This window comes from Larimichthys crocea, chromosome VIII, assembly GCF_000972845.2.
Source record: "Larimichthys crocea isolate SSNF chromosome VIII, L_crocea_2.0, whole genome shotgun sequence".
In the NCBI taxonomy this organism is placed as follows: domain Eukaryota; kingdom Metazoa; phylum Chordata; class Actinopteri; family Sciaenidae; genus Larimichthys; species Larimichthys crocea.
Window position 1 is genome coordinate 10,841,968 of NC_040018.1, and position 124,174 is coordinate 10,966,141.

Below are 124,174 nucleotides of genomic sequence, written 5' to 3' on the forward strand. Positions count from 1 at the left end.
TGTGTGTGTTAGAGGGAGGGCATAGGGAGGGGCTGGCTTGTATGTGTTTGCAGGGAGACGGGGGTATTTTTCCTCTCACCAATTAAAACAGCAATGAGGACAAAGCCAAGAATAAGGAGCTAATTATCCTTTTTTTTTTTTCATTAAATTGTGTTAATAAATAAATATTGTTCAAAATCAAGTGTATTAACCCCTGAGTGTTGTCAAGGTTTCGGTTCCAATAACAAGTATTTTCTGTGAGGCTTCCCAGCACGGAGAATCATGTAGGTTTTTTACGGGATTGAGGCCAGTCACGAGCTCTATGTGTAGGATGCATTTAGGCTGATATTATTATCAGCATCACGCTCAAATGGTTCCACTTCCACATGAAGGAAATGAAGGCAGAGGGCTGATTACTGTTAGGCGTCAAACTTCATGCTGGAAATGGTGCAGACGAAGAGTGCTGCATCTTCCGTAACAGACCACAGGGGTAATATTGCAGTAGCAGGGGGTGGAGAGAGTGCCAGCGTCATTTCGCAGCATAACAACCACAGATGACGTCTCTTCCAGGTCTCCATAGGGGAGAGAATGGAGGGGAGGAGGTTGCTGGGGGTAATGCCACTCAACAGTGTGCAATTGCATGCCATTCCCCCGGGTATCCTCACACCGGGAACAACAAATGATTTTATTTCTATCTCTGTGATTTCCTGTTTCCATCAGGACAATCAATATGGCTTATGCTCTCAATCAACATCCTGTTAAAATGCGATAAAGCCAATGAATCATTTAATTGCTGTGGGACTGGCGGAGAATCTCTGGCTTATATCTACTAGAGGCTAAATGTGACAACTGATTGGTTTGCTCTTATTTCATACATCCAGTGAAGGAACATTTTATGTGCACTGCTCGGTTTCGCAGTTAAAAGCGGCGTGCGAGTTAACGACAACGAGCATGAATAATAAAGCAAGGGAGGAACTACATATAAAGGAATGTTTAGGAATAAATTGGAGCCACTTTGCGACACTTTTTTGGTTTGGTTATGAAAATATCTAACAGCAGAGAAGTTGAGCATGCCTTCTATCTGGATTACTTAAAATACAATAAAATCCAGGTAGATCTCCCCCCACAATCCCAGCTGTGTCATCGCCGTCCGAGTGTGACAGTTCTTTTGAGCGAAAAAAAAATCACTTGACATGGAGCGGAGGATAATAAAGCCTGCAATAACCACTGCTCAAACACGCCTTTATTCATGACAATGCACCTAGAGCGTGAAACACCCAGAACAATAGGAGCAGGTGAGTGTGTGGACTCTGTCTACTGTTCGGCTTTGACGTCTCTAGATGACCACCTGTTCATCTGCTTTGAGAGCATGGCTGTATGGTAGGGATATGTAACTTACCCTCGCATTTATTCTTTGTGCCAGGTGGGGATTAAAGTGATAAATGCCTCCTCTGACAGATGCTGAAAAGTTTCTCTAAAGCATGAAAGGACTAGCACGGCTAGTATTATTACACATTCAGTAATGTTCCCCAGCCTCCATGCACATGTCAGCACACTTTATGGCTTCATCTTCACCAACAGAGTGCATGACATCTTAGGAACCGTTAGAAGGGGGAAAATAAACATCAAACAGGGGAGATGAAAGAGGGAAATGTGTGCACTACATTTGAATAGAAATGTATGTCCTATGGCTACATTTGTTCTCTAGCTACCACTGCTCCCTCATGGGCATCCGTCTTTGTTCAATTCGTCAAGAACTGTGGCAGTTGCCGCTATTTACCTAGCAACATGTTTTGTCACGTTCAACATGCGTTGCACACACTGTGCCAAAAGAGTGAAAAACATGCAGCACATGATATCAGAATTTCTACCCCGAAAGACCCCCTCGTGTGCCACAATGCAGCACTTAAAAAAAGGCAATTAGAGTTGTCTGCAGTAATGGCTGACACATGTGGAAGCTTGCTTCCTTGAGATCTGTTTTCAATCTGACACAGTTTCAGAGCACGTTTAGTAATAGATGAGCATCACTAAGGGATTATACCTGGCCTCCGGGCCAACCCCGTCCACTGCCACAGAAAGCCTTCAAAGCATTCAAATAGCTGCTGAGTGATCTGTGCTATCCAAATGAGTCCCTGCTTCCCTCCCACACTGTGTGCAACAGTGGACAAATGAAAGGAAATCATAACAGACTCTCACCTGAAGCCACATACCCATCCTTAAAAGTCTATTCTACAGGCGTTAGGGCACTGTAAACATTTAGTTTAGCGATCTCAATCTTAACATTAAGAGTCCACAGTTCGTTTTGACCCTCGAATCAGCAACTCTGACAGCAAACAACTAGAAAAAGAACACCAACAGACATGCAGCTATACAAACATGGCTGCAGTTCTTAACTTTGGACATTAGATGGCGCATGAGACCGTGAAATAATGAGAGCTCTGTCTCCTTCCTCCCTCCACCTTCCTCTCTCATCTCTCTTTCCCTCCCTCCTGTGAAACACGATAGATAGATAGATAGATAGATAGATAGATAGATAGATAGATAGATAGATAGATAGATAGATAGACATTTTTTTCCCAGGATGCACACGCAGTTTGGGTTGTGCGTAATTGTAAATAGGCTATAAAGTTCACTCATGGTATTTAGTCACAACTCCTGACGAGAAATGTTGCCCTAATTTACATTTTTTGGAAAGTGCCTCATGATTTCATCACGAAACCATCATCTAACAAGCCTTTATGTGCTGCTCTGATCCTCGGATAAGCTCTTGGACAAGATATTTTCACACAAACGCTGTCACAAATAAGCTGACCCCCACCCCCACCACGCCATAAACGAGGGCTTTATTTTAATCCGCGTTTATTCTGGCCAGTAATTTGAAAGTTATTCATTTACAAAGCGCGCGCACACACACACACACAAGTACAGCCAACAGTGTATGTTGGCCGACGTAGCTGGGCGTTTAGCTCTCGGGTTTCCTATAAAGTCTTAATGAGTTCATCAAAGTTTTTTTTTCCCCCGTCATCCAAAACAATACAAAACTGTCTGGAGTTTTTTTTTCTCTCTTTAGGTGTGTGTGTGTGTTCACAGTGCAAAAGGTTAGATGAGCAAATATAGATTAGACACCCCAACGAACAAAGAGTTTATTGAGCTCTTCATGAAAGTTAAATGTTCAAACGTGTCTGAATCCATCACAGACAGGCGCGCTGGATTGTTTCCACTTCCGAGAAGACACAGAGAGAGAGAGAGAAATAAGAATTGAACATTGCTCAGTCTGCTCTGATAATGAAACAACACTCTTTTCCTTCTCTCTCTCTCTCTCTCTCTCTCTCTCTCTCTCTCTCTCTTCCACGAGATTACATCTGCTGAGCTCGTGCTCTCCACTGGAAACCCAATCAACATAATAACTCCGTTTTTTATTAATGAACGGCAGGATAAGGTTACACATATCCCCTCTCGGGCTGCGGCGCTGTCTGTTCGCAGGATAACCGGACTTGATCGAGCTACTTTTAGACCCCCCCCCTCCCTCCCTCCTTCTCTCTCTCCTCCACCACCTCCACCTCCCTCTCACCCCCCCCACACACAAACACACACACACGCACATAAACCTTTCTTTTTCCTCAAGCAGCATCAAACAAAGTCAAAGTGTTAAAAAAAAAAAAGTTATTAAAAAACAAATAAAGACACATACCTTTTACTGCCCAGTCGTAAAACAGACCATTCAACAGGACAGTAGTGTCATCTGGGATGTTTTGGACAACTCCCTGAGTAAATTTACTTAAGCGATATTTTTTCCCCGTCTCTCTCTCTCTCTGTTTCTCTTTCTCTCTCTCTCTCTCTCTCTCTCCCTCTCTCTGTGTACTCTCCCGACAAGCTTCAGGATATCTCTTCAGCTTTGGAGCAAATAGATTAAATTATTGATGGTGGAAATTGCATGGATGAGGTAATGCACTCCCATGGCTGCACGGCTTCTTTGGAGATCGTCTGAAACTGTGAAGTTGTCGCATGCCGAAACGCCGCAGCAGCAGCACCGGGCGCAGCAGCAGCAGCAGCAGCAGCACGGGATGAGAGACCTCTGGAGCTGAAATGAGGAGCCTCCTTGCAACTACAGTAACTTTACTACACAATGACGCTGCAACATGTGACCTGCCGCTGGCTGGCTGGTCGCCACCAAACTCCTGTTTAAGCAGCCCCGAGGCGGAACTATTAATGCGCTTTCAGCGTGCGTTATCTGCTTTTGTTTGTGCGCATACCGTGCAGCCTCCATCCACACCATAATGTCTGGCGATATATTTATACATAAAGCACAAGCGAAGCCTCTCCTCCTCTTCCGTGTTTTCTTTTTTCTCTCTCTCTCTCTCAGTGAGGCCAAAGAGGTGGCGTATTTCTTGTTCTTCTTCTTTTTACGTCTGTGTGAAGGTTTTGCGTAACAGCGCGTCTCCACCAAGTCGTGATACATTGCGTGCCATTTACAGAGATGGCCTATTTGTGCAAAATTAGACATTCAGAGAATAAAAATAAGCATTTCCTGTACCGGTGTGCTCATAGCGAGGGGGCTAGGTGATTATTTAGGAGTTTGAGCCTAAAAGTGTAGTATATATATATATTTACACCATGTAATCCATTTTAAGCAGCATGACTCTTCCTAAATCTATTTTCAGCATCCTTTGATGATGATCAAGAAGATTCTCACCATCCTCTCATGTGGTGTACTCTATATAATGTGTGAGTCATTTCTAATACATATTTTTAAAACAACAACAACAAAAAAAAACTCAAGCTTAGAGGAGGATGATCATGGCAACAGGCACCGGGGGGCTAACAAAGATGTGAACTTACTGAAAACAGTTCTGCTTCTCGTTGCTTTTAAAGTGAGCCATCTCCACAACAGATGGATGACTCCCCTGCAAGTGCTCTGCAGTGTAGTAACCAGCTTTCACAGGTTATTATTACCAAATGTCAGCTAAACAAACGCGTTTGAATAATAATACACACAGTGGCTTTGCTTCTTCTTGATACCCTGTTTCCCGCCCTTCGTTTGGGGGAACAAACTGGGAACAATTCATTGGCTTTATAATGCAGAATTCAAATAAAAATGTCAGTGGAGCCACAACCTTTCAATGGGTGATGAACGTTTGGAAACTCCACCTCTGATGAATACAAGCGTGAGCATAATGGGGAAATAGCAGCTCATTATCCTTGTGACTTGGCCCCGGTCCAGTGCAAAGATTTATTGTGATGTGTTTGCTATATTGCCATCATGATTCTTCCCTGCACGAGCTTATGAGCTGGAGAGCTCTTGTTTGGCATGTAGCAGTATGGGAGTGGATGCTCACACCTGCTTAATGAGTCACTCCCACCTCCAACACACCCGGGGACATGCCAAGATAGATATAGCCCTCCCCGAAGGCTCACAGGAGGTGAGGGACTCTGGATGACAAAGAGTTGCATCAGCAATCACTGAGCGACATGACTCCAAAGAGGATAAAAAAAATGCACACTGCACAAGGGGGCTGTTCCAAACAAGTAATTCATAAATAAATCACTTGGCATCTCATTAGAAGAGCAAAAACAACAACATGGTCTCTCTCATTTCTGCAAATACAACACAACTGAAGGTGGCGTATCAAGAGAGAGGCTTTTTGGCTTGTGTGGGTGCCTGAAGCTTCAAGGACTGAATTTCTGAATGAAAGTAGCGAAATGTCTAATAACCGGAGGCAAAAAGGAGTGGTGACGGATGTAAGGATCTGTTTGACTCATCCGGCCGAGGGTCAGACAGAAGCGCGACAGCACCGGCCTGTTATAAAGCAAACCGAGTAGTCTTTCCGAAAACTGCTAAACCACTATTTCATCGGAACTGCGGTGTAAGATTTCTTTAGGTTTAAGATTTCTCAATGCGGCGCCAGTAACAATGACTTCAAACTATCAGAGGTGTTGCGATGAGACCTTTTATCTTTGCAGGTCATGTAGCACATTTCAACAGTCTTTAATCACCCCATTCATGGTTGAACACATGGGACCAGTTGGGTCTCCTCACATCTTCCCTCCTTTTTCTTTTAACCTGTTTGTGCAGCAGAAAAGAAGAAACAACCACCGGGAGCTGACAACACGACACACTTGTATAACCTTTCAAGGCTTCTCTTGCCAAATGCAGCACGATGCTGACAGCTCCGCACTGCCGAAAGCTTCACTTAACAAGTAGAATTATGCCTCCTTGTTGCGGGAGAGGCACCGCGTAACACGGACGAAATGACATTTTGCGAAATGTCATTTTTACTGGGGATAAAGGAAGGCGATGAGGGTATTTTGATCAAAGTGAAATTGCATTCCTCCTTCAAGAAAGAAAACACGTCAACTGAGAAGAAGGAGAAGGAAAAAAAACAGTTTCTGTATGAGGTTGGATGACGTCAAAGAAGACGAGGGCACGCTGGAGAACATTTGAGAAAACTGGTAAACAGATAAAAACTCGACACAGGCCTTTTATAATCAGACAGCCGGAGTGAGAAGTTAATGTCATCCCTCCTGGAATGACAATAACCTTTATTGTAATCATCGGGCACGCACAGAAGACCAGTCTTCAAAGCTTCACATGCACTCCTCCACATCCTCATACAAGCTGATACATTATTTCTATAGTGGCATAGACTGCAAATCATTCCACAGCCTATTAAGCCTCTCTCTGTCTCTGTCTCTGTCTGTCTGTCTGTCTGTCTCTTTTCTTGGCTTATGCCTTCTCCCCTCCACCCCCCCCACCCCACCCCCTCCCTCTCACCTCCTCTTCCTCTCTCACCCCCACCCACCCCAATCCAATATCACCACAGCATCAATAACCTTTGCATGGCTCACTGCTGAAGGAAAACAGACTAATCGTGCCACAAAATGACTTGGAAATGCTGAAATATTTGGTCCAAGTCAAAGAGAAATAAGCAGACATTTCATTCATTTGCTACACAAATGAGGCTGTAAGGAAAACTAAATCAGCCGCTTGAATTTGCCTCCCGCTTGCTTCAATGTGACACATCCTGTCGCCATGTGCAACTACGGATCCATCTTTGACCAAATAAGAAGCAGAAATGAGACATTTTAGCCAAAAATATTCAAACCCGACTCACTTTTTTAGTCTGTATGACACCCAAGGAAACACAAACACATATGTTTGATTATTTGGAGAAGTTGCTTCTTGGATTCAGTGACGTGCTGCATGTTCACATGATGAGACACACTTGGAATGGTTTTGCGGGCATGATGGAACATTTCCTCACACACACACACACACACACACACACACACACACACACACACACACACACACACAGATAGAGAGAGAGAGAGAGAGAGAGAGAGAGAGAGAGAGAGAGAGAGGAGAGCATCATGAATCCTTGTATAGTCCCGCAGTGGTCCGACATATAAGATGTCTTTACAGTCATAAAAACTGTGTATTAATAACTTATCGTGGGCTTCATTACTGTAAAAAAAATAATAATAATAAAAAAAATCATCGCGCCACTGTGACGAATAACTGATAATTAAAGGTTCGCTTCCTGCCAGAACTTGTTTAAACAAGCCTGTTAATTGGATGAAGGTGTTGGTGATGAAGATGATGGTGGTGACTAAAGCAGTAGCAGCAGCAGCGACGGCGGCGGCGGTGGTTGGTGGTGGTGGTGGTGGCGGTGGCATGCGATGTAGCCGACATTTCCATAATGATTAAGATGATTAATTTTCGCTCTAAATATATCGTGACGCCCGCCCGGCAAGTGAGTCGAGATTTCTGCCCGAAATCATCAATAGCCTATTTATAATTGATATCAGAGCACGAGCTTGGAGGGATAGACAAGTTATTGCATTTCATGAATGAAAAGGTTGTGGGGAAAAAGTGCAACCAAAAAAACAAAACAAAAACAAAACAGTTGATGTATAATCAAAGAGAATTAAACATCCTTAATTAAAATCCTTTTAGCTCGTAAAGTGCATCAACTGATCACAACGGAGGTAAAAATATATATTTAAAAAAAAAAGGCGACAAACAAAGGCCAACATTTACATTATGAAAAAAAAGCAAAACACATCGTCTGTATGAAGCAATCTGCTCTATTATTAATGTTAATCCTGATGCCTGCAGAACGCGTTTATTCATGGATTTGTTCGTTAAATAAATAAATAAAAAAGGCCTACCGAAAGAATTTCTCATTTTTTCTTTTCTTTCTTTCTTTTTTTTTTTTGCAATGAAACCTACCATCAGGTTTGTTATTGACGCCCACCCCAACTCTGCAGAGCTGAGAGTGCAGAGAGAGACAGAAAGAGAGAGAGTGAGAGAGAGAGAGAGAGAGAGGGGAGATTCTCGGTAAAGATAACACACGCGGAGACGCACGCACACAGTTGCGAGCGCACGCAGGCGCACGCCCGCACACAAACACACGCAGCCCCATTTATGGACTGATCCGCTGACGTACATTGCAGAAAAGTGCTATAAAAAAACCTTCATACATACAAAGTGTGTCGTGCCACCCCACAGACCCCTCCTAACCCGCCTCCGCTCATCCCTCCTCCTCCACCCAACACGCCCACGCCCACACCATAATCCCACGTCTCAGTGAAAAATAAATAAATAAATAATAATAATGAAAATACTGCTACATGGCCAGAAAATAGACATTGTGCAAAGAAAATGTGATAACCATAAACAAAACAGCGCCGTCAAAGATGCTGCAATAAGAGCACGCTGCTCTTGTGCGAATAAAAGGCCGAATATTTCTTTCAAATTTCCCAATTTTCCCGATCTGATGTGAACATAAACGCTCACCGTTTCGTTAGGGGAATTATTGATTGATCATAATTTGTGCAATCAACGCTTTGGTGGTACTGATAAGCCCGCGACGTGGATATTACAGCTGCGACGCAGCCTTTATTAAAGCAGCATTATTTTTATGAATGTCGGGCAGCCTCATAAGTAATATGATCTATTTTGGTTTCACTGTCATATAAAATGAGGAGTAATAAGCTGGAATAGACAGAAAGCGATCTGCGCGCTGGGCAAAAACGAGCCAAAACGCCAGCGGAGGAGTCTCATCGCTCAAATATAATTATGATTTTACTGGATACGTTCATATTTTGATTATTTATACGCCTGTAAGAGGAGTCTTGATTATAACAGGACTGCCAGTGGGCGTTGGGGCTTTTCTCTTCTCATGCAGTTATTGTTTTTTTCTTTTCTTTTCTTTTTTTTTGCTTCGTCTTGGATCAGAAATCTTAAATCTTTGACCAGAAGAAAAAAAAACAGAGGAGAGAGGGAGTGAGTGAGAGAGGAGAGGAAACAGACAATATCCACCGTTTCTGCATCGGTGCGAGACGATTTTTGAAGTCCATCAGGAGAGCAGAGATATAATAATAATAAAAAAAAAGATCCCACAGCTGATTATTTTTTGTGTCTGACGATGATCGTCTAAATGTAACAAAGCTCACGTGATGGGTTTTTTTTAACGCGTGCCTTCATTTGAGTGAAAAAAATAAAAATAAAAATCGATGCATATCAAGCCATCTTATCTCTCTCCATCACATTCAGCCATAACATCTGTCAGTGGATGCACTTTGACCACGCCCATCTTTATTGTAATTTTTACACAGGAATAAAAAAAAGAAGAATTTGCAGACTGTGATGGAGGCTCGGCTTTGGGCTGAAGCCGACAAATCACACGAGCCAAAGCGATTAAAGAATTTCTATTATTATTATTTTTTTTTAATATATGTTTTTTTTTTTATTCTTTTTTTTCTGGGACATGATTCATCCGTACAGCCTGCTGGTTGACAGGTCGACACAGAGCCGTGTATGGACACAAAAGAGGGGGGTAGGGTAGCAGGTGAAGTGAAAAGCACCTTATGAATGAAACCGTGGAGCGGTCGTAGTAAAAACACAAGTGATTTGATGGCGATGACGGGAGGAGGAGGAGGAGGAGGAGGAGGAGGAAGGGGGGGCGATAGAGAGAGAGAGGCAGGCGAGAGAGAGAAGGGAGGGAGGGAGAGAGGGGAGGGGGGTGGAGGGGTAAAGAGTAGGGCTATTTTTGGTCGATAACAAAATCCAGAGGGTTTGACATCAAGACAAAACATGAATGCAGCAGACCAAACAAGAAAAATAAGCATAGATAGATAGATAGATAGATAGATAGATAGATAGATAGATAGATAGATAGATAGATAGATAGACGGATGAAAGGCTTTTCCAGACAATTTTATGATATGCACCAGCATCAGTACTCCAGTTCGTGCAGGCTGGAAGGATCACTGCAGCGTCTTTAAGTCCCATATTGGGAGCATGATTAGGCACAACGCAACGATTACGCAAATTATGTTGCAGCAGGCAGTGTTCGGAAACTCCAAGAAACGCTTCACAAAGCTGTGCGTGTGTGTGCGTGTGTTTTACAAAAAAAAAAAGCCCCCACAAGCACGAAGTCCTAAATTAAAAAAAAAATGCCTCACATGAATGAATGAGCACGCAAATATAAGTTGATTTTTTTTTCTTTGTGGGGAGGGTGAGAAAAAAAAGAGAGAGAAAAAGATCCACGAGATGTTTGGTTCACCTGGATCGGATTTCATATCGGAGTTATTTCGATCACTGATGCCCACAATTAACACACTGCCAAGGCGAGAGAGAAAAAAAAAAGCTGAAGTTCATTTGAGAAGAAGCCAGAAAGATCCGTAAAGACGACAGGAACAAAAGAGTGACATGAAAACAATGGATTGTGCTCTTACCTTTACAAGGGCTGACAACCACTATGTGCGTGGTTAGATCTCCGCGACCAAGACTTGCATGTCCCAAAGTTTAACGCAGTGTGGGGGGGCTTATAGGTACCGAGAATGTGGTGTGCAAAAGACCCAGACGAGCTAACATTTCAACTTTCACAATGCTCTAGAAAAACACATCTTAAAGCACGAGCTCTTTTAATAGCAAGCGCTTTTTTCGCTTTTCTCTTTTTTCCCCCTAATATTTTGCTCTTTTTTTTTGCCTCTTTATAATCCCGTTTATTTTCCGTTTTAAAGACCACCGGCTCCCTCTGAATAAGCTTACCAAAAGTTGAAAAAACAATCCCAGGTTTGGCAAAGGGGGGCTGGGAAAAAGAGAGAAAGAGAGTTGGCGTCCACTCGGCGTTTTAGTCCATGCACGACTCCGGTGCCTCTGTCCAACGTGCTGAAAGCATAACACAGCCAGGGTAACTATGAGGGGCCAAGAAAATATCTATATACTTTTGTTGTGTGCCCACTTTAAACTGCTTTTTTACTCTGCTGCTTCCCCGCGTCTTGTCACGTGTATTTCACCCCCCTCCATTGCCAAACCAGTCCTGTTAATATTTGATCACATGTTGGTCGGACATTTCCTTCCAGATCACAGCACCTATATCACAAACGCCGGTTCAATTCAGTGTATAGTCGCCTGGAAGAAGAAGAAAGAAAGAAAGGAAAAAAAGGCTCCACTCTTACGCCAAATTACAAACTGGCACCGCTGATACTGAGCCCCATTGTTCTTAGTGTCATGCTTATGGCAAGTGTCAAAGCCTAAGTGGCACATGTTGCTTTTTTTTCTCTTAAAAACATGGACACCGCACAAAAAGAACATACATACATCCATAAAATACAAAGCCCTCAGTGCCAACACACACACACACACACACACACAGTCCTCCAAGACAGCCTACATCACATCCACACATTGCGCGCAGACACAATGTAATATTTCCTTACCTCTCTCACTGTACCGGCATATCCTGAGCCGAGAAATGCCACACAATCTTTTTTCACACAAGCTTTGTCAACAATCAGCCTCATCAGACATGGGTCTCGATACTGAGTTTCTCAAGTAGCCACTGAGTCCAACCCTTCCAGCAATGCGTTGCCAGACTAAATAGCAAGCACGACTATTTACTGGTAATCATCCTTTATATGCTGTGTGTTTTCCATTTGCTACTTACCATTTTCCCCTACGCTGTCCTGGAGATAGAAGTGTCTTAATATCCACTCACTCCAACAGATGCTGGTAGGTAATGTGTCTTGTTTGAAGTCATCATATGAGAACTTCTGCTGTGCTCAGTAAATCGCCCACCACTTCGCTGACTTATGAATCTAATAACCCTTTGCAATATCGGCGTGCTTAAACTCTCTTAGGCAACACCTTGGTGGCTCTACAGTAAAGACAAATATCATCAAGCCTGGGTTGTCAGAAAAGCTTGTACAGATATACGTAACACCCTCGCCCGGACAACGCCATTAGGGGTCTTACGTGATTGAAATAAGCGACGGCAATCCAAGTTTATGGGGATACTAGTTCCTGACTGATCGCTCGTTCACTGCCTCAAATCTTTTAAATCCGCATCGGGCAACAATGACAGAGACATAAAACTTATCCCCCCCCCACCACCACCACCACCCACCTCCACCACCACCACCACTAAAAAAAAAACACATCCATATTCACGTTCACATATAGACTCTCTTTTTGGCGAAGGGCCATGGGTTTCTTTTTACGCATACGTACAATTGGTCGTTTATATGTTTCTTTACAAGGACTAATACGCAGAGCCAGGTCGCCAGGTATTTTATTATTAATATATATAGAGATTTTTTTTTACCAAACCAAACAAATATCACATTAATAGCGCCCCTGTGTCTGTCTGTCAACTTCTTGAGGAAACTTGTTGCTGCTCAAAAAGAAACCCCCCCTTCGCTTTTCTTTAACCCCCCCCACCCCCCGCTATTATTTTTTCTCCCCCCCCCCCCCCCCTACAAACACACACACACACACACACACACACACACACACACACACACACACACCCACACACACACTGGACCAAACCCCCTCTCAGATATACTTACATTGTAAATTCTGTTAAAGTGCTGTGTTTTTTCTGGATAGATATAACAGAAATGCAATAATAATAATAATAATAGTGAGATAAAAAAAATAAAAGTTAATCCACGTCCTTCAGAGGCGTAATTACACTGAGAGAAGCGATCAGACCGATTAAAGCCAGGTATAATACTTTTCGATCAGGAATATCTGGAAGTTCAAAGGCGAAAATCTGTTTTCAGTAAAATTCCATCAGTTGCACTGCCAACACTCGGCCATCTGATTGCTATGCAGTGACGAAGCGCTGTGCTTGCAAGTGAAGCCCCAAATGTACGAAGTAACATGAGTAATAGGTGATATTTGTCTGACTCTTTGCCAGCATCCCAAAACTTTCCAGAGTGTTTGTAAGAAAAAGTGTCATTCTTGTGGTATAAATTACTTTTTTTTTTCTTTTTTCTTTTTTTGTCATAGTTTATGGAAATCACGCCGCATAGGATGGCGCGTTATTGGAACCTGTAGGCGTGCGTCTGCAAAGAGACAATGGCACCAATCTGACAAATCCTCTCACAAAACAAAACAAGTTAAAAAAAAAAAAGAAGCTGCTCATCAAAGTGTTTTAGGTAAGTCGACGCCATTCAAGATCAGCTACTCAAGGTGGGTGGGGGCGCACAGTTTGCCGTCCGCCTCTACACATGAATCATAGGGTGGGTGGGGGGGTAACACGGTCCCTTCCTCATCATACCTGTGCCTGGAGAATCTATATGAATCTGATATATGAGTGTTTTCATGTGCAGCTTTATGATTTTACATGGAAGCTTCTGTGTTGTCTCTTCCACTTGTCAATATTGATTGTACCAACAAAACTTCTGACACATTCAAAAGTGTTTTCTTGGCAAACATTAGTTGATTCTAATTTGGTCTGACTATGCATGTACTCTGTCATCACTGCTTGTGGAGGCAGTGCCCCCACCCCCACCCCACACACACACACACACACACACACACACACCTACCCAAAAAAAGGAGAACTTAACTTTTTGCGGATTTGTGTCAATACATTTCTGTCTCAAAGACACAAGATGGCATAATCAGATAAAATTAGAATCATTTTTTCTTTTTATCACAAGTATTACCCGCCCCGAAGAAAGAGCACTTTCTTTTGTCATGTACCACACAGGCAACAAGTGTTGGACTCGAGAGTCACGCATAGCTTATCCTTGAACTCACTCCTCTCTAAATGTAGGCTTTTCACACAGTGGCTACTCATTACAGGCTACTAATAAAAGGGAGTGACGTAAAGAGAGAGGTAACACATATCAGCTTGGCGTGGACAGCATGCTGTGGATGAACAATTCCCTTCGTTCGCTTCACATGATTAAATGATTCGGATGTATGTGTCCCATCACCTCTTGGGCTCCTACCATCATCCTACTCTCAGTCCTTTTTGCTTCCTGACGTGGTAACTTGACTTGCTCCTACTTGTGATGTTGTTAACACTTCCTCTGCTCCCACAGCTTTTCGCAGACTCTGTTACTGACTCATGCTCGTCCCTTTTCCACTATCCATGCCCTCCCCCGCACTCTTCACCACAATATCTTATAGCTGAGTCCGAGGTCACAGATCAATCACTTCATCCCCTGGGCTGCATATGACTGCATGGCATTTTGCTCTATGGTCTGCCAAGATACTTCACCTCTTTTGAGCGTACTCTTGGAACTTTTAAGTGTTTGTGTAGAATATATATTTTGGCAGAGGCAGTGTTATTAAAATGTGTAGCCAACGGGCTGCGCCGTGGGATAAATATGATGATGAATGTTGCACCATTACAGATCGTCGTGGTCTGTAAAGAAAGACTGAGATTGGTATATTCATTAGGTGTAACAAACACAGCCAAGAAGGAGAAGAAGATGTATGATCTAAGAATAAAAGCAGTTACCACTTGTTGTTATTATTCCGTGTTTTGTGAAGCTGTCTTTACGTTCCAAAGGAGCGACCTGCCGTTGAGATGCCATCTTATGTGATTTAATCCAACCTTTCCCGGGCTGCTGACAACAATCTGTCTGAAAACAAATCCTCGGCTCCACCTTCTCAAATGACAACTGTACGAAATTAATCACCAGAAAAAAAAAAAGTATTGTTAAAGCCATTTTAACACGGCAGTCATCATACTTTCCTGTTTACATCTGCTAATTACATTTGGGCCCTGTCTGGTCTCTGGAATCATTACTAAAATGTAGAGTGCCAGCCTAAAATTTTGAGTCTATCAGCACTTTCCTCCCCCTCGGCGTAATGACAACTATTAAGCGCAGATGGATCCAGTCAGGGCAATGTGTATCATTACTCTGTCTTAATCTTTGTTCCATAAATATTGATAACAACATCCCCACGTCATGTGTTACTAGTACCTGCTGTTAAAAATAGAAGGCCCGGCTGATGGCAGGTTATCTCTTACTGTCCTTCTACCTCTTGTATCTACAGGAAGTTGAGCTCTGGGACAAAGAGCAGACAGAAAAACAACAAATACTCTGATTACACAGCCGTAAATCAAACTACTGTACCTCGTGCCTCTTCTGTTCACCCTTTAGCGATCGAAATAAACCGCTGTGTATATTAAGTCTTGATTAATTTGCATTAAAACATAATCTCTTCTCCTTTCTTCATAATGAAGCAGTCAAAATAGCTTAATCCAGTCACCCTGTTGACAACGTGCTTCATGCTGTACATCTGTCATTCTGTCGTCCAGCTTCATAATATTTCTGTAGAGTGTGGAATTAATTATCAGGCTCGGTCGGTGACTCAGAGCTCAGGTCTTCAGAAAGTAATGCAGCCCGTAAATAATCGTCCTACTGCCACCATACTTCACACTGATGGCGAGTGCTGCATTTGTGCTAATTTCGCCGTTCTATGTATAGTGTGACGGACAGTGTCAGGATGAATGATATTTGGGTTGCCCCAGTGGCTTAGCAGGCTGAAATTGATCTGAATGTGTTAGTGGGATATTGAGGGATCCTTTCTGGCTTTGCTGCGTACAGTATCACCCAGGTCTTTTACCAGTTAAACAGCTGGTGACTATGTAAACTCTGTCTTTAGTGCCCGAGGGGAGAAATCTGGAGCTCTGGGTGTGACATATAAGTGCATTGATCTCCTAACTCTGACTAACCTCTGTGTGCTTGACAGCCCAGAGTGGAGGTTGCTGCCTGTCTGCCATTAGCTTTATGACTGCCTGGGTGAGACGGGTAATCTGGGCCTGCCACTGGACTGAGAGGCTGCCAAACTACAGTAGTAAACTACATCTTCAGACTTTTTTTTCTCCTCTTTTCCATCCACCTTGGATGTAGATGAAGCTGTGTCAGAATCCTCTACTACAGTGGGCAGCAAGGGCGGCGAACACGCTCATTTGGATTTTAAATATCTAGAGTATTGCAGATAAGTGCCATTTGTTAAACAACAAGCGAAACAAACACAGGAATATCGATCCAAAACTGCTCTCAGATCAAATATCGCCCCCAGGACTGTGACTTATTCATGATGGAAATGATTGCAATGTATTTTAAATCTGCAGTGTGGTGCACTGAGCTGCGATTGTGTGCGAGTGTTTGTGTAAGCTTGAATGTGTATGGAGTGGTGCGAATTTGAATAGACGTATTTGCATCTTGTTGCTTAGCCAAAGGCATTATTGGTTCCCAGTGGTAGTGACCTGAAATTTTGCATGCACGGCAACTCTGCAAATGGTAGCCCCTTTATGATCAGCCAAATATTGCACAGTAGAAGTATGAGGCACTGACCTTCGATGCAGCACATACATGTAACACACGTCGATGGAGATGTTCACATTTCATGACTGTCTCTGCTTCCCAGTTTTTCAGCTGAACTCTACGAGGAAAGGAGAAACAATAAAATGGATTTGTCTGCCTGCATTTGGAGTGCGACGGCTTAGAGTGATTTGGTGACTTCGGTCATTTAATAGTCAGTCCTATTTGCATGCCACCGTGCCTTCAAGAAGGCTATAAGAAGTCAGACGTACTGTAATGTAAGAAAAGGCGACCACGCTCGTAGAATACCAAGAGTGTGGTGATCTTTATAGCTGGCAGATGTATGGAAGTCATTCCACAGCCATACCATGTGCACACTCAGGATGTACGTGGTAGATTGTGAGTTCAGATATTCATTTTGTGAGGTGGACTGAAGCAGTGCAGGCTGTTGACCTGTAATGGGTTTCTGAACTGGACCCAGAGTCCACAGATATCTTCTTTTACTTTGAATAAGAAAACACAGGCTTTCTTTGATTGTCGGAATACTAAGACAGTGTATATGTCTCCATTATGACCACAAACCATTGGAAATACCTTGCTGTATAATCCAGTGTATGCCAACTTAAAATATAGTCAGTCAAGGTCAGCAACCCTGCTAAACTCATATCAGCATTACTAAGGCTTTAAAACAAAACAGTTTTTTCAATGTTTTTATGTAAAAGCCCTTATTTCCTGACCCCCATTCTAAAATGGCTATGTGATAAATATAATCTTTATCTGCTTAAGCACTTGTGGGCGCCCAGGAATGGACGGGTCAAGAGTTTTAGCTCTTTTACTGGTCGTCCTATATAAAAGACAGTAGCAGCAGCCTGCAGAGGAGGTGAAGGCTTGTGACTTGGAAGCCGGCAGTTTAAATCCTCGGACTGACTGACTGACTGACGAAAGCTGTGTCGAGAAGCAACACTGTGCTCTGCCTCAACAGAAACTGTCAACGTGCTATTGCACAGAGTCACTGAAGTCCCAACTGTTCGGTAACAACAGTGGAAGACTGTGGCAGTATACTGGGCAGCTCCCAGGTGTGACTGCGTAAACTTTCTCTTCTCCTTGTCTGGTTAAATTACTGATTTATTGAATAAAGGGCATGTTTGTAATTGTTGCTTAAAATGACTCCTTGTAAAAAAAAAAAAAATCAGGCTCAGAGGTAAGGAAAGCGATCTTTAAACAAGGTCTATTAAGTAGCTGTCCTGGAGCTTTCGATCGTATCACATGATCTTTATCTGTGGATGGAGTTTACCCAGTGTTTTGTTGGATATTTAACACAACACAGGGTGTTTTCTTCTCCAAGACTATTTGAAGTCTGAGATTTTGTCATTTTAGATAACTTCAAATGAATTGCGCTGCATTTTATTTTGGAAGATTGAACAGAATAATAGAAATGTCCAACTGCTATTTTGATTTTAGTGTGTTCTTTAAAGAGAAGGAGGCCTGATGACAATTTGAAAGATGAAAAATTCCCAGAGGTCATGAGTCATCGTCTGGAATCATTGATCCATTGACCTTATACCGTCCAGGAATTGGCCAGAAACCATGATCATGAAGCCTGTTGCAAATATATTGGTGTACATGTCAGGCGATAAAAACAACTTTAACATCTCCTACTTTCTTTAAAAAATTAAATCCTTATCAGAAATGCTGGTTTGTTATCTAGTAAAAATATATCAGCCAATATACTGTAGACAATTAGTGAAAATAATAACACACTGTCCATACAAAAATCAAAGGGTAAAAACAGTATGTTGAGTCGATGATGGTTGCCTAGCAAGACCTCAGGAAATGACCCGACCTGGCCAGGAAATAGTCTACAGATAAACGCCCATAAAACAAACATCTACAATTTTATCACAACTAGATAAACTCCATCTAATTAAAAAGAAGACATGAACTATTGTTATCACGTGTTTTCATATTTACTTACTGTCCGAACGGCAAGAAAAATGTTACAATCTTTCTTGATAAACAATGTCGCATGGTCAGGTGATGTTTTTTCATATCTGAACTGCATGCCCCCGACTTCCCCCGTCAAACACCCTCCCCTCTGTACAATAAAGTCAAACAAGATTCCCCATTACAGTTGACAGACAGACAGTAGGCACAAAGTTTAAAATAAAGGTCTTAAAGAGAATAAAAGCTTTGCAGTGAATGGTGAGGGAATTGTTAAGGATAATACAAAGGAGTGGGATTTCTCGTGCATTTGTCTGTGAGGGATATCCCAGCCAATATCCAAGTTTCTCTATACATCAAAGGGCCGCCGCAAATAAAAGCACACTTGTCAGGGGCGAACAAACTGCCTCCTTTGTGCCTTCTACCAGCCAAATTCAGACACACAAAGCCTTTGGATGTACAACACTGCAAAGAAGACATACTATTCAGATGACATGCTTTGCTCTCTGGTGGTTTGCCGTGTGCTTTTGTCTGCCCTGACCAGGACAGATATATAATATCACTGGATCAAAATCCTTTCAGTCCCTTTTACTCCCTGTTAAAGACTCCCGTTACACTCCCTCCCCCCTACACTCCACCATTCTTTCTTTTCTTAAACAAAGTAAACTTGATGCAGCCAGATAACACTTGCAGCCCTCAGGCCTAATGCCCAAAAATGAGTCTCAGGTTCATTCAGGTTTTTTTTTAGCTTGTACAAACTGTGGTCAGACAGACTGGACACCTTTCACTGTTGCTTAAGGAACACTTTGTCCGTTTTGTCGGTTTTCCATTTCTTTAAACATCTGTCATCTGCATCTTTCATATTCTTGTGAGATAAATCATTATCACTAAGAAAGTTTTTCCATGCCAAGAAAAAAAAAATAAGAAAAAAGTAGTCTTACCGCCCGCACACACTCTGACACGACTCAAAAGTCCTTCCAAGTACAAATTAAAATACAGTGCATATATAAAAATGATTTGTATGATGCTGAGGAGGTTTCCTGTGTGAAAGCCATTCAAATAAATATTTATCTGTTTTAATTAGGCAACTAATAGTTATTTTATTATCAACTGAGCTGTTGATTATTTTCTTAGTTAATAGTTTGTGATGATCAGAATTTCCCATATTCAGATTGTTTGTTTTGTCTGATCAGCAGTCCAAAACATAAAGATGATTAGTTTATCATCATGGAAAACAATGAAAATTCAGCAAACAGTTTGAGACATTTGAGAAGCAGTAAATTTAAATGGTGAATCGATAATATGTACCAAAGTCAGTTTGACATTACCTATGCCAGTAGTTTCAAATATGAGGTCCAAGACCCTTCAAATGAGCCACAAAATAAAATTGGGTCTTGCAATGATTAACACAGCAGAAAAAAGGTGGAACATGGGGTTATAAAGCAGGGGATTCTTAAGGGTATATAAGTTGGTCAAATCCTTAACAAAGACTACCTACAATGTTTGGCACAGCCTCTGACATCTCAACCATGGAAGCTGCTACATCAGACCATCAAAATACCAAGTCTACACCTTCAGGTATGCCTGTCTTCAACTTATCAACATTGTTCCCCTTCTGTGGTATGACTAGACAATCCTGCAGTGGAAAAGGTGGATCACTATGCTAAAGGATATATGGTTGTGACATACTGTATTGATCAGATCAATCCTTCCATTTGTTAGTGTGTACATCTAGTATTGTCGCTGTGTGAATCAGCTGTGAAAAAATGTGAATATTGCAGTGAAGAGATCAGTTTCACAATGCTCCACTCGTCCCTACACAAGGTGACAAAGACATCTGTTGTCTTGGACAACAAAATCCCACATTCCTTACACAAGACGTGGACTATTGAGCACTATTGAACAGACAGACAAAGCCCATAAGACGATTGCTGACTTTACAACAAACCTGTCACCACCACATGCTACCAACATTTAAGACAACCACAAGTTTGAGTACTGCAAACATCATTTCAAACTCTAACCCTAACCATTTACTTGTTGCTAAAGTAACGCTACACACTAAATGCTACTAACTGTAGAGCCATCAGCTAGGTAACGCTGAAAAATGGGAGGGGCAAAAAGAGAGAAGAGGATGTTGATGGAGGAAACTAATAAGAAAAACCAGGAGAATTGTTGGGCTAGAGGCAGCCAAATAAGAATACATCATAATCGACTGTTTTGGTGAGGGCTTCGTATAGTTAAAGGCTGCAAGAGACGCCAAGCTGGGCTTCTTCTAGTTGGATTATTCAGTAATATTAGCTGGCTGCTATGTAAAAGTGTAGCACACTCGGAAATTGTAGCGGTGCAAAGTTGCAAAAAATACAAAGTTCTTGTTTATGGTCTAAATAAACAATTTCATGGGTGTGTTTGCCCATGCTGAAGTCAACGTCTAAGAGTGGTGATGCTGTTACTAAAAGTTTGATTAATTATTTATTTGAAGTGTGCCTATTAACAGACTTTGGCTGAAAAGTCATTTCACAACAAACAATCTTAATCTCTTCTGGAATCATAAAATGAATCATTTTTCAACATCTAATGAGACAAAAACTAGTAAAGAGCTTTAACCAGATGCTTAAAACATTTATGTGTCAGTATCTAAGAGCTGTAATGGTACATGATTATAATCACTACTCTCATAGATCTGTCAAAATAACATTAGGTGAAGGCAACCACAAAAAGTAAAGGCAAGTTTTCAACAACATGTGCCTGAACGTCTATATTTTTTAGATATAATACTGCAGACAAAGTAAGAATTTTCAGATAAGTTATGAAAAATTAATTTTTTATACATGTAACAACAAAGTATTGTTACAACAAAGTATTGTTGTTACTGTTTATAGATTAGAAGACTGCGCTGGGGTTACGGGGACCTTTTTATAAGAAAGAGTTTCAAAGAGTCATTGTTGATAACAACAAAGTGTTGAAGATAGAAAAAGATTCTTAGTAGATAAAGAATCTTCACTAGTACCATTGTACCGGTAAAATATTTGCAGACACGGTTAATTTATGGATAGCTTTTTGTGCCATCTTGACTAAATATTGACCTATTGACCTTGTGTCTTACAAGTATGGATGGTGACAGCTTTTTTGTGACACTGTCTAGCAATGTGCCTTTATCTGTTTACCCTCAAAACAAAATATGGCATTAACTGAACAAAGCTTGCAATCAACCCCAATCAACCATACAAGGTTAACCCAGACACTATGCAGTCGGCATGCTATTACTGTGTATGTAGCTGGTCTTAAAATGCAAAGGAGGGAAGATATTCACATGGGGTTTCTATGACAGCATACCAGAAATTCTGTCTGAATTTAATAATAATACTTTTATTTATATAGCACATTGCAAGCTTAAGCAATAGTGCTTTCCAGATTAAAGGATTTACAAAACCAAATAAATAAATAAATAAATCAGAAACCCATGTAAGCACTTCCTGTATGACATGCAAAAAATCGAGTGCATAATCAAGCAGCACTGAGCTCATGCATAAACAGATGGAAGTGCGAGTGCAAGATAAAAGAAATAAGTTCATATATAAATAAGTAAAGTGTGGATAAAAAATAAACTCATATAAAGTAGTTGACATGTAAGTACAAGAGAACTTCATGTAGTAAACAACCAAATAAGATGCAAATATGTGAGGTGGAGTTATATAAGGCAGCTATAAAATGGTCTCATATAAATCAGAATCAGAAATACTTTAATAATCCCAGGAAGAAATTATTTTTGTTACAATACTCCAGTTTAAGTTAAACAAGTAATCATCAATTACGAATAAAATATAAACATATAAATACATATAAATATATATATAAATTATATATATATATATACACACATAAAAAAAGGTATATACAAGATCAAATTAACATTAAATAAGTTCAACAAATGCTAAAGTAATTGTCCATGTTTGTGTCAGCTGAGGGAGGCATTATAGAGATTAATGACCGCAGGCAGGAATGATTTCCTGTGTCGAAAGTATGCAAATTACCCATTCAACCATGAAGCAATCAATGCCGGGCACTCACTGCGCTGCCAAGCCACAGCCAATTGGATAATCCCAACATAGTTTCTGTCACTTACAGTTAGCTAGTTGCCCCCTGCCTTACATCGCCCTTGGCTAGTAGAAAGCAATCGCTAGTTTACACCTTGCAAAGCCAGCTGACAATGTAACTTACAAATGGTAAGCCACTTAATTTACCAGCTAAATCAGTGCTGAGAGTCTGGATGAATTATGAATGACATTATTCACCCTATGTTTGTTACGTTAGGTAGTTAGAAATTGGTTTGCGTTTGCAACAAAGCTAACGTTATCTACATATTCAGCTAAAACTACAACATGATGATACTTCACTTCGCATGCTTTGCAGATATGTTAGATTTACCTTTTGACTTGGCGGTTGTCGCTTGTTGAGTTAAGTTTAGCCAAGCATCATCAAACATCCATTGCAAAATATATCATGAGAAAATATAGCCAAATCCACCATGTCAAGAAAGCAAGGATCAGGACTTGATGGTTGTAGAAATATACATATAAAGATGTCAAAGTAAACAAAAAGTGAAAGAAATTGTTTGAAAAAAATTCACATTCTACAGGATGAAAAAAGTTTTCAAGCATTTTTGGGACATTTCTAGAGATCCTGGCATTTTCAGCATAAAAAGACAGGCCATTGGAGTTTTACAGATCATAAGTAGTGAATAACACATTGACACTGATAACATGGGTTTATATTTAAGTGTTAAAATCACCAATTTACATAAGACCTATTTGGACTGACCGGTCAAAGGTCTGACACATAAGAGTTGGCTTTGATAATAATTTCAATTCCTACTGTTTTGAACTAGCTATATTTTTTCATTGTCTCCTCGTATAATGACATTTTGTTAACACTGTAAAACGCTATTATACCTTTGTGCGATTTCATGCCATGTTTGTGTTTGGAAGCTATACTACATCCGTTATTGCGTGGTCCAGCTAATTTTGTATTATTTAACTGCTAATGATTTCTGCTAGCATCATTCATTATTAATGTTGACTTTATGTGCCAGGGGTAGAGTGTCGTAGAAAAAAAGAAAACATAAGTTGGTAAGTAATAGAAATAGAAAATAAATAGAATAGGGAAAGGAGAAACACAAAACAAAGAGAGAGCTATTCGGGTTACCGTAGTGGGTTTCTCCCCCCCCAAAAAGAAGCCATTTTTGTAAAATGTAAAATTTACAGGGTAGCATAACAGATTTTCTCTAGAGGACATGATGTCTCTAATCCAGTGTGAGTGGGAAGGAGGGGCAGAATCCTTCCACTTAAGATAGTTTTGTCAAGCCAGTTAAGAAGTAAAAGCCTACACGTTCAGTTCTGCTCTCTGGAGTGATGCCAAAAATGGAAGTCAAAGAATTCGGCTCAATTTGGTCGTGGTGGGTTTCTGAAAATATGTCCAAAACTGTTAAGGAATGAGGCAGGTGCACTTTTACATTCGACATGTCAGGTCTACATTAGGATACATTCGAGCTAATTTCGTGTTAGATATGTGGGTATGATGGACTGTGATGTTTTTCAGCTGAAGCTTCTTTTTATCATGCTGAATGGTACTTGCGTCTATTGTTGTGGTTTCATTCATAAGATGACTGTTTACAAAGCTGTTTACCAGTTTTACCGAGGTATCTTTTGTAGCTGCTGGTTTTCTTTTTTTTTTAGAGTTACACCCTTGCATTTAATACTAGTCTTGTTCTTACGTGTGTGGTATGCATAGCATTTAGGGCCTGGAGACAGATATTAAGTAATAAAGTCCTCTTGCCACACAGTTCTTCATCTTTTATCTCCATCACCATTCATCCATCAAATCACCTATTTACAGACCAAGTGGAGGAATCTAATCACCATCACGCTGCAAAATATAAAAGTTATATAAATATAACCCTGTCTGTGTCACAGTACAACACCCTCATACAAGCTCATACAACATGGGTCTGGCATGGGTAGCTGTCCTAGCACCAATGAAAACATTAACATCTTCACATTTTCACAAGCCAAGATATTTTTGTGATCTTATTGTACCATGACAACACCATCAATTGTCACTCGACATCAATTTTATGAATTTTTCAGGGTCTGATACCAGTTCACGAGTCCTACAAAGCAGAAACATGAGTTGATCATTACATCTGCATATTCCTCATTTTGTTTGTGAATGAAATAAATAGCTCCTGGAGAATATTGTGAACTGAAATTATCAACACCAGAGTCCACTAGTAGTAGATTATCAACAAGATCCTACCAACATGGGCGAAAGCACTAGCTTCCATGCTGCGGTGCCTAAGTTCCAGATGTGCACATTCAACACTGATGGAATCCCTGTGGTATCTGAAAGCAGCAAGACCAGTGATAAATCCGCCTGCAGCCTCTGAGAAGTGGCGTGCACTATCTACTGCTGTTATATATTATTGGCTGTTCACTATGTTATCTTTAATTATATCGCTTGAAAACAACAACAGGCTGCTGAGACTTAACCATACAGACCTCTATATACAGCAGACCGATCAGTTAAACTTGACACTCTGTCCAGTTACCAGGTCTCAGGATCTTTACACCTTCTCAAACTATGTGACTATGTGACAAGGTGAGATGCATTAGAATTATTGCAAAAATAGTGTCTGTCAAATAAGATAATAAATGGTTTGTCCAAATAGGTACCTACATATTATATAGTTATAATACTGTACTATTATAACTACCTGGTGAAGAATCATACTTTGTTACCTTAGAACAAGCCATTTGTATCTACAGATACAAAAGGCAACAGCCACTGGTTCTTCCACAGCATCTACCATGTTACCCACCATGTTTCTACAGGAGCCCAGAATGGACAAACACACCGGCTCTAGATATGGTTTCATGTATATAGCAGCTACCTTAGTTTCTTTCTTCACACTTGAAAAAGGAAGGTGAGTAGAGTGGGTTGCAATCCACAACTACACTGCCAGATGCCACTAAATCCTACTCACTGATCCCCTGAACATATTGATATTAATAAATACACAACACTTTTTTCAATTTACAAATTAGTTAGATATTCTCACCAATCATTCTTTACACCAGCATCACCAGAGTTTTTGTACAGTGGTGCTTCACAAGCGGACTGCAAGCTAGCTCAAGTTACATCATTAACTTACCACAGATCTTTGGTGTAGTTTGTTTGCTTTGGATGGAGATAAAAGGTTGGCGGATCGGGCGTCAACAACGAGATATTTCTCCAATGAAGCGACAGGACACCTGAAGCATAAATCCTTGTAGACGCTCGTCTTGTTTCTTTTTTCCTGGCATCTTTGTGGTTTTTGTAGATTCGTTGCCTGTTTAATGGTCCTGGCTTCGTTTCTTGACTTTTCCAGCTCTTCAATTTCTCTGTTAATAATTTCACCGTGTCTTCTTTAATTTTTATCTTCCCCCTCCATCCTGTCCATCTCTTCCAGTGACTCAGCCAGACTTAGCCCACCCAGTAAGTCAAAATTAATTAATCAAAAGTATTTTACAACAGGTTCGAAAGCTGCTCAGCCAGTCATAATTAAGGACTGGAACTATCTGTTTTATACAAATTGAATTTGCCTAACAACACCCTTCAAACGTGCAAGACCACTTGTTAACAAACAGTTATACAACTCTCACGGTCAACCGGTCACTGGGCTAATTGTTGTTCTTTTTTCTTTTTTGTAAAGAGATCATTATCTAAAACAGTACAGCAGTTATTGTCAAACCAGTTATTCCATTAATTAACACAAACCCACCAAGTTGTCGCGGTTAGACGATTCTTCGGGTCACACAGGTCACAAGGGTAGTTACCACCCCTCCCCGTTGCCCATCATGTGCTCATGTACACTCTTCGCATGTGGGTTATTGAGATCCCTGCTGATTCCAGATGGTTCACAGTCTTTATTTAAAGCACTTGAATTGAAACACGTAATGAATAAAATACAGTTGCCATTGTCAACATAATTATCACAGCAGGTTTCAGCTGCCTTACAGAGCACATTCATTCTTCCTGCCAGCCTATAATGACACGTTTACCCATGAAACTAATTTCCGAGGAACACCTAATTATTGATAGGCTGGAAATATTATAGTATGATCACAGGAGAAGGGAGCCCTTTTTAAGTGTGAGGTATGTGTGTGTCTGATTTCAGTGAATCTTTATGACGTTATGTGCTATTTTTTGCTTGGACTTTTTTTTTTTTTTTTTTTTGCACATTCGAGAAAAACGTCAAGGCACACCTGAGCTCACTCAGAAGCACTATGGCGAGAACTACTGCTTCACTCTGCCTTATGAGATTTCAGTGTGTTGAATAAAGCAAATCTCTGAGTGAATGCAATGACTCATCACCAGAGTCATTTGCCTTTCACTGCAAATGAGTGTGGGTGTCTGACTAACTTGCAGTGATAAGCTGGATATTGTTTTTTAATCACTGAAGAGAGAGAGAGAGAGAGAGAGAAGGGGATGAGAAAGAGAGACTTAGTGTTTGTGTTCGTGTTTACCGCGCGTAAGAGTGCGAGAGTATGAGTGTGGCTGTGTACAGTATGCGTGACACGTAGACTGAGGGACATTTTGAGTCTCTGAGACGCATTGTGCGCCCGGAGCCACGCGTGTTTTTTATCAAACAGGCGCTTTGGCCTGGAAGTGCAGCTTCCTGTCATCTGACAGAGAAACCCTCTGTGTGTTCGCAGTGATGTACGTCTCTCTCTCTCCCACGCGCGTTGAGGGAGGAACACGCAACACGTGGTATGAGATATGATAAGTGTGGTTGGCTGCACATTCTGCCGCATTTCTTAAAGTTCACACTCTTTGCAAAGGATGGGAAAAAAAAATCTTGTGCGTACAAAGCAGGTGCAAGTTTTTGCAGGTTTTAAAAAATGAAAGGCCACGGTAGGCAGGAGGAAATTTAATTAAGCTCTATCTGCTGAAATCCAGCCCACGTATAGCTACTATAATATCCATGGTAACACGTTATTTAACGGGGTGTGCATAAAAACTATTAAACTTCATGACTTTTTGTGATGTCATGAAGTGCAAAGTTGCTTTAAGCTGTGTGACAGTGTACTTTATGATGGCTGTATGAAACTTATAAACTCACCATGAAAGAAAGTTATTCACAAAACTGTCATAAGGAAATTCGAAAGTTTAATAATGTTTTTAGTTATGTCCAATAAAGGTTTAGGATTGATTATAAAGGTTTACAGATTACCTTTAAGGCTCTTCATGACCTGGCTCCAGATCATATTTTACACTTTTTTTTTAATCCTTTATGAACCTCAGCGTAGTTTAAGATCCTCAAACAGGCCGTCTGACTAAAAAGGTATTTTTAAGATTTTATTCAAGCTGTTTGTTTTATTTCTTTTTTATTTCCTGTTTATAATTTTTAATTTTTCTATCTTAGCGTTTATGGCACTAACAGAATTTCTCTGAAATGCAGATGAAATGGATAAAACTAATGCTGATAATGATCGTTGTGAGACTTGTGCTTCCGTGCTGAGGACAGGATAAAAAAAATAATAAAAAAGGAAACTTAAATTTACAGTGAGGTGACCAAACTATTTGTTCACACTATTAAGTTGTTAAGTTGTAGTTCCCCAACAGGTGCAACGAAACCAACAGGAGAGTGATGAAGCTGTGAATCAAGCACAGTCTGTACACACCCACACAGTCCTGCGAGGAGGTCTACTTCAGCAAAACAAGGAAAAACATCTGTGTGGGCAGTGTAGTGGCTCTAACTTTATTTGAAACAAGACAGACTTTGGCTCGAATAAGAAGTTGTAGGATTAAAAAGATGTCAGGATGGATCAAGGGTCTAAGGTGGTGCACTGAGGTTACATTTTCCCCTGCAGGTGGACTTCCTCACTACAGACAGATTAACTTTACTACACCTCAGCGCAGCCAAGCAGTCTCCTTTATGAGATTTACAAATGAAGGGAAGGGCCAAAATGTTCGAGAACATTGCTCTACGCATATTATTTGCCTTAGAAGAGATGCATGCTGGGTATTAGGGGTAATATTCCTACCATTTGCAGCCCTGGCCTCAAAAACAGGGTCCGTCCCCAGGCCCTGCCCACTCTAAATATTTAAGATAGGGGAAAAAAAGGGTTTAATAAAGTCAAGTTCAAATCAAATGAATTTACAAACACTTCTCATAGCTCCATCATCATTGGGTGGAGAATCCTCTCCATTTGTGACAAACATTAAAGGACACGTGGCACAAGCTGCAAAGTGAACAAGGGACATGGGAGTAGGGCGTTTGAAGGGAACAGGTGTGAAAGGCTGTCGGGAAATGAAAAATGATTTGAATGTCTGCATACTCTCTAACCTTCCCAAATGAGGCGGAGTCACCCATCCACCCAAGTTGATTCCTGGAACTTGCAGTAAAGGGTAATGAGCATACACTCCTGCACTGTATAATACCAGTAGGTTTGGGACTTAACCCTGTCTCCATGGCAATTGGTGCAATGATGACAAATTTGCTGTTTCAATAAACAAAATGACTAAAAAAATTCTGGAGCCTTCACCGATGTCTCATTGTTGTGTGTTTTAGTGATGTTGCCATTACATGTGTACGCAGATTGGACACATTTACACTGTGTGCCTTACAGGCAGAATAAAACTGAACTGGTTTGTCAGTTTGTATTTGTGGTCCCTGGGTTCAGACTGTAAGTCAGCAAAGTACTTCAGTAGACTCTGCAAATCGTGAAATGTTTATTTGCAAGGCTACCTGCACCATACAGCTCATTCTCCTGAGGATGAGTCATCCACAGGCTACATACAGTACACTTGAGGTGGGCTTTGGATAAGCTCCTGAAGGAGAATGTAGAGGGGCAAAGAACACTGCTGAGCCATCACAGCTGTACTGATTTTCTGTCACATTGTTTCACAACAGGAGACATTACCTGGTAAAGGAAACTGTAAATCTCACCCATCCCCCACCATAACCACTGCACAAGGTCCTGCCAACAGTCAGCTTTGTATTGATAAAGGGAGCCAGGTATTTGCTGCCACATTGTTTTTTTCTCACAAAATTTGTTTGCCGAGTAAAACGCGGAGGGAGACTGTGACGCGGAAACATTTCTGAAAACAAACTGCTGGGCGAAAGGATGAGCACGACAAACTAAATATAAGTGTCATCAGAAGAAACAATTATTGTTTGGTAGCATTCAACTAAGGATATAAAGCTCTTTTCTCTGGCGTCTCTTCTTTTCTGCAGTGGACAGGCAGTATACATATAACGTTCTGGAGGATGCGTGTTGGTTGTTACCTCAGATCAACTAGGCGTAATATTTTATAACAAGCTTTTTTTATGCTTATGTAAAAAAAAAAAAAAAACGTGTAACGCTGCCAGAGTGTAAGGAGTTGTTTAAAAAAAGACCCACGGCTAATTAAATTTCATTGTCAGTTAATTTGTTGATACAATTTCCCCGTAATTAATGATCTGTTTAAAGCAGTTTCCATAAAATACCATGGAATGGAAACGACAACAAAAAACATCACAAACACCTTGGACTTGTACAAAACCCCAGAAGAAAAAACAGACAGAAGCACCAAATGCTCATATTAGAACAACTAAAACAATGAATGGATTATCAAACAACAATCATTTCAGCACAACTATAAATCTCTGTAAGCTACCACGGCTTACCTTATCCAGAACCACTGTTTGCCGTTAGAGTTGAATTATCTCCTCAGACGTGCTCCAATTTTGTGGACAAAACAGCTAATTCTTTATATTTTATACTTCTATGTCTATCCCTTCGCTTTCCACTGTTGAGTGTACTGGACACAGGAGTACATGGTGTAAACAAGAATCTTCTTGGCTCTGCTTTACATGCCAAATTCAGGTGGCATCCCAGGAATTTCCATAAACCCCATTTAAATATTTGCATTTAGCATCACGGGACGGGGCAATGAGCAAAAGCAACTCGTTTGTGCCTCGATATTTTAACTTAAATTTAAAATGCCATTTATTTTCTACTGCGCCACACTAACAGGTCACATATTTCCCCCTTTTAATATTTTCTTTTATTTAATTGAAGTGCATCAGTGTCCCTGCAAAGAAAAAAAAGAAGCATGAAAAAATAAATAACAAAGGAGCACTTAGCAATTATTTAAAGCACTGTTTGAATCTGGAATATTAACCTTGACAGAGACATGACACGTGGTTAAGCTGTGAGCATGCATCAAGCATGAATGCCTATTTTCAGGTGATATATATAAATATAATATCAGGCCAACGGAGGTAAAACAAAAGCCAACGCGCAACACTATTAGTGATAAAAGGACAAACAGTACTGGTGGTCAGTTCGTCACGAGTTATTCCACTGTGACATATTCCCGTAAGATATCAGGTCATCTAATTAGACAGGGGATGAAAAGTTCACAGTTGTGACGTGCTGCCTTGCGGGAGTCAGGAACATTGTAGGAGGGATCATATGCTTATATTTGTAGTATAGTCGGTGTCTCTTCCCGGCTATGCACATGCATCAAAGGCTCCATTCAAACACAAGATTTAAAAACCAATTTCATTGAAGCCACCACTCAAGGTTTCTTCAATCAGAATTACAATAATGAATGATAATTAATTGCATCTGTGCATTGTGTGTGTGTGTGTGTGTGTGTGTGTGTGTGTGTGTGTGATGGTATCTGGGGGAGTGGTGGGTTAAATGTTGCAAACGCTTCAAAAGCAAATGCTGACGTTTCATCTACGTGTAGAATCTTTGCTTTGAGCAGCCTTGTCCGTATGTTTATAAGCACCCATCTGTGACTCGTGCGTGAGGTTCAGTAATGGTTATCATCCCTGTAATCAGGAGCAAAAATTCTAACAATAAAATCTAAATTCACCTGTATGTAAAACAAGACATCTACATATAGTAACATAATGACAATCAATTAAAAGTGCTCTGACTTGAGGGCGAAATGCCATTAAAGTCACTGTGATCTTTGTTTAACGATACAAAAATAGAGTTAACAAGTTTGTGACGCATTTGCAGAGGTGTTTTTTTTACTACCAAATCACAACACATAGCATGTAATGTCTCTCAGGGAGGCAAGATAAAACAATGGGTCCGACATGATCTGAGATTCTACCTGCAGTTGCTAAGCAACACCCACCTCCAACCTCTCAATCTGTCCCATTGGTCAGCAGGAAAAACGCACAAGGCGCCCCATTGGCTAAGAGAAAGTTAATAAACTTTAGCCAAGACCTGCCTCCCTGTGTGCGCACACACACTCTCTCCCCTTGCTCTCCCTCTCTCACACACACAATGAAGAGATTCTTGTGAATGAGAGCATGAGAGGGTGTCAGTGCTTGCGCAGTACAGTGCTGATATATGCATTGAGCTCCTGAGCTAAAAATAAAGATCACACTGAATGCTGTGCCACTGAAAGTTGCAAGACTGAATTCAAAGTGACAAGTCTAGTTCTCTCCAGACAGAGCAATGAGGTCCCACCCTCATCACAGAGCCAGGAGGTATTTTTTGACATTTGTTTTCGGTATAGAATTCTAATAAAAGCTTGTTCCCAGCAATTCTTCTATTTTTTGATCAAACTAAAAATGCAACACAGGAAAGTCTGAAATATCTTAGTAATAAATATTTAGCAGTGTTTCCTGAATGTACCCCGACAGTCCTACCAGATGAGTTCAAGTAGCCCTTCATCTTCCCTACAGTCATGTTCTCTTGAGTGGATGTTAAACTGGATGTTATTTAACAAAAGTGGTCAATGTCAATGTTTATGCTGGTTTGGTCATGTTTGCGTTGACACTACTACAACTAAGCAGGACATTTCAGTTAATTTTCCATTATTTTATAGCTATTCTCAGTGTTTATCGATTACTTTTAGAGTGTGCATACCCAGCCCTGCAATGGGACCTGTGAGACTGGGCAAACATTTAGAAATGATGTTCAGGTTGGGTTCAGTTAAATCAGCCTGGCTTAATCTGCTCGACATGGTGAAAATATAGTGTAGAACATATAGTCTAGTCTATTTGTTACATTTCAGGCGTTAAATATTTAGTAGCCTAGCTAAAAGAATAGAGCCAATCAAAGAAAATTTGTCATCAGGAAAGTTTAAAACTACCAAAAACCAAGCAGGGAAGGAGGCGTTTTAATTTAGTCATCAATGCAGAATCAAACGAAACAGGTGGTTATGTAAAATGTAAAATGTGGGACTCTGATGAGATGACAGACAAAGGACTGACTCCACTACCTCATCAAAAAATATGACAGCAGACCAAATCAAATATCACAGAGAGGACTGTTGCATAATGTTGGAAAAATATGACCATTTCATTGCATTGCAGGAGAGGATTTCGTGGGATACCCCACATCCATGGCCAAATAGTGCCATGAGTTAGGCACAGAGACATTGACATTTGACAAATGACATTTTTAGTGAAGTTAATCCAATCATAATAACTTGACAAATTTATGGATACAAGATTATTATGAATTAAGATTCATGACAATCATTCAAGTGTGTTGACAACAGCAGTTGTTCCATCGGAAGTTTCGACAGAGAGTATGAGAAGAGAAACCATCAAAATGCTAACACAATATGGGTGAGACACTGGTGTACTCAATAAAATGGTGCGAGTAGACAGACCAGGACACAAACAAAATCGCTGCCCTCAAAACATACCAACAACTTGACTGCCGGGATCACCAGTAATGTGCTACGCCACACCCTTGATCACACACAGCTGGTACAGGAAGCCCCAGAGGTTGGGGCCACTCTGCAAGCTGCCAAAGCATTGGTGAAGTATGTAAAGAAGATGCCCTTGGCAGCTTTGCTGTTGAGATCAGCACTGCACACAAGGGACACATGATTAAGCATAATCTATCTTACTTTAAACTCATAGCTAGTTTCTTGTGCTAAGAGCTGCGTGAAAAACTCGAAGGCTGTGGCGGATCAATGTAGTATCCCCGGATGTGCTTGACTTTCTTGTAGCGTTTCTGTGACCATTCCATGATGCCTAGCGTAAACTTGAAGGAGACCAGTACAAAACCTTGAACAAAGTGTTCCTCTGGTTCAAGCAGTTGAAGTGCCACTATACGAAAACAACAACAGACACTTCCTACCAGGCAATCATCCGTGAGAGGCTGGAGACTGGATCACAGGAAAGGTTGAGATAAGGGACCAACATCCACAACATTGCCACTTTTTTTTGGCCAAAAACAGCCAGCTCAGAATTTAAAAGAGATGAGTTACATCAGGAGGTTTGAAGACATCTGAGCAACATCAACACAGAGGCGGCAACCAAAGATGATGGACTGGTGGTAGGTCCAGCACACAAGAAAGATGAAGTGGACGTTGAAGACCGAAAAACTCTACCCATGGATAACACCATCCCGTCAGAACACCATCTCACTTACCCGAAGCATGGTGTACTTGCTCAAAGCTTTAAAGTTATTCTGGCTCCCAAAACTTTAGTGTTGCTGGAAGAACTGTCCAACGGTGGATTAAGAGTTTATGAAGAGGAAGACCTGACAATCGTCAGCTCAAATTTTATATTTATATCTGCTGATGACATTGCATGTGACATATTTAAACAATCTGCCTATCGAACTTCTCTGGGGTGCTACTATTGAAATGATTATAACCCGTGAGATAGCTAAAGTGGCAGTAAACTGGATTGTCTAACCGTGGTGGCTGACCAACAATGGCGCTTCTTTCTGAAAAAAGTAATTTGCCTTCAGTTTAGCAAATAATGCTTTGTGATCTTTCGCTTGAACTAAATTAGCATTTTCTTAAATGTCAAGGACAAAAAAGGGATTGTTCCAAAAGTAGTTTCCACCACAAAAGCTCCAGCTCCAAAAAGCTCTGAAACTTTAGATGAGATGTAGATTATCTTCTTAAAGTCGTCCTATCATCCCTCGGTAGTGATCACATTATCCTGTTTGATAGTTAAATAATGAATTAATCCGCTTCCCACAGTACAACAGACTCAGAATGGTGGGTGTACCTGTTGTAGCGATGTGCTGTGATAGCAGCAAGAAAGTTTTCTTTGTAAGTTATGCTGCAAATCACTCACAGGGCAGTTGTTTTTTTTCTTATTTTTCACCATATGAGTCTGTTCTACATCACTGACTTTCCATTGGAACATGTATGCCACACTTTATTGAAAACCACATTCAGACTTGACAATAATACAAAAAAAAAAGCAGATATTCTTTTTGAAGGATTTATTGATCGAAAAACATTCTACAAGCAGTTTATTGTGAAATATCTATAACCCCATTGCTATTAACTGTACAAGAGAAAAAAAGGGATAAAAATAAAAACACAAACAGCTCAGTGAAGAGGAGTCAAATTTTTTTTTTCCCCACACCTCCCTATGAGATCACGTATAAACCTCTGATATTAGCTGCCCTGGGAAACGTCACTTACAACACCGAACATTGTTTAAAAGAGTAGTTAAAAGTACATAATGTACGTATAACGCAGAACATCCACAGGACATATTTTATTTTGTGCTGTTAGTGTGTACACGAATTTAAAAATGACTAACAGACAAAAGAATAACTAAACATACTATACAACGTTTATTTACAGTCAAGTAAAATTTCACTGCAACGGAAGGCTAAATTGAAGAACAGAACAATACAATGCAACTTATAATTACATTCCATCTTATTACATTAGCATTTGTGTTTGTAGAGAAAACTCAACAATCTACTTTTTTTTTTTAATTAGGTTGTAAGTAAATATTTTGAAAAGATGAATATGGACGGAGAAGGGTGGGAAGTGAAAATGTTCATAAAAGCAAGGTTGCTTTACCGCCGTTTGGTCACTCGTTTAATCTGTTGGGACGTTTTGTAGAAGATTGACTTGGATTTCTGAGGTTCGAGCAGGTCGAGATTTCCTTCAGAAATGCTCCTCACAACTCTTCGAGGCCTGTTCTCTTCAGAACCTAAAGACACAAAACAAGAAATATTATCAAGAAGGAACAGAATTACACTTGTTGTGTTCCTGGTAGCTCTAAATACATGCACGCGAATATCATTATTTCATTTTAGACACTTTGGAACTTTAACACGGTTCTTTTTACCTCCGTCGAGGAGGTTATGTTTTTGCTGTCATTTTTGTGTCTGTCAGCATGGTCATGGAAAAACACTGGCTCGATTTTCATGGTGGAAGGGTGTAGCATAGACCAAGGAAGAACCCATTAAATTTTGGAGTAGATCCGAATTACCAATTAACAATTTTTTGTATCGTGCACGCACAAACATGTCATAAGTAAACTGAACAGTATGCTCTGACTAAGAGACGAGTTATAATTTTGTCTTTAGTGTCTCAATGCCTTCTTTAACTGTGTTTTTCTGTCTTGACACTTACCAGCAAAACGATGCACTCGGAGTGGTTTCCGGGACACTGAGGGGTCTTTCTTGATACGCTTCGGTGCAGAGAGATCCTGTGTTAACTCTTCTCGGATGCTCCTACAGTGGAAAATATGGACGGGGAAAATAGAAACTTATTAAATATAACATCAAAAGTGGAGTGGCTATAAGTTTTATTATTTTGACAATTTTTGCATAGCTTTAGCCTGACCTCAAATATTCATAAATATGTCAAGGCATAGTGTTTAATCCACTGCCAGTATGAATCAAAATGACTGACGTGGATATAAGATAAAAGACTAGTTGGCACATTACCGGTTAAATTTACGCTTTCCTTGTGCAGCAGACGTCATGTCCATGTAGGTCGGGTTGGCTCGTCTCACATCTTGTAAAGACGGGATCTGTTGTCTGCAGAACAAAGGCTCACGTTACAGTCACATCTCTGCGGTTTGGACTTCACATGGGAATGAGCAACATTTCCCTCCGTGTGTACAGGAGACTAAAAGAATAAAATAGCTTATAACGGATCGTTTTGTTTGTTCTATTACAAAAGCTACGTGTACATACAAATATTCACTTTTTATATTTGATGCTTCGTTTCAGTGCACCTGCATTCAGAAATTTGGCTATGCAAATTATGTTCTCTCAGATCACTTGAAGCACAATCCCTTCTTTTCTTTTTTTACCATGGCACCTTCAGGTAAAATAACATTTTAAGGCTGGGCGTTCCCATTTTCTTTTTTAAATAATGTTAATTAAACAGTTGTAGACGTGCACTGACAAGCTCTCATTATCCTGATTTCAGCATTTTATTTTTTATTTTTTTTTTTACATGAATTATCCATTGAGTTTCAAATTTGACTGATTCTACCTCAGGCAAGGATTCAGTTCATAGCTCAGTTGGATTTCTAGCAAGTCCACACTTGCTGATATAAAGTTTAAATGAACAAGGATATAATTGAGGACAACTGCTCTAAACTCAATGTCTGGCTTTGCTTTAGTGGCAAAGCTAAATCCAGCCACTCCTTTGCAAGGACACAGTGACACCGTACCGACGTTTTAGAGACGGTGCATGTGACTGAGCCAGTCGTATGAGCTGCTTGGTAAGAACAGCTGAAAAACCTACCACAGGAAATCTACCTGGTGAAATCGGTCTCACATGTAATTAACCGTAACCTGTAATTGGCCTTATGTAAATAACCTTACTCATTTATGACTCAGCCAGGTCTCTAGATTTGTCTTATTGGTGTTTCTTTTTCTTCACAAGAGTTAAACTGTCTAAGTCACTCTGAACTTTCTCCTCTTTATGTGCTACACTTTGCATAAACATTGCCACTCAGGCATCACGCAGTTAAAAGAAAAAAAGAAATCACTTTTCTAAAGCCGTGAAAGAGTGAAACTAAGTTTCTTGAAGTCGACGAGTCTCTACCTTCTGGTCTTGTACAGAGAAATCTTTACAAATAGCAATGCTTTTTCTTGCTATCTAAATTCAACAGCTTTCCTTTGAGATTTGACAGGGTGCTAAGTGCTCTCATAAAGTCTGGATTAGCCCTGATCTTTAGTGTTTGAGGAAAAACAACTCCTCGTGAAACATGCTGCTGGAGTAGCGGAGATGTTTTGAAGGAATTCAATTCATTTATACTCCGATTTTACTGATTTTGATGTTGGTTAGAAACAAACAAATGCAACAAATCAAAAGACTCACGCTTCGTGTTACTGTGAAGACTCCTATGTTGGAAGCATCATTCACTGATACAAAGCCTTTCTGCTGCTATAGCTTGAAATGTTTTGTTTGCCACTTCCAGCCGAAGACACCATGACGTTTCTCAGCTCAGCTGACTTAAGCCTCTTGGCCCAATGTTCCAGTCTGGAAACTTGCTGCTGGTGAGAATACTTATACTATTTACACTGCAGTCTCTGTCTTGTTTTGAATAAGGTTTGGGGGATTTACCACTTTTGAATGGTTTAGTTACCATCCACACTTTGAATGCTTTGAAACTTTCAGTGGGCAGCCAGACTGATGTGTTTTGAGACCGTTTTTAGTTTTTATTTTATGGAAAAGATTCAGGTTCCCTCTAAAGCAATTCTTTAAAATGCAAAAGGTGTTTTTGAATTAAATAAATAGAAGATTTTTTTTTTAATGAAATTCTAAAAATGTACTGCACTGAGGCTTGCCTAAAATTTGATAATTTATGCTTACAGCTATGTATAATTCAAAATGTGTTGTACGAGAGCTGTCTGGGCTGAATATTGAACCAACTTTTGAATTGTATCATTGTGCTCGTGCGAGAGAGTTAGGCATTTTTAGCGAGATTAGATCTGCTGCTATGCTATTCTACTTGGCTACTGATTGGTCAATTGTTAGCTTGACAAGAGATTTATAATATTTGATCAAATCAATCTTACATGATAAAAGAGACATCTGGGTGAGTGCAGCACAGAGAAAAGGATAAGAAGCACATGAAAAACTGAGAAATATAAAGGCATATGTGTTACATCAGATAGCGTCTGGTGTTCGCGAGTTTCATGATTAAATGCATATGTTCAGTAAAAAAAAGTGAATATCTTGTTGCCAACTTGCTGCTCAGTGAAATATCTGGAACCATGTGAAGTGTGTACAGTAGAAGGACAGACAGTCAAAGAGAAATCTGGAAACTGGCTAAAACAATATGGCTCTTACACTTAACCCCTAAATAAGTATGTACACTACCAAACATCTATCAAAAGAAAAAGTTAAGACATGAATATTTTCTCACCTTTTGGTAGGAACCGAGTTTCCCTCATTGGGCCTGGGAGGACGAAGTACATGGCTAGGACCTGAGATGTCTGTGGACTTTGATTCCTCGCCGCTTATTATGATGGTTGCGTTATTTGCAGTTTGATCATCATTGTCCAGAATCTCGAAGGTCATGTTGGGATCCATGTTGCTGGAGGAGCCCATTAGCAGGAATGGCGCAGGTTTTTGAGCAGGTTCTGGTGTGTACTGGAGGGGATACATGCCCTCCTCAAGCACTCGGGCCTTAGCGATGGTCTGGGGGCTTTGCGGTGGCAGTGATGCAGAGAGATTTCTCCTGATGGGCATTCTGGGAGGTGGTTCTGGTTTGGTATTCATCTGATTTTCTCTACCTGAAAACGGCAAACGGTAACAGTTAACAGAAAGTAAGCAAACCAAGCAGCAATAAAATACATTCAACCTGATCAACAAAAAACAACCAATGAAGGTTGAACGCAGTCACAAAGGTACCCTTTACATAAACACCAAAAGAAACCTTTGTTTTACAGAGTAAAACCTTGAAAACATGTGTTCTCCATCAGCTTCTTACTGTGAGTGATGGGCTCCTGCATGAACACAGCATTGTGTGCCAGAGTTGGAATAGTTTGGTTTCTTCATATTAGAGATTGATGCACTTGTGGTCTTCACACTGGTATGAAGTAGGTGGGATTCAGTGGAGAGAAGGTGATGTCATGAATCAGATTTCAGCTTTAACTGGATCAAAATCTGATAAAAGTTGTGTGTTTGTTGCTTATGTCTGGCACTGAACGCTGATCAAAACATGGCCACACGTTGCTTTTGAAGCAGGTTAATTGGGTTTCTGAATAAAAAAATTCTAATCTTATTTGTGATGGTTGCATATTTAAATGTGAATATTGACATTTATAGTTAGAAATACTTATGTTCTGAAAGTATTTGGTGGTTTTAACGAGGAATTATTTAGGTACATCTTGTTTCATGTAAATGTATGACAGAATTGTACGACATAATAATCAAAAATCAAGTATCTCTATACAGATGAGAATCTAACTAGACCAAGAACTGTATTCTGCTTTCTGTATTTAATTTCTTTTATAAAACATTAGCCCTGTCTGCAAAACAAATGGTGCATCCAGTGTTTATTGGTCCAAATGTTGTGGTCTAAAAAATGTCACATAATATAGGATGTGGTATGGCATCAATGAGTTGAGGTGCTAACAGAGAGAACATCATCACAACAACTTCTTTGCTGACGCCAGCATCTGTAACAAGCCATTCTTATATTTATCAATGCATTGTTTACCACTAAGTGCTTGGAAAGTGAAAGCAAATCAAACCACTTTAAAAAAAGTAAGCAGGCCAACAGTAAACACAACCCTCCCCAAATGACGCCGTCCCCTATACTCAATCAGTAATCAGTAATAAGCGCTGAAGTGCCTGCCTTAGGCTAAACAATGCAATTTAAAAAATGTCACAACAGAGAAATGAGATGGATCATTCCCTTAAGTTACATCAAAGTGTGAACAGTAGTGTTATACATGGCACAAGGCAATTAAATGTTATAGTGCCCTTCTTGCGCACTGAGACTTTACAATGTTGGAACAGAGCTGTGACATGCATTTTTAGTCAAAAAACAAAAAAAACCTTACATATGAGTGAGTACGGAGGGACAATGAAATCATGGAGAGATTAATGTTCAACTCAAAAACGTATCTCGTACACTGCTTTCTGACAGTATGTAGTCACATGAACATGTAGCTAGCCAAGAACTTTAATGTTTTAAAAAGTTTTCAAGGTTGGATTATATTTGATACAACTGTGGTTGTAAATTTCATCTGGGGACTAAAAAAGGTTCATTGATAAAGAATAAAACATGAGTTAGTGGATTTTTTTTTTTACTGAGATATTGTGAGAATTAAAAAGAAATTACTGGCTAGCCTTTCCCCAGAATTTGAGCCAGAATGTGCTATTGCTAAAATGACCCTCATAAAACATAAAACGTTTCACCACAACATCTCTGTGCCCAGTTGTCCCTCATAAAATCAAGGGCACAATCGATGCTGCGAGCAGGTTTATAACTTTAAAATTAGCTGTATCAATATTTATTTTGTGAGTTAAGTACGCTACAAGATAAGACTGCAAACTGACTTTGTTTGTTAGAGAGAAAAACACCACGCTGCACTGTTTTGATATTTAAACTGTTCATTATTCAAACTATTGTTTGTTTTTTTCAGCATTCTCTCTCTTTTCAACAAGGACGACTAAATTATATCATCATTTATTTAAATACTAATTGATGCGTGAAATTGTATCCAGTAATTTCTGCCCACATTATCTAGCTCCATGTAAAAATGACAGCAGGGGAAGAAAAAAAAACCTTTGCAGGTTGCAGAGCAGAATGAGGTTAAATCACGGTGTCTGCATCACATTATGAACACCATTACACTCATGGCATTTCCTGCAGAGGTATGGTGGGGGTGAAGGAGGGGTCTAAAAAAAGGAAAAATGCCAGCACATAAAGGAAGTGCGAACACTAAATGCAAAGGTGAACGGCTGTTTGATACATTACCCTAAATATCAAAATGTAATATTTAGCAAATGTGAGTCAGACCTCAGACAGCACACCGAGTGAGGAGATGAAGATAAATAGCCCTTTTCTGTTGCAGAGGAGTTGTCCCTAGCAATAAATGGCAGCAGAGTTCCTTCAATCACATATTTTTGGCTTGTAGGGGATTAATACATGCATGAGTTGCTATTTCTGGTGGAGGCTGCACTGAATTAGGGTCGCCTGGTTGCTGCTGCCTGTTTTTTATAGTGCGCCTTTTCTGGTTGGTGGAGCAGGGGAGTTTACGTCTGTTGACGTTTTTTCCTGCCCTGCTGTGGATCTGCATTTTCATGAATGAAGCTCAAGAGGGATTGGGAGGGTTAGATGCTAGACAGACAGAGAAAAACATTTGAGGGTGGGAGGGGGAAAAAAAGGCAGAATGGAGGAAAAAGCCAGACTAAGAGCAAAATCTACGGAGGAAATAATAGATAATAATAGAAATAGATGGGGTATAGGACTGAATGAGAATAGAAAAAGAACATGATGAAAGGGGGCAGGGGGGAGGTAGCTGAATGAAAAATCATGAAGCTATGAATAAATGCATGTGTGGAAACAACACTACATCGTGGAATGCAGATATATTCCATCAGAGTGATCACTTTTGTGTCATTCGCCATTATTAAACAGTGCACAAAGAGTTAATGCTCTTTCAAAACCCCAACCCTCTCTCAACCCGGTGAAATTTGATTGGCTTTGCAAGCTGCAGGGTGGAGCCATTTCTCATAACATGCTGCAGTGACTACCATTAACAGCTGAGGAAGCAGTAAGGGACTGAGAAAGCACAAGATCAGAGCAGTTTGTCTGAATACTAAATAAAAGCTTTAGTTATTAAAGCACATCTGTGTGCCATTTGTACTCTATACACTTTCATTTCAGAGAGTCGCAGCTGATAATACTGCACAACATGTATGACGCTGCACCCACTGTGTGTATACTGAAGGTGTGTGTGTGTGTGTATATTTTATATATATATATATTATATATATATCTATATGTGTAATGAATGAAACTTAATATATTAAATGAAGTCTGAATAGATTGAACGAAACCTTGAATATCGTTGATGAAGTCCTGACTTATTGAACTAAACCGTGAATATGAAGAGTCTGAATTATGCACTCATCGATTGCATGAATTGATATTGAACGAAACCTTGAATAATTGAATGAACGTCTAGTACTAACGTCAGACTTCACGGATCGTGTGTAACGTGTGGATGCTATAGCTAAAGTGGAGTGACAACGGTCAGTCCGATCCATATCGTTAGCAAGCAATATTAAACTAGGAGGACAATCATTAAACTGCGTCGACCGGGCCAAAATCCCCCCGAATACCCTGATCAATACAGTTTTCCTGGACAAGGAAGTTTCGCTCCTCCTTTTAAATTACGTGGCAGACTAAAACAGGCAGGCAGCTGTTTGATCAGGCCAACCTCAGCATGCCTTCAACCTCACAGGAGTGCCCCACACCCCAGTGCAGGCTCGGACTGGGCAGCCTGGTGCTACTTGCAAATGCCAAGGACCGGGCTCTGTGCCACAAAATTTGGGCCGTGGCCTCCGATGTGTAATTTTGTATGGATGTTATTTGTTTATTTTGTAGCCTTTGGCAAACATTTGCCAGCAGCCCCAAATGGACTTGTGGCCCATTTGCAATCCATTTTTGGAATAGGCGTGTGGTTGCGCTGGCTAATATCGGGTTAATATTTGCCTCTTCATGACAGGTTTCAGAAGTTACGATTTCGGCACGCAATTCGCAAGTTATTTTATCAATGGTCCTCATTGTTTAAATGGCTGCCAACTAGAGTTGCGGGCGGCCTGACTGCATTGTCTTTCGCTTTTACAGACGTGTTACACAAGATGGCTGCAGGCACTGCCGCGAAGTCTGACGTCAGTGAAGTTTCTTTTTATATATATTCAAGTTTTCATTCAAGTTCCAGAGTTTCATTCAATATAGCAAGTTCACTCATATATTCAAGTTTCATTCCATATATCAGACTTCATTCATATATTCAAGGTTACGTTCAATATATTCAGACTTCATCAATAAGTTCAAAGTTTTCCTTCCATATATTCAAGGTTTCGTTCAATATTCAGACTTCATTCCATATATTCAAGGTTTCATTATCATTCAATATATTCAAAGTTTCATCATTCCATATATTCAGACTTCATTCAATATATTCAAGGTTTCACCTCCATAGTAGTCAAAGTTTCATTCAATATCATTAATTCAAGGTTTCGTTCAATATATTCAAAGTTTCATTCAATATATTCAAGGTTTCCATTCAATATATTCAGACGTCATTCAATATAGTTAAAGGTTTAATTTCCTGACGGCAATGCCATAGTGTATATATATATATATAATATATATATATATATACACATAAATTAGATAGATATATATACACATACACACATACACACACACTACATGCATGTATAAGAGGCAGCTCTAGACTGATATTTAAATGGACAGGGTGATTTTCAGGGATGCAAGTGTGAGCCAGTGAATGCATGATTTTATTAGATAGATTAAACTGTGGCTGCATGATCCCAATAACGACAAAATAGTGACGTAAATTCAACACACATGACGCTATATAGATATTAAACTATTGTTTAGTATCTAAAAGGCTTGCATGTGTGTTGTGTAAAATGGGATGGACGAGTGGACATAGAATTATTTTACAAGCTGCTGGTGCAAGGTAGACTATATTTACAAGCAGTCATTCTGGATTTTATGTAGATATAATTGACGCTTAACATTAATCTTTTTGTGTCAGGCACATTAAACTGTACAGTACTATATATCAGTCAACTGTTGGTAAAGGTACATTGGAATAGTGACTTTATATACCTAGATTTCTACGTCAAACGGCCAAATTCCACCGGGCACTGGTGTTACGTGTGCGCCAGAAGCGTCACGGTCCGTTTCAGAAGCGGCTCTCCGCTCTGTTCCGCTGAGAATACGCGGCATTTTTATTTTTGACGGACCCAACAAGCAGCCCACGTCAATCTGCACAGGGCAGCTCAAGCTGACCGGAAGTCAGACACAGAAACAGCAGAGAGAATCTGGTCGATTTTCAAAATAAAAACACAACACAATGCAATGCAATGCAATGCAATCTTAAAAACAGCCAAAAGGGAAAGAAATGAACTATGTAGCATATTTACATATTTAGAAGCATATAGACTAATGACAAATGACCAAATCTGAGCAAGTTAACAAAGTCTGGCAGGCAAAATGCTTCTAGAATGCTCCTGATGGGGTTTGAAGTTGCGCGGAGAACGGAACAGTATCGCAGCCACGATGTGGCGTGATACGAGATGTGCCCGGTGGGGTTTCCCAGTAAGGAAGGACATGGGTTATTATATTATTTGTTTGCTCTTTAATTAATTTAGATAATAAGTATAATTTTAATAGTGGATTTTCAAATACTAAAAGTTTTATTGTGTGTTGGGTGTGTCATGTTTTTATTTTGTTACCATAGTAACAAAATATCCACCATAGTAATACAATTAGAGCGCAGGTGTCGACACTGTGGATGTATCAGCACAACAAAGCAGAAAACAACCTGACTGACCTGTAAGGTATGAAGGAGGGTCAGACCAACAGGCCACACTAAAAAAAACTTTGAAAACTAAACAAAAGCAGTTCACTTATTATAATAAGTTGCAGGGAAATTTAAAAAGTGGTGACAAACTCCCCAGTGCTTTCATGTTTCATTTCCATTCAATGAACTCTGGTCATCTGGCAGGAGTATTTTCTTCAAAAGTTACATTTCCCACAATATGTTTCAATGAAATGTAGACCACCTGCAGTAAATATCATTAGATCCAATTTGAACTGCAATATTTCACAAAGGTTTTTGTGTTACGTTTCCCCAAAGGGTCCCTGTGTACAGTTTTCCCTCTATAAAAATGGTTGTGAGTATTCACATCATTACATTATTCAAGGTTTGGCCAAGACAGAATGTCTGCAGCACAACTATAAATCAAATTATATTACATGTCTGACTTTTATTGTGTATTTTACTACTCTGAACAAGTCCTCTCAGTTAAACTGCTAAAAACATGTTCGGCAAATAAAAAGCAACATGGCAAAGTGGAAATTTAGTCCTGCAAAACAACAGAAAAAATTATAAGGCACATTACAACGCAACTTTATGATCTGTGTGTTCTGCTGCAATAAAACATAGCATCATCTCTTACAGTGTGTTTGGGCAAGTGTGATGGATTGAAGGTGACAAGGAGAGAGAAAATAAGTGAATGATTGAGGGGGAGGGGGGATTAACGGGTATGAAGGGGTTTTAGATTAATGACTACAGTATGTTAGCAAGACGGGGGAGGGAGGGGAGTAGATTTACCTTTTGGTGATGGAGCAGTGTTGCACAATGATGTTCTTTTTGTGCGCCCCTCTGCACCTGAGAATTTAAAAAAAAAAAAAAAAAAAAAAAAAAAAATCAACACCAACACATCATCATAATTATAACCGGAAGCTTGAAAAGCTGTTGCTCTTCCTTACGGGATTGGTGTTTTAAAATCTGTCAAAAAGTATTCGGTGAAACTTTTCGGACATATGATCACATCTTTCGAACACAGTATTACCAAGGTGGAACACTGACAAAAGATCTATGATTCAGAGAGTTGTGAGTCTGTACAGACTGTACAGACATTCATTAACTTAAATGAATTGTAATATTTTCAGATCTCACGCAAAAAGCCCAAGCATGATGCACAAGTCAGTAGAAGTTGAAGAGACAACATGGAGGGTTTTTGGGTCTTGTACAAACATTGTAGGATTGTTTTAAACTTTTAAATTATGACCAACCAGGATGCTAACACTATTATGTGTATTCAGGTGTTGTCAAATTGTTTGTATTACAAGCAAATTACAATATTACAATAAACGAGTCAGCAGTGGAACAGACGGCCAGGTGCAGAGTTTATGGTCTCACAATTGATAAGACACCATCATAGTAATTGAGTATTGTTGGCCGGCTTTGGTTCATGCTCCACTGTCTGTCATGGCTTATATGTCATGAGGGCCTGGTGCTGCTAGGTCATGCAGAGATGACAGTTAAAAATGAACTGTGCAATCTCACGGGTCCTACAATACACACTAGACCTGGACTCCTGCCAAATACACTGCACTCTACATTTTTCAATTTTAGATGCTGTCTGTAAGGGTGTTATTTTCCTTTGAACTTTGTGCAAAACATTTACTGGGAGGATGATGTTACAATTACATAATTACTGTCTTCAGCAGAAGCAGCGTGTCCTTAATGGGATAATATTCATGTGCGCAACTGGTGTGTGTCTACCAGATGTAACCTCTTGGCACTTAACAGAATATCTCGAACCATTTATTGTGAAAGGGGAATTCTCGCTGAAATAATTGAGGCGCTCAGATTGTAAAAGGAAAATCTGGTTTAAGTGAGGCATGAACAAGTGAGCACTTACATCTACTAAATGTTATGTAAATTACAAATGGGCTCAAATGTAAGAAAGAAAAAAAAAAATCAGACTTAAAAAAAAAAAGAGCCAATGATTTGTTTGTGTTCTGGGATAACATGGTGGACTGGAAGAGGAACCACAGCGTCTGTAGATATAAAAAGCTTTTTCTAAAAGGTGATTATTATTGTCAAACACTCATGAAAACGTACTTAGAAATATGACATTACATTTCTGGTATATTCTATAACAGTCCTCTAAATCTTACACACTGGACTTTTAAAGCTTCATACCTGTAATAGACACATTAAGCAGAAAGGTACAGCTTTGGATTGGTAACCTCTCACATGTCCTTCCTTATAGACATGATGGCCATATTACACTTAGAGGACTGCCCAGTAAAGAACACTGTGAAATCTGTTTCTGTTAGCTAATCTTTGCTGTGGATCGTATTTTTGAAAACATTAGCAAGCTATGAGCTAAGATTCTGTATGTTAGGGGGATGAGCGGCCGGGTGACATTTTCTTTCTTACCGGTTTGACATAGATTCATTCAGTGCGAAGCCTCCCTGTCTCTTTCATACATTCTGGGAGGGGGAGGGGTGAGGTTGTTGTATGCACTTAATAAAGTTAATCGAGTAGGAGAAACCATTTATAAGTAATTATTGGGGGCAGCATGCTTCCCCATAAAATGACACCTTCTCTATATTTCTTCCCACCAACACAAGATGATGAATGCATGTGTTTTTTTCCTGCTTTCGGTTTATTGCGGAGCTGCGGCGCATCATCGCAGTTGCTCTTTAACAGTAACATACATTTGGTCTTCATTACAACACCAGTTACTGCAACATCTGATGTTTTTGTTAGTCAAGCATCTTCCTCGAACCACTGTGTGAAAATGATTAAGAAATAATTAGCAGATTTCTCTCTTTTTAAAATATAATTACAAGTTCAATACTTTGAGTTTTAAACTACTTATAAGATTTGACCTTTACTTGGCATTTTTAATATGGACTCATGGACAACAACTCATGGATGAATCTAAAATAAATAAATAATTATAATTGATGCATTAATTGATAATGTATATGCTACCAAATTTTTGGTAACATATGCCAGTTTTGTAACTGAACCCAAACAAACCATGAAATGAACGAATGATGAACAGCAGCAACAGAAGAGTAAATAGGACGATAAGAGTATGATGACTTACTGCATGGGCTACTCTGGTGATATAGCAGATGTGAGAAAGACAAGACAGGTGCCAATTCGCCGCGAAGCCCAGCGTTTCCCGCCTCGTTCATCTCCTGTGTTTCCTCTCCACTCCCATCACCTTTCTGCTGCTGCCCCACCCCTTCTTGGTCTGCCCAGACCACGCCCCTCTCCCTCAATACAAGGTGCTCTAGTTCAGAGTTCTCCGCCTCATCTGCCGCCGTGACCAGTCCGGCTTTACGCAACGCATAGTACTTCCGACTATAAGCTGGCAATAAGATGTTTACCATTCTGAAATGAAATGGAAAAGCAATACATTTAGACATTTTTTCCTCACAAGTTAGAGTGAGGTTAGGTGCAGTTTTGTCTGCAGTGAATAATGGTTAAGTCAATAAGAACTGGTTCTGGGTATTGTCAACCTACTTCTGCATGCGCTTGTTTTCCTGATCCTGCAGAGCAGTGAGCTTGACCATCTGCTTGATGTGTTGTTGAAGATCATTTACCTGCAGCTCCAGTCTGTGGCAATGTAGGCCCTTTTCTAACACCTGAACAAGGGGGGGGGGGGGGGAAGGTCAGAAGCAGAAATGGTGAGGCAATAGCCATTCTAACATAATAACATATTGAATTAGCACTTTTGTGGGCAGAATTAGAAGAGACAAAAGGTGGTTGGTCAGGATGCTAGAGAGAAGATGCAATGTTCTGTTTTCGTCCATGTTTCATCAGAAATGCTGTCTGCTCAGGGTAAGGGAGGGGAGTTTAAAAAAAAAAAGAAAAGAACTCTGACGTAAAGAAACTACGAAACAACAGCAGAGAGAACATTTGACCGGTGGGTGCGTCATAGTTCTGGGTCAGTTCCTGGAAGAAAGGATAAAGAAGAAAAAAATAACATGGGCATGGTTTTAGGTAACTGGCTGCTGTGTGAGGGATGAGTAAAGGGTATTGATTTATTCTCTTCAGTGATCCACGAGTGAGCTGGAGAAATAAAATGAGCACGGTTCTAATTACTGGGAGAACAGATGGGAAGAAAACAAAGACAGTCACGACACCAGTAGAGACACAGCCTACCTTCCAAAATAAACAAACAAAAAAACACCAAGCGATGAGTTTTGAAAGATGTAACCTACATTTTAAAGTTTTTCTCTATATCTAAACACGTTGATTTGTCTTCTGACATTTTACTCCTGCCTGCAAGTTATGTAATTAAGTATCGAGTTTTACTCACTGTTTGCCGCTATTGATCTGTTATCCAAAGAATTTATGTGCTCCATCACCAATGTCAGCAAAGTGGTTTTAGTATGGCTACAAACAACGCGTGCACAATTTCATTTAAGTTAAATCATCAGGAATAAAATTTGACCTAACTTCTGCATGGAGTTGTTTTAATCGGGAAATAAAAATGATGCTAAAATGTACAGAATCAATCTCGCACAACACAAAAACACATTTTTCCAGTTAATCACTCACGCTGTTTTTCACCACCGGTACATGTGAAAGGTTCCGCTTACCTCTGAGGACTGATCGTTTGACTTGAGCAGCTTAATCTCATTCTCGACGCGATGAAGCAAGCTATCGTTGTCCAGGAATCGTGATTCTGCCTCCTTCAGACGTTTGCAAATGTGTTGCTGCTGAGTGCGTAAGCTGGCAATCCTCCGCTCATGCTTACAAGTGGCCTTTTAAAAGCAACAACAACAACAACAACAACAACAGTACGTCTTTAAAATATATATATATTAATATATATATATTATACATATATTATGGATTATCCATTGTTTGTGCTAATATTAAGGCTGTATACTACAAACTGTGTATGTGGTATATCTGCAAGCAGCACTTTGGTGTTTGTTTTGGGTGACAGTGGACCATTCTGCAAAGTTTGGTACCAGAACTTGGTAGGAATTCTCTTTGTACACTTTAAATGGTATTTACAGCTGGGCCTAACACTGGGACTCGAATGGCAGAGAAGAGCCAGGAACTGGGGAGCAGTGATCCTGTCCTGTAGTGGCGTAAATGAGAGGCTAAGACAACTATAGAGAACAGAGAAGTGAAATGATGACTCAGCAGCTGTTTTTCTGCGGGGATGATGGAATCCGTGGATAGCAGCGTAAGCATCAGCTACCTTCTCAGTCTTTTCTTTGGCACAGAAGTATTGGACCTGCAGGTTGTCCTCCTCGCTGTAGCGCTGGCGCAGCTCATTCTCCTTCAGTTGTCTCTCCAGATCCAGCTGTTCTCTCCTGATTTGGCCCCTGCCCGAGAAGATTCGCTGCAGAGCTTCTGACACCCTATAGGGAGAGAAAAGAGTGATGATCAAATGTTACAAACTTTGCATTAAAAGGGCTGCATTAGGAAAGTTCAACTTAACAAATGCGAATTAATGTGCAGACAAACAACTTTAAGATTGATGACTTGAGTAAATACACGTGTAGTCTAACTGAGTCCATTGCAACAGCCTTGCAATAAAGTAAAGTACTGTCAGAGAGCTTTTCAGTCAACTCTGGTCATTTGTGAGGCTGTACTCGTGTTGTTTTGGACTGTATTCTGCTGAGAGGTGATTTTCGTTACATTTAGTGTGACTCCGATTCACACACATGAAGGACAGGATGTTAGAAGCACCTCTTAGCATGATGCAATCCAATAAAACATGGCCATTATCATAAGGATTCAAGCCAGATGTGATTAGACACTGCTGGGCCACATGTAAAGAGCAAATTTATAATAATTGCTGTGCCAAGAGCCTTTGTTTGCGTACTTAACACATCATAAATAGTCCATGGGATATTTAATAGCGTTATCAACACATTTAAACCAGCATTTTACAGTTTACACTAACAAAGCTAATAATGATGATGCAAAAGTATACAAATTATCTTGATGTTTGCATGAATAAATATGATTTACCACAATTAATTAGTGACGCTTTAAGGTTTGTATCGGCTATAAAGTCATGTTCTTGACCTTTTAATATAATCTAGACCTTTAACAAGATGCCAGTTCTGTTTGGACCAAGCCACAAAGATATTCTTAGCTATATGATGCATATATTCCCGAGATAGAGTTGAGGTGATATCCAGATTGGATGCAAGTGGCTGTCTAGTTGAGTTAAAGCACGAGGAGAGACAGGAGAGGCATGCAGGTAAATAAGACTGGAGAGCTGTCGCTGAAATGTGACTGCACTCTTCAATGTAACTCCAGTGACGTAGGAGACGTCGTGGCCTTGCTAGACTGCTGAATTTTTAATAGTGTGAGAAGCGTGCAGCCTCTATTCAGAGCCTCTCACTGTGCGAGTTGTGAATTCTGATGCCAGTGAATGAAATGTGTGGGAGTGAGACTCATTCAGCTTTTCTGTGTCCCCCGCCCCCAATCCAAATACCCCAACAGATGCCACTGTATGCCTTAAAGATGACTAGATGGAATGTGGCTCATCTGGTTTATGTAAAAGAAATCAATGTGTATATATAATTGAAATTAAAATGAACAGCTGCTCTTATTAAAATTAAAATCCACGTTTAAATAAAATAAGACAGTTATGCTCACGTTGATTACAGCAGTCCTATCAAATGCTGGTAATGCTTTATAAAGAAGTACAGGCTGTACATGTGTGGAAGACAGAAAATTACGTTTTTTTTCTCCAAACTGTCGACGTCAGTGGTTTTCAGTCTTGATCCTTGGGCCTCAACTCACATCTGCTTTTTAAATCCAAGAAATAAAATGGTCCCTAATTGGATGGATAGATTTAAAACCGGTAGTGCTCAGCCCTCTGTAATGTTTCATTTAAAGTATCATCCTGTTTCAATTAAAGGCAAATAAAATGTAAGCACAGACACAGAAGTAATTTACACAATTAAAAAGGAGTTTTAAATTTAAAACTAGAGTAATCTTTTCTTCACTTTAACTTTGTCTGAAAGTTAATTAATTACTGTCACTCTGTTTATCAATATTTTAGTATCTGGCTGCTCTATGCAGGTCTACTGACTACAGCACAGGTCACAACTAAATGTGGGAGAAAAAGTTCAAAAAGTCTTTGAGTATAAAAATATTTGTGCGCTACAGAGTTCAAATTCGTACATGGCTTTTGGTAGAATATTATAGTTTTTATTCCAAAATAATAAAACAACATGCCAAATATCTAAAATCATTTCTTATCCCTCTGAAACAGTATTAGTTTCTTCATGTGAAGCATTTTATTTTGAAAGAGAACTTTACAGAGGGACTTTAGACTGTTTTAGCTTGATCTTGAGTACAATCAGTTGTCCGTTATGAAGCGAGGGGCAGTTTAATTTGATAGAAAAGCAGGGATGCTGAAAAATTTGTGATAAGCGTTTTGATAGGACTTTGTCATATCCACTGGTGCAGCATGAGGTTACGCTGGAGATGTTTTCCAGGAAGTGACAGATTTCCAGGAGGTACAAGTGCCCGTTTCATGGCAGTGACGCAAACAAGTTGTCTAAAAAAGTGAAAAATACCAGATAAACGGGTGATCCACACAAGCAGTGGGAACAGATAAAGGCTTTTATCAGCATTGGATCATCATTTCTTAGGCTTTGTTTCCAGAACACTGCGGGTAGGTCAGCGGGCAAAAATACCACTAATGCATTGTGTTGTTGTGAGTGTGTGTGCACAGAAGCACCGGCAAATAAACAGCAGTTGGTATTTTTAACTAATGATATCCATTCTGACATTGTGTGGTGCTGATCAAAGCATGTAAAACACAGCTTTAGGAAAGGGGGAAAAAAAAGTCTTCAAAGTAAGTTTGCTTCTATTTTAGCAGCATTTTGCTGGTTCACCACACCTTGACAGTGCTGCTCAAAACTACATTTGAACTTTGGGATTCTGTTCATGTGAAGTATGAAGGCAGACTATTTAAACTTTTTTCACCATCAGTTATCGCTCCACTTATTACAGGGACGTCATGCAAGACAAATTCTGGTGGGGGTACAATTAGAGTGTGTGTGTGTTGGGTCCTTCCCCAGAAAAAAGGAGAAAAGAAAATTATGACGCAATTTTTTGCAATTTGACATACTTACTTAGAGACTTTGAATATAACTGCACTAAATCTGTTTTTATAGCTCTCCCACTTTTTTTATTATGGTTAATACTGTTTATTTATTTGGAGATTATCATGTCAATTATTTGTGAGGTTATGATTACTGAAAATCAAACTCACTCAATTTTTGTTTGCTTCACCAAAATATTTAACGGTCATATAAAAAAGGCCCATATCCATCCAATTCAAATTCATTTAGAGAATGTAGATAATAGGCACGGGATGAATGCAGCATAACATTTAATGTGGTTAAAGCAAGAAGTCTGTCTGCCTTGATCTATGAAGTTTTATATAGTATCTGCTGTCCACAGCTGCTTTATATTGTATGAAAAGCTTCTACTTAAGTTCATGAAATCCCTGCTGCGTCTGAAGGCAGCAGGTCTGATATGTTGCAGCCTCTGAGAAGTTCCTTGCCAGGGCACAGTGCCGTTACACACGACTGTTCACGGTGTTTACCTTCATCACATTGCTTCAAAACGGCAGCAGGCTGCTACAGTAATCATACAGACATCAGACTGGTCAGTTCAAGTTGATATTCTGCTTTTTTTTTTTTTCCCCCTTTCTTTTTTTCCCCATCAAGGAGACATCTAGTTATCAGGGCTCATCACTGACTCTTTTCCAAGTTTTTTTAGCAAATGTATCTCATGTTCTAAACTTGAAATGCACTGCAGCACAAACACTGCTGTGTAATATTAATACATAATTTAAACTATGTGAATTAAAAGGTGTTGGTCAGACATGATCATATAGACGGTTTCGCACAAAAAGAAAAAAAAAAAAAACTGCCTGCTTTGGGTGCAGATTTGCGGTTATATGTTCTTGTCATGACGCCCTAAACCATCCAGACATTTCCTGAGGTGAGCTCTGAGTACTGACAGAAAGAATGAGATCAGAGATACAAGGAGCCAAAAGAAGTTTTCACCACAGGGTGCTTGGGCCCCTTTGGCCTGATTCAGATCAGGAGCTGCAGCGAAAACACAGGTTTTCCCCTTCATTTAAACATGGGCATTGTTTTTAGGCTGTGGGGGCTAGAGGGTATGTTGAAAAACAAAACACAAAAAAAACAAAAAACATGCGGCAGTTAAACCAGACTCAACTTTTGGAGAAACGAGAAGCAAGACAGAGAGACAGCGGTGGTTGAGGGAGATAGACAGTCAATGCTACTACTGAATGGAAGCCTTATATTCAACAGCAACTTAGCACCACTACTAAAAGGCTAGCTACAGTTTAGCAGTATGTTATCGGTTGTTCAAAAGCGCATCTGGCAGCAGCAAAGACTCCGCTGCTTACCTATTCATAACCAAATTCAGTAACGATGTAGGAACAATGAGGAGCATCTCAAAGGCATAGTGCACAGTCACATATGACCTACATATGTGACTATGCATATGACCTACATAAATAATCTTCATCGTGGGATTCCCCCTGAAATGGTAGCACTATCACTTTTGTCCACAGGGGGTGAAAGAATCAACGGATAGTTTAGTTGCTGATTGCGCATCCCTCGCCTTGCTCTCTCCTTCCTTAGATGAAGGAGTAATTATGAGTGACTGCAAAACATAACAAATTCCTTATCTAGAGCCTTTCTGTGCTAATGTAGAAACTTGGTGGTTCAACATGGCAGACTCCATGGAAGATTTATTATCACTTGACCATAAATGTCAATAAATAAATATAGATACAGATAAAAAACCTGAAAAATACTGAAGTTCACTGAATCTCATTCTTGATTCTACAACCTCAACTGCTGTGCATAAATACACCCTAAACTGTCCAATCCACTTGAGTATTATAAATATGGCTGAAAAGTCACCAAAACCACTCGGAAAACCACAGGTCCCATGAATGTATCACTACTGTACAATACATTGGCAAACACAGGCTACGTGCTCATACTGCCTGCAATCAGTGTCCAATTACATCGTTTACAATAAAAGGTTTTGACACATAAACAAACACCTATTGATGTATCTCACGTTACACTCTGAATCACACTCATGTACATGCTTACCTTTTGAACTCTGCTTGTTTCTGGGAGGAGATCATATTTGAAGCCCCCGGCACCATGTTCTTCTCCTCGTATGCTTTTAGTTTCTGCTTTAACTGGAGAATCTTTAGAAATGCAACAGAGCATTGACAGTCAGCAATGAACCACTGATCACGGTGACCGTTTAACTGAGAAATTTTAAGCATGAGAAAAGATGGAGCATGGTAGTGTTGCTTGTTTCATATTACCTCTTGACGTTGCCTCTCACATATCACTGCATATTGGCCAATGTGGCTGTCCAGGCTTACAACATTACTCTTCAGCTGATAGGAGAGAGAGAAAAATATAATCGTTTTAAAAGGAATTCATACTTTCATAATCGAAGAACCACAGAGGTTTGATTAGAATTAACAATTATAAAGCAATATAACTGAAATACTAACCGAGGACTTAATCTCCTTGGCCCTGTTGGCATACTTAAGTGTGTTGTGGGTGTCATCATATGACTTGGATGAGGGGCTAACATTGGCAATCATAACCGTCCTGCAGTTGCCTCCCAGGGAGTCTTTAAGTAGCCGAGTCAGTTTGCTGTCCCTGTATGGTATGTGAGTTTTCTTACTCTGAAACAAATAAGAAAAGAAAACATTAGCCCAATGTCTGGGTTCGCTTAAAATGTCAACAGATAAGCAGCTCACAAAATATGACAAAGTCCATTGGGTTTCCATAGAAAACACCTCAAATGAATGCTTGAAAGAAACAAAAGAAAAAATAGTAATAGAATAGAAAAATAGAAAGAAATAGTGCGTTATTGCTGTGGTATGCAGATAACCATAAATTTGAAGTGCACCTGAACATGCATTCTCCATCTGGACAAGCTCCTCAAGTGAAGCTTAGTCCGATTACATTGTTTGGTGGGGACCAATAAACCTAACACGAAACAAAATTCAGTATGGAGTCTTTATTTTAGAGTTTAAACGGGGAGAATCCATCCACAACGATGGTCTCCAGACTACTACTTGTCTGTAATAATGGCATTAGATAAACTACAGCTGCTTACGTGAGTCACAATCTCGTGGGCATTTGGATTGCAGAAAGTCACATTAAACTTAAGTAACAAAGGCGTAAAATGATCTCTTTTGGGGTTCACAGCTGTGCCTGAACTCCTCCCTGGAAAATCCCTAAGCCGACATCTGGATTCAAAGACCTTGGCTATAGTTCATGTCAGGTCCAGGGAGTTGCAGGATAGCCGTGCCATTTTGAAAAATGTCATTTTTAATAAGAGCCGACATTCAACCGAATTCTTCGACGATTAGTTTGGTTAATCATGGGGAATCTGTATAGGTCAGGCAAAATTGATTCTCAAATGTGTCACGATTCTCTCTTGAACAACTATGTGTCAATGCAGAAACGCCAATAATCGGAAATCGACTGATTATTCAACTGTCATGTTATTAGAACGTTTCATCAACTAGTTAAATAATCGTGTACATGCCTAACATTTACAGCCTTAATGCAATTTGCTAACTAAATTAACAGAGCAAATTATCGGTTTCTTAATTATGGATCATCCCTAATATGCCATTTTAAAAGTAGGAAGAAGTCGCAGTGTGAAAAAATAAATCATGAATAGATATCAAAATCTTTGATATCGATAATTGTTTTTGATCATCAGAATTGAGTCAAATTGTAAACTTCCTAGAGATTCCCACCCCAAAGAATCTGTCACAGATTCAGCGTGAAACGACCCCTTGCAACTCTCAGGTGAATAAGGGGACATGCAACGGAGCTGTGGGGTGTCTTATCTGCAAACAGTGAAAACTGGCGTATGGAGACCCCATTAGAGACTGGAGGGGGGCGACAACCAAGTTCTTAACATGCTGCACTAGGGCTGCCACAAACGATTATTTTGATAGTTGACTAATCACCAATTATTTTTTCGATTAGTCGACTAATCGGATCATACGTAAATTGACTGTCCCGGAGAGGGGCGGATGGGCGGGCGCTGTAAAGCTCGCTGACGGAGCCTTGAGCCACCTTCGCCCTCAAATCTTTCCATGCCGACCCAGAGTCGCCGGGGAGGAAATGCACCCGGAGGAGGCCAGCCAGTGCCGGGGAGAGGTCCCACGAGGGGATCTTCCACACCGTGCAGCCGTCCCTGACCCGCTGAGTTGAATCCCCGGGGCAGACTGCGCGGAAGTTGCGGAAAAATCGCAGGGATTGGTTAAAATTGCAACACCGCCCTGAATTCACGGGGATTCACTGAAGTTGCGTTAAGGTTGCAAATCGCAACATTGTGAATTCCTGGAGGGTCTGTGTTATGGTATCATTTACGGTACAGTCAGGCCTGACGCCGATTACCACTACTGCGCATCTGCGTAGGGGTGTGTGTGTGGGTGTATGTGACAGAAAGGCAGACGCGGCAGTGGAAGCTGCAGCTGCAGTTTCGAAAAAAAAAAAAAAAAAAAAAAAAAAAAACAAACAAAGAAAACGATGCGTCGACCACTAAATTTGTTGTCGACATAATCGTGACTAATCGACTAATCGTGGCAGCCCTATGCTGCACAGAACCTAACCATGTCCGAAAATGTTGACAACCACACATCCGCATTTTCAAAAAGCTCAGCTTTTACGGTCTACGCCATTTAGAAAGATTGCCACTATCAAATGTATCAACTTTGGACAACATTTTCAGAAAGCCTCTTTTTTTTGTGGGAGGGAAACACTGGCCCTGTGTGGAAAAAGGCCAAAACGGATGCATCGTAAAATGATGCGTCGTAAAATGCATCACCATCGCCTAAGGCATACAACTTACAACAAAAACCTCTGTGCAGCATAGTATGAAGATGACATACTCAACAGCCCATACAGAAGTAGCTGAAATTCTTCTCACTCAAACAAATGGCATGTCAGCCCAAACACAAGTGGGGACATTCTTTCCTGTAAACAATGGCCACAACATGAATTCCTTGTCTGCCAACAGTAAACACTGGAGCACCAATAACCATGGGGATAGAGCGGGAAAGGAGTGGGCATTAGCAGTGGGTGTTGTAGGTTGAGAACATCAAAACTAGCCCATGACTGCAACACTCAAGAATGGCGGGTACAACACTAACTGGTCGGTGTCCATGAAAGAACAGAGTTCTAACTCAAGAATGAAGTAACCTGTTGAAGAAGGATCCTGTTTCAACACGGCTGCAGTACCTTTGCACAGCACTTCCTAAATGCATGTGGTCTGCTTGCACCTTGTCCCTTGAGACTGGTGTGTAAAATGAGAAGACTGCTTGACAGGTTAATGTATGCAACTGGAATGAAATAATACCCAAATACTCAGTTGACTCTCCACTTCCCAGGCTCTCTGTTTCATATGGAGGCTAGTGGTTAACCTCATATACTTATAACCATGAAAACTTTAAGAAAAATATGCAAAGTTTCCATATTCACTGCTGATATGCTGTGCAAACACAGGCATAAAACAACACTAAAAATGAAATTAGAAACTTTATTGATCACATTGAACGTGAAATTACTTCTCTGCATTTAACCCATCCAGGCTGGCACCTGTTGGAGCACACACATGCACGTGCACAGGGTCACACACTCAAACTGACAGATGCCAGATTCACTGGAGCGGTGGGCATCAACTCACAGCGCCCGGAGAGCAGATGTTGGGGGGGGTGTTAATTAAATTACTAAATTTACTGTGTTAGTGCAGCGTGTCTGCAAAGAACTGTGTATGTTTGGTCAATGCATATCTCTGGACACATCTATAAGTAATTATTCGTTTATCCACCGCGTTGTGACGGTGATAGTGAGAATGACAGCATACCATTATAAACAGTATATGTCAGATAACCTGGTATGTTAACCTGGTATAAACATCTGTATTGGATGACAGAGTGAAAAGTTAATTAATGCCACATCTAAATAAAACAGTGTCAATACAGTCTGCTCACAATATAAAATTCCACAAACACTATAAATGAACCAAATTTAAATAAAATAAAATAAATAAAATGTTCAAATATTTAAATGTTTGCCGGGGTTCCAGAAACTTTAAGTGATTCGTGAAAATGTGAGCAGTCCTTGCAGCGTTGGCTTGTCCAATAAAATGCTGGCATACTACAGCCAGGGTTTGACATCAACTTTCTGTTTCTGATCTCTTTTCCATCGGACAAGTTTAATCTAATTTATGGTTCTTCTAGTACTCTGAGTATGAAAAGCAGGCTAGCTAACATCTATGGGTCAGGCTAAACACAATGAAAATAACTGGAAAAGAAAAGACCGGAAGTCTCCTAAATATGTTTCAAAATAGGTTTCACAGCTGTGGAGCTGGAAGCTGAAAACAGAAATACGATCAGATTGACTGTGGTTTTTTGAGCATTGGCTCATAGCTGCTAGCTAGCTTGTCACAAGAAGATGCTGTAGTAATGTTGCATCATAAGGGACATTTTTTTCCTCTGTGGCAGCAGACACGACATACAGCATTTCAGTACATATTATACCGCTATATGTATAACTACATATAAACAGTTAAACTATCCCTTGCACAAGTAAATTTCTCTTTGACTTGCCTTACATAAACTCCACTTAAAGCAGAGCATTCATTGGACCTAATACCACAAGAAGGAGGTAAACATCCATCATAACAATATGAACAGATATCAGTCATGTTAATTTCATCCTGGGTCTTATTTTCCTAATTTACTTTCAATTATTTTGCACGATGGGGCCGCTTAATTACTTGGAAAACTAACTGTGCAACTTCTCTAAGCAGTGCGCCAGATATAGAGACCAATGTTTTGCTCCATTTCAAACACTGCTAAATTGTCAAGTCTATCTAAAAAGTGATCTGTTCTGACTTAGTTAATTAAAATTTAAGGTTCTCCTTAATGTGGTCATAACATTATTTCCGCAACAGTCTACAGAAAATTTAAGGTAACATTAACTCACCTTTGGGTCAGCAAGAGCATTGATAACATTTCCTAGGGCAAGAAGTGAGCGATTGATGTTAGCGCCTTCCCGCAATCGTGCCCCTTTGGCGTTGGTGGTGCTGGCTCTCTCAGAGCCTGCAAGATCAATCAGGCTCATTTTGGCAATGCAGACATTAGGGTTGAGGCTGGCAGTTTTGTCCTGCTGTCTCAAATATATCTGGAGAGAAGAATACAAAACTTTCAATTTAGAACCATCAAGAAGCAATACCTATCTTATAACCTGAAGGTATTAGTAACCACCCATTTGAAATGGAGAATGGGAACAGCATGCAGTTTAACAGTTTGTATTTATGCGTCTTCTGTTGTTCGTGTCGGCTGTTATTGGCTTTTCATGTTGTTCTTTAAAACTGGACTCAAATACCTGAAATACAGCATGGGACCGGGAAGAGGTGGCATTCATATCAGTGGGGTGCTGTGTCCTGTTGCGATTGCCAGAATCCAGAGCCTCAAGAATGTGTTCTGCAGACTTCGGCTGTATGGAGGGGAGGGGGGACATTGTGACCCAGTATACACACCATAGCAACCGAACAGTAAGAGGGCTAAATGTTAAAGTGTTTGTGTCTGTAACCCAGCTATACAGAACAATATTTGGACAGTGTTTCTAATAAAAGAAAAAGCTTTATGTTGGAAGATGTGAGCAATTTTCTCAGTTAATTTTGCAAACACGCAACATACTGTCTTACAGACTACACATCAAAGTTAAATTTATAATTCAAAATGTTTTCTTCCATATGGCCTTCATTTCTTAAGAGGGCACATGGAAACACATTTTCCTGAACATTTGTGTACACTTGTCACAGTTAGACGTGAAATGTTTTCATGAGTTTTCACCAGTTTTTCAACATTTTATGATGTCAACAGAGGAAGTACATTTCTTTACCAGTGCTTACAAGGGAGCCAATTTCTTGTCATTTATTCTGGTATGACCTCTAAAAGCAATACATTATACATTGCAAAAGCATCTGAAGGAAATCTAAATTATCCATTCATCCATCCATTATCTGTAACCACTTATCCTCATCAGGGTCACAGTGGGGCTGGAGCGAGAGGCAGGGTACACCCTGGACAAGTCACCAGCTTATCGCAGAGCATTCTAAATTATACAGACTGTAATACAGTGTCACATGTATTTAGCTTAAATATGCTCTACAGTGCTATGGGGCAGTGTGCATGATACAAGTTGCCACTAACCTGATGCAGTGTGAGGCCCTGAACGACCACTCCTTTAGAGCTGTCCTCTCTGACTGCGAGAGGGCCTGCATTAGCCAACAAGTCTCTGATCTGTTCATTGTAAACCTTTAAAACAAACAACAAATATAAATGACAGCTATAGATCCATCAAAAGGGGAGAGTAAAAATCTCCCCTTTAAACCAGGCTACCAATGAAATATCTGACTGCTGCAACGCCTTTAAACAGAAGCAGTGTAGTTTAATCATCAGTGAATATTACAACTAAAACTCTTTGGTTAAAGTATAAAAATCACTTTGACCAAAGAAACCAAACAGTATTTTATTTGTACTAATGCAGAGAAAAAAACAAACCAAAAAACAATAAAGATTCACCTCAAGATATGAGAATGCAACAGCAAACTCTTTCTCCTCCTTGGCGTCATCCATGCGTTTGAACAGCTCTGTCATGGTGCGATACATGACCCCAGGGTCATTTTGTGAGCCTAACATCGTATGCGTCTTGCCTGCTCCAGTAGCACCGTATGCAAATACTGTAATTGAATTACATTTGAAAGACAAATCAATACAAGGTAAGATAAGGGCCTACAGTATGTATACTGTCTCAACATCAACTAAATGACAAGCACTGAACTTACACAACAGAATAATTCAATTAAGACGAGCTAGGCAGTAAACAATAGTATTCTGTTGTGTCCACTGTATGATCATCTCGGAGGCTGCAGATTGTGGTGCTGCTGAATTGTGTTGTGCTGACAGATGTTTGGATCATCTTATCCAACCAATTTATCTCATTGAGGGTATGCTAAATAACAGAAAGGCGTCTCCGTGTAATGCGATGTAGTTCTTCAGCACCACAAACTACATTCTCCAAAATGACCGTTGGTTCATCGTGATCAAGATTTTGTAGCTGATCCAAGCATCTCTCAATGCATCACTAATGACTCTCTAAAGCCAACCGTTTCTGGTCCTATTAGCAGTGGGAACATCAACTGTCAAAATGTCTCAATTGTGCCAATTTAAAACACTGCACAGTGTTGTGAGCTAGTGACCAGCAAGTGAACCCTGGAGCAAACAAAGTAAATTAACAGCAGCCAGCAGGTTCAATTAATGATATGCCAGCGTGAGAGGAAAAAAACAAATCAAAACACTGGTGCTGGTGCGGCTTATAACTGCATTTGAACGTCAGTATTTAGTCATGGAGGTGTTAAAGAGAGACATTTAAAAAGTCCAAATGTTTACTGCCACAACAGATTAGATCACACTATTATATTTAGCCCCCAAACGGTGACGGTGGGAATTGTGTTACCTTGCAATACGTTTTTCATTCCCTCTGATTCAGAGGAAGAAGTCGTATGACACAATATTAAGTATTACACTACCCCTGGATCTGACCGCAGCATGAGTCGGCGCACACTCAGCTGTGGCTGTGACACACATCTGCATCTCTGCAGTGTGTGGTGTCTGACTGTAGCTGTGATTAGGCCTTTAGCGATTAGATGACAAAGCTTTAATTGTTGATGACTGTGGCTGTAGATTTGATATGATGATGGCTATGACACATTCGTTTTTTAAGGGCTGACGACATTGACTACACGCAAGGTTTTTTTTTTTTACATGCTTGAGCTCCTGTGACGTATTAGTGCAAACTAATACGTAAATCCCATGGGGCTTAAGAGTAGTCACAGTTACAGCTACTGTAGGCATATACATATCAGAGATTCAAATGCATGAACACAAATGCAGATATAGTCGGAGCAATCAGCATACCTACAGCCACAGGTCCACTGCCAGGCTACTTATTGTGAGGTAACGCAAAGGTTACTGCAAGGGAACTCTGGGGGCACCATTTGTAAATATTCAAAGAAACCTTAAAGGGTGACGTTTAATTCATACTACTGAATCTTAATGCATTTGGGATGGCTGTGGCTTAGAGGCAGACAGGTCGTCCACTAATCAGATGATCGGCAGTTCGATCCCCGGTCTGCATTGGATCTCCTCCGGTCTGCATGTCGAAGTGTCCTTGGGCAAGATACTGACTCCAAATTGCCCCCGAAGGCTGTGCCATCGGTGTGTGAATGCGTGTGAATACAGTGTATGAATGGTTAGATCCTCAAACTGATGAGGATGGTAGCCAATGCCATCAGTGTATGAATGTGTGTGAATGGGGTATGTAGTGTAAAGCGCTTTGAGTGGTCGGAAGACTAGAAAGGCACTATATAAGTACAATCCATTTACCATTCACTCACTTTAATTTAGCCTTACTTTACACAAAGGGTACATACAGCTATATTATTAAAGAAAAACAAATATATATAGTATATATTATTATCATATATTATAATTATATACAATTTAATATTGAGATACTGAATATTAAAGAACTTAAATAGGGTTACAGCTTAAAAAGAAGAAGTTATTTTTGTGCTACAGAAGCTCAATTATTACTTTTTGCCATTTGGGGATACAAACGTGTTTGGCGGCCTGGTGCAGCTTTAACACAGAGCGTATATTTATTTATTACCTGTGCAGTTAAATCCATTCATCACACCGTCCAAGACTCCTTTAGTGGTGTTCTCAAAAATGTCAACTTGCGTCGAGTTCTCGTTGAACACGTGGTCAAAAACAAACTTCAGGTCTTTGTTTGCCCTCTTGTTGATGTTTCGGTTTCGTACTTTTTGCGACCCAAAACATGACATGTCCTCTTCCTTCGGGTCAAATATGAGCATGTTGTTATCAACGACCTGGACCACATTTCGACAGTTTTCACGCTTCTCGCTGTCGCTGGTTGGTCTCACCCGAACAACCACCTTTACGTGGCTGCACACATTGCTTGCCATTGTGGACAGTCTGAAGTGACTTCTGTGTTGCTGCAAAACAAAAAACAAAAAAGGATTAAGTTAAATTTCCACATTGAAAACCAGTATAATTCTTAATAATATGATCATGAAATCACACAAGTTGGGAAACATTAAGCCTCCCTCAAATGTTGCTTTATCTTATGCTGGATATGCTTACTAAGAGTGAAGGCAAAATGTTAAATGATCATATACCCACACAGGCAATATTTGGTACAAAGTGTTTAGAGCATGGTTTCAACAATTACTGACAGTAAGGGCCCACATTACATTACTGTAAACCATCGATGTCATGTATGTGGGCTGGAGGACAGCAGCCCTGCATTAAATCCTATTCAAATAAAGATGTAATGTTTATTTATTCATACTGATGGTCATTTTGATGGCTGTATTGCTTTGTAGTGTGAGGTACACATTGACTGATGTCCAGTATCAACTATTTTGTCCAACCTTATTGATATAAACGCTGAAATACGTTATGTTTACATAGCATGTCGTATAAAAATGCTTTGTTTTAGCCATGTGCACGTAATAAACTGGCAGTCACACAGAGGTAACGCTACTGGGTGTGTGTAATGTTTGTGTTATGTGTGCATATCACACGTTCAACTGCTGAACATTAAACGCACTTTGACTTTAAAGTGGCTGGTTTCCACTAAATCTACAAACAGTTGCTGCCTGGCAACGATATTTACTCTCAAGTCACAAAAAAAAAGTTACGATATAAACGACGCTAATTCGTGTTAAACATCGTAGCAAATGTATTCAAATAATAATATTTCGTGTTTAAAAGGGCGTAAGAGCTGAACATGAAGAAGTAAAGCAGCCCTGCCAACGTTAACTTGGCTAACTCCTGCTTAGCCTAGCTCTCGGTCAACTAACTCCCAACGGTCGGTTAACGTTGTTCTCTCCAGAGCCCCGTGTGTGTGTTCATGTCTTACCTTTTGTCACTAAAAGCTGTCGTTCATCTCAGTGCCACGGTAATGTTTCAGATGACACACAGTTGGTTCGTGTCTTTTAAAAAAATAAATAAATAATAAAGTCACCAGCCAAAGCTCTGTTAGCCAGTTAGCACGACAAGCGCCAATATTTTCAAAAACAAGCCCTCTTCCTCTGTCGCCGCTCATTGGCCGGATCGGAGTGACGCAGCGGACATGCTGCCGCTGCAACTGCCGCCGCTGCTGCTGCTGCTGAAGGCGGGGCTACTATCTAGGCTACTACGGTAAGCTTCGGTTAAACCTCACAACAAGGCGTTCAGCCGATTCTCCGTTACACTTCCACCTTGGTCGAACATTTTCTAAATGTAACTGGACGTGCCGTTGCGTTCCGTTGCGAGTCGTCTCCTCGTTACACAACTTGTGTGAAGCTAACTGCGTGCCGTCATCCAACATGGTGGCAATAGGAACAATATCGATTTCATCGCTCTCATCGTCAGGTGTGAACGCCAAGCAGCCACCGACACACGTGATAAACACAGAGCTAAGAACAGGGTTCTGGATGTTCCTTACAGTCGTGTGTCAAACATGTATTTAACACCCAAGCGTGTGACATTTTCTCCACATTATCTCTAGTACCAAAAACCCTGCTACATGTAGCTACACCTGGTTAACAGCTATTGTGACCTGCTAACGACTGGCTAGCAGCTAAGTAGCCATGGTAATAATGGGAGACAGGGGCGTACCTAGAATCATGGAGCCCCCCCTTAAAAAAAAAAAAAAAAATCCCCCTGAAAGAATAAAATGTCCATATTATCTTTGTCCCTTGAGTTATTTCCCACCTGTCACCCAATTTATAAGACACTGTTTAATAGACATATGATAATAAATGTACAGGACAAGGATAGTTTATTTTACCCGAAAGCTGTAGTATTTTGATTTACATCTAGATGCACACAATGCAATAATAAAATCAATCGCGTCATTGCCACGCAATATATTTTTTTTTTTTTGCCACCTCCTCAGATTCTGTGTAATTCTTCGCTGCCAGTGAATGTTTGCTTTGTGTTCACCAACGCGTGAGCACGCACACACACACACACACACACACACACACACACACACACTTGTTGAGTTCTCTCATCTCCTTTCGCTTATTTCTGTTGGATTAGAGTCATACATCGCCACAACAGAGCTCTAATTTTCAATCCATCTTGTTGCCAGGAAACACCTGAATACCTTTTTAACCATGTGGGTCACTTTGGAGCCTGCTGCGGGCAGTATTGTTCAAGTTGACTGCCGAAATGTTGAACTAATCAGCCAAAGATGGACTTACTCTTCCTCTCTCTGGGTGTGGTGGTGGTGGTGTAGTGTATGAAGCACAGATGTGTGCTGTTGGAAGGGTTCATTGTCAGGGTGATTTCAGCCTGGCTTCAAATATTTGAATTGTTGTGCCCTCTTGTTCTGGATGCAGAGCTGCTGAAAAAATCCTGAAATATCAAATTTACTTTATAAGTCTGCATCGTAAGATTTCTGTCAAATTGTCTTATATATATTTGCCCTGTGTATACTTACGTTACAAAGCACTGTTCTGTGTATGTGTGTCTTTATGTGATAGCATAAATCACCACATATCTTTGCTCTTATTTTTCCAAAGGTCATTATAAGGATCATGATTTTCCACATGTCTTTGCGCTCCAACCCGCTGTTATGGAAAACAAATCTGGCTGTCTGGAGAGCATGGAGGTCATGGAAGTTAAACTTGCACTCTTCTACAGTTTGTGCTTCTTCTGGGCCCGGTCCCCTGGACAGATCTGAAGCATTGTCTTCTGTTTCAAGCGAAAAGCCTCCGCACACTCCTGTCATGCTTAAAGAAGTGCTTCATTACTTAGACATCCAAGTAGGTCAGGTACGTTTGCATTCTTGTTATTTTTGCAAGCTTTTTGATGTCCCTAAGAAAGTGAACGTCTGTTTGTCTAAATGTTCTTTTTAAATACGTCAAAGATCCATTCAAACAAAATGAGTGCCGTGCGAGAGGATTCAAACAAAAGCAATGGTGTCATTTGAATTCACTGTCTTATTCTTATTACCATTATTGCCAGTAGGATGTGTTCACCCACTGATGTATTTATACATTAAAAAGCCTCCTAGAATGTCGGCACATCTGATGTGTGACTGAATTGAATCTCTAGGACTGACTGGCCTCTCTGATATTAGCAAGTGATTAGGTTGTATTTGTGTTTTCAGCCGTTGTTATCCAGTCAGGCTAGGTTGCTGTGGTAATGGCATAGGCACGCAGACTCATACTGTTTCTCTAATGTGTGTCAGACCACATGAAACACCTATCAGTTTCATACATTTCGATTCAACGGCACCACTGACTACAGTCTCAAAAACTCTTGCAGAGTTGAATGAACACCTCCCTGACAGCATCAGTAGCAATGTATATTAAAATGTTCATAAAGATGAGATTTATTTCAGGGGTTGCTGTATCAGTTTTTATAACAAACACATTGATTTTTGAACAGGACACAAATAAATCATAACCCCTCTCATTGCAATCTTACAAATGACCTCTTTGCTGCTAATTATTCTCCTTACCGAGATGTTTGTTACTAAGGTAAAAAAAATCTGTTTACACACTACATAACAACTTGTTTTAAAAGCACACACGACTTGGACAGGGTGCCAGGAGCTTGGCTTTCACTTAATGTATGTACTACCAGGACAGATGGGCATGAGTCAAAAGCCTTCTGGTGTGGCAGGCAGCATTCAAGGGGAAGTGCTGCCCCCCCCTATATAATGCCTGGTCAAGGCAGGTGGGGGCCATGGGTCAACAACTTAGTCAGGAATTGCGCCACTGTAAGACTGTTGGCAGGACACAGGGTGCTGCGTCGCTCCTGCCTGAACTTTAGCACCTCTAAACTCCTCCGCTGCCCGCCCATTTGCCAACTGTCCCAAGACAGCTTGCCAATCAGATGCTATTAAAAACAGTTTGATAGATTTTTCTTTTTTCTTTTTTTTGTACAGTACATGCTGCAGACTTCACTTAGTGTGACGTTCTGTGGAAATGGTAACATTCAGAAGTCATGTTTTAAACGTTGCGTTACTGCAGATGTCTCTTAATTTATTTATTTCTGTGGTGACACATATTTGATGGTGCAGTTTTACTTGTTCAGTAACCACGGCAATATTACAACCCTATCAGGGTGCAGACACGTATTGCACGGTGATACTGTACAGCTAAATTACGCCTCTGTAGACGCAGGCACATGCTCTGTCAATCTCAGTCACACTATGACAAATTTCCATTCTGACATTACTGTCTGACAGAGCTGCCATTTAAGCAGTCAAACATGCCGTGGTTAAGTGACGGTGTCATTAACAGATCAGTCGCTGCGAGGAAGAAAACCTACCCTTAATATCAGACAAATGTTGACTGGAATCACTGAGGGCGGTGAGATTACTAATTTGAATAGCTATTGTGAAATAATCACCAATATGTAATTGCTCTTGTCAGCTGAAGCGGCATGTGTATGAATGGAGTACTTAAGCGATGATGGGTGTCAGAGCAAATACTGCAGTAAAACCAAAGTGTGTAAATGGAGCCTTTCAGTGCCCTGCTGCCTCCCACACAGGACGTCTGGCTGCAAATGTGTGTGCAGGTAGCTAATTTGCGCTCAGTCAACTGAGCAATGACTGTAGGCCTATAGATTTCATATGAAAGTCAAAATCTGAAACTAAGATCACCTTTTCATTTATATGCACTTCTAGATGTTTGTCATTGTGGAAAATATGTTCGCAAACAGGTAAAGAGAGAGGGAGAATTTTTGATTGACCGGTAAATTCATTTTTGAAACATACTGAGAGATATTAAGGAAAACACACAGCTTAAATTAAGTTTTGAAACTTTGCTACTATCAGTCACATGAAGCGACAATAATAAGTTCACCTTTTAACAATAATTTGTTCTAATGCTTTCATATGTAACCTCCTCTTCAACTCTTAAACTCCTGCTTAAGACGAAGCATGAGGAGTCCTCCACTGGCGCAGGCTGCTTGCGTAGGGGACCTCCTCTAGAATAGATTAATGAGCCATCAGCTGAGAGTCCAGGGGAAAAACCCTGTGCTGCTGTAGAAGGAGAAACAAGCTGCCTACTCTTACATTTCAGTCTCAACACACTCCCCCTTGTGGAATTAATGAGGCCATAAGTGTTAAACCTACTTTTTTGGATCAATAACACAGTCTTCTAACAATCAACTCATTTTTGAGCAGGTTTAGGCAAATAATAACTATTGGTCAGAGAGATGAATATTCTACCTTGCTCTTTATGATCACTGTCAGTGCATAAAGGTGTATGCTTGTCATTTGTTGACCAGACAGGAATTCAATCATAGGAATATATGAGTATTGAATGAATCATGTTGTTTTATAATTCATAAGTAAAGTAAAACATTTTTTGGCACACATATATTATATTGCTGACATGTGAGCATCACGCAAGGCATCAGACCAGATGCTGAAAATGTCCTCATACACATGTCATCCTGTTCACAGTCACTTCAGGATTCTGTTTAACTCTTGGTTAATGTTAATGTACATTAAAATGAAGTGTATAGTCTGTATAACATAATTAGGGCATATATGACATCTGAAATTCTGGTACACCCAAAGGCGACAACAGTAAACTGTACAAATATGAACTCTTCTTAGGACCACCAAAGCACTGGATTTTTAAAAGTCATAATGAAAGAAACAGACGCATTAATGCCAGCTTATGTCGAGAGCAGGTGGTCGCCAATGTGGAGCTTGCACACCATAAATAGCATGAACCAGGCTAGACTCATGATGACAATGGAAATCTAGCACAAAAATACAGCAAAAGCGGCAAACCACAAATCACAGGTGTTGTAGCTTGTTAAGGCCCTGAACCACAGCAGACTTAGTTGAGTGCTGCATTTTTCACATCCCCTGTTATTTGGGTTATTTGGCTGGCTGTAATCCGGACACATGAAGAGGCACTCTGTTCTATGGATAGATGACCACAAAACACTCCACCAGCTGCTACTTCTCAATTTTTTTTTTCTTTTCTTGCATTTTTAGATGCATGCTATGAAAAGAAGTGTACGGTCGTGTGACGTAAAAAAGTAGTTACCATCTGTTTCATCTGTCATTTACACATTTTTACATTAAATGTGGTTTTGTGGAATGTATATCCTGTAGAGGCTGGCATGGCATCAATGTTTGATGGATGTTAATCCAGTACAGGATATTTTCTTACTTGGTACTGAATGTACCAGCTTGTAAAGAGGAGCATAGCTAGGGTTAATATTATCTTTTCTCTTTAAATTAGTTAAAGTCTTACAGCTGAATTTTGGGTCATCTGAGGTGAGACTTTTAAGGTCTACAGTACAGGGAGTACCATGTACCTTCTTGCAGGAGCATTTGGAAACGTAACATACAATCTAAAAACCTCTATGAAAAAACTGAAAGGCAGCATTTTAAGGAAACACTTAGTCTTAGTGCACGGGTTGTACGGGCTGGATTTGAAATGTCCATTATTTTTATATAAAAGGGTTTTTTTGTGACTTTTATCTTTGTTTCTTAACTTATATTCCCAGTGACAGCCAGGTGAAGCGCTGTGCGTTGTGAATCCAGGCAAAGGGGTAATATGATCCTGTCTCTTCAAATTAGCTAAAAGCCTTGCAGTTGCTGTTTGGGCCATGCAGCTTGAGTCAAGAAATGTCTTCAGGAGTAAATATGAAGTGCAAGGAAATTACACAGCAGTTGAACACTGAAGGTGTTGTCTTCATACCTGTTTTGTAAAGAACTTTGTAACATTGCAGGTTTTATTTATTTTTATAGAGGAGTTTCTCTGTCAGTGTCTCCTACATTAGACAATCCCTGACTATAGTTTTGTAGCTGTTGTAGTGTAAATTAGATGATTGTGTATTTTATAGTAGGGCTGTCACAGTAGTGCAGTGTATCCTGCAGAAGAGGATATGCTCTTAATTTATGCCTCAGTTTTTTGTTGTTGTTTTTTAAAGCCGCCCATGCAGCAAACGATAAATGTGTTGTATTAACACTGACATGTAAGACTACTCTTGCATATTTAGCTCACCCAAAAATGGGACAGTAATATTTGTACATTGTCACTTAACTTCTGCTGCTTGTCTTCAGGCAGTAAGGATCATTATGAAATTAACATAAGCCACAGAAGAGGTGCATATTTTGCCATAAATACTGGCCCATAGACGGCTGAGACAGCTCCACAATTATGCATTTTGAGTGAAGTATTCCTTACTCTATCTGTTCATGAAAATTGGACTATGTCCTGCCTTCGCCTGCATATACCCTGCAAGGTGCATTACCACCACCTACTATGTGTGAACAGAAATCATTTCAGAGGGCCTGGATTATTTACACAATATATCACTAAATCATTAACACATTATCAATATTAAATATTATTATATATTTCAATATTGGTTTGCCTTAATTTGTAGGTACAACAATATAATGTTTAATTGTAGAAATGTGTGAATATAAAAAATGAATATAATCTGACAACACGTTTTTTTTGTAGTCATCCTTTTAAAAAGGTCAAGATGAACTCATCTGTTATATATAACTCATAGAATAAACATTGTTATCTGGAACAAGCAACATATTCTTTTTCCTGTACTGAATTTGTCACCACAGCCTCATCTGGGTCTTTAATGTTTTTTCTTTTTTTCTTCTTTACACTCCTTTTTTAGGAGCACTGAGTAGTGAAAGAGGAGGCTGGTAAATAATTGATCCTTGTAATTAAACACTCCAGCCAGGGATGCTGGGGCTGATTGACGGCCAGATATTAGGCCCTTGTCTCGTAAGGTTGCAAGTTTAGTCTGAGGTTATCAGTGGCCAGAAGAGTCTTTCTCCCTCCCTGCCTCATTACTTTCATGAGTAGAACATTTCATAGTGGAGTGGTGGGTGGGGGTGTGGTGTGAAGACAGTCTGGGACTTCATTAGCCAAATGGGGTGCCTCAGTCTACAGAGTGCCAAATCGTTCAGCCTTGCTGAGCAGACAACCCGTTTGTGGGTGCTTCACCACACTGTCCTGTTAGAGTTGCTCGAGCCATTTTGTCTTACCCATTCTTCTACTTCAGGTTCACTTCAGCAACAACCTAAACAAATAAAGCAAGTCTTCCTGCACCTACCTGAGCAGATGGTGTCTATCATAGCTTAGCTCAAGTAAACCTCCCTCCCAGCCTCCAGACTATATTTGCCCACCTTCCCAGTTTTGCTGCATTGCTTAGAAAGCTGTATATCATACAGAATAGTATTTTGTCCAATAAAGCTTAAATGCTTCCCCCAAAAGTAAATACTTTCCCAAATGTTTCACTTTATTAATGTTTGAGTCAAGATGATATAACAATGTTGACTCTGTGTGTGTGAGAAAGAGAGGGGTTGGTGGGGGGGGGAGAAATCTCTTTCCAACTGATGCACGTACCAAACATCAAATATCAATGCATGAGAGTGTGCTGTTACAACATCAATAACTATAACTCTCTATATAAGCTATATACTGTATCTACATATCTTTAATAACAATTATTGAAATTGTATAACTCTATACTCGCACACATCCAATATAGCTAAGCTTAGTAAAAATAAACTGGAGCCCATCCTCGGTGCTGAATTGATACTATTACAGCAGGTTTTATTGCAATATTTACATTTGTTCCTGGTGTGTGAGTCTGGGTATGCTAATCAGATACATGCCCTGTGGACAGCTGGATTTAGATGACTCATTCCTGCAACACATCTTCAATTGGTGTTTGTGTGTGGTCCAACCGGATTATCTCCGTGGTCTTTCTTTTGAATCTATTCAGGATATGGTGTCGCAATATCAGATTATCATAGCGAAAGAATTCACAGTAACACTATTATAACAAATTTCCCCTCCAGGGATAAATAAAGTGTCTATTCTGTTCTATTCTATTGTGATATCTATAGAAAATGTATTAATTACAATAATAATTCTAATATAATAACAGTAATAAAATCATGCAAATTCATCTTTAACTTTTATTTTGTCTCTTTTTTTCTGTGTCACTGACAACCAGCATTAAGGTGCATTACAAGCACTTACTATGTTGGAGGGTGACCCACAAAGTAAGAATGGAAAGAAGTGTAAATAATATAAGAGGTGCTGGATTATTTATACGATATTATCATACAGGTGTTAATAACATTATGTCAGTATTTCATTCTTGAATGTCATCAATATCGGTATACCATTAGTTCAGGATAATAAGATAAAAGAACATGTGTAGTTTAGTTTAGTTACTGTTTATCACTGTCAGCGTATTGGGTCATTTATACATATAATAATTGTGATTTTATTTCCTATTTTTGTGATAAATTATTTTTTTTCCTCAAATGGTCCTACTGCTTGTAATTAAATTATGAAAATGTGTTAATGGAAAAAAAAGAAAAATACTACTACTTATTTTCTGTTGATTTAGACTAGCGGAAAGGGTGATTTGTCCTAATTGTTTAGATATTTTGGTGTTCCTTTAACACAACAACGCTGTTGTAAAACAGCAAAAGATTTTCCTTCCATGCACAGGGTAATTATTTTGCACTTGTTTGTGTTTGACTCCCTACCATTAACTGGTTCTGGGGCATTCTCAGTACTCAGAACTCAAGATGGTGCATGTTTATACCATGCTGCAGTAAATGGTTTGTCATGTTAGACATGCTTCCTCTCTTGCGTGAAATTGTGTTTTTAACAGCGATCTCATTTTGCTGTATCACTACTGTAAAGCCTAACCCCTATCACCAGCTCTAGTACCAGACTGCCAGATTGTAAACACAAGAGATGTGTAAGCGGTGATGCGCGTGTAAGCGGTGATGTAGATGAAAGTGTCTTGCTCCACAAACATCAGCCAGCACATACATGCTTTTGTGTAATGTCATCAAAGGTGCGGCCCATTGCACAAAAGCGATTTGTGAGCGGTGCTTGCACACAGATCGCAAATGGTGCCAGCGTCACATTTCAGAAATGATCGTTGCTCTCAAATTGCAGATATATTTTCGAGTGCTGCCGGGCTCCCACTTGCTCGTGAGCTCCAAGTATTGCATTTGTTTTCATGATTGAAACAGGTTATAATTAGAGAGAGGAAATGATCTCATGTTGTAAATTGCAGCCTGCATGTTTTACATGTGGTGAAATGGCCCCCTGGCTCAACTCTTGGCTCAATGCAATGCAGTGTCATCCAGCAAAGTGATGTATTGGTCAAGCTACAACAAAGGGAGTAATTCTACTCTACCTGTTAATCGAGATGGAGGGGAAAATGTTATGGTCTTGTTGCCAATTCAAACTGAAGGTGATTTGAAACAGGTGTGATATACTCTCTTACTGATCTTTCTCAGCATGGTATTCTGCATCTAAATTATCTTTATTAAACTGCTGTTGTACCTTTTCTGATAAAAGTTGGTTGCAGTGACCTTATCTCTGTAACCAACATTATCTATATTCCCAGCAGCATCCAGATGAAGTGCTGTTGTTCTCATTTGGAGTGCTTCCACTCCTTGCCTACTCTGTTTCCCGACTAATTTGGCAGGAAAGAGCATGTCCGCTCGACACTACATGACACTACTGACCTAAACCAGTAACAGAAGTTTCCTCACTTCCTTCTCACTGTTCCTACACCACGTCCACCTCCACAGTTTAGGTGTGGAGTGTCCTTGCCCAGGCTCGCTGACACCTTGCTTAAAATGTATCTCTTAAATACCTGCTTGGTTCTTCTTGAGCACAATGTTCTGCCATCTCAAGCGTTTGACGGAAAGCCTTTCTGAGAACCTCTACGTCAGTTCTCACATCAAGTCCCATGAGGCTTGCCTCATCCTCTTGTCAGTACACCACTCTTAAACTTAATGCTTCAGAGGCCAGATGTGCTTTGGCTCACCTTCACCTCTTGCTGATGAGTACCCGAAGGAAATAAATGCAAACTGGCAGCAGTGTAGGAAGTAGTAAATTTCAGCCTCACAGTATCAGCAGTGTCCTACTGAGAGGCAGCCCTCACACACAAGCTTACGTACCCTCAAGGCAGCCTAAGGCTCCTGAGACTGACCACTACCCCCCAAAGGCTAAAAAGACTGATGTCAGAGATTGAAAGCTTGAAGCTGGCTGATGGTCTTTTGTCCAAGTGGCAGCTCAAAGTCTGACCTTTGGTCGTTTTCCATCTACTACAGCTCTGTACCAACCCCTTAAGCTTAGGGATGGATAATATGGACTGTGGGAAAATTGTTATCTGTTAAATGTTAATGCTGTCATAGCCTGGTTGCAGATCTCTAAATTGCAGTCCACATTCTGTCCACATCACACTCTGATTTATAAAGTCTTTCCCCCAAGATAACTGAACCACTCCTCAACCACAACTGCAACCACAGCTTCTGCATTGGCTGAAAGTAAAGTTGGTGGGATGGATATATACACTCACTACTTACTGGTTAGGGGAAAATAACCCTCCTTCCCAAACAGTAAAACTGCTGACATGAACACCATGTGCAGAATGGATAACAAAGTGAAACTAATTGCCTGGATGATAAGCTAATACTATGAATCTGGCCACCCATTGACACTGAGGCAACCAATTAGGAAAATACAAAACAACAGAAGACATACTTCTACATTATGTCTAGTCTTTTTTGTAGCTTGAACTACACTAAATGTGATGTACTAAGTGGCCTTTAACATCCCTCCACCTCTTTTAAACACTACTACTAAGTACTGGTGGACTGATGATAATACAAGTCCTGGAAAGGCCCAAGGCAACTTCATCAGTACATAGCGCTACATTACGAAGCTTCTCTCCGATCTCAGCCCCTCCTCCATGCCACCTCCACTTCCCCCCACCTCATTCCCTACTTCCTTTCATTTCATATTGTATTGTCAACCCAGTCTTCAAACTACTGGAAGCATCTTCTTAAATGCCTCTAGATGCCCTTTCCCTATTGCCATGCCTTCCACCACGAAGCCTTCATTTAGCTCGACTCCTCTTTGCACTCCCTAATGGACTTGGCCCTGTTCTTCTTTTGTCTTCCTTTAGTACCATGAAATTCACCTTCAGGAGAGAAAGCCATCTTTCTTGATGCTTCTTTACATTTTGTGAATATAGTTAGATGATTCCACCCCCTCTTTTCAGTTTCTCCTCTGTTTTCCCTTGGGCTTTATATAGTTTTCATTGTTTCCTTGGTACACTGTATTGACAGTAGTGTCACACTTAAGATAAATCTTTGAGAGCAGTGAAGAAGAGCAATGAAGCACGTAATCATTTTGAATAGCTTCAACGCATCATTTTTGACCTTATTTCTTGTTTCCTGTTAAAACAAAGAAATAGCCTTTTGGCATTTCTGTCACAGTCTGTGGCATTCCATACCCACTCGAAGTTAGTAGTCTATATTTTGTATTTTAACAACTATGCATTTGTAGGCATGTCAAAATAACAGTATATAACCGGATTATAAAAAGGCTTTCCATTGTCAGTAGAGACAGTTCTCTTGAGAAAAACAGCGCATTGGTAGTTCAAAGCTGCTTAAAACAGTCTGTGTTACATTCATTGCCAAAGCTAGAGGCAGTGTGATGTCCAGGGCAGCAAAATGTTGTAGGGAGGAGTGGCAACTCTAGGCCTCGCAATTTCTTTGACAATTAAGACCCGACTTTATATCTCCTCTCCTACCCACACTCAGTGTTGGTTCCTTTTAACTGTAAATGTGATCTAACCTTATTCGAGTAGTTATAATTGTAACAACTTAAGCATACATTACCATTCTTTATTTGGCATAGATTCTCTCTCTAATTATAATCAAGATGTTTTTGTTGCTTCACCATGCCTTCATTATCCGGGCAGCGGCCAGAAAATGTTTGACTCTTTCACTTTTGGAAGGCTTCTAAACACATCTGTAATGTAATGTGCATCTCATCTATTGACACTTACACACTGATTGTTTCATACAGACTCAGTAAGAAGTATGGTAGCTGGTATGTGCCTATCCAAGGAGCAAATGTGCGTTTTTTTGTCAATTGCAGATGTTCAATGATTATACACTGTATAAAACATTGATGTAGTATCCGCAACATCACACATAGGTTTCTAAAGAACCGTTGTGAAGCTCAGAGAATGGTGGCTCTTGCACTCACTATCTTGGCGGTTCTGCATCTGCTGACTCCCCACTAATGGTCACCTGGTTTCTTAAATGGTCCACCAGTCAAAGTGGCCACCTCCTTGATTATACATGCCTTTAAGTCTTAAAACAATTTGAACAGGGAAGTTATATATAAATTCACCCTCCGTACAGTTGTCGTGAATGGAGAAATTAGCTATTGAGACAAAAACTGTTTTTTGTACCAGCCTGTAAACATGTTTATTTCTCCTGTGAAGTTGGACATTTTAATGTGTAGGCCTATAAAGATTGACTCATTATGCAGCCAGCCTGGAGTGGCTGTTCAAGGAACTGCAGTTTTTGGTACTTCTGTGGCATTTTGCTTCATTTAACAGCTACGGATGTTGCCACTTAGCATTGACACTGGGAAATAGGACAGTGGCATATCCACCAAGGGATAGTGTACAGAGTGCCATTCATTGTTGTAAATTAAACCTTGTTATTGTTGAGGTTACTACACAGCTACTTAATAGAGAAATCAATATTTTTTGGTCAAATCATTGATTTGAAAAATACAGAAATGACTGACTATAGATTGCTGTAATCGACGAATCATAATCAAGTATTCAACAAAGTTGTATAATAATCCATGATAACGCACGTCAAGACTGCACTGGTGCGTGGTGTGTGTGTGTGTGTGTGTGTGTGTGTATATATATATATATATATATAATATATATATATATATAGATATATATATATATATATATATAGTGCTGTCAAAATTAACGCGTTAATTTTGTCGATTAATTTTAAAGAATTAAGCGTTAAAAAAATAACGCAATTAACGCGGTTTTGTTTACTTCCGGTGGCGGCGCCGCCATTTTGGATGTGGCAAAGTAGAGCTTTGTTTCCCGATATATTAGTGTGTGTGTGAATGGGTGTATAAGAGGCATTAACTTAAAGCCTCACGGAGACTGCGCCCTGGGCGGTCGCCCACATTGCCCATAGCAAAACCGGCCCTGCTTGTATTAGTTACGGGCAGATCTGCCACATCAATATGGCGGACACGTTAACGTGTCGCAGCAACGGACCAACCTGCTCAGGCGTCGGGGTGGTGTCTATGATCTATCCTAACTAAAGGAGAGTCTGTGTATATATGTCTAGATCATACCTAACTAAAGGAGAGTCTGTGCATATATGTCTATGACATCCTAACTAAGGAGAGTCTGTGGTGTAAAGTGGATAAGGACGGACTTTTAGGGGGAACATTTCATTTTAAAAAGTGCCCGGGCTCGTTGGACAAACGGCAATTGCACAGTTTGCAAAGCCGAATTTAAATTCCACAGAAGTAACACGACTTTAACATATCACCTCAAAGCAAAACACCCAGTCTACACTACAGGAGTGTGGCACTCCTCAGTATATTTCCTCATTCTGGCTTTTTTCTGTTTGCACTGTGCATATGTGCACCTAAGCCAATAACATGATGAATTCATATACTTTATCTGAGTTTATCTACTTAATTTGATCATTTTACATAAATAAATATTCATTATAAGCTTCAGTCCAGAAAAATGCATTTAATTTATTGATACATTTATTGATAGATTAATCGTGATTAATTACAGAAATTTTTTGCGATTAATTAGTTAGTTTTTTTTAATCGATTGACAGCCCTATATATATATATATATAATATAAATATATATAATATATATAATATATATATATAGGATAGTAATTACATAAGAATAATGGGTGCAAGTGTTTTGATGCATATCATGTGCTGACAATGAGGGCTTTCCTGCACCCTACTTTGTTTTTCTTCAATTGCATCATCAATCATATGTTAAGATTTAAGATGAGAACAAAGAAAGTTTCCACCTTCAGCAGATGAATGTGAAAACAGCCATCTAGTGTCAAACTGCACATACATCATTCTGCACATTGAAGGTCAAACAGCCAAGTAAAGTAACAATAAGCGGAACGCAATTTAGAGTGGAAGAGGAGAATAATATTGCAGCAGTACATTTGCTAAAGCTTCTCTTTGACTTATAACTAAGAAAATAAAATAATATCCGGGTTTGTCAAACAAAATGTCAGATAAAAAGCATAAAAATGATGATTTGATTTGAAAAATAGTCCTCTTGGATATTTTTATACAAGCTCAGTTATGACAATTGTGATTTGACTAGACTAATCAAAGTGATGAGGAGGATTTCACAGACCGCAGCCCTCTTGCCCCTATTTTCATCCCCAAACTAACCTGCTAGACTGTGAGAAACATTAATTTGATTATCATAGAAGACTGTCTCCCACAGCTGCACAGCACAGAAGTGAGGCTGTAGTCAGTGCTGATGTAAGACTGTGTATCCTGGAGCCACTAAACTGAGTATACAGAAGAGAAATATGTTACGAGGATTAGGTAGATGTAATTTTTAATCAATTTTTAGAATTCTTTAGAATTCAAGCCAGACAGGATGGTATAGGACCACCCCCATGATAATAAACATGAACATTAAACACTGACATTGTTATAATTAAAAACATACATTTATATTATGTTATCTTGTACTGACAATAGAGTAAAGTAGAGCTTAACTTAAATGTTCTTTAATAACATTTAACATTGTCAACCTATTCCACTTGACATTGCTGAGAGCTGCTTCTTCTCTGTGCTGCTTGCCACAGTATTGTAAATTGCAGTTCACTCTGCTGGATAAACTTTGCAGTGACACCAATATATTACCACAAGCATTTCTTTCTGCATTATATACTGGGAAAAAAACAAAACATTGGCGCATATCGGATAATATACATTTATGCTGATATGTCTGCAATAGGCTGACAGTATCAGCCGACCGATATGTCTGTCAGCTTGTGCTGTAAAGTAATTGTTTCACAGTCACTGGACCTTTGTTGTAATGCAACCTGCAAATTTGACTCACGATGTAACAATAATTTTCTTGTTAAGTCTGTCTGCATTCAGTTTTATGCAACAATAAATCTTTCCAGCAGAGAAAATGTAGCTCAGTAAATCTCCATCCTGCGAAGACAAAAACAGACAGTTTGGCTGAGGGTGGGGGGGAGTTGGGGTGGGGGTTGAGAGTGATGACTCATGCACACAGTAGAGGTCCCTCCCTTTCCATTTCTTTCAGTGTCCAATCAGTTCTTTCGCAGCTGTCATTCATTGCCTCCAAATCAGATCCCCACAATGCTTTACTATCCTCTATAAATCACTTTATTTGCAGAGGTTTAGAACATGCAAGGTAAATGAAAATGACATTCACATCGCTTTGACACACAGATTGCTGCTTGATGTGATTACCTTACGGTGCAGATGATGATTCTCTGCATCAAGGATGTTTTGGTGATTCAGTGGCCTCAAATGCAACTGAAACACACTTGGACACATTTTCTGTTGCTCATGATAAATGTAAAGTTGCTACTTTATGCATATTAAGCTATCTTAAATTTTGACCAAAAATCTAATATTAATTCTCTAAATGGTTCTAAGAAGCTAGATTAATTTGTTATTTTTCTTAAAAAAATGTAATCACTTTCAGATTACTTTTGTAGAATGCAATCAGTCTATAAAATGGTAGAAAGACTAATCATTGCCTTGGGTTGATATACAGTAAACATTGAGTTATTGGCTCATAGTTCCAGAGAAGACACAAGTGCCTGCTATCCATGTTTCTCCAGGGATATCGTCAGCGCCGCGGTGGTGTAAGAGCCAGTCTCAGGACTCCTTGAAGTGGGCGGATGCTTGACATGGGCTTTATGAGCTTTATGTAGAGGAGGATAGGGACAGGGGTTTTCCTCCTTGCAGTCAGATTTTTATTGAAAAATATAACAAATGTAACCAAAAACAAAGGCAGAGCTGGCCTGAATTATCTGAAAGTGGTGGTGAGTGTAAAAAAAAAAAAAGAAAAAAAAGAAGAAGAACACGTAAAGGAAGGAAAAGAAAGAAAATGTGTGGAGTTTGATGATGTTTGGTGAGTAGATTAAGGGGGTATTAGAAGCTTCATAATATGTCAGCAGCGTTAAAGCTACTTGCTTTAAAACCAATTATCCATTAAGTCCAAAAAAATAAGCATTTAGCAGCCGATCATGTAAAGGAAGGTGCTAGAGAAGGAGGCACTAGTTACATCTAGGAAGAACTCCAGAGGCATGGATAATGTGGCACAGTGTATCTTTATGTCTCCCTCCATGCAACAGGGTTACAGTGACCCTCAAGCTACGTCAGATAACCACAACCACTATCCATTAAATTAGGAGTCATTACGGCTTCTAGCTTGGCATCCTACGTCAGTGACTGCAACCCTGAAAAATGATAAAGTGATAATCGTGGCTCTAAACTTTGATTCCACTGCTACACCGCCAACATTTTGTTGGTAACACCAGCAGGTAAATTGAGTGTAACAGTATTGCCTCTCCACACTGATTTCAAACCACAACTTTATTCACATAGATAATCCCAGTTGGATCTTTGTCAGGTCAACATGTTTAAAAATGGTTATGTCACCCATATATAACCAATAAGCTGACGATGACAGATGTGGTTCCATCAAACTTGCCCAAAGTGACATTTTTCCACACATGGAAATACACTTTATTAGGTACACCTGTACAGTCTAATGCAATCCAATGCAACACTCAAAGTCTACTTTTATGATGCCTATAATGTAATAAGGGCCATAGTGGTGGTAGTTTTCGCAGTTTTGTCAAATTAGTTGTGTTGTTTTACACCATACAATATCTTTAATCAGTACAATAACTAAATCATATTGACGTCACTAAGTCATACACCACAAACTATTAACAAGTACAAACTATAAACTGGGTCATATTTCATGGAGAAAATGTTATTTTGTGAGTTTCCCGATGGACAGTAAAGTAAACTGCTGTAAACTATAGCTGCTGTCAGCTAAGGGTAGCTCAGTTTGTTAGCCGTGATGCCTGAACTGTGAGCTCAGAGCACATGGGGTAGTGTGTTTGTACCACAGGTTTTTTTGGACCGTAAGGGGAGGGTTTCAGGCCTGGGGCACGGCAGAATGCTGACAGGGAGCAGAGCCACTGTCATGACAGAACCAGAGCTGGGCAAGCGGGCAATGTAGCTGGGCTCAGCAGCCTGTATAATGGCAGAGGATAAGAGACCTAAGAGGACATTGGTGGAGGAAGCTAAGAACAGAAAAGTGACTGGCAGTGACTGAGCAAGAGGCCTCCAGAAAAGAGTAAATCTGACACATCTAGTTGTTGGCAAGGTCTTTCTGAATAATATTAGCTAGCTGCTGTGTCTTGTGTTGTTGATTTTTAGGCACTCACAAAGTTGTGAACATAAGTAATATAACAAATAATCATAACAAATACACATGTACAGCTGTCCATATTTATCACAGTGATACTCTTGTGCACTCTGAAACTGGGGATGTTACACTGCAAAAATACCAATTTCTATGCAATGTTGTCTGAAGGTAAAGTTCACCCACTACATGACAAAACATGTATTTCCTGTCATGGTATCCAGTCATACCTTGAGATTCGTGGGTTTTGTTTTGTTGATATGTGTCTCTGAGAGTTTTGCTGCCACCCCACTACAGCGTAGGTGAGTGGTATTTCTGTTGTGGTGCCCATTCCCACAGGACTCTGCCTTTCAGCAATGCAAAGTGATACATTCACACCTACAGGCAAAATGTTTTTTGTCACCAGTTTACCTAACCTAAGGGACAATGTTGAGTATTCTCTGACAGCTCCCACATCCCCGGTTGTCCCAGGATCAGCACCTTGGACAGCGATCGTGGCACACTTCTGTACAAAATGTTTAAAAAAATGATCCACCTGAGACCAAAGGAGGAAGATCTACTGATAGTCTTCAACCTTTACCAGAGCTGATCGGATTATTATTTTTTGAGTAGTTAAATTTTTCCACATATTTCCACATAGTCTGGTTGCCATCCAGGATGACTCACAGATAACATCACATTAACCAGAGCCCCTGCTCGCGCCTATATTGGAAAAATTAAAGCGCATTAGAAAAAAACACACACACGGCTCTAAATAATTTAAATCGGTTCATTGCAAATTAGTTGTGTGGTGTGGTTTTGTAGCTTCCTCCCTGTGAGAGATAACGTTGCTTTAATAGAATTAAAATATTTATTTTCTGCTATTTGGTCAGATTAAATTCAGTTTATAGCGGTTTCATCTCCTGCTTACACTTCTGCCAGAAAACCATCCACACAATAATATTGCATTCATCAGGTGGAACATTCATGATCATAGACCTATTACAGTAAATATAGAGATGGTGTGTTTGTGTTTGGTAAAGTCAAGCCTTGGGCTGGCCCATGAATTTGCATTACAGTGGATTTTTATCACAAATGGACTTTTCTCTGGTGGCTCTCATTATTATATTGAATGGGGATTTTCTATTTTAGGCCACCCACAATAATGGCAAACTAAGGATTATCTTTGATAGCTGTGGGTTTACCTTTTTATTTGTACAAACAACTGCTACTTAAGCGGATTTCTAAACTTTGAAATAAAAATGTTTGCCTCTTATTGACCTAGTGGCTCCTCCTGTGCTTTACTCTCCACCACCCTAAGACAACCTTTATCTGGTAGTAAATGGCTGTTGTATAAGCAAGGTAATACTTGAGAGGTGTCTTGAGGAGGTAGAAAATAGCCGACTCGTTATTTTCATGTATCACGTATGTATCACCCATCTGACCTCCTTTTTTTATAAATGGTGGTGAAGCAGCTTTAACTGACTTATGACACAGAGTTATTTGTACAGTTCACATAGTCCTGCACAATATGTCATATATTTGATCATCACTTTTGGTTCACTTCTTTCTCCACAAATACAGTTAATAAGCTGCTTGATGTCCACGGCTTTGTGAACCGTTACAATGCTCTCCTGAGCTCAAAGCAAGGTGACATCAGGAAGAACATATAGACACTTAAACTTGCATATGCATTTCATAACAGGGCAGATTTGTGCCTGAAATTTACTATATATGGTGTTGGGAGACACTGACAAACAGACTAGACAGCTTCCTAAAATTGTTTAGATAGTTTTCTCTGCCTTGTGCTTCACTGAGAACACACACACATCTGTAGACCAACAGTCTATGTCATATTTCAACCAATCCAAAAAAGGGATGGACACTGGACCTGCCTGCTCAGTATGTGTGACTTTGTGACTATTTTCCCACGATAGACAGCCAATGAGAAAAGTCCAGTGTTTCAGACTTTATATTAACCAAAACTTTAACATTGGGTGTTACTCAGTGCTCCTTATTTTTAGTGTCCATGGCTGACAATGAAAGCTCAACATTTATTTGCAGCCTATATATTTTTTTCTGTCTTTCTGTGGATATTTCCGTGCAGTATATGATACACACTTACTACCAGACAATGGCTCTTCAGCTGCTCTCGTTTCTCAGTCACCTCATCCTCAGGGGAAGACGCCTGACTTGCAGTTGCAGCTTGCTGTTACTTCCTGTACATAATCACGCCAGCAGTGTTTTGTGATTGCTTGGAACAAGAGCGGTGCTGACCAATCAAAAAAAAAAAGATGAAAGCTGTGATAATTGAATAATGATGGCAGTCTCAAATGGGAATTTTTGTTTTATTGTTTGTAACTGTGGCATTTAATTCTAAGCTGAATACTTTTTGTTAATTGGCAGAACAAAGGACATCCCTTTGGGTCTGGTATGTTCTAGGGAGCGTGAATCGTTAAATGAATCATTAGTTTCAACTTCCAATAGTTAAATGTGAACCTCTTAGATTTCATTTGATACAGAAAAGTGTTAATCTTTGTCAGCCTTGTTGTACCTGCATGTACATGTTGGCTGGATTTGGGTACATTCCAGTCACAGTATGACTGAGTCTGCTTGAAGTGTGTGAACCAAAACAGTGCAGTGACTGACACTGATAAACAACTCTTCTGGGATAAAAACAAGAGACGAAAAAGAAGAATGCATTCACAGGTGGACTTAAACGACCAGTGTGTAGGATTTGGTGGCATCTTGCGATGTAGCTCCGGATTGCAGCCCCTTCGTCTCACCCTCTCCTTCCTAGTGTGAAGGAGAAACTGTGGTGACCACGAAACACACAAATAACAAGCCCAAACTAGCACATGATGGTTTTAAATGGTGGTGGACTCCATGGAGGAGGACCCTCAGCTTCTGTAGATATAAAAGGCTTAATTTGGGTAACACAAAATATAGCAATTCTGTTCAGGTGATCATACATTAATGAAAACATAGTTATTGATATTATATTCCATTTCTGACACATTCTGTAGACCCCGCTAAATCTGACATACTTGACCTTTAAGTCAGGCTTCAATAACGCTTAATCTTTCTCAGCCCCTTTATAAGCGCAGGGCCTTCAACATGTGTTTGTCATAAAAAGAAATGCCAGGGTAAAAATTATTTTACCCTGGTATTTTTTTTTTTTTTTTTTTTTTTTTTTTTACCAGTTTTTTTGATTTTTCAACCCCCTTTCCTATTTACTCACAGGCTCACATTTAATCATACGTCACCTACAATTAGCATGATAACGTTCACCAAATTAGAATTTATCCTTTGGGGGGACTGTGAATATCAGCCCCAAATTTCATGGCAATAATCTGTTCATTAGTGTTGACACAGCTGCTGAACAAAGTGGTGGAGCAACAGGAGGACTGAGGGACTCACCTTATCACAAGCCTATTTATCTCAAATTTTCAAACATTAGGCTAGTCATAAAAAGACCTGTTGTATTATCTCTGTGTAACCAACCAACTGTACAGCAGGGGAAGTGTTGAGTCTCATTATGACGCACAAAATCCTAAAGCCTAAACGTCCCAGAGTAAAAAAAACTATCCTTATTTCCTTATTGGTGTAAATTCATCTGCTAGGATTAGTAAAAACAACTTATGACAAGAACTCTGATCACTAGAATGACTAAACGGTCCTTACGCATGCTCCAACACAGTTATATTACAGTTGGATGACTTTCTTCCTTCACCAAATCCTCATAATTAATTCCTGTTTCTCATTAGTCTACTTAGCATTGTAACATCAGGGGACATTTAAAAAAAAAAGTAATAGAAAAATATTTTTAAGTCTCTCACACATGTACTGCCGGTCTCTGAAAAAGGCTGGCCTTTCTTCATGACTTCTGAGCGCCTCCAAAAAGGATTTGTTGATTCTCACTTATTCACTTGGAAATGACCTACAAACTTCAGATGCGTGTTTTTGAAGGCAAATGAGCAAATGCTGTGTCTTGTCCTAACTAGCTCAAATACCTCTTCAAGTGCCTTTTATTTAAACCCATGCCAGAAGAGAGCAAACAGCGCTGAATAGATGAGGAATGAAAGTATTTGTCGTAACTCTGCAGCATTCCTTTGACAAAAGACAGAGATTATCTTTAACATACAGAGAGGCATTTGAAGGAGCCCTCTGGCAGGGTTTTGTCAACATTTTTGTGCTCCTGTATCACTTTATCACTCATTCACTCACTCTCTCCTACTTACTCTCAGACACACAGGTAGTCTGTTTATTTTAAATTTAAGTAGGTGAGGCAAAAGGCCGTGTGCATCTCAGACATCGCTGATCACCATCAACATAATCTCTCGACAGAGTAATTGCGGGAAGCTTTCATGCCTTTTGAGTTTGTCTGCTCTCACTGGCCATCTGCTTTGTGCACCCCACCCCAACCGCCGCCTCCTTCCTGCAAGACCATTGCACACGCCTTTTCTCTACTTTTAAATAAAGGAGAGAGAGGAAAACTTATTTACACTCTTTCTTTCAGGAAAGTTTGGCATCTGAAGAGAAGCTGTAGAAAAACGAGCGCTCCTGAGGCTGCCGGAAGGTGACATACGTGTAGCTGTAGGTAATTTTGTTATGAGATAGTCTTAATATTTTTTCAGCATAGCAGCAGTTTTAAGTTTAGAGATTTACGCTCAGAGCCAAGTGCACAAAGACAATGGCCAGGTATGTAGACACTTCACTACTTTGCAGTCGATAAAACCAGCAAACTTTTCCATAATCACAACCTCCACCTTCATCTGTTCATACCACGCTCTCATGCTGCAAACCCGGCCAAAATTTGTGCGCACTTGTATCTCCATGAACTTTGTGTGACAGAGAGAGAAATGCAAACCGGTTACCTTCACTCTTGCCATGGCAACGGACGCGACAAGAAAAGCGATCCTGTACCTGTGTATCTGTCTCCCTAATGGTCTGTGTGTTAGTGTAACAAGATCTGTAAAAACTCCCCTCAATGACATTTTAGATCCCCCACTGTAACTGACCTGGGCTGGGGAGTCACAAGTAGGATTTAGGTGAGTACTCAGCCTTCTCTCAGGTTCCTGTTCCCCTTTTCCTAATGAATTCAACCATAAGCAGACTTGAGATGAGGCCCTTTTTTCCATACGGCCAGGATATTATTTACTCTTGTGTGAGCTGTCTTTTGTTTGCAAAACTTTCAATCAAACATTTTTCTTTCCCCACATAATATGTTTGTAAAACCTCCCTAAATAGACACATATTTTTGATTTAACACAGCAAATGAGAGTCTATAATGTGTTTACCTTTTCCTTCTGGGAAGAAAAGCTCTCATTGAGAATGCTGTAGGGTGACTGCTGAAGTGTCCTGCATTATAGCACCTTGCAGCTTCACCGTTGGACTGCACCACTCGGACCACTCCTAACTCTCCTATTCCCTCTGCTGGGAAAGGCAGATATTACACACCCTAAACAAAGTACAAAGCACAGACTTCAGTAATTACTTTTGTTTTAAGCCTCATCTCTGCATCCAGAGCCTGAGACGACCCACATGGTGTTCTGGCTTCTTTCCAGTCTACTGCTTTCCTCGGAAAGGCCTGGTCTAGGTGAGAGCCTCGCTGACACCTCTGCGTATGAAATATCAATGTGAATGACTCACTCCCAAGTTTGGTGTCAATCATCATCGCAAATGCCAAACCCATTATCACCAAATCTTTTCAAGAAGTTGTTTTGTCCATCTGGTGGCAGAAGCAGCAGGCTTTTTGAAAAAGAGGGCTTTCACAACAACAGCATTCAGGGCTTTTGAAGAAGCTTGTTTTCCCTCAGGGTGAGGAGACTAGATTTTCAATTTACCTTATGAATGACCCTGTAAACATCCAATTCTACATTTTTGGTTGCACACATTTAATTTTTAGCTTAGTCTATTTGGTGTGCGTGTGAGTGAGAGAGAGTGAAAGGGTTTTAACTTGTATTAAAACCCTTAAAGATGGATCGTGTCTGTGCTCATTGCGGCAGTGATTCAGATGTGAATAAACATACTGTATTTATGTTTTCAATCAACCACCTCTAATTATATTGAGAATCAATTTGGCAGTCTGTTCTATCATTTGCACCAGTGACATAAATAGGTTTTACCTTTGTTCGTCTGGCCACAGCTTCCTGAAGATGTGACAACATGATTGTTGTGACAAGTGCTGCACACTCCAGCAGAGACTGTTTCAGAGACTAGTTTATCTCCCGGTTGCTTGTGTCGACTGTTTCGATAAAAGCCAGCCTACTTTGCTGTTTGTGTTTGTGTTTCTGTTTTCATTTTCCTTTTTTGTATTGAATAGCACAACAGGCAAGTTCATTATGCGTGTGACTCATCCCACTAGCCCACACCCCCTCCCCATCTGCTGCTGTGCGCTGGAAAGGAGAGGGAACCGCCATTGATCACTTCTTCACACATGCACGCACACACCCCACCTTCAACGTCACTATCGATCGACATGTTTAATGTTTTTGTGGGGAATAGCTGGCATTTCCTTTTGTGTCATTTTGCATCTGTTCCGTACCATTTGCTGACATTATAATAGGTCACATAGCAGAAATGTAAAAACATAAAAAGTAAAGCATAATCCAACCAATTATTCAAACAATCTCAGACTGTTTTCTTTCCCTTTTTTTTGTAGTAGTGGCACTGATGAAATGCATAAGGAAATATACAGAAGACGTTTTCTGCTTTGCAAGTATTAATGAATACTGCTGAGTTTACAGCTGCCTGACTAACAGAAAAGATGCAGAATGGTTGGCAGGTATTGGACATTTCTTTCATGAATAACATTTTCCCACTCTATTCCTTTTTATATGATTAATAAATGGTGTTTAACAGTTAATAAATACCTGTAACTCACTGTAACAGTGACATGCAAATACTCTGCATATTTTAAACCTGTTAATTCATCAATACGAAGAGCATAGTAAATGTACCCTACCCTGATTTTCAACCTTATTACTCTTATAGCATTGTAAGTTAGAAAGATTATTTGAAAGATGTGCATTCAATATACTGTAATTAAAGAGCTAACATTAAATCATAGTAATAACATTAAATAATAATAATAATTCATTTTAAAATAGTAATAGGTTTTTTGGCTCTCTCGTGGTTGCCTTACATTTAAATGTTATTATTTTTCAGACTGAAGGTCCTATTCTTATCACATAATTGCAAGTGCAGAGCAGAAGGTCTTGGGTACATGAAGTGTTTTAGTTCATCTTCAAACTGTGCACAAGAAAGGATAATCTTGAGCTCATTAAAATACTGGTCAGAGCGCTGTTTGCTCTAGTCATTGCACCGCGCTTAAAGGAGGCATTTAGCTAGCATGTTGTTGGGACAGTAAGTAGTACCATTTAATATCTTCAAAGCCTGAAAGTGAGTGGTCCCACCAAAAGACAAAGAGTTGGCAGGTAGAGTATATTATAGTGGTGGTTCCCTGCTGTCTGCTGAGATCCATCATGATCTGTATATATGTAAGCTCCATAGGTGATTGATTATATCCGTTTTCATAATTATTCAAAGCATGTTGCAAGATTGAGGAAAGTGGGAAAAGTTGAAGCAAATGCCTCAGTCAGTCACAGTCAGAATGGGACGTGAAAGGAAAACACTGCAGTGCACTGCAGTGTTTAAGATTAGCAAGTGTCCTCGTTAATTGGTGACTGTAGGCCAACTGTGTCCACAGTTTATTGAATTGATGGGGCTGGCAACACTCATGCCAGGTTCACGCTTATGAGATGAGGAAGATTCCCATGAGTCTTTTGCTAATTTAGAGCATCCATTTTTCTTTTTTAGATGATTCCATAATAGAAAGTGTTGATATATCAGAGTTTCCTAATTTTAATCATGACTTGGAAGTTGACACGGAGGTTGGACAATTTCAGAACCAATCGGCTGTCATCTCAAGATGATTAAGCCTCTGTGACAATGGTGGTCGATGTTTCTAGGCTTTTGGTGTAGCCAGTGCAAATCTGGAAAACGGATAATAGATATCCTCCGCATTCCAGTTAGCAACTTTATATGTGAGAAAAATACATTTCTGTTCATCTTTATAAACAGACAGATGCATATAAATGTAGATAAATCAAATAAAAAGCTAAATTGTTGTCAGATGACAGCTGATGAGTTCCACGGTTTGGACTTCAGCCAATATCTTGGGTCTCTTTTGCTTGACACGCGGACTTTTGCAATCAAAGCGTGTTCAGAGTTGTAATTCCAATTTAACCTCTGCCAAGAAAATTTCCAGGTTGAAACCCTGGGATTAGAGCTTTGTCCTGCTGCTGGAAATTGGAAAACAATGGGAGTGAACCAAAGTTCAGTAAAGTTTTGTACCATAAAACCAAAACAATGGAGTCAGATGATATTTTTTTCCACTGTTCACATTAAAATAATTGATTAAGACGATGTTGACTGATATGAAATATTGATTCTAAAGTAACGATTTTTAGTTCTAATGAACTAACCCATAAATAATGGTTTAATTGTTCTACAGGACCACTGCTATGAGACTTTGAAATAAAGCAACAGAGATAATCAACATTTCCCTGAAATTGCAAGACATGATAGATAATTTAAATAAAGATTAAACAAATGCTTGCCTTTCCCTGTGTATCTTGCGTCAGTGGGTTGTTTTTTTTTCAGATGAACTGTTCCCACAATAAAGTTTTAATCTATCACAGTATTTTAAAATGCAAATGCAGAAGAAAATAACACAAAAAGAACTTGTGGAAGAATTTAGTATTTGAGAGTGTTTGCCTCTCATACAGGATGTGAAGCAGAATACTGTAATAATGCATGTTGATTACAAATGTTACATTACATTATGAGTTGAAAATTGATTTTATGATCAGTTGAGACATGAAGTTCATAGTATTAGTGTTATTAGTGTTAAAAAAAAAATCTCTCTATATATATAGAGGAAGTCTACCCTAAACTTATCTGCAATTTTAAATTTATTTATTTATTTCTAATTCAAATACATTTTCAAATAAATTATTTGAGTTTAGTTTAGTTCATTGGCAGAATTATACTAAACGAATGACGAAAATGAATAACATTGCAATACAATAAAAAAATAACAATACAGCACAAACAGTCTTTAAAGAATGAAAGAAAACAGAAAAAGTAGATACAGTATATATAAAAGCAAGAAATCACCTTAACTCATGGTTCAAGATGAAATGAGAAATGTATTAACCTGTGGACCAGTGTGGAAGATGACAATTTCAATGTTACATTCAGTGAATTCCATAACCGTGGACCTCTACATTTGATAAAAAAATATGATGTCTTGACATGACAGTATGGTAAATGGAAATATTTTTTTATAGAGTGAATGTCTGAAGATGAAATAATAATAAAATATGAAAGTGTCATGGAGATGTATGAAACACATTAACCTTATCTAAGGACAGCAATAAGTATTTTCTGAACAGAGGTGCAGATGAATCTTTGCTGCTGGAAATTAAAAACCTTCTGAAAGCTTTTGTATATATACCAAGCGTCTTTTACATGTTTAATATGGTTCTTCTTTCATCTATTAATAATTCCTAAAAATCTTAAATGAGGTACATTCCATTACTGAATATTGTAGCTACTGTCTTGGAGTAGGAGTTGTTTTTGTTAAAAACAAAGATTTAAAGTTGTTGTTGCTATGTTGCTATAATCATCTGCAAATAATATTGGGAGAAGATTTATACATGTCATGGTCAAGTCATTAATGTACATCACAAATAGTAAAGGGCTGGGATTAGAACCCTGAGGTACCCCACAAAATATTTGTAGCTTTTTAGATATGAAACAATTAATGGATACAAACTGTTCTCTATCATTTAAATTAAGTTATTAAGCCACTTAAGAGCAACCTCCTGCACACCATAATAATTAATTATTGGATTGTTATTAAGTGTCAAATGTTTTGGCATATTCTAAAAATACTTTTTAGCCAAAAAATGTTTATAAAAACATATTGATGGTTATTGAAGGATGTTGTTCTAATCTAAATTCTTATTAGAGGGATAGATTTTTTGAAAAACAGTGTATATACACAATAATTACAGAATTACTGGCATCACCTGATAAATTTACGCTTTAATAGTGACATTAAGTACCCAGAAATAAGACACATTCAGAAACATCTCATGTCGGTGCACCACTGTGACTTAAGCACTGAAATGAAGAATTAACATTGTGATGATAAGAAGATGATTATGATGATGATGATTAATAGTGTATATGGAGTCCTGGTGTGAGAAGAATGTGTTGTTTTCTTGGTTTCTCGCATGTAGGTGGTCCTGGACATGACATTTGGAGGTGGCGGTCATACCAAAGCAATGCTGAATATGGTCCCTGAAGTCACAGTCCTGGCTTTAGACCGAGATCCAACAGCAATTTCTCTGGCCGAGCAGTTAGCCAAGGAACACTCGTAAGTGATTTATTGAAAAGTATCAAGTAGACCAAAGTACAAGTTAGCTCATGTTATAAGCAGTCTAGACAAATGTTTATACTATCTCTGTTTTGCCATACATTTGTATAGTCACAGCTGACAGCTTGACCATTTTGAGCAGTGTTTGGTTTGTGGTCATTATTTCTTAAAACATAGTGTAGGTGTGATTTAGTATTGCGGTTCTCCCTGTATTTCTCACTTCTTCCGATCAAATACTGCTTGCCAAGATACAGCCCCTGAGTTTCACCATCCAATCAAATCCATTCCTCCTTCTTAACTTAAAGCTTTTCTCCCCCCACGCAAAGCTGGTGGGCCCGGCATGTCATTTGTCAGAGTAAGGGCCCACGCCTGCAGTATGAGGGAGATGCTGCCTCCCACGGAGAATCTATAAGTTATGAGGGGGGGCGGGGGAGGAGAGAGAAGCCCAGAGAAGTTAAGAAGTAGAGAGAGAGAGAGAGAGAGAGAGAGAGAGAGAGAGAGAGAGAGAGAGAGGAAAAAAAAGAAAACATGAGAGTGGGAGAACAGGGAGACACGAGGACACAATGCCAGGGTGAGAGGGAGGGAGTGTGTGTGTGTGTGCATCAGCAAGGCGCGGGAGGATGAAAATGAGATTTTCCTAAGACCATGGCGTGGGAAGGAATCCTTTTACGTAGATTCTGGGGAAACCTCTCTCAAGGGAATCTGCCAGAGCAATGTGCCTGTGAGCAGGGAATGACAATTAAGAGAGATAGAGAGAGAATGAGAACACTGTATCCTGTCAGCAGCAATATACCCCTGCTGTAAACTCTTCCACGCCTACTCGTGATGCAAGTTGAGAGAAGCTAGAGAAATCTAGCAATTAACCAATATTATTGGAAGCCTGAGTAAAAGACCCTGGCAGCCTACGCAGTGCATCCGCACAACAGGGTTAGAGGATTTTCTCTCTCCTCTGTACTGCTGTGTCTAGAGGAAAGTATAACCTTAATGCAAACTGTTGTGTGTTGGTGTGAATCTGAACCCAGTTTCACAGTACAAAAAGAATCATTTCAACCCCTAATGTTTATTTATAATCATTAAACTTATAAAAGTAACGCTCTGTTCCCTGAGTGATATTCACCCATGTCTTTTAATGGGCTTTGTTTCCTGCATGTTGAGCCTCGCTATTCTTTACTCTTCACCATTCTTGTTGTTGCTATGACTTCCCTCTGCCTTCGAAGCTCTGCTCAAGCCAGAAACACTGGATTTACATGTCACACACAAACTGAAATCATATGACCTATGATCTTAACTGGCACTGACCCATCGAAATTACTCACTGCCACACAGAGCAAAGTACAAAAAAATATAAAACAATTGGAAAAAAAAAAAAGATAAATGTGAACTGATTTACTGTGCGTTTATTAATTTGTCATCTGATTAAAACAGAACTGTTAAAACAAGTTGTAAGAAAGTACTTGGTATTGGTATTGTTCCAACAGACTCTGAGCCGCCTTCAGCCAGCTAGCTAGCTTTTCAGTCAACATAATGTTACAGCCGCAATAATGGCCAAACAAAGTTCTTTAATGTGTTATGGAAGAAGACATGCCACTGCCTCCATCAACTGAATTCACTCAACTCAGTTCTTCAGATTCATCAGCCCACAAACTCGGTGGCTTGCTCCCCTGTGCCTGTGCCCTCTCCCAGGCAGCCAGAGGCTGGTTTAATCCCTGTTTATCTGCAATTGATGAACCACTTTCACAACCAAATTTGGAGGTATTTCCTGAACTGTCAAGAATAGAAAAACAAGGTGTTTCTCAAGTGGTATGGACAGTTCTTGGTTGGAACAGTGTAAACAATGACGCCGTTTTCTGTAAAATGTGCAGACATTTTCCCAGCAGAGTTGATGGCCCGTTTGTGACAGAGGGCTTTGTGGACTGGAAGCACCCACGTCAAGCATGCGACACCAGACGAGCAATCCCCACTCCATTTCACTGGACAAGTTTCAAATCCACAGAGCTCCAGGCTTGAAATGAACCATGATGCTGTGGGCTGTTCATTTATCAAAAGGAATCGGGACCATCTAAAAGTTGTTTCAGATGTTCAAATTTGTGCCAAGCAGGACATCATCCTACATGGACAGAGAAAATGCAGATGCTCACAATAAAGGATCTTCATAGAACTGTTCAAGTTCATGTGCAATTATGATCCACAGATCCGCAATTGTGAAGAGCAGCTGCCCAGAAACAGAACTATGATGAGCCCAGATGTTCAAAATTAGCTGCTGTAGTCAGCAGCCTCCTTGCTGTTGCGCAAAATCAAAGCAGAAACAAACAAAAAACAACAGGCACCCCCATTATTATGCAGCTGATGCAGAAAAATGAAATCACGAGCTGGGACATCACAGCTGGGACTAATGGGAGAAGGCTTCCCAGTAAGGCTCGCAGGACATGTGGTCACAACTAGTTTGGGGATAACAACAAGCGTGGGAAATGATGATGACCTAACACACATCTGGAACGATATCCTTGATAGACAGCTGACAGAGCTGGACAATCGTTTCCAGAAGGATCAGTGTGGAATAATGAGAGCAGCAGCAACTTTTCTCCCACAGTCTAAGACATTTGCACAGAAGGAGTCTCTGCTGACCATGTGTGATCACTACCACATCTCAGTTGAGGATGCTGAATTGGCAATATTCATTGAGCAACTGCGTTCCAAAGTTCCATCCCTTGTGGCAGTATTTGTGCTCCTGACATTTTTCAAATTGGAACAAGCTACTTTCAGCCATCATCACTCTTTGCAAGACTTGTTGTAGTGTTGAGACACTGCTCTCCATTGCAAGATGGATTGAAATGGACCACAGAGCATCCATAAGTATTACCTGTCTCAACAACTTGGCCCTCTTGTCCTTTGAAGATGAACTCTGTGACTCTTTGCACAGTGACAAGATCTTCATATTCAACGCTAAATCAGTCAAGGAATTTGCACCATATTTTGTAGGCTATGATACAACGAGCAAGGTAGGCCTGTTGCTTTATAATTTTTTACTGATTCATATATGCCCATAGTGGGATTTCACATTTAGTAATGGCGTGTTGTTTATTAGCCGTATAAGTCTACTGTTGTTCTTTGCTAGTGCAGCTGTTATTCTGACCATGGTACTAAACCAACAATGGCTGTAATTAAGGCACGAGGGATATGTTACATGTTCAGTTTCTGTCTGATACACGCTATGATACGCAGTATGCCGACACCTTCTCTGGTGTTTAAGTTTATGTTTAATTGGCACTTTGTGCAGTAAAATTTTCAATTAACATTGCCTTGCACAGTAGAGGCGATGCACTGCTGGTTATGCAGGTGTTTTAAGAATAAGATGAATCATGAAGTCTTTTTTTATTTTATTTTATTCATTTTTTTTGTACTGGTCCACCCAAAATGCAACATCTAAGTACGCCACTACTATGCACTTTTTGCACAAAGCCATCACTAGAATCTGAAAACTTTGGTACATGAGACCTAGTTTGTTTTAATTCTGTACATTATCAATTTTCTTTTGGCCTATTTCGAAGTTTTTTATTCTCCTATCAAATTGCCTGTGTTTTCAGTAATGTTATTACTGACTGTTACACTACATGTCTATCCCTTCTCATTCCTTTTCATTGAGTTGATTGTCTTATATCTTTCTTTTGCATTGTTGTTATGTGTTGTGTAGTGTTTAGTTCTGTTTTGTTTAGTTCTGTTCTTCTGAGTCTGATTTGAGTGACAAATCTTGAATTCATGTGAGTTTGGTGCACATACTGAGGATGTAATGCAAATGTAATATATGATTTGGATACTTTGCTGCTGATCTAACATAACAATCTGACTAATCTGACTCTGGTTCACTTTATCCTGCTTGACTTTGTGTACATTAATTTCTTAGGAAATGGGTTCTTTCATTTAGCTTTACCCAATCCAATCAATAGCAAGTGATGTAGTATCTGTCCTGTGAATGTAACTTTCAGTCAATACAGAAGCTATGTTAGTAGCAGCTAGGAGCAGTTGACCTAACCCAGTGTTTGTCAAACGTTTTATACCACGTACCACCTTAGAACATATTCGTCTCTCCAAGCAGCGTGAGTTTAATACACAGTTTAATTTCTTTTAAAATGTTGTAGATGGTTTGATATGTTTAAAAAAATATTTAAGATTCCTCCAGTTAGTACTACAGAAAATTTAAGTACCACAGTTTGACAACCAGTGACCTAACGTTTGCTTGATAATTAAAGAAATAAACCAATTTAAAATTTCTGTTACAATGGCAAGTACAGCTGCATCGATCCTATCAATGCTTGTTGCATCTTTTGGGGCGGTTGGCTCAGGAGGTAGAGTGTGTCATCCACTAATCAGATGATCTGAGATTCGATCCCCAGCTCCTCCAGTCTGCATGTCGAAGTGTCCTTGGGCAAGATACTGAGACTGTTTATTTCTGCTGTGAAGTTGAATATTTTAATATAGGAACTTACAGAGATTGACTCATTCGTAGACTGAAAGTAACAACAATGATGGCAAATTGTCACAGAAAACATGTAATGTTGATTTATTAAAATGGGTTTATTTTATAACGTCTCAAAAAGGACACTGTAGTTCAAATTGGTAGCCTATAACAAGAAATGAATGTGACTGAGAGTTGTTGGGGCAAAACGTGGACTATGACACATGAGCAGTAAAAGGGGCTAAACAAGTTGTGTGTGTTTTTCCCTGTATATCTATATTTGCAGAAAGACTAAGCGAGACATCATCTTAGCAATGTCAACAAGCTGTTCAGTGTTACATGTCTGCCCAAAGCTACAGCTTGAAAGTCCGGGGGCGAAAAATGTAAAACTTGTGCCAGGCCATACCCATATCCACAGCAGGTCTCCAAGGTGACCAGCCTCTGGCTGTGTTAGAACAAGACAGGTACGGGAAGTCGGCAAATCAAATCCGTAACTGCGGGATAAGGATTGCAACAAAACGTGTAGGTAATAAATATCACTGCCAAACCAACTGCACTGTTGTGAGTTGAGTGAGTTCGTTGGTGGGATTTTTTTTTTTTTTAATTAATAACCGCAATCAGTCAATCAATCACACATCACAAACAACACCCGGGGTAACTTTCCTCATCTGATGCAACACGTTCTAACTGTTCAGCAATGACCTTTCAAACCTTAACCTTAAGGAAATGAAGGTGATAAACATTACATTACAAGTGGAGAAACAACTGGGCAGCATCACTCCTGTGACACAAAAGCAAGCCCACCAACAGCCGTTCAGTTTCATATTCACTATCCTGCTGTAATAATACATAATAATAAGTCTCAGGGAGGTCTCACAAACCTCCTTAGGTCAACTGAGGTAGCACAAATTAAAATTTTAAACATACCCCTTTTATAACAAAACACATTTTTAAAGACTAGTCTGTGTGTTAGTTCTGTGTTTGTAGCGGTTTTCTTTTTTTTTCTTCACCGGACTGTAGATATTTTCATCACTGCTCCCCTGCTGAAAGCAATCAATCAGCATCTTGTCTTAGGCTTCAGTGATGCAGGTAAAGGAACTGAGCAGGTCAACACAAGGGAATATTTCAGGCTTGATTTGTGAAGAGGCAGCATCATGTTGAACGAGCATGCGCTCAGTCTCAGGCTTCTGAGAAGGTTCTTCATGTCCTCACTGAGTGTACTCTTATTGTGAATGGATAAGAACAAGTGAATGCAAGGAAATTAGTAAGGGTTTGTGAGGAAATACTAAAGTGTAGACAAACCATTCTAGCAAAATAAACAATGTCTTAATTGAGCTTGGTGGTTCTTTGTTGACCTGAATAGCAGTTTGACAAAAAACTAAATCTTAGCACAAGGTCACCTACTAGAAATCTTTCAAAGGCAGAGAAAACCTTAAAAAACATTTCCACTAAGTGACCTTGTGTTTATTAAAAATGTGTTAATTATCTTTTAAGGACACTCAAACCATAAATTGGCTTACACCATATTATAACTTGCATTTTAAAATGGTGAGAGGGTATTATCTTTAGGAGTTCGATATAATATCTGTATGAATAAAGGCCTGAATGGTATGTTTTTTTTTTCTTCTTAAAACTTCTACTTTAAACAAGCCAAACGAGATTCATCATCATCACCCAGTGTAATGTTTAGTGTTGGATCAGAGGTGTTAATCAGAGCATGTAAATTTTTATATGTGTGTTCATCATACATGTACGTGTGGTATGAGAAAAAAAGTGTTCTGTACCCATCTGTTCAGATGTGTTAAGAGGTCCATGTGGTGTTTGAACAAGAAACCTTCTGATTATTAGGCGACTGCTGAAACTCTTAATCCAATGGTTTTCAATATTTAAAAAAAAAAAAAAAAACCCACTTTGAAATATTTTTTCAACCAAGTCCCCCCTAACTGGCACAAACATTTTTGTTTGAGCGCTGACCATCACTGTCTAATTTATTAAACAACCTAGTAACTGAAAAACATTTAAATGTTTGTGTGTAGGATTGAGTGACTAGTGGTGTAGTTGTGGATTGCAACCCCCTCCACTCGCCCTCCAGTTTCAAGCATGAAGGAAAAGCTACGGTGGCTGTAAAACGTGTTAAAAAACGTGAAACGCTCCACTGTTAAACGTCTATATTCTGGGCTACTGTAGAACTGATATCTATGGATACAAAATCTAACATCTATACTTAACAAAAACATAACAGTTGCTTTTTTCAGCTGGTTTTACACTAATACAAAATAGTTATGCATGTTATATTCCATTTCTGCCCCCCTAAATCTGACACACTGCATCTTTAAATGCTACATTTTCTCTGCCTGGTGGAATCAAGCTGTAAGATGGCACTGTAGTTGAACATTGCATTGAACTGCGTCTTTTTGACAAGCTGCACTTAAAATTTAGTGAGAAACATGGGCTTGAGCTTCACAGAGGATCTTTGTCGTTTTAGGTGGCAGGTAGGCAATCAAACGCTTGCAGTGATCAAACGCTTGTTTCATGCATAGTCTGTTTCTTTGCTTTGGTTTGATCAGAGTCGTTGCTGCTCACAGTGAACGAACATCATGATGAATGTGAACGTTTGTTGTTTTCTTCATCTTCGTCTGTGATGTTTTAAGGCAGTTTATGATTGCATTATAACCAGGAATCTTGAACATAAAACAAGGTTTATCAAACTTATATTTATTTATTTATTTTTATTTTTTTATTGAACTTATTTATTTTATCCATGACTTTAAGATTTCACACACTGCCTACGGTACTCCAAAGTACCCCTGGGGGTGACAGCACCCCCATTTGAAACACTTTCCTTAGCCGAGTTGTCAGGTCATATTGAATGGTAATAATAATTATAGTTGAATATTATTAAATTCATTGAACAAAAATATAAATTCAACACTTTTGTTTTTACTCTCAATTTTCATGAGATGAACTCAAAGATCTAAAACATTTTCTATATACACAAAATAACCATTTCTCTCAAATATTGTTAACAAATCTGTGTAAACCTGTGATAGACAGCATGAATATTGCACAGGTGTGCCTAAGGCTGGCCCACAATAAAAGGCCACTCTAAAATGTTCAGTTTTATCACACAGCACCACAAATGTCGCAAGTTTTGAGGGAGTGTGCAATTGGCATGCTGACAGCAGGAATGTCCACCAGAGCTGTTGCCTTTGAATTGAAAGTTAATTTCTCTACCATAAGCCGTCTCCAAAGGCATTTTAGAGAATTTGGCAGTACATCCAACCGGCCTCACAACCGCAGACCACGTGTAACCACACTAGCCCAGGACCTCCACATCCAGCATGTTCACCTCACCTCCACCTCCACCTCCAAGTTCATCGTCGTATGTTGTGGATCGAGTAGCCCATGGTGGTGGTGAGGTTATGGTATGTTATGGGCAGGCGTATGTTATGGACGACAAACACAGGTTTATTGATGCCATTGTGAATGCACAGAGATACCGCGATGAGATCCTGAGGCCCATTGTTGTGCTATTCATCCACGACCATCACCTCATGTTGCAGCATGATAATGCACGGCCCCATGTTGCAAGGATCTGTACACAATTCCTGGAAGCTGAAAACATCCCAGTTCTTGCATGGCCAGCATACTCACCGGACATGTCACGCAATGAGCATGTTTAGGATGCTCTGGATCTGCGTATACGACAGCGTGTTCCAGTTCCTGCCAATATCCAGCAACTTCGCACAGCCATTGAAGAGGAGTGGACCAACATTCCACAGGCCACACTCAACAACCTGATCTGAACTCTATGTGAAGGAGATGTGTTGCACTGCGTGAGGTAAATGGTGGTCACACGAGGTACTGACTGTTCAGTACTGACTGAGGTTTTCTGACTCCCCCAGACCCCCCCCCATAAAACAAAACTGAACATTTCAGAGTGGCCTTTTATTGTGACCAGCCTAAGGCACACCTGTGCAATATTCATGCTGTCTAATCAGCATCTTGATATGCCACACCTGTGAGGTGGGATGGATTATCTCGGCAAAGGAGAAGTGCTCACTATCACAGATTTACAATATTACAATTATATTACAAATTTACAATGAACAATATTTGCGAGAAATGGTTATTTTGTGTATATAGAAAATGTTTTAGATCTTTGAGTTCATCTCATGAAAACTGGGAGCAAAAACAAAAGTGTTGCGTTTATATTTTTGTTCAGCGTAGTTAGACAGTGTGGCCAATAGTGGATCGCCAACCAGTAGTCTGATATTACTATCACTGCTAGTGTGTCTCAGATATATGATGGCTTTTTGACTTTATCTCAACTAATAACTCATTTTATAGTCTTTAAAAGAGTATCACACAAGGTAAATGGAAAGTTAAGAGTGGTCATGCTTCAGCTTTCGCTTACACTAATACAGCACTGGCTCTTAGTCACATACCCTGTGATTCAATCTACAAAGCTTTGGCCTCTCGCTGTGAGATTGGGAAAATCATATTCAGTTTTAGGCTGATCCAGGGAGATGCCAAAATAATAATAAAGAATTACATGATGTCAATGTTGTGGGGTGCTACGACTATAAATAGCTCAGATCTCTTAAGCAATTATGGGCCCACACTTGGACCTCCGCACTGAAACTCACCACTGAAACTTGTCCTCTTTAATAATATAAGACCTTACATAAGGCATTTATATCTCCAACTCTGTGTCTAAGCCACATAAAGAAGTTAATAATTTAGAAATGTTGTGTAACTGTTTTGCATATTTTTAAATCCTTCAGTGGCTTGCAAAAACATGTAGAAGAAGTCAGTATGTAGTGCAGGGGTGTCAAATGTACAACCCATAGACCAGAACCAGTCTGCCAAAGAGTCTAATTTGGCAGAGGAGTCGTTAATTCAAAATCAAATAAAAAAGAAAAATACACCACTATTCCTGATTTATCCACTGGGGGCTGCGCTGTCTTAATAAGATGGCTGGCCCTATGCTGTACATGAATTTGATGTGCTTATGTTCAGGTTATATTCCTGCAGTAGCAGTTAATGGAAAATGTCTACTGAGAATCTGGGTTTCCAAGAAGATTAAACCATTTATTTACAGAGAAAATGGGAGGCCAACATGCTTGGTGCATTCACAGTACTCAAGTGTTCAAGGAATGAAATGTGTGACATCGCTATCAGACTCATCATGGAGAAAAATACAATAACCTCCAAGGACAACTGTACAGAGAATAAAAATAAATTGTTGGCAGGTTTTTAGTCATAGCTGAGAGATCAGCAATGCAGCTGTGAAGGATCTAAGAAGAATCTAAGATACCTTATTGCTAACGAACAAGGACGTGCACAAGCATGGGGTAAGGTTATCCAATTGAGGAAAAATAAGTTTAATTTTTGTTAAATGGAACACATCACCTATGCCACGTGCACAACACCTGTAGGCATTGTAGGTCCTGTGGAAATTGTAGGTGTAATGTCAGAGGCTGGTCACATCACAGAGATCTTGTCAGGTGTTAATGAGGCGTTTGAGGTACTGGTGTGAATTATTATTATTAATATGTTCCACCCCTCATAGACAGTGGAGCTCTGTTCCATCTGTCCTCTCTCTGTGGCCATTCTCTACCTCTGCTGACACCTTCAGCCACCAGATCAGTCACCCATTGTTGTTAGCTAACAATGCTAATGCTATGCTAGATGCTATGTAGCTGTCGACATCCCCACTAACATGCCCCTAGCATATCAATGTTTAGGCATCTTTTTTTTTTCACTGAAAATGACATTGGATATGCTTACTACTTTTGTTTCGTGGTTGCACATTTATCGTTACAGTATATTTGCAGCACCTGCAGACAAATTTAGTAACTAGCTTTGAGGAAATAACAAAGTCATCATCAGCACAAGATTGCTTTGCCCCCAACTGTGAGGAAATAGGCCTTAACTAGAATGCAGAATGGCTGAAATGCTCTAAAACCAATGAAATAAAAAAGTTTTTTAACTCTCACCAAAAACTGAAAAAAATTTAGAAAATGGTGGGTAGAGTGCTACAGAGGAGGCAGTAACATAAAGGGATTGCGCAGGTGATGGGAGAAAACAACAAAGCCTTTACTATAGATTTTTCAACAAATCAATCACTGTGCAGGATAGTGAATAACAACAGCAAAGCAAAGGAGGGCCCTGGCAGCGTGGGTGAGATGCTCCCTTGCCATTTTGTCTTCAGTGGGTTTTGAAATAGAGGACCTGCCAATTTGTGTTCTTTCCTTGAATGCCCCTAGTTAATCTGAAGAATCGTGGAGTCATCGGTGTGTACATAAAAGGGGCATGTTTGAAAAATAATACAATATCTGAGAAGCGAAGGGTATTGATATGCTATATTGATACGATACTGCCTGGCATCAGTACTCTTATCAGCACGCCCTCATTATCTTATATAGAACATAAGTATATGTTCTTTAAATGCAATTATTATGTTTTTTATTTCACTTAAAGCAATAATTAAAGTAAATATTCAGTGCTGCTTTACTATTAGTAAACTAAACTTAAAACTATGGAAGCCAATGGCCAATGGATACCTTTACAGGGCTTCTGTCTGCAACTATTTTGTCGCATTTTGCAATTAATTTTACACTTAGACTAACAACTTTTGCCAGTGTTCCTCAAACATGTGACCATATTGTTATACAGTAGGAGGGAGAGAGAATTAACATGATTATTTGTAAGTTGCTATTGTGGTCTAGTGACTCAATCTGTGCACAGATTCCTACGTGCTTCCAAAGATGGTTGAGACATCAGATTTAATAAACCATTTGAAATTACATTGCGTACATTTCAGGGCAGACACTCACACATTTTCACAGAAATAATAACTAATTACAGCTAGCTAATGTTAATGGTAGGGTTTAAGGCCCAGTGTGTATGATTTAATGGCATACAGCTGTTAAGTTGGCATTGCAACAATCACAGCTCACCTCACTCTCCCTTCCAATCGCAAAAAATGGTATGGTGTAGAGGTTGAGAATCAGTGCATGACGGACATTTTAAAAACGTTATCGGAGGAAAAGTGGCTTAGACAGTGGCAATCATATAGGGACATATAATGGTACATATAATGGTACAACAGTCAACTCAGGGTCTATCTAAGCTGGTATTTTAAATTAAAAAATGGTGCATCTACTTACCAGTGGAAGAGGTCAACCCTTGGCAACAAGCCGAAAAGTCTGTAATTCATAATTCGCCATTTCTAAAGAATCGGATTATTCTCTAACTCCATTTTCAAACTTGATTACGGATCACCATCCCGCCATTAAACCCCACAGCTCTCAGACTGGCCATAAAACTCTGGAGTTGTGGAGAATTGCTCAGCTTGTCTATTAGATATACAAGGCATCACTTGGGTTTATTTTTATTGCCACGACAGTTGTGTGTTTCAAACTGAAGTTTGTTTATCTGATTCTTATCTGATGACTATTAACCTGACATGACATGGAGAAGAGAGAAAAGAGAGCCTTGCAAACTGATTGTGAGGAAGTGCTCTGTCAGTGGTACAGCAGCCGTGTTAAGATTTAAGATTTAAGCAAATATTTGTACCCCTCTCTTCCAAACATTTGAACCTTCCCATCATAAATTCAGTCCACAGAACATAAACAGTACCATGACTTAGTTGTGCAAAGCTTACAAATGTGTCATCGTTAATAATTGCTTATTAATGCCTATTTTGAAAGAAGGTAAACAAAGTGCATGCCATTTAATGAGAGATACCAATAGCAGAGTCACTGGTTGGCCAAGTTGGCAAATGTGTCAATTGTCCCAGAGTCAGGTCATGACCCTTTTTGTATGTTCCATATCGAGGCCTTAAAACATGTAACTTTTAAAAATGATTAAGAAATTGTGCTAAGCTCATACAGAGTGCTGGATGAGGAGGGTGAAGTCAACTTGAGCTGCTGAGCTCAAGCAGTGGGTCAATGATGTACAAAATTAGTTCTCATTTAGAAAGGACAGTCAAAAAATGTTTGATCACTTTTGTTCGAAGAGCAACTCTTAGACACTACACTAGAAACCTGTTTTCATACCTGAGTGGAGAAGGCTGAAGAAAACCTTTTGCTGCTAATGTATAGATGCTGACTCCTGTTGCTGTCTTCTGCCATCATCTTTGTTCACACAATGTTAAAAGGTCACATGAAAAATGCATGAGGGTGGCTGGAGGATCTCACCAGTTGTGCATAAGGAAGTGACTGAGTACACATGGTCTTGTCAGTGACAAGAAAGGATCTCAGTAGGCCAGCTCAGACTAGCTGCCTATTGAGATACTTCCTTGCAGTGTCTTTATTACGCATGTTCATATCGTGATGATTATGAAGATACCATTATCAGTCAACATTATTAAAACAGTCTGCATCCAAGGAGATACCTAATTTTGTTTTAATAGACTGACTTGAAAGGTAATTCAGCTATTGTTTCTACTGAATCATCTATGGTCTGCATAAAGGAGCAATATGTAAAATACAGCCAGAATTATAGTTCAAGAATGTTAAACATCATCAACAGAACGTGGTGATTTAACAGCTATGATGTTATGTCAGATATATCTATGTATAGAAATAGCTTACTTAAATTAGCATGCAAAATGATTAGCTTTGGCACATACTTCCTCAAAAGGCAATAGTGAGCATTCAATCTGCCCTCAGTCTATATCTGTCTTTATGAGCTCAAATAGAGCAGCTTAAAGCATTGTTGTGGGCTCCAGCTCCACTACCCACCCACTACTCAGGTAGCTGCCTGGAATTCAGGTAAAAATGAGGATTGTGTCAATGAGGACTTCAAACTCTGTTTCCATCAGTGTGCATTGATCCCCAGGGAGCCTACAAGTGTGGGAGCTACAAAACTCAGAAACCTTCTTCAGAGGCTCTGTAGGCACTGAGCTGGGGGAGGGACGCTGCCCACTTTGGTCGTCAGCCTAGGCGGAGGTTGGGCTGGATGACAGTTTACCTTGTGGTGAAATCATTTTTTGATAGGCTCTTCTGAAGTCCATCTTGTTCTCTTGGATCAGCTGAAGTGCTGCTGGGCAGTTCTAATGGCATCAATTCACCATGTTGACCTCTATCTTCATAGAGAATTGGCTAGAGCGTTAGCTTCTAGGCCACAGTTCAAGCTAACCAACAGCCTTCTTTCAAGGGCTTGTGATACTGCTGCCCATGCAGCTCGTATTGGGGACTCTCTTTCTGATCTCCTCCTACACCACAATATTTCAGCCATGGTATGAAGGGAGAGAGTTGATTGATACAATAGATGATGCAGCACTTAAAACCTTCAGCCTGTTGAGCAGAGAATATGGTTGGTTGATGTCCACCCTCATCTTGATTGCTCGCACAGATGCCTATGTCAGACAATTATAGGCAAAACCTGTGTAAGCTCCTTGTTGTGCCAGGCCAGTTGTTTGGGCCAGAAATGGAAAGAGCATTGGAGTGCAGGAAACAATCAAGCCAGGCTTCAGAAGCCTGGGGTCACTGAGGCAGGGACATGGTCCAGCACTCCAGGTTATGTGGTGTATGGACGATTGCCCTTGACAGCACCAAGACCCAGCTCTAGCAAGTGGCCCATTTCCAGAATGCATACATTCTGAAGACACTGTCCCAGGGTTCTAGGTTGCAGTTATGCCACCAGCCCTCATCACCCTCAAGGGACAAGGTGACCTCCGTCACAGACCCTGCCAAAGACTTAAAGGCCAAAACAGTAGCACACCCACATACACAATTGGTATTAATCAACGTACTTCCTAATGCCAATAAAGATCCCAGGCCTATACTAGACCGAAGAAGGTTGAATATGCATTTGAAAGTCTGCCCATTGCAGATACATTGTACAGTTACTCCAGGAGAGTGGTTCACCTTCATAGACCTCAAAGATTCCTACTTTGACAGCTAGGCCTTTCAAGGTCGAGCCTACCAGTCTTCCATGTCGCCTGTCCCTGGCTCTTTGCATTTTTTACAAAATATTTGGTAAAATATGGAATACAATTCAACAGAATATTTAAAATACCATGACAAGAAGATGTTTTTTGTTTCAGACCAATATTAATTTTCATCCATTTTTAATAATAATCTTTTTGAATGGTAGTCTTTATCTCTATATATCTTTATCTTTTTGTGTGTCTAATCAACCTGTTGCATCTATCCATCTAGTAGCTAGCCAACCAGTTTATTGCTTTAAAATCTATTCAACTGATTAACGGCAACACAAAAATAAAATTATACAAATATGGAATTTCTTTATTCATGTCTTTTTCCTCCATTCTTTCTTCAGTGGTCGTGTGAAATCATTGCTTGGCCGATTCAGCGAGCTTGAAACCCTGCTGTCAAACATGAACATTAAGCCAGGCAGCGTTGATGCTGTCCTGTTGGATGCTGGATGCTCCTCCATGCAGATGGATCAGGCAGAGAGAGGCTTCTCACTCAGCAAGGATGGGCCCTTGGATATGAGAATGGATGGAGAAAGGTAAGAGATTTGCAACATACAGTAATGGACGTAGAAAAACAAAACAAAAAAACACTAGACTTAAATTTCCTAATAGATAATTCTGGGAGGTGCTGGTTAATCGGAGTCACCAGTGACTTGAAATTGAAGCTAAAATGCCAACGAAGATTGACATTCCTAATTCCACAAAAAGTTGAATAAAGTACAAAGGCTAGATATTTAATGTTCAAACAGATTGGTGATAAGCAAAGATTGGGCAAGGTTCACTACTTTGTGAAAAACTACATGGGCAAATCGATGGTGGAATTTAGGGATTTCCCCACCTACAATCCATAATAACATTAAAAGATTAAGAGAATCCATCAAAATCTCTGCACAGGCTGGAAACTAACAGTGAATGCCCATAACCTTCAATCCCTCAGGTGGCACTAAAGCAATATGATTGTATAAAGGATATTACTACACAAGCTCTGGAACACAGGTCTACATCTACAACTAAAAGTTAAGACATTACCATGCAAAGAGAATGCCAGATGTTTTGTGATCATTTCACAACTTTCCCAGTCTTCTGTTGCCCCTATTGGTCAGAATGAGTGTATATTTACTTAAATGAATGAATGAAATAAAGTTTATCAGTTTGAATGTTAAATATGAAATAAGTATAATATTGTCTTTGTACTGTATTAAATTTAATCTATGTCTTAAAGTATTTGAAAATCATTGCCTTCTGTTTTTATTGTACACAGTATACCAGCTTTTTTGGAATAAGGGTTTATCAAGCTGTTTCTATATATACAGTACGTAAAAATACAGTGTCAGTATATAAACAAACATATTTTACACATTTTTATTTTACTGATACTGTATATACAATATACATATGTTATATGTATGTTTATGTATATGTGTGTTGATGTTTCAGAAAGATATTCCTTTACATTGTCATCATAATGTGCAAAGCCACCAGCTTAGATAATCCCATTATAAGCTATTGCACAAGCTGCATTTCTCTTTTCATTGCCTCACAATCATTCTTTTCATAACTGTCAGCCATAAAGGTTTTCAGCTGTATCTCAGAGTTGTCAGTATTTGCTACTGTCAGCAAGGACGTGACGTCAAGCAGCTTAATTGGGCTTCTCTTTGTGCGTAGGTACCCCGACATGCCCTGCGCTGCTGACGTTGTGAATACCTTAGATCAACAGGCTCTTGCATCCATCCTCACTGCATATGGGGAAGAGAGACACGCCAGGAAAATAGCTTCAGCCATTGTAGTGGCACGTCGCATCAACCCCATCACTCGGACACAGCAGCTGGCCAATGTGGTAGCAGGTAGCTTGACACTATCCTGATTAATTCCCTGCAACGTTCTGGAGGCTATAAGGGAAAATAAAACACGAGTGGAGTTATTAGGTCTGTCTCCCAGTGGGCCGTATTTGTCTCAGAAAATTACGTGGACTGTGACCTCAGTCATCATCCTCTCTCCTGCCTCTGATTTGGGTGCTTTTCTTCCAGAGACAGAAGTGGCTGGAACAAATGTGGCAAATACCTTGAAGACAGTGTCTCACATACAGTAAACCATCTCTCTCTTCACATTGCTTTTTTTGCGTTTTTTTTCCCACCGGTTTCTCTGCTCACAAATATGCACACACATCTGACACAAAAAAAACACCCACATATGCTCACGCACACGACACACTCATGCATAAAGCCGGGATTACATTGTTTGCCTCCACTGATTGTTTTTCTTTTTTGCTGTATGCCTCCAGATCTGAGCCGTTGAACGAGTGAGATGTCGTCTCAATAGTTATTGCACAGAGCAGTATGTGCGTCAGTGTCAGCCTGGGAGAACAGGTGTGAGTAAGAGCAGCTGTTTAATCATTTTTGAAGAGCAAAGCGAGTCACCACAAATGTTGATTCGGAAAAATCAGAGAGGTCTTGATTTAAGAAAGTTCCAGGGGAAGCTCTATGACCAATTATGACAGTGAGACTGACAGGAAAGAATTTACTGGGGTGTGTGTGTGTGTGTGTGTGTGTGTGTGTGTGTGTGTGTGTGTGTGTGTATGTATATGTGTATATATATACACATACACATACACATATATATATGATTGAACTTACTTACTATGAACGAAGTTCATATAGCCCAACTACGCCCACTGGGAAAATGTGTTACTCATTTAATTATTTGAAATAATATGTTAAAGATGGACAGCATAAGTGTATCTTTCAAAGATAATCAAAAGATAGAGAAATATTTTTTATTATGGTCATGCTGAATTTGCAGGAAGCATTCGATATGGTAGCATTTTCAAGCCATGGGTTTCAATGGACTAACCCTAATTTGGATCCAGGCATACATACTAAATCGTACTGGTGAATGAGATTTAATAGGACACAGTCAAGAATCATGGGTAGCATTCCGGGTCCTCAATTATTTTAATTATATATAAATGACTTAAAGGTAGTTACATCGTGTAATCTGTGCTGACCGTTCTGTTTTATTGGTAGCCTGTGAAGATAAAGCAATGATGTAGAATACTCTGTGAGGAACATGAAATTGTAAGTAGATGACTAGCAGGTAAAAGATTATCCTTACATGGAAAAACTGAAGCTGTTATATTTGGCTCTGAATCAAATTGAGGAAGATCTAAGATGGGGAAATTCTTTTTACACTCTATTTTATATGTTACATGTGCAGTACAAGGGCTCATAGACATGTAGTTGGAGAGAGATGGTGGAGTGATGGGTGGCACCCCTGAGAAGGGCCCTGCGAGCAGTTTGGGGGAATCGGTGCCTTGCTCAAGGGTACCTCCGCAGTGCCCAGGTCCCGCGTATTTTGGTCCATGCGGGACTTGAGCCGGCCACCCTCCGGTTCCCAAGCCAAGTCCCAATGGACTGAGCTACTGGCGCTACTGCCGCCCCTTATGGTCAAAGGTAGACAGTGTAAATCATCTTGGCTGCATTTAGACATTGATCAGGTAAAAATATGGCTTTAAAAGCCCTCACCAAGATAAATCAGAATTAAGTTTCCGGCCAGAAAAGCTGCCTTTCTGGACAGCCCAATTTTTGATACACTAACTGGAGGTCTAGTTCAAAGACATATAGATAATGCTGCCATCTCGTGATACACTGAATTAACACAACACCTCAAAAACAAACAAAAGATACAAAATACATTCTTAAAGATTATATCAAAAGTTCATCTATGTACACATTTTTTTAAAAATCATAACCAATTTAAAAAGATTAAATTCATAAAAATATGATGGAAGGACAAACATCATGCACACATTATTTCCCACACGCACATTGGTAAAAACTGATTGGGCTGTGACATTGTGTGCCGTTCACACATACTTCACACCAGACATGCACATGGTTTCCTGGAGTGATCAGCAAGTGATATGAATGGTGGTGATATGGTAATGGGATTGTGACGTTAATGTAGAGATGTAAAGATAAAGCGAGAAAGACAGAATCTAATAATAAAACATTATGTGTTTAGGTTGTTAGGTAATTGATTCACTGATTTTGTTTTGAAGCATTTTGTGAAGTCTGTTTTAAAACTGAGGCAACACAATGTCCCTTCCCATATCTGTCGACTTTCAACAAATCCTTTAGTTGGTAGTTGGGATTTATGGATATTTTGCACAGCTCAGTATGTAAACATACTGGCCAGTGCCCTAATTCTGCAGGACATAATTTGCATCTAGAAGGGATCATCTGCTTGTTTGCAAACTGGGCATGGAGATGATTTGGCAAAGGCTTTTACTTATTTAACAACACAACCCTCCCCATTTATCTGGGATGCACACTGGCTTGTGCAGTGACTAGGCAGTAACCTGGGATTCAGTATCCAAGGACACTTCAACATACCGACAAGAGAAGGTGGGGATCAAACCACCAACCCTTGGTTCAGTAGACAACCCACTCTACCTCCTGAGCCACAGACCGCAACATACACAATGTGCATCCATTGCCAACACGGGAGGCAGAGTGACGTTCATGCTGTATTTTTAGAGGAAAGGGTGTGAAGGTTAGGGTGTTGGATGGGTGTATATCACATTTATAAACCCAATTCAAGTTAATTACTTTTGTGTGCTTAGTTTTTATCTACATTGGCATTTTTCCCCTTTTTTATGTTCCTTCTCAAGCTATCATTTAATTTGAGGCACCTCGTAAAGTCTGTTTAACCATGAGCTCTATAAATCATTGATAACCTTTCTGACGTATAACTATAATGAGTGAGATATCCCTGCCGGATGCTTTCCAAATAGATGCAATAAACTGATGATAATAACGGTTCTACAAATAGCCACAGCCACGTGTAGTGATCTTGTTGTGCATGTGCAACTTGTTTCATCATTTGATTGGGATTCTTTCAACATAATTGCTTTTTGATGAAAAGAGTGCATAACCGTGTTTCCATCTCTGTGCATACACAGTAAGTTTAAGAACATACAGAGATTTATCGGTCTGGCTACCAAAAAAGTTGGCACACTGCCTAAAATGTAAATGGACCCGAAATGTGCTGATGTGGAAACATTGAAAGCTGATACTTATTTGAAAGTAGCACAAAGTTGACTCTTGAAATTGATAAATTTTATGGATTTTGGAAAATGCCCGTTTTAAATTTGATGCCAGCAACACATTTTTTTAAAAGTTGCTATTTTCAATTAAATATGGGGTTTTAATGTTTTTCATCACATTTTGTTTCTATTTACATTTTACACTGTGCCAACTTTTTATGGAAATGGGGTCATAGATGTTTTCCTCTTATGTCAAGAACGCCACAATAAACATGTCAGTGGTTTAACAGAAGAAAAAAAACATTTCCATGGCACAGGCAGCCACAGAGACACAACCATGTCATAGAGATGCAAAGGTAACATAAAAGTATAAAAAAGTTTATTGTTGTTGGTTTAACAACCTGAAATGAAAATACCAAATGCCAAATCCACCCAATATGTAACCTATTGGAAAGTTTGTTTACTTTTCCAAAGGAGGAATCAAGTGAGAAAAAACATCAGCTTTAGCTCCATTACAGCACCAATTGAATTCATAATTGGATTGCACAACAACCCAGTAATTGGTATAATCACACTGTATTGAACTGTGTGATTATACCTGTGTGTGTGTGTGTGTGTGTGTGTGTGTGTGTGTGTGTGTGTGTGTGTGTGTATTTGTGTGTTTTGAATAGCCAGTGGGAAGGACATGGATGCATTGATTTAGATGCCAACCAGCTTTTTAACATTAATGTCCACCCAGAGCAAAAACTGTAACAGTAAAGCACATGTGATGATCTGCTTGAATTAATTTAACATTAGCATTTATGCTATCACTGACCATTTAAAATGCATTTAGGACACAACCTGTTTCTCCACAAAGTAAAAAAAACACTGTAAAAAGAAACACACTAAAAAAAGACACTGTTCATGAACGTTTATTTTACCAATATCTGTGTATAAATTTACCTTTGATAAGCTAATACCAGCTAATAGCTGATTTGAAGTTTTCAAGGACATTTTTCATGTCCTCTTGGTTTTTAAAGGTGTGTGAATATTATGCTTTTACCAGTGGAACTTTGGCCCAGTCACATCAGCATTTACAATAGCAAAAGTATAGAATCGATGAATTACAGTGGAACTGATCTATAATTAGTGAATTTGCTTGCAGAAGCCTACTTTGACACAGGACTTTGCATTATTGATGATCTCCAAACTGTCTTGGAAGTGACAGTGCTGACCTTTGAGGTAACAAAAAGCCACAAAGTCTAAAATGAAGGAAACCATTATATTAGCTTTGTTGTATTATCCAATTTTATATAAACTTCCATCCATCCATTTTTATCTGCTTATCTGGGGTCGGGTCGCGGTGGCAGCAGGTTAAGCAGGGCACTCCAGATGTCTTTCTCCCCAGCAATGCATTCCATTGCATTTTGGGATCCTGAGGCATTCCTAGCCCTAGATGAGCTATATAGTCCTCCAAGTTGGAACACCTCCAAAGGGAGGCATCCAGGGGGCATCCTATTCGGATGCCCGCAAAACCGCTTCTTTCGACACGAAGGAGCAGCAGCTCTACTCTGAGCTCTCCCCAAAAGGCAGAATTCCTTACCCTATCTCTAAGGCTGAGCCCGGTCAGGAGGAAGCTCATTTTGTCCGCTTGTATTCACGATCTAATTCTTTCAGTCACTACCCAAAGCTCATGACCACAGATGATGGTTGAAACGTAGATGGACTGTAAAATCGCCACATTGGTTTGTACAGCATCTGCAGCACTGTAGACGCTGCACCAACCAACCAGCATCTCATGCCCCATTTTCCCATAACTCATGTACAAGACCTCGAGATACTTAAACTCCTTTATTTGGGGCAGCAACTCACTCCCAACCTGGAGGCAACATTCCACTGTTTTCCAGAGAACCATGGTCTCAGACTTGGAGGTGCTGACTCTCATCCTGGCTGTTTTACACTCAGCTGCAAATCCAAGTGTGTTCTAAAGTCTTTTCGATGAAGCCAACAGAACTACATCATCTTCAAAAAACAGAGAGATTACAGAGATGTGATCCTGAGGTTTCTATACTGGACACCCTCCTCAGCACGGCTGCACCTTGAACCTGCTGGAGTATAGACTGCTTCACAAAAAGAGGTGTAATTTGCAGTCAGTCAAGCATGGTTAACTCGCACTTTCTCATGCATGCAGCTTTCTGATGTGTCAAAACACAGTTTAATAAAATCCTGATATGTGGCGATACCACTTCATTTGAGTATGTCTGTTGATTTCTAGCTCAAATTGAACAATTTAAACCTCAGACACTGTTGTTCAAATAGCTTCTTGTGGATTGTAGTTGTATTCTTGCCCTTGGTGATGCTACAAAGATCAAATATGGCAACTTCAGATGAGACATAGCACAAAGGAGGCGTACAGCAAGAGCTTTGTCCGTATGCTGTCCTGTGTAATGCATTTACACTGTTGTTGTTCCCTCTTAACTACTGATTTCCCTTTAATGTACACATCTTAATCTCTTCTTTCCTCCATGGATCTGTCTGTAGGACCTTTGAAAGATGAATTAGAGAGAGAGCATATGGCTTGGTGAGGCCAGACCAGGGCTGGTCCTTGCTGTGCAGGCATTGTATTGATTGCAGTGTGAGTCACACCTTGGGCTGTTTAGTGCAGGAGGAGAGAAATGCCACATCACTCACTTCTCTATTTATTGCTGTTTCTCTTTAGGTCTACATGAGTCTCTAATTGTTCTCTTGTCTTCTGTGTGGTGGTTATGAGTTGGTCAAGCTGAAACCTGCCAACTCCTCACAAAGCTAATGCTTTACTTTAAATTTGCTGTTATTTACATCTATAGGTATAGTTGTGTAACCTTTAATGTCCACATTTATTGACCTTAATCTGAATGCATTCTGCACCCTGTATGTTATTTATCAAACAGTCTGTGACTGCAGTGTTCTTGGCATCTGAAGCATTCTTTGCATGTCTGCCTCTCTCCTTATTGCTCGTGTTTTGAGGAAGGATATAGCTAATAGAGAAACAAGATACATAAATATAGATTATAACTGGAAGAAATGTAAAAGGTTTTGCATGGAAATTTCTCCACCTCTAAAAGGCAGGTGCAAATTGTTCAGGAGTGTTAAAGAGGAAGGTTATGGTGCGGGAGAGAAACATAAATCACCATTAATTTTATAGAAAGCCGGTCAGGACTGAGGGTATCATTCAAAGAGCAATAATAAAAACAAAAAAAAAAACATAATCAGGGCACTGAGAGTAATCATTTTTATGCTCGGTAAGATTTAACTTGAACTTGGCATTCAGTGAACTGAGAGATCACGAGAGGCATTTGGCTGCATTTACCTCGGTATTTTGGTGACACATCAGCCATATCAACACCATCTCCACCCTCCATCTGCTCCGCACAGAGCCTCTGATGGAGCTGCCACTCAGTCCTGCTGCAGCTCTCGCCCCACTAGTTTCAGTGCCATGTATGTTTTTTATGTGCCGCATCTTTGCTTTTCTTTAAACTTGATTTAATCACCCCTCTACCTTAATAATATAAACATGTTTATATGTAGATTCACAGTCAGAAGCCAGAAGAGAGCAACTGGATTTGTTTTTATTCTTGAAAATGTTTTAATTCAAGAGGCTTCTTTTCTCCTCCTGACCTGTGGTGATTCCAGGCGTTTCAATTTCTTTGGTGCAGCTTACAGAAGGATAACACCTGCTCATTGTTGAGGTCCTATATGAGTCATTAGGTCACATGAGAGTCAAACACTTAATTGTCATTATCTTTTATTACTCTTGCAAATGAAATACAAGAAATGTTTTCTGAATGAGAAGTCAATCCCACCTCCTCTGTCAAACTGATTGGAAGTCTGAGAATTCTCTGATTCTGCGTGTATTCTGGATGAGCCCTCACATATGTTACAGTCTCTAGAGAGCCACAAACATATAAAAGATGTCAACACCAGTTAACAGCAGAAAAGAAAACACATGCTTTATTTAAGAGAAAAAGTAACCCTACTCAAAGTCTTAAAGAAAATAAACAAAAAGGGGTTGGAGATTCCAGGCAAGAAGAACAAAAAGTAGGGAAACCGCTGGGCCAGCCACACAGTGGGCCATCGCACCCAGCTGATTCCCTCCTAAACTACCTGAAAGAAAATCATGGAAACCAAACCAAACACAAAAACTGGACTACTGGTGATCTCTAGCCCAACCTAAGATAACAAAACCCAACACTTTAAACCATGCTGAGAGGGGGAAAAAAACATTGCAAACTGTCTTGCCTGCTGCCATGCGTGTCTGTCCTCACAGACAACACTTTAATCCTCTCCCAGACAGATGATTAGTCTCAGGTGCTCTATTCCTATGGGAGCAAACAGGTAGAGGGAAAGATGGGAAGGGAGGTCAAGAGCCAGGGAAAACAACGCAGTACTACCTCTACACGCAGACTGCACAGCTGCACATAACGGCGGGTTAAAGGAAAAGTCAGATTGAATTGCGCAAAGTGAATTGGCATCACTGAGCGAGTACCTCATGTTCCTCATAGAAATAAATGGGAAGCACAATCCTGCGTGACCACACCTTTAGTTACTTCTTCAGGGAGGTAGTACTTCCTGAACATCTTTCTTCAGGCTACCAATCAAAAGCGTCAACTAACGCTGCAATTGATTAATCTGCAAATGATTTTCTAATTAACCTAATTATCATCTGGGCGGTAAAATATCAGGAGATGGTTAAAAATGACTGTCACAATTTACTAAAGCCCAAGGTGAGTTTTGTCAGACTGACAGTCCGATTTACAAAGATGTTCAGTTCATTGTCACATTAGACAAAGTAAAGCACAAAAGCTAAACATTTAGGAAGCTGTAATCATTAAATACTTTGCTTTAAACATTAATCATTTAATCAACTTATTATTTCCGCAGTCCATTTATATATCCACTTTGTCACCTGCAGTCATGTTTCTATGTTTGTCATGTTTTATATTTCTTTAAAGTACATAAATCTTTGAAGCCTCTCCAGCAGCATTGTTTGGTTTACACTGAGCACTTTTACTGTATTATTCTTTGTGTTTTTTGTTTTATTATTATTAACTGTAAAAAATACAGTAACAACAAAATGTTGCGGTGCATTAGTGTTCCACTCTCACTCTGACTGTTTCCTTGTCTCTAGGATCATTTCCTCCTGCAGTCATCTACGCTCGTAAAGATCGACTCCACAGACCTGCACACGTGGCCACCAAGACTTTCCAAGCTCTGCGTATCTTCGTGAACGACGAGCTGAATGAACTTCATGCAGGCCTGCGTGCTGCCCGTGCAGCACTGAAACCTGGAGGACGCCTCTGCGTACTCACCTTCCATTCTCTGGAAGACAGACTGGTCAAACGTTTCCTCCAGGATGATGACTTGTCTAATCTAGATCAGTATCACTTTAGCCCGAGGAAGCAAAGCACCGTAAAGGAAAAAAAAGATGGTGGAAGTGTTTATTGGGTTCAGCTGCAAAGGAAAGTGATCACTCCAGAGAAGGACGACGTAATAGAGAATCCTCGAGGACGCTCAGCTAAACTAAGAGTAGCAGTCAGGCGGTAATTATGAGAGAATAGAAATTCAGTTTTCATCAAAACATTTTTACAACTAGAGACACTTTTTTACAAAGTTAAAATCAGGTTAAGCAAAGCCATTAAAGGTTGTTAATGTGTTAGAGAATGCTATGGGTTCATGAGGGCACTGAACAGTGTGGGGTGAATGAATCTCACACACAAAACGTCCTCTGGTTGGAGGAAACCATGGAAATACCATGTGTCACAAATATGGTATATATTCAAGATGCCACCCAAAAGAGTGTGTGCCCCATTTACTACAGCTAAGTCCTTATGGCATTGGCTCAGGTTTGATTTCGACCATCAGTCCCTTTGTTATCGCCATGTCCATCCACTTCCTTTCTCCACAGTTTCCTGTTTATATTTGGCTCTGACTTGCACAGAAAAGCACTTTTTGCTTTAAAGGTCCAGTGTGTCAGATTTAAGAGCTCTATTTACAGAATGTGGCACAAATATAACATTCGTATGTTTTCATTCATAACTATAATTCCTTAAAAATAAGAATAGTTATGTTTTTGTTACCCCAGAGTTATTCTTTTATATCTACAGATGCCAGGGGTCTTCTTCCATGGAGTCCGCTATGTTGAACTGCCATGTTTCTACAGTAGCCCATAATGGACAAACTAAACACTGGGCCTAGACAGGGACTTGCGGCAATCATATTTTCTCCTTCTCTGTAGTAGAGAAAGGGTGATACAAGAGGGTTGCAAGATGCCATAAAATCCTACACACTGGGCCTTTAATAAACTGCTCCCAAAGGTCAACAATGAACTTCTGTGCTTAAAAAAAAAAAAAAAGTGAACTTATGAATGAAATAAAGAAACAACACTAATCAGAAGAACCTGATTATGTGTACAGTGAATGTGTTATATACTTTAAATTAGGCTTCACAATCCCAGTCTCGCCGGCCTGTCTTTCTCTTCCATTAGCATAGCACTGAAAAAACTGTCCAAACTAAAGTGAGAACACGAAAGTTTGACGTGTTACGTAAAAATATATAAACTTTTTATACCCAAATAAAAGTATGAGACCTTTGTGTTTTTTGTCTATTTGTAATATAAAATGTACTGAAAACGAAATCTCATAATTCATTTCATGTGTCTTAAGCTTTTCTTCACACCAATTTTCATTACAAACATCTTTGGTTTGATATGGTAATGATCCTGTATAATACGGTTTAAAAACACTTTGATGAAATTCAATAAAGAACAAACAGATTTTCTTGCATTGCTAATGATTTACCGGTATAATCAGTAGTTACTGTGGTTAAATAGCTCAACATAACAAAAAAAAAAAAAACACCTCCTGCCATTGACGTCTGTATTTTCCCTGAACCTCCCTTGATGAGTAGCTAAAGTGAAACCTCTACTGTACCATGTGTATCAGTAATGCCACTAAATACTGAATGACGCAAGTGTCAGAAGTGGTGCTGAATGAGCTGGGTGGTTGTTCTTGAGCATTCTCTCACCTTCAACTGTAAGCAGATGAGGTGTTTTGATCTTTACTATTTGAGTTTGACTAATTGTAATTGCTCCATCAAGATTATTAACACTTTTTTTCTTCTGTCTTAGTTTAGTGCACACTAAATATACCCTTGTCGTTACCTTGGAAACTAAATGGCGCAAGTAACATTTAACTGTTTCTAAAATTATATGCTGTTTTAATCTAATATGAAATGATGCCGTTATCATGAGTTTAAATGGCCCTCCCTTTTGACATCAGTTGATGTCAGTTCATGCAAATCACTGTTGATGTGAGTTGTCGAGTATGTCACGACATTTAATCTCCTGGATACTTTAGATTTTATTGCCACAAGATCATCACTGAATCACACTGTTAACCATGTATCAGGAGGTGAACATGGGTAAGAAAATGTTACTCACGACTTTGTTTCAAACTGATGCACGACAGTGGATCTATATAGAGAAGAAGAAAAAAAGAAACATTCACTTTTAAAGTGAACATATTTCTTCATGAAGGATATTTTTCTTTAAGTTTTACTGACATTGTACATGTTTTACATGTACTGTACCCACAGCACTGATTTGATTAGACTGTTTTCTAAATTTCATATAAATATTTTATAAAATAACCGTCATAATTTTGAAATGTTTATTATTTTGTTGGTTCCAGAGAGCCATGAAGCAGGTCAAGTGCGTACAGTGGAGCACATGGGGTCATGTGCTGATCAAAACCGATATATTGATGTATCTAACAACATGTAGACAAGTGCTGCACTCAAAGTATAAAGCATATGTGAAAAAAAAGTCATGGAAAGCATTTCTATTACGTGAGTTCTGCATTAATTTGCGAGGTTTTCTTAATTAATCTCTCAACCGCTGACGCTGTGTCTGAGGCAGCTGCTGCAGCTTTGATCATCTGTTTTTATTTTTTATTTTATAAAACAGTCATTGTTGTATTAGACTCAATGGAAGTAACATTTCTTTTACATGAGTTCTGCATGCCCCACACAGTGGCAGCGGTTGAGACAGATGTTGAGAGATTAATTAAATCGATGTGAATTTATGCAGAAATCACATGATGTAAATGTTACTTCCATCGAGTCTAATACAACAATGACTGTTTTATAAAATAAAAACAAATGCCCATAACAGCAGCAGTTGGCGGTGTCCGGCACTGCCGCGGCACACATGCACAGTGGCTGAGAGATTAATTAAGAAAACCTTGCAAATGAATGCAGAATTCACGTAATATAAATGCTACTGCCAGTGAGTCAAATACAGCTCTGACAACTGTTTTATAAAATAGAAATTAAAAACAGATGCCCATAATAGCAGACGTTGCCGTGGCAGGTCAGTGGCAGCTGCCTCAGAAACCAGCAACTGTGGTGGCAGGTCAGTGGCAGCTGCCTCAGATACTGCCAGCTGCCGCGGCAGGAAGTGCCACTACTAGCTGCTGCTGTCACGAATTGAGCCAGCCCTTGCTGCCAGATGGAGCTTTGGTAATTTTAATACAGCATCAGGTTGAGTTGCATTGTGGTTAATGTAGGTGTCTTTTGTTTTGAATGCATAGAATAAACAAAGACGACATCTTTGGTTCTGCTGCATCAGTTTTGATTGATTATTATTGATTTTACTACTACTCATTTGTACCTTACAAGAATTTTCCTATTTTCTACTACTTTATACGCCACCAGAGGAAGATTGTACTTTACTTTTCTACAACTCTACTACTTAACTATTTAGTTTGCAGATTAAGATCAAGCCCTTTTTATTTAGATACTTATATGGCAGAAATTGAATATTAAATGTATAACTATGTTTGTTTAGTATATAGTCACATGAAAATAAAAATGATTTTGTTACCTAATAATGAGTTTTTTACATCTACAGAGCCAGACTACAGAGTCTGTCATGTTTCTACAGTAGCCCAGAATGGACAAACACTGGCTCTTGATTAGGTGTTTTTTTGTTTGTTTGTTTGTTGTTTCCTTCACGTTAGGAAGTAGAGGGTGAAATGAGAGGGTTATAGTCTGCAACTACAACGCTAGATGCCTCTAATTCCCTCACATGGCTCCTTTAGATAAAATAATTAATAATGAAACAGAAATACATTTAACATTTTTCATTGTAATAATTCTATTTTTACAGTGTTTCAGATGTCAGATTTTGTTTTTTACCATGACATAGTGTCTCTGGTAGAAGAGGTATAAGACATGTAAATGTAACAAAATACACCCTTCAAAGTTGTCTTCCTGGTGATTTATAAAAATAATTATTCTGTATTAGTATATGAAACATAGCTGATGTTAGTGGCTCGATGCAGGAGAAGGTGATAGGACAAGAACATCAGTGATTATAAACTATTGTTATCTCTGACTGCAAATCCTCAATCACCATGGAAGCAGTAACAGCAAATATACTGTACTACGACAATGCTATTATTGTAGACTTGGATCAATCCATAAATTGACTACCAGGTACACATCTAATAACTACTGTAGTTGAATCATGTCTCTAAAACTGCAGGCAGACACACTGAGCATCATGTAACCTGCAGGCACAGGACCAATGTCGGACAAACATACAAAACACAGTCTTTGTTTTACTATTAGCTTTCACTGTTTTATTTCAACAAAAGAATACACACAACACTGATGCCTTATTGTTCAATCCATCTTCCCAGTATGCTCGATACATCAGTGCAGGGGGTGTGGTTGAACGCAAAATCATTCACAGTCTTACTAATTGATTTATGAATGAATATAAGCAGGGGTTGGGCAACCTGTGGCAAATATATCGCTTTTTTTTCCTGATATAACAGACATTCATGTTGCATTTCAAAGCAACATGAATGTCAGAATATCAAAAGCATTTGTCCTGAAATCCAGTGGTGGAATGTAAAATTTTGTCAAGTACGTATAAACAAATATGAGGTACATAAACTTGAGCACTTCCATTTCATGCAACTTTATATTTTAAAGTGACATTGCATAGAGATCTGTATTTTGTGTGGTACAAACACTAACAGTGCAGACAGCCTGGCTAACAAACTGAGCTAACGTCAGCTAACAGCAGGGACCCCAAATTTAAGAAAAAACTAATCTAACAAAAAAGAAAATATGATTAAATAATAATTTATTTTGACGTTTTGTACTTGTTGTGTATGTTTATGAATAAAATTTTCAATCCATGACAATTGACACTGTGTATTGCTACTTTTTCTTAAAGCGCCAGTCTTAACAATTTTGTAGGAACCAACTGAATACTCCTCGGCTCACCCTCCCCTTCTAAGCCTATAGGGGAGAAGCTATGGTGGCCGAAAAGAACTGAACAGAAACACGGTGGACTCCATGGAAGATGATTTGCTCCCTTTGTAAAAACCTAAATTCTAAAGTAGTTCTTATCTTCAGGTGGTTATATTAATGAAAACATACTGATGAATATTATATCATTATTATATCATATAATTATATCTGTCCATGGATCCCCCTTAATCTAACACACCAGACCTTTAAGTACAACATCTGAATACTTATTAACACTTCTTCAGCATTTAGAAACAGAGACATTGGCGCACTATAACTGTCTTTCTCCATTAAATATCAAAAGAGCTTTAGCTGTCACAGACATTGGACATGAATAATATTGAAACATTCTAAAAAATTCTAACAGTGATGTGCTCTTACTCATCCATGTGAAGGAGGTGTGGACAACAGAAGTGTGGTCACAACAGAATTTAAGCCAGATGTGAAAAAGCATTTTGAAAAACAATAAAGTCTTCATGTCCCCCTGGGTCTTAAGAAATTCAATACTTGGTAAGAAACAAAAAGCTAATTAAAAGAGGGCGATGACATTGAATCTTACTAAAGTCCAGTGTGACGCGTGTGTCTGTGTTAAGATCTTTTGGTTTCTGTGTCTGTGGATGTTAGTAGAGCTGAAACAATTAAATAATCAGCATTAACAATCAAGCAAAAACACTAAACTTTGTTTTCAGCTTCTCAGTTATGACATGTTTTGTTTTGCTTTGTTTTATGTGAAAGTAAATAGACATTTTGATCAAAACAAACTATATGAAGACAACATCATGGGATTTAGGAGACAGTAACATTTTGGATTAAAGTCAATTTGGATTTTTGTAGTCCGAATGATTTACCCAGAAATAATTATCAGTGGCAGCTAAACAGATAATTAACACAAACACCCAAGTTGTGTGTGTGTGTGTATATATATATATATATATATGTACCATGTACCATGTACCATGTCATGTACCATGCATTTGACTAAGTGCTTGAATTGGGCCAGCATCACTGTCAAAACACCCGCAGCTATTCTTTTCTATATAAACCCACCCACCTGTGTTGTCTCCAGGACAGTGGCGTACCCTGACCTGACAACACACGTCAACCTCCAATGGCATATGTCGACACATCAGGTTAGGCCAGTGTCATTTTTCCCCAACACCAGCTCTTCAGAAAAGCAGCAATTTTATCACATTCACTGCCTAGATAGGTAAATCATACCGCATAGCTGTCATTCTTCTGTGACCTCACCACTTCTTCTGTCTGCATGGCTCATCTGTGCGATGCTTTGATGTGCGTCAATTGGCCTTGCTTGATGTGGGCGGGTGTGTGTGTGGCACTTTGGTGTCAGGAAAATAAGACTGGTTTCTGCTGTACAGGCCACGAGAGGACACATACATGAGCAGCCATGTAAGGTACAATGTGTGGTCCTCACAACATGTGTAAGGCTGCAGGATAAAAGCTTAGATTTCTGCTCACGTCTCCAAAATCCTGCCCATAATGGCCTGAGCGCAGTTTGGCAGGGAAACAAGGGTCATTCTTTTTCATTTATTT

The 124,174-nt window shown here is 39.6% G+C and overlaps 3 protein-coding genes across 14 annotated transcripts in view; 1 reads left to right on the forward strand and 2 right to left on the reverse strand.

Moving 5' to 3' along the window:
- Positions 1–16,687, reverse strand: part of bdnf (brain-derived neurotrophic factor) — a 19,783-nt gene extending 3,096 nt beyond the window's left edge. Inside the window, exon 1 of one of the 8 annotated variants that reach the window (XM_027280979.1) lies at positions 16,600–16,687. In XM_027280979.1, the coding sequence (XP_027136780.1) occupies positions 16,600–16,653 (54 nt within the window). In that variant the 5' untranslated portion in view covers positions 16,654–16,687. The other 7 variants (XM_027280981.1, XM_019260723.2, XM_019260722.2 and 4 more) reach the window with 7 other exon arrangements.
- An 18,055-nt stretch (positions 16,688–34,742) lies between these two features.
- Positions 34,743–65,251, reverse strand: kif18a (kinesin family member 18A). 2 transcript variants are annotated; one of them, XM_010731211.3, is made up of 18 exons: positions 64,946–65,239; positions 63,671–64,016; positions 61,522–61,679; positions 61,150–61,254; positions 60,320–60,430; positions 59,918–60,115; positions 55,411–55,587; positions 55,216–55,290; positions 54,992–55,092; positions 50,056–50,218; positions 49,442–49,606; positions 48,360–48,481; positions 47,938–48,227; positions 45,639–45,695; positions 38,669–39,038; positions 36,228–36,320; positions 35,911–36,011; positions 34,743–35,485 (listed from the first exon to the last, which is right to left on the reverse strand). In XM_010731211.3, the coding sequence occupies exons 2-18, from the start codon at positions 63,984–63,986 to the stop codon at positions 35,349–35,351; spliced, it is 2,739 nt and encodes a 912-aa protein (XP_010729513.3). In that variant the 5' UTR covers positions 63,987–64,016; positions 64,946–65,239; the 3' UTR covers positions 34,743–35,348. The 2 variants fall into 2 exon arrangements, with proteins under 2 accessions (XP_010729513.3, XP_027137098.1); XM_027281297.1 differs by lacking the exon at positions 45,639–45,695 and having other exon boundaries at positions 64,946–65,251.
- On the forward strand, positions 65,116–118,283 carry mettl15 (methyltransferase 15, mitochondrial 12S rRNA N4-cytidine). 4 transcript variants are annotated; one of them, XM_010731209.3, is made up of 6 exons: positions 65,116–65,226; positions 66,597–66,848; positions 92,694–92,830; positions 107,580–107,771; positions 108,901–109,079; positions 117,429–118,283. In XM_010731209.3, exons 2-6 carry the CDS (start codon positions 66,612–66,614, stop codon positions 117,842–117,844), a joined length of 1,161 nt encoding a protein of 386 aa, XP_010729511.3. In that variant the 5' UTR covers positions 65,116–65,226; positions 66,597–66,611; the 3' UTR covers positions 117,845–118,283. The 4 variants fall into 4 exon arrangements, with proteins under 4 accessions (XP_010729511.3, XP_010729512.3, XP_027137100.1 ...); XM_010731210.3 differs by having other exon boundaries at positions 66,597–66,839; XM_027281298.1 differs by lacking the exon at positions 65,116–65,226 and adding an exon at positions 65,328–65,439.
- Positions 118,284–124,174: the final 5,891 nt, after the last annotated feature.

Coding starts and splice junctions, on each gene's coding strand:
- kif18a (XM_010731211.3), bottom strand. CDS start 63,986: ATGGCAAGCAATGTGTGCAGCCACGTAAAGGTGGTTGTTCGGGTGAGA. Junction 60,116..60,319: donor GGTCCCATGCTGTATTTCAG/GTATTTGAGTCC, acceptor TCTTCTCTCCAG/ATATATTTGAGACAGCAGGA. Junction 36,321..38,668: donor AACTCGGTTCCTACCAAAAG/GTGAGAAAATAT, acceptor TTTGTTCTGCAG/ACAACAGATCCCGTCTTTAC.
- mettl15 (XM_010731209.3), top strand. CDS start 66,612: ATGATTTTCCACATGTCTTTGCGCTCCAACCCGCTGTTATGGAAAACA. Junction 92,831..107,579: donor CAGTTAGCCAAGGAACACTC/GTAAGTGATTTA, acceptor TTCTTTCTTCAG/TGGTCGTGTGAAATCATTGC. Junction 109,080..117,428: donor GCTGGCCAATGTGGTAGCAG/GTAGCTTGACAC, acceptor CCTTGTCTCTAG/GATCATTTCCTCCTGCAGTC.